This window comes from Capra hircus, chromosome 3, assembly GCF_001704415.2.
Source record: "Capra hircus breed San Clemente chromosome 3, ASM170441v1, whole genome shotgun sequence".
NCBI lineage: Eukaryota > Metazoa > Chordata > Mammalia > Artiodactyla > Bovidae > Capra > Capra hircus.
In genome coordinates this window covers 96,444,519-96,588,697 of record NC_030810.1, presented here as the reverse complement: position 1 = coordinate 96,588,697, position 144,179 = coordinate 96,444,519, and the positions used below count along the sequence as shown (strand labels likewise).

The 144,179-nt window shown below is 39.8% G+C and overlaps 1 protein-coding gene across 4 annotated transcripts; it reads left to right on the top strand.

Moving 5' to 3' along the window:
* On the top strand, positions 32,555-135,418 carry WARS2 (tryptophanyl tRNA synthetase 2, mitochondrial). Of its 4 annotated transcripts, none has more exons than XM_005677794.3 (6): positions 32,555-33,235; positions 76,043-76,300; positions 106,285-106,365; positions 109,815-109,900; positions 124,620-124,738; positions 135,106-135,418. In XM_005677794.3, the coding sequence occupies exons 1-6, from the start codon at positions 33,146-33,148 to the stop codon at positions 135,168-135,170; spliced, it is 699 nt and encodes a 232-aa protein (XP_005677851.1). In that variant the 5' UTR covers positions 32,555-33,145; the 3' UTR covers positions 135,171-135,418. The 4 variants fall into 4 exon arrangements, with proteins under 4 accessions (XP_005677851.1, XP_017901468.1, XP_005677848.1 ...); XM_018045979.1 differs by lacking the exon at positions 135,106-135,418 and adding an exon at positions 126,843-129,246 and having other exon boundaries at positions 76,043-76,129; XM_005677791.3 differs by lacking the exon at positions 135,106-135,418 and adding an exon at positions 126,843-129,246 and having other exon boundaries at positions 32,561-33,235.

Sequence of the window (144,179 nt, the reverse complement as noted above, 5' to 3'; positions counted from 1 at the left end):
GCTTACTAGTTAGGACATGGAAGCAATCTAGGTGTCCATTGGCAGACAAATGGATAAGAAAGTTGTGGTACATGTACACAATGGAATATTACTCAGCCATTAAAAAGAATACATTTGAATCAGTTCTAATGAGGTAGATTAAACTGGAGCCTATTATACAGAGTGAAGTAAGTCAGAAAGAAAAACACCAATACAGTATATTAATGCATATATATGGAATTATGGAGAAGGAAATGGCAACCCACTCTAGTACTCTTGTCTAGAGAATCCCATGGACAGAGGAGCCTGGTGAGCTGTCATCTATGGGGTCGCACAGAGTCAGACACGATTGAAGCAACTTAGCAGCAGCAGCCGCAGCATATATAGAATTTAGAAAGATGGTAATGACTACCTTTTATGCAAGATAGCAAAAGACATCCAGATATAAAGAACAGACTTTTGGACTCTGTGAGAGAAGGCGAGGGTGGGATGATTTGAAAAAACAGCGTTGAAACATATATATTACCATATGTGAAATAGATCATCCATCCAAGTTCAATGCATGAGACAGGGCACTCAAAGCTGGTGCACTGGGAAAAGCCAGCGGGATGGATGGGGAGGGGGTTCAGGGCTGGGGATACATGTGCCCCTGTGGCTGACTCATGTCAGTGTATGACAAAAACCACCACAATATTGTAAAGTAATTAGCCTCCAATTAAGATAAGTAAATTAATTAAAAAAAAAAAAGAATACTGGAGTGGGTTGCCATTACCTCCTGCAGGGGATCTTCCCAACCCAGGGATCAAACCTACGTATGTGTCCTTCACTGGCATACTTACTGAACTGGCATGTTCTTTGCCACTAGCACCACCTGGGAAACCCACTTGATGGCACGTTTCATCAAAAGTTCTTTGAAGAAATAATTCTACTCTAGTACCAACTCTTTCAGATAATAGAAAAGAATTACATATTATCCAACTCATCAAATGAAGCTAGAACATTGATAGCACAAGCTAAGTCAATTTAAGAAAAGAAAGTACATGCCAATCTTACTTCTGAAAAAGGATATGAAAATCCTAAAGAAAAGCAAACAGAATCATCCCAGCAGAGATCTAGACAAAAGATTAAAAGAGGCAATTCACAGCAGAGGAAATAGTTGACCAATTAGCATAGTCTCAGATTCTCAACCTTAAGGAAACATGAATTAAAGTCATAATGAAATTCCACCAAAGACTCACTGGGTTCCTAGAAATGAGTATCCTGATAATAACAGATGTGGCAAGGATGTGGATCATGCAGAACTCTCAAAGAGTTAGTGAGAGTCTGAATTAGTGCACCCCTCTTTGAAAATTGTTGTTAAATTTGAATTTACACACACCCAACTTAGCAGTAGCAGCAGCATGATCCAGAATTTTATTTCTGGGTACTTAATCAGAGAAACTTCTGCACTTGTCAGCCACAATACAGGTACAAGAATGCTCATGGCTACATAGTTCATATTTGTCCCAAACTAAAAATAACTCATCTGTCCATCAACAGTAGAATGGGCAAATAAATTGTGTTATATTCATACAATGAAACACTATAAGGCAAAACTATAGATAAACCTAACCAACTTAAAGAAGCCAAGTACAAAAGAATAGGTCTAGTATCAATACATTTACGGAAAGTTTTAAAACAGGATAGAAAAATTATTAAACTATATCAATAGGGCACATATTCATAGAGGGTAAAGTTACAAAGAAAAACAAGGATCAGGAGGATTATGATAAGGATGGGCTCCACTGTTCAGGGGACTGGTAATGTGCTATTTCTTAATTTGAGCAGAAGTTACCCATTATTTGCTTATTTCATACAGTACATTTAAGTTTTATACATGTATATATTTCTATATGTGTGTGACATTCCAAAGCTTGAAAAAGTCTTTAACAAGAAAATAAGCAAGTCCAGCTAAAAAATACTATCATTAAGTTCTGCTTCACTTCATAAAAACATGATTAAAAACAAATTTTGCACTTTTGCATTGTATGTTATTCTATAGTCAATGTTGAATTCTATAGACAATAATCACCCACAAAGCTGCTGACAAGGCCCAGACTATTTAGATTCTCAAAGAGTCTATGTTCAATAAATAAGAAATAATAGGAATGGATGTTTCTTTCAGAAATATCTGACTTACAATGGTGTCAAGCCAGTTTTTTCAACTGGTTTCCCAATATTTAACATTTTTAAGAGATGATTTGGATTAGTTTGTTTTAGTCTTAATTCTTCAGATAAAGATCTTGTATTCACTTAATAACAATGAAGATAACAGCTATCACATATTGAGTGCCTGAGTTTTCAGCGAGAGTTAGCATATTGCGTTCTTGCTATGTTCTCATTGCATTACTCATGTGATCTCATTTAATGGTCACTGCAGCCCTACAATGTGAGTAATATTCATAACGGCTTTGCAGATGGTATTTATAGAGATAAGATAACTTGTATATACAGCTAATAATCTAATGACTCTTAATGAGGAGCTGAATGCAGATCTTTCTTATTCCAAACATTCTACCATGAACCCAGCACAACGCTAAACATCACAAAAATAGTACAAAATAGTTGAGAGTGTTAACTAGTTGAGAGTGCAGGATGTAATAACATGCCTTAAGGAACATGATGATATCCCTTCAAGCCTGCGATGTATGACTCAAGCTCACAGAGAAGACAGTGGTCACACCTTCAGACAGCTAGAGAACATGCCAGACACCATGCAGTGAAAGCAGAAAGAGTGTGATACAGAAGCAATAGATTCCACGTCCCTCTTTTTATTACTTTTAACTTTTAAATTCATGAGGTTTGTAACTGTGACTGATTTCTACCGGTAGCTTGCCATGAACTATGACTCGTTCATAGCTCTATGAATATGAACTATTAGTTCATGAACTATGAATTCATAGGCCATGAATGGCCATCACTTCCATGGCTACTTCTAGGCATTGTTTGTTGTTACAGCAGAACATTGGGCCTTAGCTATTTCCATTCTTGTGATTAGACCCAACAGTGACTAATAGAAAAGTGGTCTGGGAGCAGGTTGAAATAATGAATACCTTCCTTGGATTATGAACAAAAGCAATGGTTCTTAATCAGAAACAAGTAGAGATAAGGAATGCCACTAAAATCCTACAATACACAGGACCACACCTCCATCCCTCTCTCCCATCACCCCAGCAATAAATAATTACCTGGCTCAAAATGCCAATAGTGCAGAGTTGAGAAATCCTGGCCTACCAGAACCTTTGAGAAACACTCAGAGAGAACAGAAGAGAATTTGGGAATGTGTCTGGTGATTACAAAATTAATCAGCAGAAAGCAAAAGTGCACACACACACACAATTAGTTAGAAGAGATGATAAAAGATCTCAATTTATGCAACCAAAAAGATATAAACTTATCAAGAAATAGGCACAATTTACAAAAATAAAGCTTTAAAGTGCTACTGAGAAATGTGTGCACAATGAAAAAGTTTTCTTGGGAAGGAGCAAGAAATTTGGTAAAGATGCCTACTTTCCCTAATTAATCTGTAAATTTAGCATGCCCCTGATTTTTTAAAATGCCAAAATGATTTTTTAAAATAGTCAACTTGACTCTAAAATTCATATAAGAAACCAGCAAGGAAAACAGGCACAAATGCTATGGAGATTTTATACATTATAAAAGTAGCATTCAAATATATGAATAAAAGATATCCATTTAATAAATGATGTTGATACAACTGGGTAGTCATCTGGAAAAACAAAGCTTGCTCGTCATTTATATGAGTACTAGAAGACACCATGGAATTTCTTAAAAACAATATCAAAATGGGAAAAATTTATCTAAGTATGTCACAAAACCAAAGCCCAGAAATCATGAAATAAAAGGTGAATATATTAATTTTGTAAATAGAAAAGAATGATAAGCAGGACGATATATTTGCAACTTAAGTCACATGGATCTAATCTTAATTGATTAAAAAGCCCCTCTAAATCAATAGAAAACCAACAACTCAACAGAAATGTAAAGAAAGGAAATAGACCATCCACTCAAAAGGAAATTCAAATGGCTCTTAAATTTGTGAAAAGAAGCCAACTTCTCTTACAATAAGAGAAATTTACAAAAATGTTCTACCTTTTCCCCCATCAGACTGTCATAAGTTCTAAAAAAATTGTATTTAAGTGAGTATGGGGAAACAGTTATTCTCATACATTAGCGTGGGTAAGGGCTTCCCTGATTGCTCAGTGGTAAAGAATCCACCTACCTACCAATGCAGGTGATGCAGGAGATATGGGTTCAGTCCCTGGGTTGGGATGGCATGGTATGCCAGGAGGGCATGATGACTCACTCCAGTATTCTTGCCTGGAGAATACCCATGGACAGAGAAGCCTGGTGGGCTACAGTCCATGGGGTTGCAAAGAGTCAGACATGACTGATCATGCACGCATATCCATGCACAGTGTGGGTGTATAAGCTGATGGTCAGACAGCTTTGAACTAAACAACCTGATGCATGTACCTTTTTTTTTAAATTTATTTTTGATTGGAGGATAATTGCTTTACAAGGCTGTGTTGGTTTTTGCCATACAACAATGTAAATCAGCTGTTAAGCATGCATATATCCATTCCCTCTTGAACCTCCCTTCCACCCCTACCCCATCCCACTCCTCTAGGTTGCACATACCTTTTAACCCAGGAATTTCATTCTACATATCTACTCATACATGTGTAAAATGTTTAACTTATTTAGTGAAGCAGTATCAGTAATACCAAAAAAAATTAGTAAGCTCCATAAATGTTCATTAATAGCAACCATAAAAAGTCAGTATACAAATGCTCATTAATTGTGGATGCCAAAATCATAGCACATTTATAGTATAGATACTATGCAGCCATAAAAAATACTGAAGGAATTATTTGTGTGTGAATATGGACCAATCTCTAAACCTCCAAGACTGATTGTTTAAAAAATGCAAGTTCAGTTCAGTTCAGTCTCAGTCGTGTCCAGCTCTTTGCGACCCAATTGACTGCAGCATGCCAGGCCTCCCTCTCCATCACCAACTCCCAGAGTTTACTCAAACTCATGTCCATTGAGTCAGTGCCATGCAAAGAGGAGAGCAATGTGTGCAGTATGTCACCATTTGTCTAAAAATGGAGGTGAAGAGATTCATCACAGATATAAATATATATTTGATTGTATACATAAAATATCTTTGGAGTGATTCACATAGAAACAAGTGACTTTTGTTGTTTCTTCAGGGTTGGTGACTAGGTAACAGGAACAGAAGCAACACTTTCTGTTCATTGTATATACTTTTACACCTTTTAGATTCTGAACCAAATGTGACTGTCACCTCTAACAATCAACCAACAAATCAATCAGTCAATAAGAAAATTTAAAAACAAATCCAGAACAATCAGCATGGTCTTCTGCTTTGGTCAACAAAGTTTCTTGCCCCCTTTCCTACCACCCCTGGCCTTTTCCAGGCTGTTGTTGCTGAGGAAAATTGGGAATAGAGAGTTTAAAACATGGGGTTATCTTTCCTCTGTATGCACCAAAGCCAGGCTAGAACTCTGCATGGGTTCGCAACAGCCTGCTTTTAAATCCACAGGAGTGGGGAATTTAGCTTATTTTTAAATTGGATGGAATTCAGAAAAGAACTGCCAAAATGATTAAATAGACTGGAGAGAGTGGTTCATAAAGAAAGATGAAAAGACCTAAATGTGTGTAATTTGGCTAAATGACAGCAGGGCCAGGCTGTGGTTAGAACATACAAGTATTCCAAGTGTTCAATCACCAGGAGAGGAGAGGAACAGTTGATGTAAACAAGAGAAAGACAAAAACATGAAAGAAAAACAGAGTGTCTCCATCCTTCTGTCTGTCTCTATCTCCAGAGCAGCCTCTCCAGGAATGCCAGGGATATTCCTTGGATAATATCCTAGAAAATCTTTTCCTTTGCATCGTTACAAGCCCACACCAGCTCCCAGGCCAGGGGGTGAGCTGTCACCACAGAGGCCTTTTATCTCTACCTAAGTTCCCCTTCCCCACTACCCGTCTCCTAAACTAGTGCTGTCTTGGATCCAGGTAAGCATTCTGCTTGCTTTTTCTCTCTTCCTCATGCACACTCAAGGAGGGTCAGTCTTTTGGGTGCTCTGTGCAAAGTATATTAATCATTCACTCATATTTCAAAATCTTTCTGGGTGTCTGTGACAAGGCTGGAGAACAAGGCTGCCATTCCCTGCTACTCTTAGGGATTCACAGCAGCTGATGAGAGTTCTACCATCAGGAAGAGACCAGCGATGGCACTTCCCTGGTGGTCCAGGGGCTAAGACTCGGCACTCCCCATGCAGGGGGCCTAGCTTCAATCCTTGGCCAGGGAACTAGATCCCACATGCTGCAACTTGGAGTTTGCAACTGAGATCAAAGGTCCCATATGCCACAACTAAGACAGTAAAGGCTAACACATTGTGGGAGAACTAGGCTTGATCCCTGGGTTGGGAAGATCCCCTGGAGAAGGGAATGGCAACCTGCTCCAGTATTCTTGCCTGGAGAATTCCATGGACAGAAGAGTTTGGCGGGCTATAGTCCACACTTCAACTAAGACTTGGCACAGCTTAAATAAATAAATATTTTTTAAAAAGACGAAGAGACCAGCCAGAAGACCAGGTTGACATGGGCCAGCTTAGCAGCAGCATTGGACTCTACATTAAGCCCATCTCCCTAATCAATCTCTTATTAAGCCCATCCCTGGAGCATATAGAAAATTTACTGCAATCCCATAGAAAAATGAGGACCCTGGGGGTTATTTTACTCTTTCACAATCTACCTCCCTAGTCTTTTTGCCTGCTATATCTACTCCACTCCTTATTTTTATTAACTAAACTTCGATTCATATTCCTTTGAGCTTGTGTATCAGTGTCCTGGGTGTATGTATACGTTGATTTGGGAGTATATACAAGCATCTCCATGTGCATGCATGCATACTCATGCACCCAGTCTGTTCATAAGTTGCTGTGTATCTAAGAAAACGCACATATGGGTAAGATGAGCCAAAAATAAGACGAGTCAAAAATAAAATTTAAGAAGTACTCGGGTAGGGATTCCAAAACTAATACCTAAGAGTATATTTTAAAAGCCATTTGCGGTTTATGTTTATTTTAAATGTTCCCCATTTATCAGATGAAGAAACTGAACTGTGGCTGAAATGTGAGCCCGATGTGCTTACTATTGGCAGCAGCAGGTGAGGCCACGCCCCTGTGGGCAGAAAGTGGGGTCTAGGGGAATAATCATTATAACTCTTAATTATCCTGGAAAAGAGGCAGGTTCTGGATCAGGAGGCGAAACATTGGCAGTTGGCCCCTCAACTGTGGGTAAGGAGAAAATTACTTCTTTCTGGGCTCTGGTTCTTTTGAGAAGAAGCTCTGAAGGGTCTAGCAGTGCTGAAGGGTTTTTTTCTACACAATGAAGAGAAGCTGGACTCCATCATATGCAACCAGGTCAGGAGCTAAGCAGCCTTGTAGCAAGGGAAGAAGCAGGCTCATTGCTGCTGTGCCATGATTAATTAGGATTGCCTGTAGATTACAGAAAATCCATCACACACAAATATGTCCAGAAGTCATTATTCCAAGGATTTCATGGTGTTCTCACCAGGTAATTAGTGACTCCATCTCCTTCTCTCTGCTCTACCATCCTCAACATACCCTTCTAGCCTCAAGACCACCTCATATTCCAAGACGATTGTTGTCAGTTCTGCCCTCACGTACTCATTTCAGGCATCAGGAAAGGCAAAAAGGAAGCCCCTCCCAGTTGTATCAGCTGCAGCAAGGAGCCTTCCCAGAGGTCCACTTCCGTTGCATTAGTTGGAACTTAGTCCTGTGACTGTACCTAGCTGAAAGGGGGGATGGGAAAGATATCCTTTCATTCTGGTTCATCACCATCTGAAATGAAGTTATTTTTCTACAAGGAAGGAAGAGCAGAGAACAGATATTGGATGGAGTTTCTCTGCAGCAGCTGAACAGAAATGTGGCCTATAGCAAACTGCATGAGGACATATAGTTGCCAGCTAAAAGATGATTTTGGTATATACTTCCTTTTGGTTATTCCTGAGGCTGGACAAAAAAAGTAATAAGTCCTGTTCTTGGCTGCACTGTGGGGTATTAAAGAAAGTTTCTGTGTCTACTCTTGGGTAGAGGGGATGGTGATGGTTACAATGGCCACAAAGAGCTCTCTGGAGCAGCAGAGCCACTTCACACTCAGGGACAATGTGTCTGCACTGTTACTACTGATGGTGGCTGGGGGCAGGGGATAAGCAAAACATCTATAGACTCCTTGAGAAACACTAGAGGATAAGAACACCTCAGAAGTCACCTGGGGTCCTACTGTCCTACAGGTTAGGGTTACCTTGTCAAGGTACTTTGTGCTGAACCATACACATGACTTCATTTATAACTGTGAGCAGGTGAGGCCTGGATAATATTTGGTGACTTGAAATAAAAGACACATTTCAAAATCATATGTTTTGTAAAGAAAGAACTGTTTTAAAAATGTGGATGCATGCATTTTAGACTAAGTTATACTTTTAAAAGTAAACGTTAGTTGATGCTCACTTTGGTGACTGGTAAACTTGGTGATTTTCAAAGCATCGTTCATGGACCTCTTATTTCATGGAGTACCTCAGAGACCAGGGGGAGGCCAGATGAGCTAGGCATTGGTGTCCAACTCCTGCTGCTTATATGACATTCATGTTTTTGAATTCCATATAACTTTGTATTTGAAAAACTATTTCCACTGCTCAAAATTAGAAACTACTGGCTCAGGTATTAAGCTTATTAATAGTGGTCATCAGTAAAATTGGTCTAATTATCTTAACACAGCAGTGTAGCAGAAAAACTGAACAGAAGGACGTGAATATACTATATCTACTCTTCTAAGAAGTAAATCCCAGCTTATAGCAACATTAACTGATATATATAATATCAGTCACCACGATTTAGGTACTAAAAGAGCTTCTGGACATCATCAACTAAAATATTTAGAAGGAGAGAAAGGGATTCTCCATGATTCAAGTTTTAAAATTCTTGTTTATCCACCTGGAAAGATGAAAGTGGTGGCAGTGAGGAATAGACAGATGAGTGGAACATGTAATAAAAATCTGATCAAAGTTTTCTGGGTCATGAAGGATATAGAAACGGTGAACCATAGACTCTTAAACCAAATCCTAGAATACAAGAATTTGGTGAAACTCCTTGAATTTGAAAGAAGCAGATACACAATGAATAAGAGAAAGTATTACCTATGAAGCAGCTGGTGAATTTATGAAACTTATTATCTCAAATGAGCATACAAGGTGAAAATAGAAATTGGGTACAGAAAAGACTTAGATACACGGCAGGTCACATCAATTCTTCAGGTCTTGACTTCATAAATGGCTATTGGAAACCTGAAATAGGAATTTGAAATAAGCTAGCAAAGTCTTGAAGTCCATCCTAATCTTCTGGGGCCAGTATCTTGTAGGGTAATCACTATTTTCCACGCACAATCCATAATTCTACTTTCAGACTTGCATACTATCTGGATGGATCACAGATTGACATGTATTCTTATGAGTGTTTATATAGTGGGAAGGACTGGCATTTCCTCCATAGCCAAGTTTTCCTAAAGCGGTAGGGTATAACATCAATCAAAAACACAATTTATAGTGCACATATTGCTGTTACCCTCAATGTAAGAATATATGCCTGTTTTGCTTGGTTGGTTTTATGTTTTATTTATCATACCATGGATAATAATTATGACAGGCAATATGTATATATACATATAAAGCTGTAATATCTTAATTCATTGTACAAAGCTAACATTCAGTGACATTTCACCATTAATCATATATACATATAGCTGTTATTAAAACTACTTTTTTAAACTGATTTTTTAAGAAACTGGGGTATAGGTGCTTTACCACATTGTGTTACTTTCTGCTATACAACAAAGTGAATCAGCTATATGTTCCACTACTGAGCATATACTTCAAGAAAACCATAATTCAAAAGACACATGTACCTTGATGTGTATTGCAGCGCTATCTGCAATAGCCAGCACATGGAAGCAACCTAAGTGTCCACTGACAGATGAACGGATAAAGAAGATGTGGTCCATATATGCAATGGAATAAAGCAATTTTTTTTTTTTTTGCTGAAATTTCAGCAGGAAAAGAATTCTATTACTGCAAATAGAAGCCTCAGTCATCTAGCACTCCATTTCCTTCTGAAACAATGGTATTTGGGACACACACAGTTACTTTAAGAATTATTGCATGACGACAGAGCTGCCCGCAACTGTGGCTTTGTGCAGGTAGCCCGTCGCAAGCAGCGCCAGCACGTGTGATTCACTGGAGAGCCGCGGGCTGTGGTTCTAGAGACAAGAGTAAATCCCCTTAAGACTGAGTCCACTCCAGCACTGTGAGAAGTGTGGCCCTCCACAGAAAAGAAGAGGCTTCTGCTGAATGAAAAAGCTGCAACTGACCTTCCAAGGTCAGCAAGTTCATCCCCCTCGGGCAGAAACCCTTAGAACCCAAAGGAATTTGAGGATAAGGCAGCCTAAGAGAGAGAGTGCATTGGATTCCAGAATCTCTTCAATGTTAAGAACTTCACTGCTAAGAAATTCTTCTCGGGTTTAAAGATAATTTTTCACTTGTATGGCTAATTTGCTTTTGTTTTCTCTTTTCTTCTCCCAAGAGACAAATAAGTTGGTCAAGGAAGACTGAGGAACCCAAGGAGCACAACCAGCCTAGAGAAGGTGAATTCACAGCCAGAGCACCCATTATGTGTCTGTTCTTTCCCTCAGGTCTGAAGAACAGCAAGTGCTTTTCTTGGCAGACCTGAGGGTGCTGGTAGGAGGCAGCTGGTCTACCTGTTTTTAGATAAGTAAAATTCTTTCAGGCTCAGGGTACAACGCACCAGGGAATCATTTGCTGGTGCCTACCAAAAGAAAGAAAAAAGAAAAAGAGAAAAGAGTAGAGAAAAGGAGGAGAGTGGCAATTTAAAACTCTATAAAAATACAGAGCTCTATGGGTCCAAGCCTGGTGCTTGAACACGGGGGTGAGCAGGAGGTCTCTTTTTCACCCAGGTAATGACTTACGTGAGCCCCATAAGGAGATGGTTAAATGGAACACTGCGATGGCTGCTCTTAAGAGGGGAAAAATATGTCAATCACATTTTGCCTTTGACACAAGGAAATTCCTTGAAACTGAGAATGGAGAGTGGAAGGGAGGGAGAATGTCTCCTGATGTGGGTGGCCAGGAAACCAGGGGCCGGGAAAGCATGAGAGGAGAGAGGGAGAGAAAGAGAGAGAGAGACAGAGAGGGGGAAAAAAACACAGGATTGAATTCTAATCAAAATGCTATGAGGCGTTCACACCAGGCCTTGAGAGAATATTAACAAGGTTACCCGAGGGGGGGGGCCTTTAGCCCTAGGAATTATTAGTGAATATGGAATTATATTTGCACAAACATTACCAGATGCAAGGAGCTAAATGTCCTGCAGATGTGGAAGGAGCCAGTGTATGTTCCAAACTGGCGGCAGCTTTATTTGTTTTACCCTCCTTATGAGAGCCTGGGCAGCACGTTTCTGAGGGGTTACATTTCTGGGATGACCAGCACAGCACTAGGCCCCTGCTTCCCAGCTGCTGCTTGCGCCAGCCTCAAAAATACCTCTGCCCAGGACCATGGGGAAGGGCCCTGGGGGAAGTTTGACAACCTTGCCAGCTTACCTCTACCACCACCAGGTATCACAGGGCTTCAAGAGGGTCCTGGGCCGCCAAGAGGGGATTTTCAGAGATGAGAAAGTTCAGAGTCAGATAAATCACCACAAATTCAAAGAGGAGCTTTGAAATCACATGTAACCAACTGACATAAGGGTGGGAAAAAAACAGCAAAATCTAAGACACAGAGCTCCTTCTGGTGCGCCACCATCAGATTCTCGAGTCTCCGTTTAATTTGGATTCATCACTGCTGAAGGGGTCACATCTTGTCTCTGTGCCTGGACAAGTTGTTGCCTTCAGGAAGTCTCTTGAACTGGTTATTCCAATAACCAGTTATACTACGTCTCACTTAAAGCAAAACGTGCCAGTATGAGGGACAGAATTGTTCGACATGTTGATATAACACATGGGGCAGTTGACCATGAAGCTAATGGTGTGAGGCCCCTCCAGGCTCTCCTAGGGACTCTGTCAGTATGTGGGCATGGTTATAGGTTTTTATAAAGCTTACAAAATTAAGCTATTTAATACCAGCTAGTCAATACTGCTCTGACTCCCCTTCTCCCTATCACACTTGCTTTTGTTAGATTAGCTTTGGAGCTGAGTTGAAAATATATTCAGCTTGAGTAGAGTGGGATGTATGATGCATGATACACATCACTTCCGTGTACAATTGACCCTAGCCACCCAGTTGTAGGAATGGATTCCAGAAACACTCCTAACGTTGTCGGTTCACCCAAGGAGCTCAGACCAAAATACATCATGGTGAAGTGTCCATGTATCCTACAAAGCCCAGCTCCAACTATGATGATGGAACAAGATTTGACATGGATAGTCAGAAGCTAGTCCAAAAAGACTTATTAAATCTTATTGTGCTTATACGAAAAAACTTCATAGAAGTTTTCCCAAATTTTACTACAGTTGTAAAATTCTCCCTGATAGCAGAAGCAACAAGTTGTGCTGAAAAAGCTTTCTTAAACTATCGGTAACTAAAAACAAATCTTAATAAGTCATATCAGACGTACGTTGAAATGTTTCCATTCTCTCTATGCAATATATTACAAAACTTTTGTCATATGAAAATGACATTGAACTATATACACACATATCAAATAGAGATATTTCAAGCAGTTAATAAGTTAAAATATTATGTTGTGATATTTGTGGATTCTGTGTGGTATTTGTGGGATTTATCGATTTGTTGGTCTTTTTTCTTTTAAGAGCTTTGTTGTGATTTCTTTTCTCATTCTAAATAAATACTTGCTTTAAGTTGATAACCAGAATTGTGTATTCTTTTTCTTAAAGAAGATTTCTAATACTATATAAGCTTCAGACCCAATATAACCCAGATTTGCCTCTGGTCCACGTACCATGTAAACATACTACTTTCTTGTCACTCATCAGCTTATAAGGTAGGCCTTGTTGGTACCATTTTGAAAAGGAGGAACCTGAGACTTTTGTTGTGTAGTTTCTATATAGATTTAAATCCAGTTTGTCTTATGCCAAAGGAAGTAAATAAATGCTATTCCTAACCCTTTCCCCCACCACAGGACACCCTGCTTCCTGAAGCCACCATTCTTTGTTTTATCTAGTCTGGTTTAAATGGATTCTACTGATACCCTGCTTCCTGCCACCCCAATCCATCTGCCCTCTGAACTACCTCATTGTTAACAAATATGAAAGATCTCACTGTCGGAAAACGTGTCTTCATTTCCTTGCCATTGCTCTGAAATGTGCCCTTGTGGACCCCTCAGTTGATTTCTCCTTCTTGTGATATTTGACAATTTTTGGTAGTGTTTATACTTCATGGAAAGAAATAAGAAAGATATTTCAAAGCATCCGGGCTGACGGACAGATCATCTTTGAAATTTTTTTTAATTGAAATTCAAAACACACCCCCTCCAGGAAGCCCACTAGATTAATTCCAGGCAGCAAAATCCCCCTGCTGACCTCTCATGGTCCCTTTATAATTTATTTTGGGCTATATGCGACCATACTACATATGTTTGCTTATATCTTTTCTTATTAGAAAACTCAAGATTAATGATGCCTTACAATCTTTACTATTTAAACTTAAATGCATATTTGGATCCCAATTTTTCTGTGGGAACTTAGTTAAAATTTTCACAATACATTAGGTAAGGAAATAAGGCCACTTTTGTCTTTGGCATTCCTCAGTATCCATCATGTTGCTTTCAAATAGAAAAATATGTAAATTCAATTTATATAAAAACAGAAAACCTTACTTCTATGGTAGAACAAAAGTTCATCAAACTCCAGGTCTGGTTTTCCCAAATTCTAATATGTGGCTTTAGCTCTTTCAGAGTGTCATAGCGGCAAGCAAAAATGCTTCAGTTTTTCTCTCTGTAAAATAAGAATTTTGTTATTTCTTTCCCATTTACTTCACAAAAGTCTCATGGGGAATAAGAGTTAAATGATTAATGACTGAACACTCTTGGACAAACACAAAATGCTTAATAAAAATAATCCTTCATTGCCACAGTGATAGGCACCAATGACATGATGCTAAACCTTGACCAAGATCGAAGGCAATTCAGATAAACCTTGGGCTCTGTCCATGAATCTAGGTTCCTTTTTCCCTTGTGAAGACAATCGAGGCTCATGTTCCTTGACTTCCTTCACAAAGAGGCCCTACGCTCAAACTCAACCCCCAAGTAACATGAACTCTTGCTTTCTGGTTGTGGAGAAGCAAAATGTGCAGAACTGTAAAATGCACCATCATGAGGTCAATATAATTTTATCCTCCCTTTCTCAGGGAACATGCCTGCTCAGTCCATACCACAATATTATTAGGAAAACTATTTGAGATCAGAACTCAATTTGTCATCTAGTGCAAGCCCTTCCCAAGAGAAGCCTTTGCGTAACTCTGAAAAGAGTCTCCAAGTGAAATAATGTTTCCTGTCATGACTGAAAGAACTGGGGTGTGCTTGAAGAGTAAATAAATCTCTATTGATAGAAACTGCAAAAGTTATTTTAAAAGGGAACAAGGGATTCTGGCATATTCTTAGTTTATCATGTTTAATAACATAATCTCTCCCTGGTCTTCAGGGATAAAACAGCCACATGAAATCACCCAGGACTCGAATCTGATCCCTGAGAAATCCAGAAAACTCAAGATGCATATTTCCTCCAATGGCCTTGTCCTAAAATGACTTTCTTTTTATTCCCCTCTTTAACAAGATGAAAGAAAAATAAGAGAAAAGAACCTGTTAAGTTCTTTCCCTTTTCGAGAAAAGAACCTAAGTTCTTTCCCTTTTTGAGAAAAGAACCTCTAAGCTTCATTATGCATTATAGAATGGGACAATGCAATACAAGAAGCTTGGGATTTGGAATCAGATAGAATTGAGTTTGGAATCTGAACAGTATCAGTTACTAGATGTGGGACCTTTAATAAAGTTTACTTAACTCCTTTAAATCCATTTCCTTGTCTATTGTGCTCAGTTGCTTCAGTCCTGTCTGACTCTTTGCAGCTCCACGGACTGTGTAGCCCACTAGGCTCCTCTGTCCATGGGATTAGCCAGGCGAGAATACTGGAGTGAATTGCCATACCCTGTTTCAAAGGATCTTCTCCACCCAGGGATTGATCCTGTATCTCCTGCACTGCAGGCAGATTCTTTACCACTGAGCCACCAGGGAAGCCCTTTTTTGTCTATAAAAAGGGACTAAAAATCTCTATATCATAGAGCAATAGTGGAGACTGAATGAGATATTGTATTAAGTGCCTGGTAGAGTGCCTAACATAGACAGTCATTACATCCTAGCTAGTCATCATCATATTAGTGAAGACAATAATATATTCCTGGACTACCAACAAATCTATTATAACAAATCAATAAATTATTTGAGAATCTATGTGCTGAGCACTACAAAGGAGGAAATAAAATGACTTACACAAAATGAAACCTACCCTCAAAAATTTGACCATTTACTTTCAGTTTTGAAAGTGTGAGTAAATTATCAGTGACTAGATTTACTTTGCTGTGTTAAAACAAAAGAAGAACAATAGCAACAAAATTCTTAGACAAATATATCAATCAAACAATAGCTCTCAAGATATTGGAAATAAGCAATGAAGACTAATAATCTCTGAGTGAGCCCCAGGGTTGCCTAGCTTACTGTCTGAAGAGTTTCCAGTCGGGTGACAGAGAGAGAAGAGTTGAGGAGATGAATTTGGGAGTCCTGGTAAGCTGAGTGGCTAGAATTCTCAGACGGAGAACAAAAGAGAGACCCACACAGAGAACTGAGGACTACTGAGAGTCCCTTTCAGACTTTCAGGAGGTAACTGATTAAGCATGTCAGTGAGTAAACTACCTGAGACTAGGTAGAGAACCTGCTTTAGGAACAAGAGCAAACTATTCAGGGGCTCATACAGAGACAGGAAAGTGGCCATTCCCATCAGCCAGCATGGAAAAGTTCATAATTCCTGGGGCTGAGATTAGTAACAAGAAGTTTCTTGCCTCAGTAGTGGGGAAAAAGTAACCCAAGGCTAAATACTGTTCTGGTCCCACTAAACAAAGCCTAGAAGCAAGACCTCAAAGTATCAAACTGTTTCCAAATAGTTTAACCACATCTCAGAACAAAGTGGGATATTTTTAAGAATACAAAAATGTCTGACATCCCACAAGGTAAAATTCATAATGTTGGGCATCTAACAAAAAATGCCCAAATATGCAAAAAAAAAAAAAAGAAAAAGAAAACCCATTATGAAGAGGGAAAACCAATCAATCAAAATATACTAACAATTACATAGATGATAGCACTAATAAAGGACAGTAAAACATTTATGAAAACTTTATTCCATTGTTCAATAAAAACCAAAAGAAAGATTGAACAAGTAAAGACAGGGAACGTTTTTTTAGCTGAACTTCTATAGCTGAAAACTAAAATATCTAAAATAAGAAATACCCTAGACAGGATTAAGAGCACATTAGGTATCATGGAAGAAAAGTAAGTGAACTTGGAGACATACCAATAGTAACTATCTATCGAGAAAATGAAGCACAGATTTTTTTAAAAGAAAAGAACAAGAGAAAAATAAACCACTCAGGTGACAGTGTTCAAAAGTTACTTTAATTCTTTTTAGCTGCATGGATATCAACTTGATAAAGGGTTAGCTTTATTTTTTCTGATTGTATTAAATTTTGGGGTTCACTTCTTTCAGTCTTTTCAAATTAATTTATTTTTGAATTTATAAAACATCTATGTATATTCAAAAACCCAAACTACATTACAGACTTCCCTGGTGGTAGAGTGGTTAAGAATCTGCCTGCCAATGCAGGGGATACAGGTTCAGTTCCTGGTCCAGGAGGATCCCACATGGCACAGGGCAACGAAGCCCATGCGCCACAGCTGCTGAAGTCTGAAGAGCTTATGCTCTGCAACAAGAGAAGCCATTGCAGTGAAAAGCCCACGCACCATAACTAGAGAGTAGTCCCTGCTCGCTGCCACTAGAGAAACCCACCCACAGCAGGAAAGACCTAGTGCAACCCCAAATAAACAAATTAATTAGGCTAGTTCAGTTCAGTTCAGTTCAGTCGCTCAGTCGTGTCCGACTCTCTGTGACCCCATGAATCGCAGCACGCCAGGCCTCCTTGTCCATCACCATCTCCTGGAGTTCACTCAGACTCACGTCCATCGAGTCAGTGATGCCATCCAGCCATCTCATCCTCTGTCACCCCCTTCCCCTCCTGCCCCCAATCCCCCCAGCATCAGGGTCTTTTCCAATGAGTCAACTCTTCGCATGAGGTGGCCAAAGTACCAGGGTTTCAGCTTCAGCATCATTCCTTCCAAAGAACACCCAGGGCTGATCTTCAGAATGGACTGGTTGGATCTTGCAGTGCAAGGGACTCTCAAGAGTCTTCTCCAACACCACAGTTCAAAAGTGTCAATTCTTCAGCACTCAGCCTTCTTCACAGTCCAACTCTCACATCCATACATGACTACTGGAAAAACCATAGCCTTGACTAAATGGACCTTTGTTGGCAAAGTAATGTCTCTGGTTTTGAATATGCTAATTAGGCTAAGACTACACTAAATATATACTCAGGGAAACCACACTCCCATCCCTATCTTAATGAGCTCATTACCTACCCATTACTCTATATCAGGTACCATTGTCATTTTTTTTTTTTTTTTAGTCTCTGTGTCTATTTTGAGCAAAAATTAGCAAAGACACACATATCTTTATTTTTCCTTCCTTCTAACACAAAACATAATATACTATATATATTCTGTAGCATCTTGCTCTTTTTTGTTTTGTTTTGTTTTGTTTTTCACATAACAGGATGTCCTGGAAATAATTTCATAGCAGTTCATAGAAGTCTTCCTCACTGTCCATCATGGCTGCATCAAACTCCATTGAGTGGATATACCATAGCTTACCAATCTCTTGTGGAAGGAAATTATGATGTTTCTGCTTTTTTGCTATCACAAATATTATCACAATGATCAATTTAATTATACATTGTTTCATTTTTTGTGGCAGAAATATACTGAATATATATGTATGCATCCAAGAGTGCATTAGTCTGCTACGGCTGCCATAAAAAAATACTACTGACTGGGTAGCTTAAACAACAGAAATTAATTTTCTCACAGTTCTGGGGGCGGGAAATCCAAGCTTGAGGTGTTGGTAAGTTTGATTTCTTCTGAGGCCTCTCCTTGGCTTGCAGATAGCTACTTCTTGCAGTGTGCTCACACAGTCTTTCTTCTTTCTGTCTGTTGTCTGTGTCCTAGGATCTCCTTACATAGATACCAGTTGTACTGGATTAGGGTCAACCTTGTTGTTGTTCAGTTGCTAAGTTGTGTCCAACTGTGATCCCATGGACTGTGGCCTGCCAGGCTCCTCTCTCCATGGGATTCTCCAGGCAAGAATGCTGGAATGGGCTGCATTTCCTTCTCCAGGGGATTTTCCCAACCCAGGGATCAAACCCATGTCTCCTGCGTCTCCTGCATTGCAGGCGGATTCTTTACCACTGAACCACCTGAGAAGCCCAGGTAGCACCTATATAACCTAACTTCATTTGCTTTAATTATTTCTTTAAAGATCTTATTTGCAAACACAGTCAAATTCTGAAGTACTGGGGGTAAGAATTCAAATATATGAATCTGGGAGGGGACAGTTGTGGGCCCCAAATCAACGCTAGGTACTGTTAAATTTCAGTTCATCAGTTTATACAATTTGCGCTACCACCAGCAATCAAGCACTTATTTTTAAATTTAAGTACAGCTGAAAGAACTATTGCTTAGCAGTAGTCACACTAAAATTTTTTCCTTTCATACTGAAGGTTACAATTTCTTCCAGCTACTCTAGCTCTCCTTATCTAGGAAAATCAAGTTTCAGTTCCACTAATCCCAAGTTATTTGCTTATTTACCAATTGCATATGAGATACCTGACGTTGTAGAAACATCTTTTGTAGCAGACCAGATTGGACTTGAAATTGTTATGACACAGACATTTTACTCTGAATTTGGATATTGTTTTACAAAGAATTCTTGCCCTGAAAAAAACCCCTCTTCTACTATAGTAGTGATTCTGAGAGTAGGACATATGGGTTTTCTCAACTAAAGAAAATGTATAAAGCTGGGGATAGATCCAAGTTTTCCAGTCTATGTGAGGGAAAAGGAACTGAGCAGACTTTATTCCCAAAGAACTTAAAACAAGAAACATAGATTGTACTCTCCTTAAGCTTGTCCTTTGCATTATACGTGTAGCTTGTAAAAATTTTTACAGTAAGCCCTATTCTATGGATAACGACCTCATGGGAAAAGAGCAACACTGCAAGAGATTTACAGCTATCTCTGGGCTCCTGCGTCTGGGTAGCACAGGTTATCTCCTCCAGTTCTCACAGGTGAGTAGCCTGTAAGGTGTATTCCTTTCCTCTCCTTCAGCCTACCTGTATTAGACAAAATTCTGCCTCTGACTGCTCCCTCCCATGGTCTTCTTTTGAGAATGGTCTCATACTCTGGGCTTTCCAAGTGAAATTTTATCCCCAAACGGTTACAAACAAGTATTTGGAAACTTTAATCTTTTTTAATTCCAAAAGAAAACATTGTCATTGTTTCAAATTTGCATAGTACAGACATGTATGAAAGCAAAAGGTGTAACCTATGAGAGTGTTTATATGTTGTTGTTTATAAAAACAAATTTCTAGTGATGAGAGCAGGTGGGAAACATACTTTCATGCCCTGTTGCTGGATGTACACCTAGTTTAATGTCTTTGGAGACAAATGAGGAGATAGTTTTCAAGATACAAATACACATAATTTCAGAATTAGTCAGTTCATTTTATGAAATTCACCTTGTAGATATTAGATTTATTTTTTATATGTACAAATGCGTTTATAAAGGTGTTCACTGAATCACTGTTTGCAATAGTAACAATCTAATAGCAATCCAAATGTCTACCAAAAAGAGATTGTATAAACAAATAAAGATAACACTCATTCAAAGGAAAACTATGAAGCATGTCATTTTTTTAAAAACTGAGTTATCAGTGTTTATTGATATGTTAAGTTGCTTGTGACACAGAAAAAATGAAGTTGTCGAGCTTGTAAGGAAAGAAAACATGTGGGTGTTGTGACATCTCTATCATTTGCATAGAATATTTTCAGAAGGATGCATGACAAATGGCTAATACTTCTTTGGGCAGCAGGATTCAGGGTCTCAGACAGGATATTGGAAAAGAGAATTTTTGCTCTTGTTTTGTATTTTTCTTACAATTTGAATTATTTTTGTTTACCTTTCAAAACTGAAAGAAAACCCAGATATTTTCAAGAAACCATTTCCATGTTCTTGGGCATGACTCTTACTCACAGTCCCAAGTTAAGGAAATCATAATGCATTTGTTTCTCATTTGTCCCTGAAAGCTTTTTTTTTTCCTACAACCTTCCTTTTCAGTAGCCATTCAACATAATGTTAGAAAATGGTTGAGTTTTGTCTAAGATATAGTAGGAGTGGAAGGGAAAAGAAAAGCAAGTTGGGCTTTGTCTTACATAATTCTTTTCTGTGTTATAATAACACGTCTAAACAAGGCAAGACACCAAGATATGCTTAAATTAAAAGAGCAAGAAATTTGAGGTGGAGAGCTTGGGATGGAGATACACAGAACATCTGCTTCCCCAACCATGATTCTAACATTCCTAATTATTTGTTAAATGTTTACTAACTAGATCTTGGAGACCAGGAAATAGTTTTCTCATACTAAAATTACATTACAGCTGTAAAATGTGGATGCTTAGTTATTTTGTTATTGGAAAATATCTGACCAGTATTTATTTGAGAAAGATTAAGAACTGCTAGAACTCATTAGAATAAGACTTTATGAAATAGATCTTACCATCTTGAACATACAAAATTTTTTTACAGCCCCACAGAAAGATAAATATTGGCTAAACCTCACAGCTGGCCAAGGTGAAAATCAGTGCTGTACCTTAGGACTATCAGCATCTTATTCTGAGGACTCACAGCTGTATGTCAGAATTGAAACATACACTGGCTGGCCATGTCATTCCACAGTACTGACATCTTCTAAAAGTACTGGATGGCATATGTAAATTAAAATGAAATGAATATTTAATTTCACTTCTAGAATATTTAAAAGTGTTTTGCAATTCCCCTGGAGAACTGCAGTCTCTCTGGACTGTTGCGAAGCCAGGGCTAGTGATCCCTGCCAGGGAAGACAACTGGGGCCAACTGCTTCTGAGAAGTCAGGGATGGTATGAAATGGCACCAAGACATGTCACCGTCACTTGTTTGACTGGAATTTTTAAAAAATGAATCAAGCAGTTGACCTTTCCAAGTAGGTACCTGAACAGTGTTATTGTTCAAAGATTTCTTAAAACTTGCATTGCCAATTCAGTGAAAGCACAGCGTAAGTGGTTCCCCCACCAATTCCAGCAGTGGAAAACCATCTGCATTCTGGCTAAGCCCAGAACAATTGAATTCTCTGTGCAGAAAGTATCCATTCCTCCCACCATTCCTGTATCCCATCCAAACACTGATGTCTGCTTCAGTCTGCAAGGGAATGAGCGCACAGAGGCAGTTTGTGTTCAGTTGTGTGAAACATAAACCAAAGTCTGCAGCCCACTTGAGAGTTCTCAAAGCATTTTCCCCTCATATATCCTGTGTTCCTTCTTTACATACAACCACGAATTAGAGGGCAATTAAAATATAGTTTTCTATTATTTGTGCAACCGACTTTTCCTCCTCAGTCTCTCAAATCAGGCTGAAAATGTCATCAATCCATATTAACTTAAGAGTTATGTGAACATTTTTATGTTTCCTTAGATATAATAAGGGTTTCCCAGATAGCATGGTGGTAAAGAATCCACCTGCCCATACAGGAGGTGCAAGAGATACAGGTTGGATCCTTGGGTGAGAAAGATCCCCTGGAGAAGGAAATGGCAACCTACTCTAGTATTCTTGCCTGGAGAGCTCCATGTACAGAGGAGCCTGGAAGGCTAACAGTCCAGGGGGTCTTGAAGAGTTGGACATAACTGAGCACACAAAAACTATAAATTAAAATTGAAAGTGATTTGTCAGGCATCCAAAATGAGAATTTGACTTCAGATGTTTCAAAATTTGCCCAAATTAGCACCTATGTTGTTTTATAGTATTCAATGGAACCAAGCAATCGTTTATTGAGCACTGCCTATATGCAAGGCCTGTGCCGTACAACCTCAGGAAAACCGGTGGCTGCTCTAGAAGGATCTTGGGAGTCCATGGAGAACACAGACAGTCATGGTGTTGAGACAGAGTGTGCTCCCTCTAAGATATGGGAGCATAGGGCACTGAAGGGAGCGCCAGCTGGCACACTGACCCCATCTTTGGGAGGAAAACATGTCTCATAGGGCTTTAAAATAGATGGTCACCATCTTCACGGTATGTTAAGGAGAAACATACTGCTTGGATTATGGGAAATGGTATGAAAGCATCCTGTTTGGCGAAAGCAAATGAAAACATGCATATTTCCCCCTTGACTTTGTCCACGTTCATCATGTTTTCTTCCAAATCCCTCCCATATCTCATCGTGAGCTGTAGTTCCTTTTAAGACACACAGGGTGCTGGCTCTAAATAAATTCCTGGGAAAAGGGCCTGAAAATGTCTGTGTTGTGCCAGGGAATGGGAGGCAGGGAGTGGAGGGGCCGAGGAGGGGCAGCAGGACAGCGGGGAGAAGGCACCCACAAAACAGCTGACTCTGGTTAGCCAAACACCCGAGGCCAGGGACAGGCAAACTTTGATAAGGATCAGACCACTGAACTGAGATATTACTTTGGGGATTCTCCAATAGCCACCTCTCCACCCCAGTGCTGTCCTCCAGGCGGGGTTAGAGCTCCCCCTCTGGGCCTCCACCAAAACTCTGCTTCCTCCCTGGTGACACTTGCTTGAGGAGGGACAATCTGATTCTCTGTTCATTTGTTACCCCTATAAAGCTCTAAGTGTATGTAGTTCAAGAATTTTCTTATATCTCTAGGATCTACCATAGTATGTGGCTCAGAGTACCTCTCAGAAAATTAATTGCTTTTATGGGCTTCCCTGGTGGCTCAGTGGTAAAGAATCTGCCTGCGAGTGCAGGAGATGTGGGTTCGATTACTGGGTCGGGAAGATTCTCTGGAGAAAGAAATGGCAACCCACTCCAGTATTCTTGCCTGGGCAGTCTCATGAACATAGGAGCCTGGTGGGCTACAGTCCATGGGGGTCGCAAAGGAGTTGGATATGACTAAACAACGAAAACAACAATCTTTTAAGTTAAAAAACACAAGAAATCTGCAAATTGAAGCAGATCAAACACACATACTTAATCCCACAGCTCAAAAAAAAAAAATTACATAGAGATCTAAAAATTCCCTTTTCATATCCTTCCTTTTTCTTTTGCTAAAATAGATTTATCTATCTATCTATCTATCTATCTATCTATCTATCTATATAGTAAGTGTTGGTTGAGTGCATAAATATATCTAATAGAGTGGAAGAACCTGAGGGAAGGAGTGTCAGAAGTTAAGCCAACAATCCAAAGGATCATCTCCCCATCTCAAGACCCTTAACTTCATCACATTTGTAAAGGCCCTTTTGCCACATTTCTTGGCTTTAGGGTGTAGACATCTCTGGAGTCTATTATTCTGTCTACCATGGAGCCTAGCAGACGGAGAGACAGAAGATCTAAGTCTTACTGTGTCCAGCCTCTCCTTCTAAGGAGCACTCTGACCTCACTCACTTTCCCTCTTTTGATCTTAATTTCTTAATCTATAAATAGAGAAATTCATCTAATAAGTATGCTGCTAGCCACACACTTTCTAAATTTTAGATATAGAATAAAACAGACAAAAGTTCCAGCTCTTATGATGCTTGCATTCTAAAGAAAGAGAAAGTAAACTAAAATATGTTAGATGGTGATACACACTCCAGGGTAGAGCCAGGTGCAAGGAAGGCCATGGGCCCAGAGGCCAGAAAGGGAGGCTGGGAGGGAGACAGGGGACCATGGGGGCCTTATAGGCCTTGGCAGGGCCTTGGGGTTTTTCCAAATGACATGAGAAGCTACTGGAGGGTTTTGAACAGTGCCCATGATCTAACACAATTTTAAAGGCTTACTGTGGCTGCTGGTTGAGAATACACTGAAAAGGACAAAAATGGATGCAGGGAGACATGTTAATACCTTACTCTCCTATCTTCACTCCTATGTTCACCTTTACATTTGCAATATCCATGCTTCCATCAGGTGGTTATCCCTTCTAAAGGCATCCAGCTCCTCTTTCCAATTTGAAATTCCACTTAGTTCCTCCTTCATGAGACAGCTCAGCACTGGTCTCAGAGCTGTAAGGGCACTCAGGAACTCATTATCTTTGGGTGAAGAGAGTGGGGTAAATACCCTGAGGCTGCCTGTCCAAGGTCATAACAAATAGTAAGTAGTGGACCCAGGACTGTCCCTAAAGAAAATTTGAAGATCTTCTTGGTGCAAAGATATTTTCCCTGAAGTTGTTTGTGTTTGCAGTTCCCCTCATTAAACTATGAACTGGAAGAGCGTCGACACTATCTTATTCATTTTTGTGTACTTACTGCTTAGCATGGTGGCTGGCATAGGCTAGACACCCAGTAAGTTTTGGCTAGATGAATAGGTAACAGAATGCCAAACCCTGAAGAATGTTTTAGCATCATGTTGTCAAATTTCACCCCACCGCCTCCTGGCATTAAGTGTCAGACAACTTAAAGGACTAAGAATCTCTGAGACCTAGGTTGAGTGTTCTAGGAAAAGGGGCCTTATTATTTAACAAATGGAGCTGCAGCAGGATTGGGGCAGGATCTTCCTGACACAGTAAAGATCAGAGCTAGAGAACTCTTTCTTTATCTTCCCTCCTTCATTCCCAAGTAGTTCTAAGACAACAAGAATAAAATAAGCAGTAATAAAATAAGCTCTAATGGAATGTTAGTCTTTGAGGAGAACCCACAGTCTTATTTTGTGTGACCCTCTGTGCCTTAGGCATGTGGATTTTGTTTTTATTTAGATGTTGTTGTAGTTGTTCAGTTGCTCAGTTGTGTCTGACTCTTTACCACCCCATGAACTGCAGCACCCTAGCCTTCCCTGTCCCTCACCATCTCCCGACTACAGTGATAATAGAATTGATCAGTGCAGCTGGGGCTGGCGTAAGAGCTACGCGCGTGGACCAGGACAGATGTCCCAAGAAGTGCATCCTTGTTCTGTCAAGGGCTTTGGGGACTCATATTTAGTGATCTGGTTGCTAATATTTTAGAAATTGGGGTACCTGAAAATGGTGCCTATGCTATTGTATTTTAACAAGTTTATACGTAGTCTTCCCTGTAATACTCAGTTTTTCCATGGTGAAATCCATGTCCTGATACTCTGCAGATCCCCATCGCTTCAGACAGTCTCAGGTTAACCACCTGTACTAGGTGGTCAACAAGTATGACAAGGAAGTAGGAAGGAAGGATGGGAGAGAGGCAAGAAAGGATGCTGGCTTTCCAATTCCTTTTGTTTCTGAGGTTTGAGTGGGAACTAGAAAACTAGAGCCAAACAAAGGAGGTGATACATATGATAAAATAGAAGAAGTATCACACGGTACTTGTAGGGACAGAAAGATTACATTCTTAGTACTTTAGTTTTATGGAGTATGTATGCAGTAGGCACATATTAAATTATTTTTGAAGGCATGAATAGCATGAATCAATAAAAGTAATAGTACATTTGTCAAACAACTTTACAGCTAAATGGTTCTCCTATCTCCTCCAGTTCTTACTCTGCTTCCAGGCTCTCTCCCTGGCACCAGCTCCCAAACACCACCTTCCCCTAACCCAGTGCATGTGATAATATTAGAAGACTGATTTGTTAGCAGATATTAGGAAAAAATATTAGAAAATATTTGTTAGAAAATATTAGAAGACTTTGAAAAAAAAAAAAAAGAAAATATTAGAAGACTTTGTTTTTAATTTATTATCTAATGATGTTCTCACTATCAACACTCTCTTCAAGTTAGTCACAATTTGGTTTGATGCCTCCAACCCAGTACTCAAGACACAGTTCCTAGATCTTTCATAGACTTACAATGAAATGATTATAGAGTCACTGAGGCCCCAGTGGGACTATCTGTCAAAATGGGAAGACAGTTCAGCCTACTGGCCTGTAGATGTATTTGCAAAGCACTAGGAGACCTCTGGGTTGAACATGTAACACCTGCATGAGTATAAGCTTATATAGTTAAGGGCTGGAAGGAGTTTTGAACACGATCTGGTTCAACCACTCCCATTTTTTTCAAATAAAAAGCAAGCTGAGAGGTTAAGGACTTTCTAATGTCACTATGCTAGTAATGGCAAGTTGGGACAGGTAATGAAGTCCATTCAGTACTCTCATCACTTCCTGGAACAGTCTCTTCTCATACAGTCTCTCCTCTCTTGCTTCCCATTGCTTCAAGCCTCCTGATGGAAGTTTATCCTCTAAGATGCAAAACTGATATGAACAAATCCTTAAAAAGAGATGCTGGCAAACAGAGAACTTGATGATAAATAGGGAGATGAGGCAAGCACAAGAGCTGAATCCAGAAATAAATCATATCTTCACATAGTGTTTACTGAAATTGCATTCTGAATAATTTCCATAGAAATTATTCTACCCACCGCAGGAATGTTACTCCATCCCGCAGGGATCTGACCAAACAGAAAGAGAAGCAGAATGGAGGAAAAGAAGTAACTGAGATTTATATATAAAACATTAGTTGGAACCTGAGTAATAAGCCTCAACTAATCAGAATATTTTATGCATTCTGCCTTTTAGTGGAAAAAGCAAACCACAAGAAAGAAAGTATATATTAGAGATTTAAAAAATGCTTCCAGGACTTATTTTAGGCTTTACATTTTTTCCCCCAATTCCCTACACTGTCTCTTTAAACTATCCCACTGAACACTCCCCCTCCTCCTTCTCACAAGTGTTCATTTATTCATTTAATTAATCTGCCACTATTTAGGGAACCCTTCTCTGATGTACCAGGTATTAGAGATTAAAACATGGTTTTCCCTCAAGTTTAATGCCTGATTAAATGTTATCCTAAGAAGACTGGGATTTTTTTTCACTTTTTAAAGTATATTTCTAGTTCTATAAATGGATTGTTCTGTATTGAGCATTTCATTTGGCCTTCCAGATCTATACTGTACCATTCTGCAACATGTTCTGTGCTTCTTGGGGAGTAGGGACCTTCATGTCCGTTTGCCCTGGAGTTCAGAGAATGACAGAAACCAACAGAACAGAAGATAAGAATGTGGGAGGAGAGACAGGCAAGGCTATTCTCATTCCCCACGCCTGCCAAGCTGTGGGTAGACAGTGGCTACATCCCTCTCCTAAAGATTACAGCACCTGCTAGGTAACCCTCTCCTAAAGCTCTTGGATTAGCAGCTGTCCTATAAATCACTGACATAAATATAGTTCTGAGCAATATAAAAAAGCAATGTAGTTGGGAGCTAAGTGAACTGCTACCTAAAGTCACAGATCAAGATACTCTGCCCGCCTACCCTCTGAAAAGAGATCTTTGCAAAGCCACTTCATGTTCACAGTTGGGTGTGAAAAGTTTCATATTCTCTGTTTTTCATAAAGATAACCCTCCCAAACCAGGATGACAAGTAGGCCCAATTTTATTTGGGTGAGAGTAGCTGCCTGGGGCACAGTCCTGAAAAAGTTTTGAGGCCTGTTCTCAATATCTGTATCTCAGTATCATCCATGGATATATGAGTCAGGGCATATGCTCTGAAATGCAGATCCTGACTGTATCTGATCTGGGACAATTAGATTCTCTGACAGAAACCAGTTCCTAGAATTCCAAGAGTTACAATGTGCATCATTTCGCCCTCCTATTTTTTTTTTTACTCATTTCACTTAAGGGAAAAGAGGCACATGATGATTAAATGGTTCACTGAGATCAGTAATGGAACTGCCATGCAAATTTTCTCCAAATTCATGCTCAGTTCTACTTATTAAGGACAAAAAGTGAAAAAAAAATAGCTGATTTTAGAGAAATTCAGGTATCTTTTGAGGTTGTTTTTAGAAAGATCAAGACCTAAGAGTTATGTCTGACTTTCTGTGCTTACAGCTAGGATCCTGGAATCACACCAGATAGGTACAGTGTGGGAAGGAATATGATGTAGTTTGATTACACAGACAAAATAGAAAAAAACCTATCTAAAGACCCTCCAGGAAGCTTTTTGGAGGCCTTGCTATAGTTCTTTTTGTAAAACATAAATTCAGAAGAAGGAAGCCTATTCACCCCAGTGATGAAGTAGCTGAGAGCAAAGAGTGGCAATTTAAAGACAGAATGACTGTGCGTATTACATATAGAGATTGTCTTTAGGGCCACACCACGTGGAAAAGATACGGCATGCAAAAACAGACAGCAAAGTAAGCTGCTCCTTCAAAACTTTAATTTGCTCATTTCTAAGCTCCATTTCCTGCAAGGAACACATGTCCTACAATTGTGGGTAAACAGTAGGTGTGGGAAACATTGAAAAAATCTTACATTTCTCCAAAATTATTCTTGCCATTCTAGACCCACTTAATTAAGGAAATTAAGGAAGCAATTCTCTATCTTCTCTGAAAATCTGTATTCCAATATTGAAAAGGCAGTTTGAAAAAGAATATGGAGAGAAAATATAGAAAATGAACAGGAATCCCAGGGCCTGTAACACCCTCATATAAAGAGTCTTCCAGTATTGCACACAAAGAATTCTACAGGTAATGCAGTCAGTTGTCCAAAGATCAATAAATTATTCACTTCTGTCTGCTCTGGCTTTCCCATCCTTACCACTTTCTCCCAACCCTGATCAAAATGTCTTCATTGTTGCACACTAAGAAAGAGTCCTTAAGGTAAGAAGTTGAATCTGAAAGACTATTACCTTGATCCTTAAACTTAAGAAAAAGATACTTTGAGAAAAATTCTACTTTGCAATCCACATCACCTAGCCTCTCCCTTGATTTTTACTAGATGACATCTTCCCGGAAAAAAGTGATAGTACTGCACCCTTAAAACCCTAGCTTTCCTAAAGACCAGATAAGCCTCCTAATTACTACCTTCACTCAAAGAAGATGCTACAACCTGCATTTCCCCCAAAAACTACTAGGGAAAAACAGCATCTTTGGATGATAGGGAAGGAAAGATGAGCCCATCAACCCTCTAAGATTCAGCCATTTAGTTACTCTGAGTTTGAAGTATGACAAGGATGTGCCCTTCGGTAAAACTGTCCCCTGCTTGGACCAGCATCAGTCTTAGCTCCCTAAACTTCACAGTGGTGTCACTTAAACTAGAGCACTCAACTGGAGAACAAATTCTTCCTATTTCTGCTTTTATCTGTTGTGTGATTTTCAGCAAGGTACTGAGTATCTCTGGACCAGTTTCATTATATATAAAATGAGATATAGAACTAGAATTAAACCAAAAGTATAAAAGAACATTGTCCAAATCACTGTTATTATTTCCCATGTATTCTAGTGACTCTTGGAAGCTATCTCACTCTAAGGTAGACTCTGCCTCAATTTGATTTAGATCATAATAGAATGAGTCCAGCAAAAAGATTGTATGGCCAGAGAACTGTGGCTGTCTCTCCAGATTATGAAGAAAAAGGCTTGCCTTCACTGTGCAATCTCTCCCTCTGTATTTGAAAAACATATTCAATATAAATGAAAGGTCAGAGGTGAATGGATTGTGCTTCAAGTAAGTTTTGAACATAGATGCCATCTAGTCTTTGCATTCTGCAAAATTCTTCTTTAAGTGAATAAATGTGTAGGGTAACTCTCCATTACCTTGATCAACATCTAATACCAACCTGACACTTAGAATTAAATTAGAGAAAACAAAATTGGATACTTTGAGACTTGAGGGCTTATTACACTACAAGAGCTAAGACGGGAATTAAACTCTTTCCTTATCCCATTTAAATCTAACTAGATATAAACTCTCCATTACTGAGGAATAGAGGTGTGTCTACAGAGGTGGAGGTTTCCCCTTGATGTTCTTGGACAAGGAAACCTAATCCTTTCTTCTGACACACATGGTTGCAATAGAAAGCCTTCCCCAACTGCCAGTCTGGTTTTAATCTATTGTTTCAAGCAAGATGGGATTTGTGGGGAATGTTAAGGAAAGAGCAAAATTACCAGAACTTACTATAAAAGTGTTGATGAGAAATCAAATTTTAAACAAGCGTTCAAAAGTGTAAGCATGAACATATGTAGATGTACAGTGCACGCTACAAGTGTTAGACAAGGGTTTTAATTGTAAGTATATATAAAGTCTGCTTTTAATACATTTATATCTCATTTTACTAAAGCTCTTTGGCTTACCAAACGATAATAAATGATAACCATGGTAAAATAATGCCAATAAATACAGTGGCACCTCATTTAAAAAACACTCTTGCACAATGAACTACTCTGTAAGAGAACTTCCCATGTAATCAAACTAACCCTGCCTTATACAAACCTTTAAAATGTTAACCATTTTACACAGAAACTTTTCCAAAAGTTAAAAATTTTTCTTTAAAAGAGACACTGAGTAACAAATCTTTCCCTGAAGATGCAGGATTAAGGTTTAAAATACCTATTAAAATATGCTGAATATACTGCACTTCTTAGAAGAGCAGAAGACGGTGAGCTTTCTGGTGACAGTTTCACCAACACCAAATAGTTTCAGAATGCCATTGTGAAAAAGTGTAAAAGCAGACAAAATTAGCTTGCTTTCAATAGTGTCTTTTCTGCTGTCAGTTGTCCCTTCTGTCTAAAAGTATATCAACCTGTCAATTATTTGCTTGCCTACTTTGTCAAACTAAAATTTAGATTTAAAAGGCGTGCCTACTCTGTGCAAGGTACTATATACTAGATGCTAAGGAAATTTAAGAAATACAAAAGGAATCACCATGCTGGTTGAGAGACCTGAGTTACCAGGTCACCACTCTGGTGGGAAACACAATTTATTCTATGTTTGAAAAGAACTTTTTGGGTTTTTTTGAGGTATAGTTGATTTATAATGTTAATTTCAGGAGCACATAAAAATGGGATATATACATATGTGTGTATATATTCTATGCACACACATATATGAGATATATATATATGTGTAATATATATGTATACTAGTTGCTCAGTTGTTTCTGACTCATTGCAACCCCATGGACTGTAGTCTGCCAGGCTTCTCTGTCCATGGAATTCTCCAGGCAAGAATAACTGAAGTGGGTTGCCATTTCCTTCTCCAGGGGAGAAGTATGTCTTGGAAACATGTCCCGTGAAAATATGATCAGTCATGTTGAGTCTCCAGAGACAAAAGACTAAACTTAACTGCTTGAGGAAGTGGAGTGGGCAGGTCCTGTGACAGCTTTCTGCCAAAATCCTCCTCTTCAATTGTCAGGCATTATCTTATAATCCAGATGGCTGAGGATGTTAGAAGTCTAATTTTACTAATTCCTAGGGTCATTAAATCTAATTAATAATATACCAGTAAAAAAAAACCCTGTTTTATAATGTTAATGCTTTACTGTACACGTGAGTATAAAACATCAAGGCATTTATAAAACTGCATGTTTATAAGTTTACATCTTTATAAAGATCAATCATCACTTCTGCTGGCAAGGTCTCTTTCCTGGGTTTCAGTAATATCACATTTGGGGGACTTTTAAACATATTTTGGCAACGCCTTTCAATTTCTATCATCTGACTACTTTTATTCCACAAACTCTACCTCCTAGTCTCAAAGGTTTTCTTGGATTCAATTACCATCTGTTTTGTAGCTCAGACCTCTTTCCTGAGGTCCAGACCTATCTATCTAATTGGTGCCATATTTTCAAGTACTACAAGCACCTCATATTTAACAGAAACAACCAACCAGATTAGTTCTGTCGAAGAATGAGACTTGATTTCCTTAGTGTTTTTGTTTGTTCTTTTTGCCCTCATTCCTATGATTCCTTCTCTGCTTACTTCTGAATTACATCAATTATGCTTGAACTTCACCAGTACTCTGTACCTCTCTTACAAAATTTTTACTGTATGGTTTTAGTTGAATAGTTTTGTCTTAGTTAATTTCAGTTCCATTAAGTGTATCGGTATCCTTTTATCTCCTGCATTTATCTCCTACCTCTCCCTAATGAATAAATACAACAAAACACATAAAGGAATTCTAACGAATCTTTCCCAATACTTTTACTGTCAGATTTTGGGGTGCATTAACAGAGGTAGGAGTACCCTGCTAACTCTTCTCATAATTTAAGCTAAAACTCAAAACACTTTCTTCTATCAAGTATCTTCTTCCTTCTGAAGTCTTCTTTAGGGGAGGCTGAAGCACCAGTCTTTACCATCCCACTTTCCCAATGTTGGCATTTACTTCTTTAACCCTAAAACAGTGCATCATTTATCTGCTACCCCATACACTACTTGAAGGCAAGATATGTCTTTGCACTTTCAATACCTAGCAGAAGGCCGAGTTCAGCAAACGTTTGCAGATCAAATGCATTAACGAGGCCACATAGGTCTCAAAAAACCACCTGCTGCCCTCTAAGAGGATTAGGGAGGTCCCACTGCCAGAGAAACTTCTTAAAAACTTGCCTCAGGACGATTAAGATCCGAAAGGCTTTTTTACTTTCTTCCAGTTTAAAACGCTGTTACTAATATCCCGTCCTTCAAGAAACCTGCGCAAATACTAGGTCTCCATGGCATATACCAAAGTCAGGACACATCCGCATCCTAACCCACATCTGCTCTGCGAAGGTCGGACTCCCCCCAGACATCAGCTGAGGACCGCCCCGAGAGCAAGGGCGCATGCGCAGCATGCAAACGCGCAGCGAATCTGGAATTTCCTCTGACCAGATGTCACTCAAAACAAGACGGCTCCGCCCTTTTCAAGATGGCGCTGCACTCAATGCGGAAAGCGCGTGAGTGCTGGAACTTCATCCGGGCACTTCATCAGGGACCCGACGCTGCTCCCGTTCCCCAGGTAACCAATGCTAGCCCTTCTTCCGCCGGTTTCCCGTCTCGCTAGGTCCTTCTCACCTCTCTTTCCTCCCTCCTTTTGCTTCACCCTCCCCGTTTTCTCTGGAGAGTACCGAGCTCTTCCGTTCCTAAGGTTGATTCGCCTAAGACTGCTTTCCTACTCGGAGCGTGACGACGTTGCAAGGATACGCGTGACGTAACGCGCCCCTGGTGGGAGGAGCGCGCCGCCGCTTGCCCACTTGGCCTTAGTACCTTCGTCTCTGGGCGCCGTAGCTCCACTGTTGCCGGGCAACCCGGGAAGCTCTTCCCTGTGTGACGTTGTCAGACACCAGAGAGCTAGTCCTTCCGGCACTGCCCTAGTCCTGATGTTGCTGTTTTTACTTTCCTTTCCCTAACAGTAAGCCAAGGGACCTGGCGAAGAAATTGGAGAAGACACCTCATTAGTAATTAGACTGTTTAAGGAGGTGCAGCCTCTTGGCATCCTCTCTCTGGCAGTGCGATACTTGAGCAATGTCAGTGTACCTTCCACTCTTTATTTCTCCCCATTGTCCGGAAGCAGACCTGTATCTAGAAGGTTCGATGAAGGAATTTAAGCAAGCTTTCCAAAGGTGTGGTCCTGTCCTGGTAGCACTGCTGTTACCAGGCTCCTCTGTCCATGGAATTCTCTAGACAAGAATACTGGAGTGGGTTGCCATGCCCTCCTCCAGGGTATCTTCACAACCCAGGAACTGAACCCAAGGCTCCCGCATTGCAGGCGGATTCTTCACCATCTGAGCCACCAAGAAGTGTGACATGACAAATCACTTTTTCTCTCTGGACTTCCTTTCTTCAGCAAAATGGGTGGAGGAAGGGTTAGACTGATGATTGTTACTTCATGCTTTGAAAAATGAGTGGCTCCACGATAGAGAAGCCAAAGTAAAGCAGTGATATTAATTATCAAAACCCGGATATAAATTCAACTTAGTTTTCTAATCATCCCATGATTACTTAACTTTCTGTACTTAAGTGTTCTTCATAGATATTGGCCTAACCAGATTCTTCTAAGGCCTAACCAGGTTCTTCTAAGAATAGAGGATATTACACTGGGAAGTTATTTATCAAAACAGTTATTTAAATGTTTTAAATTGCAGGTAGCATAGTTAAGTAAGAATTGATTGCGAATTAGATAAATACAGCAAATATCCCTCTCTTTGAAGTTTGGAGATTTGATTCTGTAGTACCAGAATTGGTTGATTACTGGGAATTCTTGGCAGTCCAGTGGTTAGGACTCTGAGGTTTCACTGCTGAGGGTGTGGGTTCAATCCGTGGTGGGAGAACTAAGATCCCACAAGTTGAGGGTGCGGGGAGATTTCGTTGATTACTATAGTTATATACTATATTTCTAGGTAATAGTAGCATAATAAAACCTGTGAATCCAAAGTTACTAAATCTTAGACTCAAACTCCCTCTCATAACAAACTCAAGAGTTGTGAATGTCATGAGAAACAGAATCAAAGAGAAAAGGAAAACAAACTACAGTCTGCTTATGCTTATCCCAGGAAGTTTAGGGCATTAAATCATTATAAGCGCTAAAGAACAGAATTTGAAATCTCTACTATTGTTTCAGTGGCATTTATGAACACAGTTATCTTAATCAACTGTTAATCTAGATTGTTTCACGTTGTAGATTTTCCAAAGTAGTGTTCTCAAACCTTTAATTTAGCTTTTGGTAGAATACAAATTAAATATAGGAAAGAGCACTCCTTAAAGCATAATTCTACATGTAAATTTAAAAATTCTTTTTCAGATTCTTTTCCATTATGGTTTATTGCTGCATATGGGATATAGTTCTCTATGCTATACAGTAGGACCTTGTTGTTTATGTGTTTTATATATAGTAGTTTGTATTTGCTAATTCCAAATTCCTAATTTAGCTCTCCACTGCCTCCTATAGTTTTCAGTCATTAAAAATGATGGTTTGAAGGACTAGTGCAGTCTTTTGAAAGACCAACTGAGAAAAGATACAAAATTACATTCACAGTGTCATTATAATATTATATTTGCAAATAAATATTTATGTGAGTATCTATGTACAGGAAAAACGACTAGAAGGAAACAACTGTTCTTAACTTTTTTTGCTTTCTTTTGGTCTTCCTAAATAATGGATTAAAAGTGATTTAAGTGTTCTTCTTTAAACTTTCTGTAGTTTTCACATGTTCTAAATTGAAGAGATACCACTCTCAGACCCAGAAAAAAGTCTTAAAACATAAATCTTCAGATGAATGCATAGCCATTATATCATCTGTGCTATTGTAGATCTCTGAGGGAGAGTTTGTGGGACAGTACTTGTCCCACAGTGCTGTTATTTAAAATGGCCTTAGAAAAGTTATTAAAATGGCTTTAGAAAATGAAAAATTTATGGCCGTTTTTCCTGTATGTATCTTCTTTTTCACTTGAAAAGCTTCCTTTGAAGTCAAAGAGATTTTGTGAACAGATGCAGAAATATGTGAAGGAAGAATTGGATTCTTAAACCAGATGCATTAGACACTTTTATGATATCTCATAACCTTTGTAGAAAACAAAAATTATTTTGCAGGGCTATAATAAAATGGAAAGAAACGTATATTTATCACATGAATGATTCTATCAACAAGTAAGAAATAGCAACTTGCTTCTTATTAGTTTTGGCTGTAGAGTTACTTCCTGAGGTGAGAAGCAAAAGTGGGTGAACCATAGCAGTACTTTGCCAGAGTATTGAGATTCGTAGGTGGTTCTAATGATTTCCTATGAAAGCAAAATCTTGGTTAATAACCTTGGCATTGGGGACCTTTAGTTATCTCAAGAGGAGGCTTTTGCCCTTCAAAGCTAAATGTAGAATCAAGTGTAAAATGAAAGCTAGAGAGAAAACAGAAATAATAGTGTATCAAGCCTTACTCATTATGAATGTCTACAATTTATATGAAAGTGGTTTATTTTGCCAGGTGTTACCTGACAGAAAACCGCTGAAGTCTGACAAGATGAGAGTAGTCACAGAATCAGAGGAATGGAGATCTGACATTTTATGTTTAAACATTGATGGCATTAGGTAAATTTAAGCCTGTCATCTTTGACCAAACCCAGAATCCACACTTACTTAAGCACTAACTTATGATTGTATTGTGCAAAGAGTGAAATATTGACGGTTAGTAGACTTCTGCAAGAATATTTGTGATCATTCAAGTGAAGTTTAAAATGTCCACATTTTATCACTGTTGAACAGCACACTTCTTATTAGCTGTCCCATCCTGGATTTGGCCTGTATTACCATACTGTTTCTACTGTTTATGGTCACTAAAGGTGACCTATGGTTATTCAATGAAGGAATCATGCCTGCAAAAAAATAGGCAGTGTATTAGATTTTTGATCTTGTGTTTAGTTCTTACAACAAGTCTTTTTTTAAAAATCACTCTTTTTAAAAAAGCATTAAAAAAGAATCATTTGGGATAAAGAGTCGCAAAATTAGTACAGAGCATTCCTGTATATGCTTCACCAAGCAGCTTCATCTTGCATAATATACTTACCTAAGCCAAGAAATTAACATGGGACAATTTCAAATTTCACCGATTTTTCCACTAGTTTCCTGGTTTAGGATCAAATCCGGGATCCCATATTGCATTTAGCTGTCATGTCTCCCCCAGTCTATGGCACTTCCTCAGTCTTTCATGACCTTGGTCTTTTTGAAGAGAATTGGTTAATTATTTTGTAGAATGTCTCTCATTTGTCTGATGTTTTTCTCATGATTAGACTGAGGTTAGACAGGAATCCTCTAGAATACTTCATAACGAGGCTTTAAGATCGGTATTAACACCTTATTTTAAGCATCCAGAAGTAGACTTTATTTAAGTAACTTGCCTAATATCACAAAGCTAATTAATTATGGAATTAGAATGGTAAAATTGACTGTTGACATTTCATTCCATATTTCGTAATTAGTATTTGTTGCTAGAGATTTCTGTGATCTTAATGGCATTAAATTGGGATAGTGTTCCCAGTGACTCTTCCCTTTAGCTTTTCTCTGCCTTGTCCATTGTCTGTCCAACCGGCAAAATGAACTAATCAGCCTGGAAAGCTGTCAGGACTGCTACGACCCTCTGGAAATTGTGCTAGCTGCTCATTGTGCCGGTTTGATTTGGCTACATCCTCTCTGTGCTTTTCTTAAATCAGGATGTTGCGTGGATCTACTCTAAAGGTCCTTTTAAGCTCAGTCTATGAGTCTTTTTTTGTTTTGGCTGTGGTGGGTCTTCATTAACTACACGTGTGTGTGCTTTTCTCTAGCTGCGGTAAGCAGAGGCTCCTCTTCTCTGTGCTGCCTGTGGCTTCTCTTTTTGCAGAGGATGGGGCTCTGGATGCACAGGTTTAGTTACCCTGCACCGTGTGGAATCCTCCTGGACCAAGGATCAAACCTGTATCCCCTGCATTGGCAGGCAGATTCTTAACCACTGGACCACCAGGGAAGTTCTGAGTCCATTTGTTTGAAATGCTTCCTAGGTTAATTTTCCATGTGAACTGACTTAGCTTATTCAAAACAATAGTATTTAAAAATCTTTAAAAATCTCTTTGTGTAGCTGATGAAAACTGAGGGTATCTGCTGAAAATACAGAGGAGAACTTGTGAATCAATGCTGAGCATTTATGATAGCAGCCACAGTCAGAAAATGCTGAAAACGGTGAGGCTGCTGACTGCCAGAATCTTTCTCAGTATACCTATTGCATGTCTACAGGTTACAGAACTGTCTGTGGAGGCTTATGCAAATGTGTGTGTGTGTGTGTGTGAGAGCACGCGCATGCTAAGTTGCTTCAGTGGTGTCCCACTCTTTGCAACCCTGTAGATCGTAGCCTGTCAGGCTCCTCTGTCCATTGGATTCTCCAGGCAAGAGAGAATGGATTGGATTGCCATGCCCTCCTCCAGGGGATCTTCTCAACTCAGGGATCAAACCTGCATCTCTTACATCTCCTGCATTTGCATGCAGGTTCTTTACCACTGACGCCAACTGGGAAGTCTCTTTCTATATATATCTACACACACACACACACACACACACACACACACACACACACACACACACATGTAATGTATCTATTTGTATATTTAAGCATGTATGTATGCATAGCCTTCTGTCTTTCAGAGAGGGAACTAACATTTAGCTAAGGCTTGTTATATGCTAAGCTTTCTTGCTATGTACTATACAGCTTTATCTTATTTACTTCTCACAAAAATTCTGTAAATATTATTCTATCCATTTTATAAAACTGGAAACTAAGGTTTGAAGAGGTTAGGAAATATTCCCATCAGAGAGCTGGTAAATGGCAGTGCCAGGATTCCCACTCAGCCTTTCCTGAGCTCTTCCCACTTGACCAGTGGTCTCTTATCAAATAAAATCCTATATGAATCCCTCTTAGATAAAGCAGATAAAAGTAGAGCATTTTTCTCAGAATGGGTGAAAATAATTGCAAATGAAGCAATTGACAAAGGACTAATCTCCAAAATATATTACTACAAGCAGCTCATGCAGCTCAATATCAGAAAAACAAACAACCCAATCAAAAATGGGAGAAGACCTAAACAGACATTTCTCCAAAGAAGGCAATCAGATGGCCAATAAACACAAAAATGCTCAACATTGCTCATTATTAGAGAAATGAAAATCAAAACTACAATGAGGTGTCACCTCCTACCAGCCAGAACAGACATCATCAAAGAATGTAAAAAAAATAAATGCTGAAGAGGATGTGGAGAAAAGGGAACCGTCTTGCACAGTTGGTGGAAATGTAAACTGATACAGCCACAATGGAGAATAGTATGGAGATTTCTTTAAAAAATATAGGAATAAAACTATCATATGATCCAGCAGTCCCACAACTTGGTGTATACCCTGAGAAAGCCATAATTCAAAAAGACACATGTACCACAATGTTCACTGCAGCACTACTTACTATTTGCAGCAGCTAGGACATGGAAGCAATCTAGGTGCCCATCAACAAATGAATGGATAAAGAAATTGGGGTACATATGTACAATGGAATATTACTCGGCCATAAAAAGAATGAATTAGAGTCAGTTCTAGTGATGTGGATGAACCTAGAGCCTGTTATTCAGAGTGAGGTGAATCAGAAAGAGAAAAATACTGTGTATTAGTGAATGCGGGAGACCCAGGTTCGATTCCTAGGTCGGGAAGATCCCCTGGAGAAGGAAATGGCAACCTACTCCAGTACTCTTGCCTAGAGAATCCCATGAAGGGAGGAGCCTGGCAGGTTGCAGTCCATGGGGTTGCAAAGAGTCAGACACGACTGAGCGACTTCACTTCACTTTCACTTAGTGAATATATATGGAATCTAGGGAAAATGGTAATGATGAACCTGTCTAAAGGGCAGAAATAGAGACAGAGAGAGCAGAGGACACAGAGGGTTGGACAAATTGAGACAGTAGCACTGGAACATATACATTACCATGTGTGAAATAGATAGCCAGTGGAAAGTTGCTGTTACAACACAGGGGACTCAACCCAGTGCTCTGTGACAACCTAGGAGAGTAGGAGGATTCAAGAGGAAGGGTACATATGTATACTTATGACTGAGTCACGTTGTTGTATGGCAAAAACTAGCACAACATTGTAAAGCAATTATCCTCCAATTAAAAATAAAAAGAACTTTTCTGACTTAAGAAATACTAAAGTAGCTATGGCCCCACTTGTTTGGCCCCTCCTACCCCTGTCTACCACCTTCCCTCCACGCACAGCCAGGGACTGCTAAGACGGTGCCATGGTGTCTTGGATTTCTTAAGATGAAGTTTGAAAAATGCTTCAGCTTCCTTAGATATCCAAGTGAATTTGTTGGCTTAGGACCACATATGGTGGGTGGATTTTTAAGGAGCTGCTCTATAAATGAGTTGATATGTATGTATTTTATTAATAAAATGCAGCCTTTGTTCTGTTTATCATAAGCTAGGAGAGTACTTGAGATAATAGCAGTGAGTTTTCTTTCCTTTCTCCTTTCTTTTCTAACTTCTTTCTTTCATCCAAACACAGTTTGCTTCTGCATAATATGCAGGTGCTTATGCACAACGTAGCCTCTGTGCATGCATGCTACATCGCTTCAGCTGTGTCTGACTCTGTGTGAGCCTGTGGACTGTAGCCCGCCAGGCTCCTCTGTCCATGGGATTCTCCAGGCAAGGATACTGGAGTGGGTTGCCATGCCCTCCTCCAGGGGATCTTCCCCACCCAGGGATCGAGCCCAGATCTCTTGTGTCTCCTGCCCTGGCAGGCGAGTTGTTCACCACTCATCCCACCTGGCCGCTAGCCACCTCCCAAAGAGTACTTTCTTCAGCTGTACTCTTGATCCTGTTTTACCCCCACCTATCAGGGGTTCAGGAATCTCTCTTCTATCAGCATGAGGCCTAAGCCTTCCTCCTGAATTTCCACAGGATAAATGTACAGGCTCACGATAGAAGGTGCTCTGCCCATGTGAGACACTAGATGCAGGAAGATAATTTATAGGCACAGAGGTGATATATTGACTCCAGCATGACTGAATTTAACCCTGCTCAGGCATTAACAGTTTTCTCACTATGTCATTCCTTAGCAGTGAAAGTGGAGTGTCCGACTCTTTGCAACCCCATGGACTGTAGCCTACCAGGCTCCTCCGTCCACGAAATTTTCCAGGCAAGAGTACTGGAGTGGGTTGCCATTTCGTTCTCCAGGGGATCTTCCTGACCCAGGGATTGAACCCAGGTCTCCTGCATTATAGGCAGACGCTTTACTGTCTCAGCCACCAGGGAAGTCATACCCTACCTCTTATTCCCAGTCAAAAGCTTACACTTTTTCTTAACTACCTTGCTTACTGAGCAAAGCAGGGTCATGTCTAGATTCATCCCACCCCATCATCTGACTGTTCATGGTCCTGTAATCATTTACCGAAATTCATCTACAGCTCTCTTTTTCCTTTGGCTTTTGGCACAGTCTTCCTCGCGTTGAGCCTACTTCCGGTTGGCTAAAACTGCATTGTTGACTGCCCTTTGTCTCTTCAAAAGCGCAGTTGACCAGCCTGATTTCTAACCCATAGAGGTTCTCTCCATTTCCACTTTTACATTCCCTGCCCTCTAGGCTGGGACACCAACCAGTAGACAGACAGAGAGGTCAGTTTCTCCTTTGCGTTCCTGTCCTGGTGTTCTAGTGAGATTCTACGGTCCCAGGTAACTCCATTGTGGGTGGAGCCCCTAATGACCTTGGTTACACTGCTTCTTGTTTAAGGTTCTTGGGATAATGATTGTAGATTTTTCATCAATGCTTTCAGAAACATAATAAAACATAGTGTATCACAAATAACAATTTTCAAGTGGAATCTGTTATTTTCATTAATAATATTCTACTCTAATATAACACTTTGTAGTTTTCAGAATGCTTCCCACATTCTCCTTTAATCTTGAGGACAACATGGAGTGTTTTGTTAGGGAACTCCTGAGCAGTAGGGCTATTAAAAGCCACACAGCTCTTCTATGCTTGTCCTTTGTTTCTTCTTGGAAAGACTTTGTTCACTCTAGATATACATGTTTCTAGAGCATAGAATGTTCAGAATTGTTCTTGGCCCTCGAATTTTTTTTTTTTTTTTTACCAGTTCTTTAATGATGATGAATTAAATAAGTAAATGTCAGTATCCTTTAAAGTTTTAGTTCAATAGATACTGTTTTCTTATTTGTACTAAAATTAATTCAATGTTTAATTCATTTTGGGACCCTGGTCTGATGGGACTGTGATCATTTCAGTTATTATGGAATATGATAAGAAGGGAAAAGATACCAGCATACTTTTATTGAGTGTTTACCATGTACCATACATTGTTTGAAGCACTTGACATGCATTAGCTTGTTTAATCCTAACAATGCAATGAGGTCATTGTTAATATTAGCCCCGTTTTACAGATGAAGCTACTAAGAGGTTAAATAACTCACCCAAAGTCACATAGCAAGTATCAGAGCCAAGATGGTAACCCTAGGTAGTAGTGATTCCAAATTCTGTGTACTAAATGTATTAAAAGACATTAAATTCTGAAGCAAATTACCCATGTTAATACACTGATAACTGCTATGCAAACTTTTAAATCTCTTCTGTGAAAGTCACTTATATATCTTGCCATGATAACATGCAGAGTAGAAATTATAAATCATCCTCTGTTGTTGCTGAACTTACAGTCTTGTTTGGCTCAGTGAGTTATGAGAAAGGAGCAAAGCTGTCTTATAAATTTATCTCCATGTCTCTCGTTGGCTACTGCCACTAGGATTACCCTGTGTAAAATAAGGGCTTTTAACACATAAGTCCCTAGGTGCATGTAGGAAGTTGTGTTTATACACAGTCTATAGCTGCAAGGTCAACCTGTGCACAGCCCTGCAGGCAGAGGGGAGGTGGTGAGTGCTGAAGCTTATGGATGGCCAGGGGACCACTATCTAGGGTCTAGTTGGGATTTATGACTAGAATGCTTTCTTCAAAAATAACAGAGATACAAAGTGAGAAGATGGGCGAGATTAAAGTAATTAGTGTTGTGGGGCATTTCTACAAGGAATAAGTAAGAATTTTATTCTAAAAGATTCTCATTCCAAAAAGTCCTTAGTAAAGTCTGTTATGAATTGAATTGAAGTGTTATTACTAATTAGTACATTAGTTGGGATGCTGTTGAGGCTTCACAATTAGCAACATTGAATAGAATTTATTTTATACACCAGACAGAGGGCTTCTCATGAACATTTCCTTATAACTCCCATGAATAGAGACTTTGCATGGACTATTCTATTTTATATTCATTCAGCCTCGCTCTTTACTCTGATAGTTTGGCCCCTTTTGGGGAGCAGGAGAATGTAATTGTGAAGGGAAATGGAGCTGTTTACTTAAATCCCTGATTTGGATTCCTGTCCTCCCAGGGGGAGAATGGTCTGGGCAGCCAGTTCATAAATTTACTGGAAGAGAAAAGAGCCTCTTGGGTTGGGGGTAAGTGTGCAGCGTGAAGGTGGAGTCCCAAGGGAGATGTTAAGGGCCAGATGATGTGGAGCCCTTGCCAGTTCTGGGGAGAGAGCCAGGTTGGCCCTCCGTGGATACTGGTTACCTGGCCATCTTGGTTGTGAAGGAAATTCCTTCTGTGCAGGCAATATTGGCTTCTCCCGTGGCTGGCAAGTTTCCAGGCACCCCCATGCTGCCAAGCTGTGAAACTCAGTAACCCAGAGAAGCCAGTGTCTAGAGACTCAACAGTCATACAAAATTACACTTGTCATCTTAAACTTGACTGACCTCTCACGAAGAGGAAGTGTGGTAAAGCAGAAGGGACATGGCTTTCGGGATCAGTCAGACTACATGCTAACTGTGTGATGTCAGGCAAGTTATGTAACCTCACTATACCTCAGTTTCCTCATCTGCAAAGTATTAATAGTAATACTCATGTGGTAAAACTTTTATGGGGATTCAAAATTCTATCGTATGTGTAAAGTCCCTTGGCCAATGCACAGCACCTGGTGGGTCCTCTGTGCTTTATGATGATTATGTCTTCAATAATATATAATTCTTCTCACCTACTTTGCTCTCCTTTACCTCTTACCAATCTTGAGAACCTTGTGATTCTTCTCATCTCCACACTATCCTTCCCCTTCAGTTCAGTTCAGTCGCTCAGTCATGTCCAACTCTTTGCGACCCCATGAATTGCAGCACGCCAGGCCTCCCTGTCCATCACCAACTCCCGGAGTTCACCCAAACTCATGTCCATCGAGTCCGTGATGCCATCCAGCCATCTCATCCTCTGTCATCCCCTTCTCCTCCTGCCCCTAGTCCCTCCCAGCATCAGAGTCTTTTCCAATGAGTCAACTCTTCTCATGAGGTGGCCAAAGTATTGGAGTTTCAGCTTTAGCATCATTCCTTCCAATGAACACCCAGGACTGATCTCCTTTAGGATGGACTGGTTGGATCTCCTTGCAGTCCAAGGGACTCTCAAGAGTTTTCTCCAACACCACAGTTCAAAAGCATCAATTCTTCGGCGCTCAGCTTTCTTCACAGTCCAACTCTCACATCCATACTTGACTACTGGAAAACCATATCCTTGACTAGATGGACCTTTGTGGGCAAAGTAATGTCTCTGCTATTGAATATGCTATCTAGGTTGGTCATAACTTTCCTTCCAAGGAGTAAGCGTCTTTTAATTTCATGGCTGCAATCACCATCTGCAGTGATTTTGCAGCCTAAAAAAAATAAAATCAGCCACCGCTTCCACTGTTTCCCCATCTATTTGCCATGAAGTGATGGGACCAGATGCCATGATCTTCGTTTTCTCAATGTTGAGCTTTAAGCCAACTTTTCACTCTCTTCTTTCACTTTCATCAAGAGGCTTTTTAGTTCCTCTTCACTTTCTGCTGTAAGGGTCAATCTCACCAGATTAACCTCCCCAAAGCAGTGTGCTAATGATGTTGTTCCCTTGTTCAGAAATCTTTGAGGGCTTCTCATAAAGTTTAGACTCCTTAGAACCCCACATTCCAACCTTCCTTTCACAGTCCAGATCCAAAACACTTCTCCAGGTCATTGCTGTCGTACCTACATGGATCCCCTGCCCTGGAGTTAATAGAATTTCCAAGTTTGCTCAGAGCTATTTTCTTTGACTTCTTTGTTAATGTCACTATCTCTCCTTGTAAAAACCTGTCTTCCCATTTTAATTTGTATGTACCCATCAATCTTTAAAGAGTGGTGATTCTTTAAAATAAAAAACAAGCAAACAACAAAAACAAAACTCATGTATGGAAAACTGTTCTTAAGCTGGAAATGATTGCTCCCATTTTGAAATTTTATAGGACTTTGTCTCTTTCTTATAGAAATTAACAAATCCTTCCTTATATACTCTCTCTTTTTATGGACATTTGCTTTAAGACAGATGGAAAGCTTGATTTGGAGAGGGGGTTGTTTTTTATTCAGACGTTTTTGTGAACACTCCACCAAGAAAGGGTTTATGATATATACATTGTTTCACAGGTGCAGCTTGTTTTTCATAACTGTATCTGATTATACTGGGGTTTGCTACCTCTGTAAATTATGCTAAAGTTTGTTACCTTTGTATATGGAAAAGCGTAGAAAAACAGAATTAAGATGAGAAGGTTTTATTTTGAGTGTAGTTTTGCCTCAAGAGACTGTCTAGTTCAATAAACATGCATATTATCTATACAACAAATGACATCATGCTTTGTAGTATTAAGAGTATGCTTTCAATTCCTTAAGGAAGTAAAATGTTCATTTATTGAATCAGCATTGGTACAATACACTTTTTCTTAATCGTTCATTATAAGTTTCTTAAAGCAACCTGTGAAGGCATGCCTTAGGACCTTTGCTCTACAGATCTTGGTACGCTCTGCAGAGATACAGAAAACAGCCCTAAGTCTCATTGTACTGTTACACTGTGTAGACAATAAGGCCATTTGTAAGTGTCCCACCTGGAGGAGGAAATGGCAACCCACACCAGGCATCTTGGTGGGAAATCCCATGGATAGAGGAGTGCAGGTTATAGTCCATGGGGTTGCAAAACACAGGCATGACTTAAGTGACTAAACAATAACAAGCTTCCCATCTAGTGCTATTCCATTTTTCTCTGGACCATGATAGAGTACAGTGGGGCTTCCCAGGTGGCTCAACGGTAAAGAATCTGCCTGCCAATGCAGGAAACGTGGGTTTGATCCCTGGGTTGGGAAGATACCCCTGGAGAAGTGAATGGTAATCCACTCTAGTATTCTTGCCTGGGGAATCCCATGGACAGAGGAACCTGGTGGGCTATAGACCATGGGGTCACAAAGAGTCAGACACAATGAGTGACTGAGCATGCACACGCGTGCGCACGCACACACACACACACACACACGAGTACAGTAGTATGGTTCAAGAAGAATTTATATCTACATTACAAAGAACTTAACATTTTCTTCTTTTAAAATGGCCTATTGACATTTTAGTAGTTGTTTAGGAAAGTTCATTGTTATACTTCCTTACCAATTTATCATTTACATGTTTAATAAAACCCAAAATCAACCTAGCATAATCACAGAACTATTTTATGATAGGATGTCTTGTCTGTTAGATGGGGTTTAGCTGCAGCATCTTCCTGATAAGTTCGTGACTACAGTGGCCAAACATCTTGTTAAACCCAGGATGAGTTGTACCCATCAATCTTTAAAATGTCTTGGAAATTCCAATCTTTCAGCATCCACATGACATCTCCCACGTTGTTTTTCACATTCTAAAATAGAACAGAAATTCTTTAGCAGACCATGTGTCCTTAATTTTGATTGGGAATATATTAACATATCTATGACTCAAACAGAGACACAGCTTTCCCCTCATCTTATTTTTCTGTCTAAATAGCAGACTTTTGGTCAGTGTTCCGTGACTCCTGTCTTCCTGAAAGTCAAATGCCTGCCTTCACACTGACTGTGGAGAGAGGGTCATCCAGCTTCCATGTCGACCACATGTAAGAAGGAAGGGGGAGAGAAAGAAGAGACGCTTCCAAAAAAAAAAAAACCAAAGCCAAGATCCCTGACAAGATAGCTGTCAGCTGAGTAGCACTTTAAATTATGTGTTTAGAGAGATCATCAAGAAAAGCACATAAGGTAGGAAAAATAATTTTCAAAAATTAGCAGTTTTTAACCCTTCATAGTGTTAAACTGAAAGAGATAGACCAGAGTTGAAAAATCCAATAGAGAGATGAGAGAAGAATCATTAAATTGTGGGTCAAAGGATTCCAAGAGGGCAGAGAATTTCAAAGGAAAAATGAAGAGCAAAATAGTGCTATAGTATGATACAGACTAAAAATTAGCTCTCAGGGTTTATAACTGGTGTATCACTAATGATATTAGCGACAACAGCAGCTTTGGAAGTCACTGGTGCAAATTAATGAGATGAGAGTTGAGGAAGTTGGGACTGTTCTTGTGAGGAGCCTAAAAGAGAGTGATGTGCCAGAGAGGGAGAAGGGAGCTTTAAAGAATGATCTGACCAAGAGAATTTTTTGGAGGTAAGGTCTTTGGGGATGGTGGAGACTTGAGCATGATTGCAGGAGCCAGTAAAGATGGAGAGATTGCAGATTCAGGAAAGAGATGGAAAGAAATGCAATCCAGAGCAAATGATGAACGTCAGGAGAAGCAGATCAACTCTGAGGCTGGGTGAAAGCGGGTAGAGATGACTGTGGGTCTGGATGAGTTTGGAGTGGGAAATTCAGGAACCCTAAAACCTGATGGGTATAAATTCACTCAGGGAGCTTCAGTCCTGAGATAATGGAATCAGGTAGTGGTTTAGCGGATGAGCAGTACAAGTCAGAGTGCCTGGGTTCAAAGTCAAGTTCTACTTGGTAATTGGAAGTCCTTGGGCAGGTTACTGACATCTATACCTCATTTTCCTCATCTGTAAGACGAGTTAAAACCTTGAACTCCATAGGCAGACTGCCAGAGTTTGGAGCTAGTAAGCTCTCCAGCCAGCTAGCAATACATACTTGGCAAGTCGTTTAACTTTTCTATACCTTAACTTCTCCTTCTGTAAAATGGAGACAATAAAAATGTCTACCTCCCAGAATTACTGTGAGGATTAAGTGAGTTAATATTTATGTGTCTGGACCAGTACCAGGCACATTGTTAATACTACATACGTTTTTAAAAATGGTTCATTAAGCAGTGTTGAGAATCAAGGGCCTAAGAAGCTACAACTTAGATTTATGGGTAGATTCTACATTCTTTTAAGATTTCTCACCAAAAGTGCTCAACTACCAAAATATGTAAGTGAAGAATGAGCTTTTTAGCCTTGACCCAGGATTGGAGTTTCTGCATGGCTGTCAGGACATAACGGAGATATGAAATCAGATGACTAACAGGAAGGTGGATGTGGGGAAGACAATTGTATCTTAGAAGCAATTGCAAAGACTTTGTCTTTTATTAGGATTGAGTTGCAAAGCCATTGGAAGGCTTTGTTTAGAGGAAGGAAGGCTGACACAGGTTTTTAAACTTACCCTGGCTGTTACGTTAAAAATAGAAGAGCAAGATGGAAGTAAGACCAATCAGAGGCCAGTACAAGATCTGCCTAAGGGATGATAGTGGCTTGGACAAGGATGAGTAATAGAAATGTGCTTGAGTGTTTAGCCACTTAGTCGTGTCCAACTCTTTGCAACCCCGTGGATTGTAACCCACCAGGCTCCTCTGTCCATGGGATTTCCCAGGCAAAAATACTGGAGTGGATAGCCATTTGCTTCTCCAGTGATCTTCCTGACCCAGAGGTCAAACCTGGGTCTCCTGCATTGCAGGTGGATTCTTTACCATCTGAGCCACCAGAGAAGCTCAGTAAGAAGATTTCATCAAAGATGAGAAGTGGTCAGATTCTTGATATTTATTTTAAAGAATGTACAGTCAACAAGGTTTGTTTGTTTGTTTGTTTACTGATTATGTACTCAGTATGAGGGGAGGAAGGAGTCAAGATTGATTCCAAGGTTTTTGGCTAGAGCAACTATGGGAATGAATTTGTCACTTGCTAAGATGGTAAAGACACCAAGAGGAATAAGACTTTGGGGACTGGGTTGAAGATCAGGAATTGAATTTTAGACATCAGAAGTTTAGATGAATAGTTTAGATCAGAAGTTTAGATGACTAGTGAACATTTGAATGGAGATGTCAGGTAGACAGTTGAATATATGAGACCCAACCTCAAGTGAGACGTCTAGATGCAGACATAAATTTGTAAGTCTTCAGCATATACTGTGCTTAAAGCTGTGAGATTGGGTGTGATCATTTAGGCAGTGTTTTTAGAAAGAGAAGAGGTCTAAGTACTGAAGCTGTGAGCATTTCAACTTTAAGAGATTGGAAAGATGAGAAGAGCTAGCCAAGATAGTAGTAGCCAGTTAGGTAGGAGTCCAGTTCATGTGCATCTGTGCATTTGCGCAGTACACACACACAGACAGGCACACACTCAAGTTTTTGCACATGCATACGTGCACACAACATATCCTATATGAAGACAGAATGATCAGGGATACCAGCTACTTTTCTTTACGGATTACTTGCAGGAAAATTTAATTTCTCTACTTGTAGGAAAAATTAATTGGGAAACCAGGTGATTAAATAAGGTAGCTTGATGGGTGTAGAATCAGAACAAGGTGTGTGTGTGTGGTAGGGGATGGTCTTTGGGTCTCCTCACTGGCGACTGTAATTAAGCTGTGATAACCCAAAATGCCGCCCTCACTTTGGAGCATACATATTCCTGAGTGGTGTCATAGGACCATTTCCCTTGGACGTGGCTTTAAAACAGATGGCCAAAGTTTTCCCAAAGGAGCTGCTTTCTCTAAGCTTCCACCCCTCCAGGAGGCATATTCTTTCTTTAGATATGTTAATGTACCTCATCTTGTTTCCATTAAGTCTTGTCCTCAGAGTTCTTATACTTTGGGGGGTGGGGGACGTGTCACTATTTCCTTTGATTAAAATACGGACCTTCTACCTAGAAAAATATGTACATAAACTCTAAAAATTTTGTGTACAGTTTTACAAGTCCATGAACCCAGCTTAAGAACTCCTGTTTGAAGCGGACCTTTCTGTTTTGTTGGCTCGTGGAAGGTAAACATTCCTTTCTTTGAAAGCCCTCTTCTTTATTGTTGTCTCCTGTACCACTTACTAGTTACAAAGCTGGTCTTATGATCTACACCATAGGGTTTTTATGTGAAATTATTTAATAATGAAGTAGTCCCGGCACTTCAATGAGTGAAATCTTTTGTCCGAAGAAGGAGGTAGACTGTCATACCATATGCCTTCCTGTACAAAAGGACTCAGTGACGTTCTAGTGTGTGCGTATACAATAACACAAATGTGCAAGGCTCATGGTCACCAATTCTGAAATTCAGCCTTTAGTAAGTGGTGTGTGAATCTTACTATAAAATGCTGCTGCCTAAACATTTAAGAATATATATATATATATAAATATTATTAAAGTTTGGAGGTAACAGAGGAAGATTGAAAATATTTGCTTAAAAGGTAAAAAAAAAAGCTGTCCAGAATATTAAGAGCAACACCCATCTGAACTTCACAGAAAGTGTCATGAGAGTGCCAGTGATTAGAGCTGATCAGATATTTGGCTGTCCTTTTCAACCAGAAGATGGATTTGAACCAGATTACTACATCCATGGTTTAGTTTTGAAGAGAGAGGGGGGAAAATAAAGTCAATTATTTGTCTCTTTGTTCAAAGGCCTTTTTTGTATTGTAGATCCCTGAAAAGCTGGTGGAGAAGCCAGCCTTTCACATCCATTAAGGTTAGCTCTGAAACTGTTGAATTTGATCTCTTCCATTTGCCATCTGGATACAGTAGAGAAAAAGCTATTCTGCATTGGGTTGCTGGACACCATCCAGAAAATAATATGTCAGGGGCATCAAAGGCTTGAGGCACTTGGTCCAGTCTGTCTAATGATCACAGGCAGGGTCTGCTCTCCAGTTTTGTAGTATGTTTTATTTTTGCAGTGACAATATATATCCCAGTAAAATAGATCACAAGGATTACTGCCAACTTGTCAAAGCTAGGATTCTTCCATCATACACTTCAAAAAAAGGGGCCAGATTTTAACTGGGCAAAGCTTGACTCCCAAAACTGAGGAAGCTTCATCTCATCACAACCTGTACCCTTTCTTAAGGAGAGCACTTAATACAAGGAGGATTTTAATTCCTAAGATTGTTTCATCTCACATCCAAATGCCATATTTTCAAAGTCTTCTTAAAACTGACCTCATTTTAAGTTGTATTCCTTATCCTCCTTATAAGTGGGCCCAGTATCTGGCCAGCTAATGACCAAGCTGGCAGCTTTCCAGGATTCTGACAACCACATCTCATTATTCACACCAACTGGAGCCAATTGTGGCTGGATTTTTTTTTTTTTTTCCGTTCTATTCTGTTATTTAAAAATGTGGATAGGAAGCAACAGCAAGCAATGGCATGTCATTTGGTATCCTCTGGGATTGGGAGGAGCCTTGCATAATAGGTCCTGTAATATCAAGGGCATATGGCTGTGTTTTAAGTAGCTAGAGGCCATCTAACTCTAAGCTCTGATAAAGCAAGATTAGTTTGGGTCTTTGCAGATTGTATTTAGGGATTAGTTTATAGCTTCTGCAATAGGTATAATCATAGGGCAGTTGCTGTTCTGTCTCTTATGCTGGTAGGGGGTGACAGGAAGAGTTGCCAAGCCCTAATCACGGACATTACTTTTCTTTGTGGACAGGAATGGTCGCCAAGCAATTCCCAAGTCTCCCATGCTGACCTCGGAAGCTGGAGAAACCCTGGCTGCGTTCTGGCCAGCTTACCGAAAGCGGTGTCGTGGACAGTGGCACTCTGGTTGTGTGCCTTGTTCAGGTTATCCGGTAGATGGTGGTGGTGGTTTAGTTGCTAAGTCATGTCCGTACTTGTGACCCCGTGGACTGTAGCCTGCGAGGCTCCTCTGTCCATGGGATCCACCAGGCAAGAATACTGGAGTGGGTTGCCTTTTTCTTCTCCAGGGGATCTTCCCAACCCAGGAATCGAATCTGGGTCTCCTACATTGCAGGCAGATTCTTTACTGAGCTATTATTCTGCTCCAAAATGGTACCATCCACACTCTCATTGTTTAGATTTTATTCTCAGAATCTTCCTGTTCTTTTCCATTTAGATCCTGCATTGAAAACAACAAATACGTCTCCTCCATTAACAAACACAAGTGAAATCTCCAAACCATACATCAAGCAAAGCAGCATTGTCCCCACTAAGCTCTGTGCACATGCTCACAGCTTGTGTTTGGTTATTACCAGGATGGACTAGAGGCTTCCCTGGTGGTTCAGTGGGTAAAGAATCTGCATACAATGGAGGAGACACAGGAGACTCGGGTTCGATTGCTGTGTCGGGAAGATTCCCCAGAGAATGAATATGGCAACCCACTCCAGTATTCTTGCCTAGAGAAGGGACAGAGGAGCCTGGCAGGCTACAATCCAAAGGATCGCCAGAGTCAGATAACACTAGGCACTCACACACTCAGTGCAGGCTGGACTAACCCTTTATGTAGTTGGTGAGTTGTTTTTTCTATAGTTTTTACCTGCTCTCAGATCCCCTCCCTGGCTTAAAAGCAAAATGAAGGGAAGGCGGTGAAGTCAAGTCATTATTAGAGCCAGACTTCCTGGCCCAGCCACCTCTTTCCCAAGTGACTTACCCTCTCTGTGCCTTACTCACCTTACCTGTGAAATGGGACTAATTGTATCACCTACTGTTTTGTTACAGGTTTGTTGCAACAGTTAAGCAGCAATGTGAAGAAAAGAGCCTGGCATACCACAGTGCTCAATATATATTTGCTACTGTTGTTGTTATTATTTGATGTACTTTAATACAAATGGATTTAGTTATCTTCACGTCAACCAAATATTTAGCATTTTGAGCTCTTTATTATTCATTGAACATGAAAAAGATTTTGAGTTCTGCTAAAAGAATTTTAGGGATGCACAAGCAGGAAAGATTGGAGCAAGGGCAGATCACACTATTGCCCTGCTGGCTCTGAAGCTGCAGCAGAACACAGTGAGTTGGAGGAGCTGAGTGGCCCCATTCCTTATATAAAGTCCCTATAGCTATAGCTGGGGGCTTGTCCCGGGGCTCAGCGGTAAAGAATCTGCCTGCAATGCAGGAGTCGCAGGTTCAATCCCTTTGCTGAAAAGGGCCCCTGGAGGACGAAATGGCAACCCATTCCAGTCTTCTTGCCTGGAAGATTCCATGGACAAAGGAGCCTGGCAGGCTATAGTCCATAGGGTTGCAAAGAGCCAGAAACAGCTGAAGCAACTTAGCATGCATGCTCAGCTCGCTGGAAGATACACTCCAGAAATGCAGGGATTATATCTTTTCCTTCACCTTTGTTTTACCAGTGTCTAGAACTGAGCCTGATCTCAGCTCAGCCCCTCACAGACTCCTGTGATTTTTTTTTTTAATGCTTACTTACTTGGCTGTGTTGGGTCCCAGCTGCAGCATGCAGTATCTTCCACTGCATGTGGGATCTTAGTTCCCTGACTAGGGATCAAACCCAAGTCCCCTGCATTGCAAGGGGCTTCTTAACCACTGGACCACCAGGGAGTCCCTTTTTAAAAGATATTTATTTACTTTTGTCCTTTAAAGAAAATTTTATTTAGTGCCATTATCTGTCTGGACCCCTTCTTAGTTTTAAAGAATCCCCTCTGTGTGAGCTTTGCTGGGTACAGTGGCCTATGAGAATTAAAATACTGTTTTATCATCAACTTAGCATGGGCCTGATACCCTCATGTGTAGCTCTGATAAACTTGATTAGGCCAGAGACTCTTTACCTAAAGCCCAGACCCAAATGCTGGGATGTGAATTACCAGCAGCCTGAGATAGAGGGTGCAAGAGATCAACTTGACCTCTTAATAAGGGAAGAGGGGAGTCTGGGGAGCCTGGCTCCAGGCAGGCTCATAGGGATGGAAGAAAGGGCAGGATTCACCTGGTAACAAACAGGACCCAGGCGTGGTCCTTGAAACTGCTCAATTCAATGAGCCATTCTTTGACCCAACTGGGGAGCAAGAGAAGGCGAAGAAGGGAGTCTCTTCCTTCAGTGAGTTTTATCTGTCATAGAAGAACAAAGGCAAAAACAGCTGCTGTGGCATAGGACCCCATTTAGCAAGTAAGAATGGAAAATCGGGAACCAACAGAGACAATATTGGAGATACCAGGTAGGCAAAAATACAAGCAACACAGTGTAGTTTTCTGGACAAGGAGAGGGCTTTGAAGTATGATAATAAAGAGTGTCAGTTGTTAGATTCAAAGAGGTCTTTGAAGAACAATAAGGCAGATGAGGCTGTTGGAGTGAAGGAATAAGGAACAATTATTGATTTAGAAAAGCTGTAGTAACTTGGTGGTTGAGAAACCAGTTTATGGGGAGTTAAGAGTGGTGGTGGCAAGTATAGGGTTCTCATGATAATTTTGGGGAAGAGTAGAAAAGGAAGAAATAACTCCATATAGGGCTAGACCTCTTTCTGTATTTCTACACAATGGGAAAGAATGTATAAAGAGGTAAGATTTAAGATGGAAGAAAGCAGAAGAAAACTTGATGGATAAATATTCTTAAGAACACAAGAAGGTATAGAATTGGTAGCACTGTGGGAAAAGATTAATGTTAGAGGGATTTTCCTCTCTAACACAAAAGAGGAAAGAAGATCGTTATCTACATGGAAATACTTGGCAGTACCGAGTAGGGAAGCTGATGCTACATATTGAACTCAGTAAAGATGGCCTAGGGTCATCTAATGAGAGGGGAGCTCCTGGGTCTTAAGTAGACTAGAGATTTAAAATTAGCTGTAAATAAAATGGACCAGTGAATTGCTAGGCATGGCGCCATAGTCATTGAGCTACAGAATTCTCAAGGGCAGGGATCATATATTGCTCTTGTATCCCCACTGGTACAAGAACACAGTGTTTGTACCATGGTTAGTCCTCAATAAATATTTGAATGGATAGGTGGAAGGATGGGTGGATGGATGGATAAATGGTCGGGAGAAAGGAAGGGAGGAAGGAAGGAAGGAAAGCAGGATTAGTGGATGGATGGATGGTCTGTTATCTACATGTGCGTATTGAAAGTTTATTTTAATTGAATTAAACTATTCTTGACCCTAAATGAGGGCCTAGGTGAAATCAAGTATAGTCATTAGACAAGCCCTTAACAGTTTGCAGTTTGGAAACAGGACTTAATGCATGACACCTTTTGTCTAAGCCCTCAGTTTTTGTTCAGTTTCCTTAGGATGAGGGATGGCAGTGGTATTTTGGCAATGCTGGCTGATTGAGTTGTTATATCTAGCACACATTAATCTGCTGCTTATAGCTTCTGGCCCAGGTTCAGAAATGTCGTATTTGGGCCTCTATTTGCAATTTCAGGGTCCCCCAAAGAACCTGTGCCTTCCTGCTTTTGCCTTCTCATCTGAGTTACTAAATTCTGGTAACTTAGATAATTCAGATGTCCTTATTTAAAGCTGAATGACTGGCTTGTGTGTTAGACTTGGAACCCATGTTAGGAATTCTGTATCAGATGTAATAAGTGAAGATCCAGATTTCAGATTTAATGGCTTGTACTTTTACAAGTAAAAAGTAAAAGATGGAAGGGAAAGGAAGGCAAGGATGGACAGTGCTTGAAAAAGAAAAGAACAAAGACTTCTAGTCTTTTATTTTTCTAAGAGGAGATACTGGTGATGACACTCCTTTAGTCAGTAATTATAGTTGGAGCACCTGTGGTATACAGAAGCATGAGACTAGTAAAGTGTAACTTTTTCATTGGGAAAACTGTTTTATTATCCTTTATTTTAAAAATAGCATGGGCTTGTTTTTATTTTAAATCAGTGAATTAATATTCCAAATCAGTTGTTTCCTAGGGAGGGGAAGTTGAAATAATTCTGATACTAAAACATACATTTCTGCTCAACTTGCCAGTTAATGTCAGGAGTTTGCTGTTTCATTACCACCAGGGACACTAGTAGGACCAAAGCATTTTTCTCCAGGTTGCTTTTGGTTGTTCGGAAATGTCACAGTGGAAGCCCTGGCCCCTTGAACCAGAGCAACAGCAGGTGAGCAAAGGAGGAACTGGATTTCAAAATATTTTGTTTTAAGAGGTTATTTGTTATGTTGAAGTCATCACACAACATCTGATGTTGATTTTGAGATTGTTAATGTATCCTTTTTAAGCATTCAGATTAAAAAACATAAACACATTTCCACTCAGTTTTCCCATAAATCCCGTCCCCTCACTCAACTCAAAACATCCTGACCCTGCAGTGTTCTGTTGTGTTTCTGCCCTTGCTGGATTAGGCGTGCTCCTGGGTTCCTTGGGGGCGGGGCAGGGGCGGGGGCCAGGGAGTTGGGGGTGGGAACAGCGCACGCTGCCTCTTCCAGAAAAAGGAAATAGTGCTGTATTGTAGGGTAGGCACACTCTACCTAAGGGCAGCGCTAGTCAAAAATCAAATTGAATTTACACTGTGAGCTCTTTGTATACTTGCAAATGGCCTTCTAACTGTACCTTGTTAAAATAAAATCAGGAAATTATCACATAAAATCCATTCTGAACCTTAAAGTAAGATTGCTTACGTTCTGAGCAGAGTTGAACAACTTTATCAAGGGTTCATAGAAATAATTTTTTCAGCACATTTTATTCCAATACTGTGTTATTAAGGATTCAGCTAAGATTGCAATACAGGACTTTCCTTGGCAGTCCAGTGGTTAAGACTTCCCCTTCCAGTGCAGGGGGTGCAGGTTCGATTCCTGGTCAAGGAGTGAAGATCCCATATGCCCTGGGGCCAGAAAACCAAAACAGAAAACAGAAATAAGACTGTAACAAATTAAATAAAGAATCAAAAAGATCTTAAAAAGATTGCCATACATGAAGAATTTGGAAAGGTGTTCTGATAGTTGTAGATGTTGTTGACTAAAAGATGCATAGGGAACCTGGGAAAGGATAATTTGAAAATGTCCTTCTAGTCTTGTGAATGTCCTTCCCTCATTCTCTTCTTCCCTGGGGACGCTGAGTAAGATAAGACCAGACTTCCAGCTCCTGCACTGTGGAAGTGTCATACAGTTAGTATTCATTTCTACCTCACTTATGTACATATATTAAACCTCTACTCTGTTGATGTTAAGAATGTTAAGAAACATGGATCTTGCCCGTGAGAATTTCACTGGCTGGTGAGGGTAGCAGAATTGCTGGAAAAGTAAATTACAGCCCAATCCAATGCTGGACTAGAGGGAGAACAAAGCATTGTGGGTACTTAAAGGAGCAACTAACTCAGCTTAAACCTAGGGAAGCTGGGGAAGACTTCATACATGTGGTGACAACTGAACTGAGTCTTAAAAGATAAATTGAAATTTGGCAGGTGAAAGGCACGCCAGGCAGAGAGAAGTGAATGTGCAAAGGGTTCAATTTTGGAAAGAATATGGCTTCTTCAGGTAACTAAAAGAAGTAGACAATTCATGGAGTGAAGCAGTGAGAAAAAAAGGCTGAAAAAATACATTTAACTTCTTAAGTCTTCTTGGGTCTTCTTAAGTCATCAGTGCTGGTGGGATAGGAACCAGCAAAATTGCTACAAACACAAGAGAACTTGCAAAATACTTTGTTATGTAATTCTTCTAATAGGTCACTGGGCTATTTATTCTCCAACAGTGCTTTTTTAAAAAAAATTGTCATCAAGATGGAAAATAAAAAAAGAAAATCATCTATATGTTATACTTTCGTATAACTCAACTGATGACATTTCAATAGCATCCTTTTCACACAGCTGGGGTTCTGCCTGTCTACACAAAACAGCTTTGTTTTACGTGGTACATACATTTCTCGCTCTTCATTATTTGATGGTTATGACACAAGCATCTGCAGTTACTTTCTCAATAACTACGATTATTTAATAGTAATATAAAAAATAAGTTAGTGTTATTTTTCACAAAAATGTCCAAGAACTGAGGCAAACACCAGTGTCGTTTGTGGTACCAAGTATTTAATCATTAATCATTATTCAGTATATAGTAATTTGTCATCTAAGTAGCTGAAAAATAAGGTACTGCTTTGAAGATGTACTTTCAAGCCATCTGATTGAAACTGTTGAAGATGGGAATATTCTGTTACATATACTAATTATTTTTACTTACTAATATTTAGTCATAAAAAAGAATTATGTGCCACAAAAAAATTTCCAATTGAAGAGGAAAGGGTCTCAAAAATGCCAAGGGAAATTGTATTTAAAATCATTACAATTTGAAAGTGAGTGCTGCTATGTGGTGAAGTTGTTGAAAATTTTTGATTTTTGACTCAAAGTATGTTTATAAAAATAGAATATGCTTATATGTATATAAACTATGTAAAAATAGTCAGATTTGGAAATTTATTGGAAAACTGTTTACTTCAAAAGGGACATGACAAATATTCATTGATGAATAAAGGTAGGTTTTTAAAATTGAAAATCAAACTAAAATATAAAGGAGAATAATTATTTTGGTTTCTATTTTACAACTTGATCAGCACAAAAATGCACAAATTCCAAATAAAATAATTGGAATCAGAGAAATGAAACTATGATACTGTATTACTTTATAAATGAGATAAATGTTTCTTCAGCTTAGTTGATGATAAATGATGAGACAGTTTAAAGCAGAATGAAAAAATGTCATCAATTTGTATAAACAATCAGAAAAAACAAGTCTCCCTTAATTAAAGAAATAGTCTTGAATTTCATTGGGCACAATGAGACAACTGACTAAGGAATGCAGAGTTATTTTGTACATGTATACACACACAGTGTGTGCAAATCAGAACTATGACATTTCCATTAAACATAAATAGAAAATTGAATGTGGGGGTGGTGAAGTTTTAAAGGAAGGGCTAAAAACTCAACTGTGAAAAACCCTAAGGTTTAATAACAAGAGTGGGGCTTCTCTGATGGCTCAGTGGTGAAGAATCTGCCTGCAATACAGGAGATGTGAGTTTGATTTCTGGGTCAGGAAGATTCTTCTGGAGAAGAAAACGGCTGCTCACTCCAGTATTCTTGCCTGGGAAATCCCATGGACAGAGGAACCTGGCGGGCTACGGTCCATGGGGTTTCAGAAAAGTCAGACACACATTAATAAGTATAAAGAATTGGAAACTCTGAAATGACCTCTATGCTGACACTTCTTTGACAACACAGCCTCTGGATCTGCATAAGTTACCAGATTTTTCAGAACTTGTATAAGAGGCTCAAAAATGTGACAAGCAGGAAACTATGTGGCATGCTGAAAATGTGTTGGATTATTTGTTCTTCAACATTATGGGCTATCATTGTTAACTTCCTGAGATCTTTCAAATATAAAGAGGGATGGTGAATTAATGATCAGCTGACACTGGTTTCCGAATGTGAATTTTACCTTTCTTCCCCCCAAGTTTATTTCATACAAAGCATTATAAGAATTCTTTCTAGGAAGTTCCCTAGTGGTTCAATGGTTAGGGCTCCACATTTTCACTGCTGAAGCCCGGGTTCAACCCGCGGTTGGGGAACTAAGATCCCACAAGCCACATGGCACAGCCGAAAAAAAAATCCTTCTAAAGAGCTTCAAAGAAAGATTATAGATATGTTTTCTTAGTTTTTAAGAGAAATAGTTCACTGTTTATTATCTAAGAAAACTTGTATCTCAAAATGATTTGGGCTGGGGTCATTATGCCAAAAAATCATCTCTTAAGGTTTCAAAGAAAAAAAAAAGCCCTTTTGGGGGAGAACAGCAGTGTTTGTTATTGTTCAGTCGCCAAGTCGTCTGATTCTTTGCAACCCCATGAACTGTAGCACACTAGGCTTCCGTGTCCTTCACTCTCTCCCGAGTTTCCTCAAACTCATGTCCATTGAGTCAGTGATGCCATCTATCCATCTCATCCTCTATTTTTCCCTTCTCCTCTTGCCCTCAATCTTTCCCAGCATCAGGGTCTTTTCCAGAGAGTTGGCTATTCGCATCAGGTGGCCAAAGTATTGGAGCGTCAGCATCAGCATCAGTCCTTCCAATGAATATTCAGCACTGATTTCCTGTAGAATTGATTAGTTTGATCTCCTTGTTGTCCCAGGGATTCTCAAAAGTCTTCTCCAGCACCACACTTCTAAAGCAGCAAATCTTCAGCCCTCAGACTTCTTTATAGTCCAAATCTCACATCCATACATGACTACTGGGAAAACCATAGCTTTGACTATATAGACCTTTGTTTGCAACGTGATGTCTCTGCTTTTTTTACATGCTGTCTAGGTTTGTTATAGCTTTTCTTCAAATAGTATGTGTCATACTGCTTCATCAGAAGAATGATGCACAATCAATATTTTTTGGACCAAAGGAAATGGTATTCGCTAAGAGTAAGTTTACATTTTCCGAGTTATTATTTAGTGTGGGGAAATTTCAGATCTACTGTTTAAATGAAAGGAATAAATGGAGCAAAGCTAACTATATACAGTAATTTTGTAGAAGCAATGCAAATATGATCCTAGACCTTTGGTTTTTCCCAGAACAAAGTAGCAGCAACTCATTACATCCCTGTCATTGCTTTTAGCTATTTGTTTATTTGATGTGGGCTGGATGGCATCACCAACTCGATGGACATGGGTTTGGGTAGACTCCAGGAGTTGGTGATGGACAGGGAGGCCTGGCGTGCTGTGGAATCGCAGAGTCGGACACGACTGAGCAACTGAACTGAACTGAACTGAACCTAATAAAAATGCTTCCTGACCTCAGCACCACTACCTGCATATGTGTGGTTGTGGTCTGGCCGGTCATGATAGCCAATGCAGAATGCTCGTGTTCTAGTCTGCCTGGCCCCAGCATGGGCTTGGGCAGCTCTGGAGAAGAAGCTCAGTATCCTAACAGACTGACCCTGAAAGACTCATTGCATTAGTTTACCGCATTATCCAAGTGTATTATTCTTTAAGGCTGCATTAACTGTGTCACAAACCAGATGGCTTAAAACAACAGAAATGTATCCTGTCACATGCCTGGTGGCTCAGAGTCTGAAATCAAGGTGTCAGCAGGGCTGTGCTGTTCTGCAGAGGCTTTAGGGAAGAATCCTTCCTGGACTCTTTACTAGATTCTGGTGACTTGTTGCAAACACGGGTGTTCCTTGACTAGCAGCTACATCACTGCCATCTCTGTCTCCTTCGGCACATGACCGAAACCCTCTGTATCTTTATGTGTTATCTCCTCTCTGTAAGGACAGTAGTCATTGGATTTAGGTCCCACTCTAATCTGGTATGATCTCGTCTTAATTACATCTGCAAAGACCCTACTTCTGTGTAAGGTCACATTCTGAAGTTCTAGATAGACATGAATTTGGTGGAGAGACATACTCAACCCACTACACCCAGCAATGGAAATGCTCTAAATTTAATCTGACCTAGAATAATATCAGTTGGCATATAAATATTTTTTACATTTGGGTTTTAAATTATAGATCCTGAAGATTGCTCTTGTGGTTTTAATTGAATATGATATTGGCTCTGATGCTAAGGATGATAAATGAAAAATAGCATGTTATAAAATATTAACTATAAATCATTAACCTGGAGTTTCTAATGAGACTTCTCAGTTGCTTAATTAGCGTTCATTCAGGGAGCTACTGGCCCCTGCCAGGTCTGTTATCTGTATGTGTGTGAAGTCAGATTATGAAGGATTTTATACACTAACTTGAGGGGTTTGGACTTGACTCTGTAGAAAAGGACAAACCAGTGGAGATTCACTCTTTTAAAAAGATAGTTCAGGTAGTGATATGGAGGATATCGATGCTAGACAGAAGCCACTGAAACAGCACAGGTTAAGTGATTGCAGATTAGACTGTTGATGGAGAGGGAGTAGTGAAATTGTGTTGGAAACTATCCCTGAAGATTTAGCAATTGGTTAGGTAAAGTTAATAATAACAGCTGATTTTTTTCCAGTTTAAGATATATTTGACATATTGTATGTTTAAGGTGAACAACAAGATGGTTTGTTACCCATATATATTGTGAAGTGGTTACTGCAATGAAGTTAGTTAACACATCCACCACCTCACGTAATTTTATGTATATAAATGCAGTGAGCACATTTAAGATCAATCATAGCTAATATTTATTGAGCACTTCCTTTGTGCCAGGCACTATTTTAAGCATTTTTTATGTACTAATATATTTAATTCTTATAATGACCCTATGAAATAGTATTAACACTATTAAAATGTTGGTTCAGAGGAAGAAACTGAGGCACAACTATTGGGTTGGCCAAAATGTTCATTAGGGTTTTTCTATACACTGTTCCAGAAAAACCCAAATGAACTTTTTGGTCAACCCAATACTCGCCAAAGATCACATATCTAGCGATTGAAGGAGTCCGAATTTTAACCCACAGAATTTGGTAAAGGAAACAAAAGAATCTGGGTGGCTGCTACATTTGGGAGACTGAGTGGATGGTTCTGTCATTAGCCACGATTGAAAATGCAGAAGAGCAGGTTTGTGGGCAGTTTACTGGAAGGTTATGAGTCAGTAGATTTAATTTTGGGTATCATATTAAGTTTGAAGAGCTGCTGGTGGGAAATCCAAGTGAATATACCTTGTAAATAGTTGATACTAAGTACTAGAAATAATATTTGGTATTCAAATTCATCTTTTCTCAAAAAGAAAGTGCTGTGTTTTAGTACATACATTATGTAACTATGGTAAAACATGACAAACTGATGATACCACCTCTCAGCCCTAAAAAAACTACATGAGTGCCTTCACTGGGGTGGAAAGTCTTTGTGAGTGTATTCCTATGTCCTCTTTACATGGTTAGGTAAGTAAATATCTTAGCCAGAACTTTATGACATTTTTCAGCCAAACAGACAGAGGAAAGGAATTCATTCATTATGATTTGTACCCAGTGATCACAAGTGAATTTAATTCATTACAAACTCCCCTTATACCCTCACCCTTTGCTCCACACATTCCACCAAATACACCCCTGCCTTGCTGTAACCACGGGGTATTCCAGTTCAAACCCAGCTGTTTATGGGAACTGCTTTTGTTGAAATCATTAAAGAAAGGAAGGCCTGTGAATTCTCCTCCCGAAGCGCCGGCTGTTTTCTGTGTCATTTCAGTCTCATTAATCAGCGTTGCCGCGAGGTAGACGTTGCGCTGTGTATCTTACTGTCCCCAGCACAGCAGCTCCTGCGTCTCTGCCCCCAGGCCGACGCACTGGGGAGAAAGAGAGAGGGAAACCATCAATCTTGCCAGTTGCACATGTCAGCAGCGATTCCTTCCCCCTTCCTGTTGGCGGTCTCTCTCACCACCTGTGTTTAGAATTAGCACCCAAGCTGCTGCCCAGATGAATAAGAGCCATTGGCCCTGTCACCTGCCCTGTCCTGGCCACCACTTCTAAAGGAAAACAAGAAGTACACAGGGCAATTATCTTTACTGTGTGCAGCGCAAGAGAGAGAGTCACACATCCCCATAGAAGTTCATCATGTGAATGTAAAGTTACAGCAGATTTGAGGTTGTACAGTCTAGGCGGTAGCATCATTTATTGAAGCGGAGGGATAAAAGCAAATGATTTATTGAGTGCTTTGTTGTATTCTCAAACGCTCCCTCTGAAGTATCTACAGAGAGTCTGGTCTCACAGGGGGGCTTGCTGGTGGTTCCAGGAGTCCACTCTGTCCTGCAGTGGGTCCCTCTCCTTCATGTGCGTGCACCAAGTCTCTGGACTAAGTGAAGCATGTATAGCTGAATTTGATCTGCTTCTGTTCAAGCCCTGACTCCACTATTTATTAGATATTCACTGCTCACTGAACCCCTCTGTGCCTCAGTTTCCTCACCTATAAAACAGAGTTGATAATACTACCTACCTCATAAGGCTTTTTCTAAGGATTAAATGAGATAATGCATTCATAGCTCTTGCTAGAGTATTTGCACATAGTAAGCACTTAGCAAATATTGGCCATTATTATTATTAACCTCATTGTTCAGATTATCAAACAGAAGTTCAGAGAGATTAAAGAATTTGTACAAAGTGCTGGGATATGTAGAAGCAGTTGAACCTGATACAGGACTGTCTGATCCCCAAAATGTGTTTTCTACTACATTATGTTGTTTCCGTTCTATAGTTCCATCTTAAAAATAACTTCATGTGTGAGCTTAATCAATCACTTCACTTTATTCATGTCTTTATATCCCATTATGTAAAATGAAAATGATAATACCTAACATTCCTGTTGGTATGAGACTCTTGTAATTATATCATCGTCAGGCCATATGCAGTAAAACCAGGCATTTATTTTTTTAAATTTGGCTACAAAAAATGTTCATGCCCTTAAAAAGAGTTAAATAAATACAAGAGTGTCAAAAAGGTAGTCATTGCATATTCCCACTCTTTGAGGTAACCACTGTTAAGTTAAATGTGTATTCGCCTTCCTTGTCAACAGTCGTCTGTTTAATAAATGTCTGTATAGAACCACTGTGGGCTAAGCATTGTTCTCAGGCCTTGAGGAGGGTGCTATTATTACACCCATTTTATGAGAAAGTTCAGTGACTTGCACAGGGAAACACAGCTCGTATGTACAGAGCTGGTATTGGATTTGGCCCTTTGACTTAAGAGTTGGGCCTCTTCATCTCCACTCTGTGCTCTTAGTACTTACATTCTTCTTATCTGTTGCATAGTATACCATCATTTGAAAATAAAACTGCTGTTTATTTAGTATGTTCCCTAATGGACATGTAGTTGCTTGTAGCCCTTTTGTCATTAGTCATATAGGGAATGCCAGGTAGACTTACATTCTAATGGGAGTATTTCTGTAGGACACATTTCTGTATGTTGAATGCATATGTGCATGCTAAATCACTTCAGTCATGTCCAGCTCTTAGTGACCCTATGGACTGTGGCCCGCCAGGCTCCTCGGTCCATGGGATTCTCCAGGAAGGAATACTGGAGTGGGTTGCCATGCCCTCCTCCAGGGGATCTTCCCAATGCAGGGATCAAACCCGTCTCTCTTGTGTCTCCTGCATTAGCAGGTGTGTTCTTTACCACTGGCGCCATCTAGGAAGCCCTATTGTTGGATGGTTGGGTGAAAATATTTAAACACTTAAAAATTTGACCTCCATCAATGAGCAGATAACTTCTGGAGAACTTACTCCATGCCAGGCACTAAGCACTTTACACTAATAAACTCATCACAATCCTGTCATCTACCCTGTGAGTCTGGTATATTATTATCCCATTTTGTAGATGTTTAAGACCATATAAGTAATAAAGCCAGCACTCAGCCCAGGCAGTGTGGTGCTAAAGCCTACTGCTTAATCACGATAAATAACCAGACAAGTTATCACAGTCATCATATTTTACTGCTTGACTTTGTCATTTTTCTAACTTATTCTAAAGTTGACTTAACAGAATGAGCTGACAGAAGGGTCTGAACTGAAACAAATACTGTTCAAACAACCCTGGAAATTGTGTCAGTCTACAAGTTGGATGATGAGAAAGGGGGCCATGGGTCCTGCAAAATGAGACTTCTTTCACCTAGCAGTATTTAGGATAGTCAGAGTTTTTTTGGTGAAATATTTTTATACCAAGAAAATAGCTTTAGAATTTTTTTTTCTCTGTCTGTAGTATTGTGTGTGTGTGCGCTCAGCTGTTCAGTCGTGTCTGCCTCTTTGTGATCCCATGGACTGAAGTCCACCAGGCTCCTCTGTCCATGGAATTCTCCAGGCAAAAATACTGGAGTGGGCAGCCATTTCCTTCGCCACCCTGGGATCAAACTTGGGTCTTCTGCATTGCAGGCAGATTCTTTATGAGTCACTAGGGAACCCTGCAAGATATTCATGCTGTCTCTCAAAGTTTCAAAACACCGAGGTCATGGAGTTCCTTCATTTGTTGGATGTAAGAATTTCTGGCATCTTGGTTTCACTTATCCTAGGCCACCAGTGGTTAGTTCAGGTTTTCCTCAACTGACTGAGCTGACCATGAAACCCAGCTACAACTGCCTGGGTGTTGAATTCAGACTCTGTAGGGGTTAGAGGACGTTAGAGAATTTTTTACACAGGGACATAGGTAGAAAAGAGCATTCTATACAGTGATAATTTTGTATTCTATCCATTACAATTCTGATATCAAAATCTTAGTGGGATTGTTTTCTTATCAATGTCTAGGCTATATGTGCTTCTTGAATCCCTGCTTGCATGCTAAGTCACTTTAGTCGTGTCTGACTCTTTATGACCCTATGAACTATAGCCCGCCAGGCTCCTCTGTCCATGGGATTCTCCAGACAAGAATACTGGAGTGGGTTGTTGTGCCCTCCTCCAGGGGATCCGACCCAGGGATTGAACCCGCATCTCATGTCTCCTGCATTGGCAGGTGGGTTCTTTACCACAAGCACCACCTGGGAAGCTTCTTGAATCCCTGAGCCATAAGGATTTATGAGACTGGGCATTATCAAGTAAGTTTACCTAATGGTGGAAGGTGGTGTGCTTACTTGGTCTTTTCTCAGCAACGTAGGGACTCTAGCCACACCTTCATAATCTGTTGACCATAATTTGCTGAACTTCTGCTTGAAGCCGAAGGGATCCTTGACTGTGGATTAATGCATAAATGCTCAGGGATTTTATTACCTTGAAATGTAAACTATAAGCAAGTGAACTTTTCACATTTTTGTAGTCCATTTGTATGTTCGTGTGTGTATGTGTTTGTTTATGTGTGTGTGTTTCTGTGTTTCCAATCAGGTTGGCAGTTTTGGAGAGTAATTATGTAGTAGTTGGCTAGAAGTAGTGGTTTTTCGATCTTGGACATACATTAGAATCACACAGGGAACTTTTAAAAATTCCCTATTCTCACGCCAAATCTCAAACTGATTAAATCAAAATCTCTGAGGATGGGACCCAGGCATTGATACTTTTTAAAGCTCCCAGGTGATCATTGTGTAGACAAGATTGAGAACTGGTAGCTTAAAAAGATTGAGAACTCTTCTGTCTTTTATTCAAATGTTTTCATTTGTACCTCATTTTATGTAGTTGAAGTGAATTTTAAGACTACATATGAGTGCCCCCAAAGCCCCTCTCAAATGAGCAAGCATCAGAGTCACCTGGAAGGCTTGTCAAAGCACAACTTGCATAACTCTTTTAAGTTTTCTCTTGGAATAAGCCCACCTTTGGTAGGTCTGGATTGGAGCCCAGGTATCTGCATCCCTAAAAGGTCCCTATTCAGGTGATATTGCAGGTACAGAGACATAGAGTGGGAACCTCTGCTCCAGCGCCTACCTTCAACCTTCTGAACTTTCTTCTCAACAATGGCAGCCAGGGCAGCCACCTCCAGGACAGACCATATACACACAATATCAGTGTTAGGTATGCTGATAATGCTGAAGGCAGCTCCCACATGTTGCTCCATCTCCAGTTCAGTTCAGTTCAGTCGCTCAGTGGTGTCCGAGACTGCAGCATGCCAGGCCTCCCTGTCCATTGCCAACTCCCGGAGTTTACACAAATTCATGTCCATTGAGTCAGTGATGCCATCCAACCATTTCATCCTCTGTCGTCCCCTCCACCTCCAAATAATCGTAAACTAGTCTCAAAAGTCTGTATGCAAATACAGCCTGCTCTTCCTACCAGATTGCTCCTCTTAAGTGTTTTCTGCTCTGAAGTCAGAGCCACCACTGGGTAGGTAGTTCTTGTGTGTCCCAAAATAGAACTTGGATTTCACTTTCCCACAGAAACAATTTTATGAATGGTGTTTAGGTGCAGCTGAAATACTCTTGTTAAAACCATCCTTCAGGAGTACTGTGGGTTCAGTGAGGCTTCCATGGGCTGCTTTCCAGGAGTTTAACTGCCTTTTAAAGAATTGAGTTTCTGAGTTTCAGAAAACCAGTTTTCAAGCATGAATATAACTTGTTTAGGAACTACCTATAACTGGAACATTTGGTTCATTTTGTGTATAGTTATTTTGCCCTTTACATGGAGCCAAAGTCAGGGGTAGGAGTGGGAGATTTGTCATTTATTCCACTAACACTTATTAGATGCTCACAATGTACCTGGCACTGCTATGTACTAGGGATATAATGATGAAAAAGACAGCCCCAGCCCTGGAGAGCTCATATTCTAGGTGGGAAAATATTTACTAAGCAAATAAGAAAATATTTACCAAGTTACCAGGTTGATATGTGCAATAATGAAGAACTGATGAAAGAAGGATCTGTTCTGCTTGGAGAGAGTGACTGTGTGTGTGTGTGTTTGGTAGGGAGAAGGTATATTTAGCAAGTTTAAAATCAGGGAAAGATTGTTTGGCCTTGAAGACTATGGGCGGGGGGGTTCTCCAGGCAGAGATGAGGGTGAAGGATATCCAGGCTGAGGGCAGAGGGGAACGAGCAATACAAGAATGGCAAGTAACTAGGTCAGCTCCTCATGGAAGATAATGGAGGACAACTGGGAAAGGGATTAATGGTCACATAACGTCCAAGCCTTACCCCAGAGAAAGAAAGGAGAAGATGTATACATACAGCTAAGTCTGTGTATGTTTTCTCTGGACTTTTCTACATGTTGGACATATCTAGTAAGAATATTCCATTTGAAAATGAGACTCGGATTCTATCCCTGGGTCAGGAAGATCCCCTAAAGGAGGAAATGGCAACCCACTTCAGTATTCTTGCCTGGAAAATCCCATGGATGGAAGAGCCTGGTGGGCTACAGTCCATAGGGTCGCAAAGAATTGAACATGACCAAGAATGCATGCATAAGCCTGTATTTTACCAAAAAAGGCAATGATTAAAAAAAAAGTATCTTTCTAGGCAATGATTTCTCTAACACTTTAAGATCAATGTTCAAATTTTCTTGTGGGGAAAAACTATTTTCTTAAGCATTTCAGATCATTCTTTATACTTAAAAAATTTTAGTATTCTTGATCTCTTGCCTGTATTTACTGTTCCATTCAATGTAAAGATAAATTATGTAGTGGTGGTTAAGATGTTTATGTCAAGAATTTGACCCTGGCTCATTTGGTTTAGGAAGCAGTATTATTGTTAGAAATTAAAAGTGTTTCTCACTACATATCATGCTATAATTATTTATGTTTTATTTAGATAATATATTTGAGTCACTCTTCCAATAAAAACTAGAAGGACTTGCCAGATTATTCCATACCTACATATAAGCTTTGCATTTCAACATAACTTAGCTTCCCTTGGGTGACAATGCATTCTCTCCTAGGAGCCAGAGTCCCTAGATTTTATATTTCATCATCTGATGGGGAGACATTGACTGAGGTGCTATTCACTGATGTGTGAGAAAGAAAACAGAAAAGAAAGGCGTGAAGAAAATAAGCCCAAAGATATGCTGAGGTACAAAAGAAATAGCTGCAGGAGAAAAGAATGTGATAAATATAATTACAAAAGCATCATGTAGTCTGGTGAGTCTAGCTCTGGAGGTCTGGGTTCTGGTCCCAGCTATGCCACCGGCTGTTACCTGGGCCTCTCAGGAAACATCTCCTTCCCTTTCTGAGAAGCACACCTTCCCTTTTTTTGAGAAGCATGTGTGTGGAGAGGGGAGCTGTGGGTGGGAGTGAAAGTAGTTAAAGTTCAGGCCAACCTCGGAGTCAAGAAGTTCTAACCTGGACGCAGACCAGTGAGAAGGTGGGCGAGTCCAGTTCTGAGAGCCGAGATTCAGATCTGACCATGTGCCTGTGATCTTGTGCAGGTTACTTAACCTTCCAGTGTCCTTCCTGGAAAGTAAGGCCGGTAATTCCTGCCTCCGTCACATGCAGTGAAGTCCATGCAAGTGCCAGGGAATCTTTCTGATTGCTTGAGTTCAGCACAAGAATGAAGAATACGTCTGTGAAAGCATTCTGCTGTGTGATGGAAGGACAGCACAGTGCGCGGGGTGGGAGACAGGTGCCCAGCTCTTAAAATTTGGAGGTGGCTTAAAAACGTTTATAGAAAACTGTGAAAACTCAAGTTTATTCCTTTCAAACTACTTCCCTGGCCTAACAATATGTGGTAAGTGCTTCTCCTCTCTGCCCTTATGGAACTCGCAGTCTAATGGATAAGTCACAGCTCTTTTCTTCTTTTTGATAATGATTTTTTCCTACAGTTTTAATTGCTGGCCTATGTATTGCTTCTGGTTTGAGGGTGACATAAGACCTGCTTTCTCTTATATTGAATTAATATTTACTATATTGATTCTCAGGTCTGAGCATCTGGTTTCATTTCTAAGCAGAAATGAACCCAGTTTTTTGTTGTTTTTTTTTTTTTTTTCTTCTCCTCTCCCTTGGTGCTGAGTCAGCATTTTCTCACCAGACTCCTGGCTCTCTGTGCTTTCTGAAAGAAAGCGCTGACTGTGGCAGAACAATGCTGAGCCGTGGCCAAAGAAAGCTTCAGAGAAGCACCTGGATCCTCCCAGCCAGGATGGAAGTGCTATTTTTCAATGCTGGGTCTCCTATGTTTCAGCTCTTAAATCACTAGTTGGTGGTAGAGACATTTTCAAGGAAGTGTTGAAAATTATATGCAAGGGGCCTAGGTATACCTGATAGGGTGATATACATGATAGAATTGAGAAGCCCTAACAGAGAGCTCCTTAAGCTGTATTTTTTATTTAGCAGAATAAACAGATTTACAAAAAGAGATTTTCAGCCTAATTAGTTGATAATGCTGATTCCTTTCTAATCACAGTCTGTGATAACATGCTTTTCATGGAACCAGGTAGACATGATGGTTGTTCAGCCAAGTTTTTGATCTACCATCGACTATAATTAAAACAGGTATGATGAATACACAATTGATACTCCAGCTGGACACAAGCAGGACTTTGTAATAAGAATCTTGAAATCTTTAGCTGAAGTCTTTGGTTGCCACCTCCATACCAAAGTTGAAAGTGTTTCTAAGCTTGTAGGCAGGCTTTTTTGGATGTATATTATGCACTTGGGAATAAAATCAGAAGCTCTCTTTAGTTGATTAGAAAAATTATCTTTTGCCATAATTAGCAGCTTGGGGTTTTTCAACTGCTTTTGGATGCAATCATTGAAGTTATGATAATTACGAATTTGGAATGTGCTCCGTCCCTTATAACAGGAATGATTTGAGCTACATCTGTCAGATTGATAAAGTGGTTCTCCCTCTGATTCAAATTCAAACTCTCGTCCTCTCTTCTGGAATATATCAAATCTCAGCGCTGAAGCTACCCATTGGTGATACTAATTCTGTTACAAAATGAGCCAAGGCCTGCATTGACTGGAAGTGGCCTTTGTTAAAGAAATACATCTGAACTAAAAATGAAGACTTATTTTGTAAAACGGACCTTCCTTTTAGTCTCTGTGCACTGCGAAGGGAGTGAAGGTTGATGCTCCAGTCTGCCTGAGGAGTGAACGCCTGTGGGCTGGTCTTGAAGCTGTTTTCTTTGTGGTTTGCCTCCCATCCACTGGGAAGCCCATGCCCCTTTCATTTTCATTCTTTTCCAGCTCTCCTGCTTTTGAACACAGAACCCCCATCCTCCCACCACCTAAACGCCACATTCCAGCCCCATGATTTCATGGTACCAGGCGTATCTCCCCTGCCATGCCGTCAGGCTCCCTGCTGACTCTTACAGGGCGAACAGACGGGAACATAAACTCACCGCAGAAGAGCAAGACACTCTCTGTATATTTTTAAGGCCAGGAATCCAGTTCTCATTTAGAGCCTGTATTTTCTTAATAGCTCCTAGAAAATTGAACAAACCATTTCTTGTTGCTCTTACTTCTTGATAACATCATTCCCTCTGCCTGGATGTATAGAATCACAGAAACTAGAGAATGAAAAAGATGTATTAGATCATGTCTAGTTCATTCCCACTGGTCACAATTCTTTTTTTCCCACAGTCTGTCCTCTAGTGCTTTTCTCTTCTAGTTTTCTCAAGAATTAGTGTCTCCATTTGTCCTGGGGGATAATTCCTGAACATGGAGGAATTTGTGTGGAAATATTCTTTTTTTTTTCCCCAGCTTGATAGTCCTGGTCCTTATAATCTTTTACATGACCATAAACAGTTCCCTTTCATCTTAGGTCAAGCGTTTCTGGATGGTTTTTTTTTTTTTTTTCCTTTCCATTTATTAAGTTCAGAGCTTGTTTTTCTGCTTTGCTTTGTCTCTTCATCAATCAGTCCCTAAAGCCCATTAATCATTTTTAACCTCACTGAAAGCTCCTTTACTTACTCCCATATCAGGAACCCAGGGCTTACTATGGTCCTAAGGTACTAGAGAAAGCCTCACTGATAGGTACTTATTCTATGCTAACTCTTCTCTCTCCCTTTCTTTTCTTTCTCCCCTTCTCCCTCTCCAGCCCCCACCTCTGTCCCTTAGCCTCAGTTCTCATCTACCAACTATTTTTAAAATAATGTCTCTAAATTATGATTTCAGGAGTTAGTCATTGAGGGCCTCATGTGTGTGTGTGTGTGTGTGTGTGTGTGTATGATTCTAAGTGCAAATCATATTTGGTCTCGGTTACTTAAAAGGTATTTTTCATATTCTCAGAGCCACAAATCTTTTAGGTCTCCTGAGTGCTTGGATCAAGCACAATTCTGGATCATGGAACTATGATGTAGCATTCTATTTTATAGCTGTCATATGAAGAATAAAGAGGAAAAGAAGCAGATATGGGGAAAATAGACTGTATTTATAGGATTTGAAATTCTAGGGAATAGGAAAGGGAAAAATGTAAGTAGTCTTAGCACTCACGTATCTGAAGTAGATTAACTCTTAGGAGCTAATATTATATATAAAGTCAGTGGTAAATGTTACATTCTTTTTAAAAAAATTTCAACTTCGTTGATATATATCAACAAATAAATTGTAAAATATTTAAAGTGCACATATACCATGGTAACCTGATATATATTGTGCAAAGATCCCCCTTTCTGGCTTTGTGATAATCTAGAGGAGTGGGATGGGGTGGGAGATGGGAAGGAGGCTCATGAGGGAGGGGACATATGTATAGCTATGGCTGATCCATGTTGATATATGGCAGAAACCAACACAATATTATAATTATTCTTCAAGTAAAAGTAAATAAATTAAGGAAAAAAAGATCCCCCATCAAGCTCATTATTACCACAACCAACACCTCACATATTTGTGTATGTGAGAGGGAGAACATTTAAGTTCTGCTCGCTTAGAAAATTTCAATTATACAACACAGTGTTGTCAACTGTAGTCATCATGTTTTGCATTAATTCTCTTTTGCTGTATGGTTTTCAGCATTGGAGGACCCAATATTATAAAGATGTTGGTTCTCCCCAAAGCAATCTATGGACTCAATGTAATCCCAATCAAATATGCCAACAGGTTTTTTTTCTCTTAGAACTTGACCAGATGACTCTAAAATGCATTGAGAAGTGTAAAAGACCAAGGGTGGTTTAGATACTATTGAAGAATAAGGCAGAAAGACGTGTTCCACCAGGTCCCAAGACTTATTAAAAAGACAACTGTAATACTGGGACAGAAATAGATAAAGAGACCAGGGAACCAGTGAGACAGAATAGAAAGACCAGATACAGACTCAGACATATAGAGATATTTGATTTATGCTGAAGTGGAATTCTAGAGCAGTGGGGAAAGACAATCTTTTCCATAAATGGTGCTAGAATAATTAGGTATTCACATGGGGAAAAATTAAAAGGAGAGAAAATAAAGCAGACGCTTGCCTCACACCATATGTAGAAATCTCCAAATTGATACAGACTTAAATATGAAAGATAAAACTTTAAAGCATGCACATACATATATGTTTTATATATGTATACACACATCTTCATAAACTTGGGGTTTTGGAAGATTTGTTCTATGACATAAAAATCTGTAATCAAGATTACATATTTGGTAAAATTAGGAACATCTCTTTATCAAAAGATAACAAAAAAGCAAATAGCCACACAAGGAGAGACTATATTGGCCACACATGTAACTAACAAAATCGTAGGATCCAGAATATACAAAAATTCTTTAATCAATAAAAACATTTTCCAACATCAGAAAAATAGACAAAATAACCTGAATAGGCTCTCCACAGGGGAGAGCAATATGGTTATTAAAACAGCAATAACCATAAGAGTTCTCAGCTTCTCTAATAAATAATCAAAGAAATGCAATTAAACTGTAATGAGATTTTACCTTATATCACCAGTTAGCTAAAATTAAAACTACTGGCAAAGTGTTGGTGAGGATGTGGACCAACAGGAATTGGTGGTAGAAGCTGCATACTTAGGAACAGTTCAGCACACTGTAGTACAATTGAAAAGTCATATGCATACCTTGAAGAACTGAGTCACTAGAAAAGGCCCTTGATGCTGGGAAAGATTGAAGGTGGGAGGGGAAGGGGATGACAGAGAATGAGATGGTTGGATGGCATCACTGACTCGATGAACATGAGTTTGAGGAAGCTCCAGGAGCTGGTAATGGACAGGGAAGCCTGGCGTGCTGCAGGCCATGGGGTCGCAAAGAGTCTGACACGACTGAGCGACTGAACTGAACTGAATGCATACCTTGAAGTGAAGTGAAAATCGGTTAGTCGCGTCCGACTCTTTGCGACCCCTTGGACTATAGATTCCATGGAATTCTCCAGGCCAGAATACTGGTGTGGGTAGCCTTTCCCTTCTCCAGGGGATCTTCCCAATCCAGGGATCGAACCCAGGTCTCCTGCACTGCAGACAGATTCTTTACTGGCTGAGCCGTATGACCCAGCAATTCACCTCCTAACTATGTACACTAGAGAAACTTGTACACTAGTAAACATAAGAATTTTCTTTTTCACCCATAACTTTTTTTTTGGCAACAGAGAAGTTGCAAAATAATGCAATGAATGTAAAAAGTTTGAGTAGTTGGTGGCTAAGCAAAACATGATAGCCTGTGGAAGGAGCAAACATGAGCTCTGCAGTCAGTGATACTTGGCTTGAAATTGTAGTCTCATGTATGAGTTGGGTGATCATGGTCGATATCTTAATATCTCTGAACCTCAGTTTTCTCGTCTGCAAATTGGAGGCAATCATATGCCTACCATATTGTGTATTATAAGGGATAAATACATTAATGCATATAAAGCATTGAGCATAAATACCAGCAACATAGTAGTTTTCTAGTAAATTGCGGCTATTATTAGTAATATTTTTACTATTGTTAAAAATGATAAGGATGCATTTTATTTTTTCAGATCCTTTTAGTTATAACACATTTATTGATATACATTCATTTTTGGTTTTTCACTATAGAATGCAAAATGATTAAAAGGAAACATGATATTTTTTCACTCTGTATTAGGGACAGAAAATATATTTTGAAAAATATTTGCAGGGGAATTCCCTGGCAGTCCAGTGATTAGGACTCCATGCTTCCACCATAGGGGGCACAGGTTTAATCCCTGGTTAGGGAACTAAGATCCCACAAGCCACATGGTATGGCAAACAAATTTTTTTTTTTTTTGGCATGCAAAATCTTACAAATACAGAGGCACATTTTTTTTCTCACTTCCTATTATGACTTCAATAACAGCAAATTAGGTCAGTGGGAAAGCGTGTCAAAAATGATTTTATAATTTAAAAATTATGCAAAATTAAAGACTTATTTTGAAGAAATAAAAAAAAAAACAAGTATAATTTTATCAAAAGTCAAAGGAAACCAAAACATGAAAATGTTAAATAACTTTATTAAGAAGTAATATCAGAAATGTAGATTTCCTAAATTTTAGCCCAAGATTCTGCACATTGAATTATATCAGCAATTATTTTTAAAGAAAACTGAATTAAGTAGTAGTAACCTTTAGCCCTAATGCTATGGCCTTCATTGCCTTACCTGCACAACGAGTGAATCATGTCATAACAAACCCTTGGAGCCTCTTTAACCTCCAGTGAAATTTCACTTCTATGTCTGAGGTCTTTGTAATGACCACCAGAACCACAGTCATTTTTGCTCTTGGGAATTCCTGCCTGTACCCCACTACTTATCTTTCCAAACTGGTCATGACTGTGTTGTCATGTTGTATTGTTCCTTTTATTTTCATAAGCATATCTTCTATCTCCAATTAGATTGAAGATACAGACCTTTCCTTATATGCCTTTGTATTTGTAAGGTTTTGAGTGCAAAAAGAAAAAAAAATGTATTATCATCTTTTGTCCCCTAATAGCACCTAACATAGTGTTTGCACCAAGTAGGAACAAAATAAATGCATAAGGATGATGACTATCAGATTTCATTTAAAAAAAAATAGGGGTAGCCATCATAACTGTGGTAACATAGGCATCAGATTCATGCATTCTGCTTCAAAAACAATTTTGTCTGTTCTCCTTTGTTCCAGAAAGATGCCGTGAAGCGAATATTCTCGGGCATTCAGCCTACCGGAATCCCCCACCTCGGCAACTATCTGGGAGCCATTGAGAGCTGGGTGAGGTTACAGGACGAGCATGACTCTGTGCTGTACAGCATTGTTGACCTACATTCCATCACTGTCCCCCAAGACCCAACCATCCTCCGGCAGAGCATCTTGGACATGACTGCTGCTCTTCTCGCTTGTGGCATAAACCCAGAGAAGAGCATCCTTTTCCAGCAATCTCAGGTCAGCTTCTCAGATTAGAACTGAGAAAACTTTCATTTTCAGATTATTTGAGGAAAAAAATCAGTGGTTTATATAGCTCCTGTTTGTGATTTTTTTTTTGGCCATTCAAAGGTGACTTCATCAAATGTAACTGTTTCATTTTCATTTTTCCCTGTATTCATATCATTGAGTATTATTATAATGCAATAATATTTTCAGCTTTTTCCTGAACTGTACTTGTAAGTTTATAATGCTTCATATACCAAAAATTGTATCCCATTATTACTTCTAACTCAAGAATTGTTTTTCTGTATTGGGTTGCATTCAAACTGATGAATTCATGCTGTTGATTAGTTTCCTGGTGATGAGGGATAGAATTTAGTAACTGATGGTTTTACATAACTCCAGTGTTGCTTTGCTGGGTATTGCATTTGGAAAGTCTATTGGATAATTCCTATTGTTCATTCTTTGTATAATAACTTTTGAGAAGATTTGAAAGAGCTAGCTGGGAAATTGGAAGATGATATCCAGTATATTGAGTCCAAGCCAAAAAAGGCCTCAGAACAAAGCCAGAGTATTTGACTCATATCTTTACTATGGATGAATCAGTTTGCTCTTGGACAGGCAGATAATCTGGCCTAGAGACAGAGCACTTAAGAGACTCCCTAGCAAAGAAGATGAGAGTTTTAACTGAATCATGCTTTACATTACATGTTTTCTTTAACCTGATGACAAACCCCAGCCAAGGAATAGTATGTTATACATGTTTTGGCATAATTTAACATGTATGCAAGTGTGGTATGTGTTATACATGTGTACAACTCCTTTCTTGACCATAAACTTCTGACACTCATTATTTTTATGCATATTTAATCACCCACAGAACTTAATGTAATGATTCACACACAGCAACCATTTAAAAATATGTAATGAATGAGAAGAATATCTTCAAAAAAATAAATGCAGTTATCAACTTAAACTTGTTGCCAGATTAGAGATAATCTGAAAGAATAATAGAATCTAATCATTAACATGACTTTTAAAGGCAGTTTACCTCAGTTTCCTTTTTCACTAAGGAAAGTCAGGAAGGCTTTCTTTACATATGACTTTACAGATTGAATCTTGGACAGATCTAATTGTTATCAAGAACTTGCTTATGTTGAACAAACATCTGCCTTCCTGTAATGTTCAGCCACTCACTTAACTTCTCTCTGAAAATACACAATAAATAAACTCTGTCTTCCACATGACTGCTATTCCAATACTTGGAGGTATTGCTTGTGCATCCTTCTTACCCTCCAGGTGCTTGTTCCATAGGACTTACCTTCTTCATACTAGCTGTCCCTAGATGTCTCACCCTCCTGGTTGTCCTACCTCGAAAGCATTCCTACCTTTTCTCTGAAAAGATGGTGCCTCTCATATTTCATGAAACAATGTCTATCCAAACTCTTCACACCCCTCTCTCACATTATAATTATCAGAGCCAGTCTAGTAATTATCAGAGCCAGTTTTTGAGTCACCTAATGCATTTTCCAAGGCATACCATCTTCACTCCATCTTAGCTGTTTTTGATATAAGCTCTCTTTTGGTCCTTATGTGATACTCTTTTATTAAAGAATTTATTTTTAATTAGAAGATAATTGCTTTATAATACTGTGATGGTTTCTGCCGTGAATCAATGTGAATGGGCCATAGGTATACATATGCCCCTTCCTCTTGAACCTCTCTCTTACCTCTGTCCCCATTGCACCCCTCTAGGTTGTCACAAAGCACTGGCTTTGGGTTCCCTGTGTCATACAGCAAATTCCCACTGGCCTTTGATTTTGCATATGGTATTGCATATGTTTCATTGCTACTCCCTCAAATCATCCCACCCTGTCCTTCCCCACTGTGTCCAAAAGTCTGTTCTTTAAGTCTGAGTCTCCTTTGCTGCCCTGCAAGCAGGATCATCAGTACGGTCTTTCTAGATTCCATCAGTTCGGTTCAGTCGCTCAGTCATGTCTGACTTTTTGTGACCCTATGGACTGCAGCACACCAGGCCTCCCTTTCCATCACCAACTCCTGGAGTTTACTCAAACTTATGTCCATTGAGTTGGTGATGCCATCCAACCACCTCATCCTCTGTCCCCTTCTCCTCCCACCTTCAATCTTTTCCAGCATCAGGGTCTTTTCAAATGAGTCAGCTCTTTGCATCAGGTGGCCAAAGTATTGGAGTTTCATCTTCAACATCAGTCCTTCCAATTAGGGTGGACTGGGTTGATCTCCTTGCAGTCCAAGGAACTCTCAAGAGTCTTCTCCAACACCGTAGTTGAAAAGCATCAATTCTTTGGCCCTCAGGTTTCTTTATAGTCCAACTCTAACATCCATACCTGACTACTGGAAAAACTGTAGCCTTGACTAGATGGACCTTTGTTGGCAAAGTAATGTCTCTGCTTTTTAATATGCTATCTAGGTTAGTCATAACTTTTCTCCCAAGGAGTAAATGTCTTTTAATTTCATGGCTGCAGTCACCATCTGCAGTGATTTTTGGAGCCCCAAAAAAGTAAAGTCTGCCACTGTGTCCACTGTTTCCCCATCTATTTCCCATGAAGTGATGGGACCGGATGCCATGCTCTTTGTTTTCTGAATGCTGAGCTTTAAGCCAACTTTTTTCACTCTCCTCTTTCACTTTCATCAAGAGGCTCTCTAGTTCTTCGCTTTCTGCCATAAGGGTGGTGTCATCTGCATATCTGAGGTTATATTTCTCCCGGCAATCTTGATTCTAGCTTGTGCTTCCTCCAGCCCAGCGTTTCTCATGGTGTACTCTGCATAGAAGTTAAATAAGCAGGGTGACAATATACAGCCTTGATGTACTCTTTTTCCTATTTGGAACTGGTCTGTTGTTCCATGTCCTGTTCTAACTGTTGCTTCCTGACCTGCATACAGATTTCTTAAGAGGCAGGTTAGGTGGTCTGGTATTCCCATATCTTTCAGAATTTTCCGCAGTTTGTTGTGATCCACACAGTCAAAGGTTTTGGCATAGTCAATAAAGCAGAAATAGATGTTTTCCTGGAACTCTCTTGCTTTTTTAGTGATCCAGCAGATGTTGGCAAGTTAATCTATGGTTCCTCTGCCTTTTCTAAAACCAGCTTGAACATCTGGAAGTTCACGGTTCACATATTGTTGAAGCCTGGATTGGAGAATTTTGAGCATGACTTTACTAGCGTATGAGATGAGTGCAATTGTGTGGTAGTTTGAGCATTCTTTGGCATTGCCTTTCTTTGGGATTGAAATGAACACTGACATTTTCCAGTCCTGTGGCCACTGCTGAGTTTTCCAAATTTGTTGGCATATTGAGTGCAGCACTTTCACAGCATCATCTTTCAGGATTTGAAATAGCTCACTGGAATTCCATCACCTTCACTAGCTTTGTTCGTAGTGATGCTTCATAAGGCCCACTTGACTTCACATTCCAGGATATCTGGCTCTAGGTGAGTGATCACACCATCGTGATTATCTGGGTCATGAAGATCTTTTTTGTACAGTTCTTCTGTGTATTCTTGCCACCTCTTCTTTATATCTTCTGCTTCTGTTAGGTCCTTATCATTTCTGTCCTTTATTGTGCCCATCTTTACATGACATGTTCCCTTGGTATCTTTAATTTTCTTGAAGAGATCTCTAGTCTTTCCCATTCTATTCTTTTCCTCTGTTTCTTTGCATTGATCACTGAGAAAGGCTTTCCTATTTCTCCTTGCTGTTCTTTGGAACTCTGCATTCAGATGTTTATATTTTTCCTTTTCTCCTTTACTTTTTGCTTCTCTTCTTTTCTCACCTATTTGTAAGGCCTCCCCAGATAGCCATTTTGCTTTTTTGCATTTCTTTTTCTTGGGGCTGGTCTTGCTCCCTGTCTCCTGTACAGTGTCACAAATCTTCATCCATAGTTCATCAGGAACTCTGTCTATCAGATCTAGTCCCTTAAATCTAAATTTCACTTCCACTGTATAATCATTAGGGATTTGATTTAGGTCATACCTGAATGGTCTAGTGGTTTTCCCTACTTTCTTCAATTAAGGCTGAATTTGGCCATAAGGAGTTCACGATCTGAGCCACAGTCTCCCAGTCTTGTTTTTGCTGACTATATAGAGCTTCTCCATTTTTGGATGCAAAGAATATAATCAATCTGATTTTGGTGTTGACTATCTGGTGATGTCCATGTGTAGAGTCTTCTCTTGTGTTGTTGGAAGAGGGTGTTTGCTATGACCAGTGCGTTCTCTTTTTGAAACTCTATTAGCCTTTGCCCTGCTTCATTCTGTACTCCAAGGCCAAATTTTCCTGTTACTCCAGATGTTTCTTAAACTTCCTACTTTTGCATTCCAGTCCCCTATAATGAAAAGGACACCTTTTGGGGGTGTTAGTTCTAGAAGGTCTTGTAGGTCTTCATAGAACTGTTCAACTTCAGCTTCTTCAGCGTTACTGGTTGGGGCATAGACTTGGATCACCATGATACTGAATGGTTTGCCTCAGAAACGAACAGAGATCATATATACATGTTAATATATGTATATATAGATTCCATATATACGTGTTAATATATGACATTCATTTCTTTTCTTTCTTAATTTACTTCATTCTATATAATGATTCTCGTTTAATCCACCTTATTAGAACTGATTTAAGTATGTTCTTTTTTATAGCTGAGTAATATTCCATTGTGTATATGCACTACAACTTCTTTATCCATTCATCTGTCAGTGGACATCGAGGTTGCTTTGTGTCCTAGCTATTGTAGACAGTGCTGTAGTGAGCATGCGGGTACATGTGTCCTTTTCAATTATGGTTTCCTCAGGGTATATGCCCAGTAGTAGGATTGTTGAATCATACGGTAGTCTTAGTCCTAGCTTTTTGAAAGAAATCTCCACACTGGTCTCCATAGTGGTTGTATCAATTTTAAAAATTATGTTCTATTTCCGTAATTATTCTAGGTGAAAATGTCCAATCTCTGCAAAGTAGCCTCTTGTCAGACTGTTTTTTAAAGCAACTTTTAAAATTAAAGGTATATGTACAACTGCATCCAGTACTTGCACTTTGAGCTCATGGCCCCAGAAGGAACTACTCTATTTTAAATATGTTCTCTGTTGTAAAGGGTTTTTGGCAGTGACCTCCATAAATATATAACAATTTGCAATTATTGACATATCTTCTTCCACATGGTATATTGTTGTTCAGAATAGCAATTGAAAGAGTAATTCACAATATGGGGAGCTTTTTAAGAACTCAAAGTGAGGGATAATAAAATTCACCTTCCCTTTGGTTTTTTATGTTACACAGTGAGCTCTCTGGTTCCCCAACTGATTGTAGGTCTAGGTCAGAGAGTGGAGGCAACTGGGGCTGCCTGTTTCCTCGCTGGCCTCTAAACTGTCTCACAGGTCCCCTCTTACCATCCCTGACTTCAGCTCCCTTGGGGGAATTTTGATAGTTTGCCATGTAAAATTTGAGAAGAGTACTCATCAGCCCATATTCCACAACTTGTCGCACAAAAACAGTGTGAAAGACTTCCTCAGATATCTTTCTGTCCTCAAGGCATGCTTGGTCTGGGCCATTTCCTTCTTTAACTCAGGCAACCAACATTATTACAGCTCAATGGGTAGACTGGTTATTGTATCAAATTTTCTTTCCTGTTTAAAATATTTAATGAATAAAACTTGAAATATATGTAGAAGAGTAGGAGAATAGTATACTTTACCCCCATCATTTATTAACATTTTGTAATTTGTCTCTCCAATTTTTTTTTAATATGCTTCTTCATGGTTATCTTTGCCAATTTTATTTATTTATTCATTTGGCTATGCTGGATCTTCATTGTGGCCTACAGCGGCTTCTAGTTGCTGCATGTGGGCTTAGTTGCCCTGAGGCATGTGGGATTTTAGTTCCTGGACCAGGGATTGAACCCACATCCACTGTATTGGAAGGCAGATTCCTAATCAGTGGACTACCATGGAAGATCCCGTGTTGTTTTCCTTGTTGAAGTATTTTATAGCAGATATCACACATCATGGCATTTCTTGCCCTAAATATTTCAGCATGCCTTTCTAAAAATTCAGGAAATTTTCTTACATAACCACAATAGTGTCATCAGACTTAACAAAGTTAATAATAGTCCCATATTATCACCTAATACCCAGTCCATGTTCAAACTATGCTGGTTCTCCCAAAATGTGTTTTATAGTTGGCTTATTTAAATGATGATCCAAGTAAGGTCTACAAATAACATTTGATTATGGATCTTAATTCTCTTGTTTTTCCTGCCTTTTGATTTGTTGATCGTTTTATTTCTGTAAAGTTAATCTTTCCTTATTTAAAACTTTTGGCTTTTGTGCTACCACTTTTTTCATGCCTTTAGTATGTTAATCAGCTTTTCTTTTACTCACTATAAAATTAGCCTTTTTGGGCATAAACATGAACCTTAATTTTCTTCCTAAGGCACTACTTTTGCAAGTTATATAGACAGTTTCTGACTTACAGTGGTTAAACTTATGATGGTTTGAAAGCTATATACATTCAGTAGAAACTGTACTTTGAATTTTAGATTTTGATCTTTTCCGTGGCTGATAATGTGTAGAAAGATACTCTGTTGTGATACTGGGCAGCTCCAAGTCAGCCACAAGATCACCAGGGTAAATGATCAAGACATAACCAATCTGTTTTCCACTTTGAGTACAGTGCTCAATAAATTACATGAAATATTCAACACTTTATTATAGTATAAGCTTTGTGTTAGAGCCCCTGGAGAAGGAAATGGCAATTCACTCCAGTATTCTACCCTCAAGGCAAAAATCCAAACTCAGTTTCTAGAAAACCCTTCAACCATAAGGTCCCTGAGAATATCAGGTCAGTGTTTCTGCCTCTCCACCACTTTTTATCACAAGTTATTTTGTGTTCAAATGATCTGATTAAATTTTATCAAGAATTCTTAAAGCAGAAGTTAGAATATTTTCTTGTTTTGAGAAAACTTGATAAATCAATTCTTAACTTATAAAACAGATAAATTAGAGATCAGTTGTGTAATTATAACAAGAGATTTTTTTTAATATTGGGAATTTTGTAGTGCTTTTAAGCATTTAGTTGATCATAAAATATGATAGGAATTTAGAAAACAAACTATTGAGAGCCAATGCCAGTTAAAATCGGTTATTCTTGCATTTGCACACACACAATTATTTACAAGTAAAATGAAGAATTTTTGAAATTGTGAGTTAGAAAAAAATATTTTTTTTACATTACATAAGTGTTCTTTTCATGTTCATCCACTGTGTTAAGCAAAGTACATACGGATAAATATAGAGACCCGTTCCGCAGGCCATTGTTGTCTACCAGAGTAAGTTCTAGTTATTGTTTGAAATAGGGAAAGAATTTAGCTATGTTGAGATGCTGATTTTATCAATTATTTTTATCTCCAGTCTTTTGCATTCTTTCTCAGCAGTCTCACTGGAATGATTGAGACTTATTGAAGATTTTTCTCATTATTTTCTTTTTCTTTCTTTCCCACTGGCCTCTAGTCATGGTGCTTCCCCTAAAATATGTTTGCCATATGTGGGGAATTTTTCAGAGCCTCTCCTCTAAAAGGTGTGCCTATGTGCATGAGTGTGTGTGTGTGTGAGTGAGAGAAGGAGAGAGAAGACGCCTGCCTGTGTGTGTGCTTGGCAAAGCTTTCCATCCAAATGCCAAAGTCAGTGGTCTTTTATTTCTAGCAGGCTTGAGTGCAGATCCAATCTGATTCTCACAGCTGTCTCTGAGGTGCATGTCTCCACATCTTTAGTTTTTACTTTGCTTGGGATTGAGTCACCCTGCAGATGGAAGATAAAAGTTGGAGTTCATAGCTTTAGGCATTGGCTTTCTGCCAAGGCTAAGAGAAAAGGACAACTTTGACCATCAGACCTCCTGTTACAGAGGGTCCGAAACAGTCCAGGGAAGAGTCCAGGGCAAAGAACGAAATCTGCAGCTTCAGAATGTGGCCTCATTCTCTAATTAGGGCGAGGTTTGGTTTCCCAGGAAACAAAAATCAATAATAATAATACAGGAAGGGGAACTATGAAGGAACCAATTTCCGAATGAGGGCCAACGGAACTGACTACATGAATCTTGGCTCAGTAAATAGAAACAAAAGTACCTGACCCATGGTGCTTGTCTTAAAGATACAAAGCCAAAGCCTAAACTAGGACTGGGAGTCTCTTGTGTTTGCATTTATCCTCATAATTTTGGAAGCATGTTTAAGTATGTATTAATATCTGTTAAACTCTCAAGTTGTTAGGCTACTGACAACAGGTATACGTTCAACGCAGAAAGCAAGCAAACAAACCTCTATATAAGTTAATGGTCTTGAGGAATCTATTTGTAAAATTGGCGTCACTTCCAGAGTTTCCAGGGAGAGGCAGAGGTTCTAAATGACCCATGGAATAAATAATAAAGAGAAGTTAGGAAAATTATTAAAATACCCAAACTTCTCATGTTATTTCCTTCTCTAAAAGGTTTCCACTAGTACCACTTCCTTGCCTAGATCTATACTCATGTGTGATTCGATGAGAAGCTATTGTGTTTGTGTTGCTTCCATCCTGGAGCACAGAGTTAGGTCGCATCTTAATTACACCTCCAAGAAGAGGTTTTTTACTATCAGGGCAGTGAGTATGGGCTCTGAAGCCAGATACAGTTTGAATCTCACTGTGATCTCTTCTCGTTGTAACATACTAGGCAAGTTACTGAAGCTCTTTGAATACCCTTTATAATGTCTATAATAAGGATATTTAAATAATATGACATATACATATGATTCCTGACAGATGTTAACTTTTTCTCTCACCTTACCTCACCACACACATACTGTCCCCAATCCAGGCTTCTTGATTTAAGGATGGAGTGCATTTGTAAGATGAAGATCTAATTAGTGACAGTGCCTCTCTTTATTCCCAATGACAAAATATTTTCACAAGAGTTTATTATGAGAAATATTTCAAACATTGAGAGGAGTGTGAGTATGGATGGCTGCTTTTTGAAATGCTAACCTTTTGGCATACTTGCTGCATGCAGTTTTTGTTTTTAAAGAAGTAAAACATTACAAGTAAAGTCAAAACTGTTTAGCTCTCTCTAGTCTCATTCTGCTTTCTGCCTCCCCAGAAACTGTGTGTGAAAGTGTTAGTCACTCAGTCATGTCCGACTCTTTGTGACACCATGGGCTATAGCCCACCAGGCTCTTGGAATTCTCCAAGCAAGAATACTGGAGTGGGTTGCCGTTTTCTTCTCCAGGGGATCTTCCTGACCCAGGAATTGAACCTGGGTCTCCCTCGTTGCAGGCAGGAGATTTAATCATTTTGACTGCTGTATAATATTCCATTGTCTGGCTCTATCACAATTTATTTATCCATTGTTGTTTTCCTGGCTAAAGATATTTAGATTTTTTCCAACTTTTTGTTATTATGAATATTATTACAATGGGCATACTTACATATGCTTTTTGTGCACCTCTGAAAGCCTCCCCAGAGGGAACCACTATACTGAATTTAATATTCATCATTCCCATGTACCTATTTACATTTTTATTGCATATGATTTGGCCATAACAATCCATATTATTTATTTTGTATGTGTTAGAACTTTACATAAATAGCCTTATGCTGCACATATCTTCCTGAATCTATATTTTTGTATGCAGTATTAATTATGTGTTCGAGATTTAATAATTTTGACAGCTGTATGATATTCCATTGTCTGGCTCTATCACAGTTTGTTTAATCTATTGTTATTTTCCTGGCAAAACATATTAAGATTTTTTTCTAACATTTACAGTGGACATACTTACATATGCTTTTTTTTCACCTCTGAAAGGCTTTCCTAGGTGTGCATACCCAAGAGTGGAATCATGAGGATATATGACATCAGTGTTAGTGAATTATTGCCAGCTCAGTTCAGTTCAGTCACTCAATAGTGACTGACTCTTTGCGGCCCCATGGACTGCAGCATACCATGCTTCCTTGTCCATCAGCTTCTCAAACTCACGTCCATCAAGTCGGTGACACCATCCAACCACCTCATCCTCTGTCATCCCCTTATCCTCCTGCCTTCAATCTTTCCCAGCATCAGGGTCTTTTCAAATGAGTCAGTTCTTCACATCAGGTGGCCAAAGTATTGGAGTTTCAGCTTCAACATGAGTCCTTCCAATGAATATTCAGGACTGATTTCCTTTAGGATTGACTAGTTGGATCTCCTTGCAGTCCAAGGAATTCTCAAGAGTCTTCTCCAACACCACAATTCAAAAGCATCAGTTCTTCAGCGCTCAGCTTTCTTTGTTGCCCAACTCTCACATCCATACGTGACTACTGGAAAAAATATTCCAAGGAATATTGCCAGATTGCTCTCCAAACTGGCATTCCAACTTACGTTCCACGAAAAGAAGAGTTTCCTTTGGTCTATGGCAATATTTGGACTTCCCTGATGGCTCAGATGGTAAAGCGTCTGCCTACAATGTGGAAGACCCAGGTTCGATCCCTGGGTTGGGAAGATCTGGAAAAGGAAATAGCTACCCACTCCAGTATTCTTGCCTGGAAAATCCCATGGAAGGAGAAACCTGGTAGGCTACAGTCCATGGGGTCGCAAAGAGTTGGACACGACTGAGCAACTTCACTTTCTTTCTTTCTATGGCAATATTTGGTATAATTAGACATTATTTTTGCCATTATAAAAGATGGAATATCTTATCTCATTGTTTTAATTTGTATTTCCCTGACTATTGGTAAGGTTAAGCATTTTTTCATGTTTAAAACCTTTTGTTTTCTTCTGTGAATTATTTCTTCACCCCTCTTTCCCACTTAAAAAAATTGTATTTTTTTATTGTTTGTAGAAGTTATTTCTTTACATATCCTGAATATTAATCCTTTGTCTGTTTTACATTGCCTTTTTTCAGTCTATGGCTTGTCTTTTTAAATTTGTAAATGGTGTCTTTTATTATATGGAAGTGTTCATTCTAATGCAGTCAATTCAGCCTTTGCCTATATGGTTTTATGCTTCTGTTTGTCTTTTGAAGTAATTGTTCTCTGGCCTAATGTCATAAAGCTATTCTTTATGATTATTTTCTAAATATTTTAAAGTTTTGCTTTTCCCATTTAAGGATTATCTACAAATAAATCTTACCATCTTTAGATTGTACACATTTTGGCAGATTTTTATTTGCATTATTTTTAAAAAACCACATTTGAAATTATCAGCACAGATCATATCAGGAGTGTCTTTAAGTATTGGGACGATGTCTAGCACATGTGATGGATGCATATTTTCAAAATTCTAACTTTTGCTTGAAATCTGACATTTTATCATTAGCAACACTTTTTGTGAATTGTTTTCCTTGGAATTCCCATCTTCCCTTTTTTCTCTTGACCTTTGCTAGAGGCTACTCTGTTAACCTTTCTGGAGCACAGATTTGGTTTTATGAGACTCTTAACATATCTTGGGCTTTCCAGGTGGACTAATGGTACAGAACCCACCTCCCATTGCAGGAGATATAAGAGACATGGGTTTGATCCCTGGGTCAGGAAGATCCCCAGGAGGAGGGCATGGCAGTCCACTCCAGTATTCTTGTCTGGAGAATCCCACAGACAAAGGAGTCTGGAGGGCTACCATCTATAGGGTCGCAAAAAGTCAGACATGACTGAAGCAACTTAGCATGCATGCACGCGCTGTTGTATCTTTCTTTTCTGTTTCCTTAGTTTTGTTGTTTCCTCTCTTGCTTCCGTTTTCTTTGATATTACTTTGTTGTTATTTTTATTAAGTGGACCTCATTAATTTTAGCCATTCTTATTTTCTAATATAAATGTAAATATTCGTTTCCTTGTAAGTACTGCTTTATCAGCATCTGCAAAGTTGTGATATGTAGTGTTTTCACCATAACTCATTTGTAAGTGATTTCTAGTTTGTTATTTCTTATTTGATCGGCAATTTATTTAGAAATAGGTGTTTTAATTTCCAAATACATGACTCTCTTTTAAAAACCATTTTACCCATTTGAATTACTAAACTTAAAAAATACTGATATGGCTAAGTTTTGGTAAGGATGTAGAGCAATGTGAGCTGATACATTGCTATTAAGAGTATAAAAAGTCAGTTTCTTATGAAATTAAACATATACTTATCGTGAGACCAAGCAATTCCTAGGCATTTATCCAAGAGAAATGAAAACATTGTCTGCAAAATGGCTTGCGCTTCCTTTGCAGCTCAGTTGGTAAAGCATCTGCCTGCAATACAGAAGACCCAGGTTCAGTTCCTGGGTTGGAAAGATGCCCTGGAGAAGGGAATGGCAACTCCATCCAGTGTTCTTGCCTAGAGAATCCCATGGACAGAGGAGCCTGGCAGGCTACAGTCCGTGAGGTCACAAGAGCCGGACATGACTTAGTGACTAAACCACCACATAAATGTTCATAATGGTTTTGCTCGCAGTAGTCCCAAACTAAAAACAGTACAAATGTCCACCAACAAATAAATGATTTGTAGAACATTCAGTCAATGGACTGCTATTCAAAGTGAAAAGGAGTATGTAACAATATGAAGGAATAGCAGAAACGTTATGCCGAGCGAAGACTACGAGAGAATAATTCATATTACATAGTAACATTTATTTGATATTCTAGAACAGACAAGACTAATCCATAATAACAAAAAGTAGATCAGTGGTTTCCAGGAGCAAGGGTGAGGAAGGGATGAAGAATTAACTGCAAAGTAGTATGAAGAGCCTTTCTGGTGGCATTGAGTTGCTCTGTATCTTGATTGGTGTGGATTTATTAAAGTTCCTAAGACTGAGCAGCTAAAATGGGTCCGTCTTACTGTTTGTACATTATGCCTCCCTGGTGGCTCAGAGGTTAAAGCGTCTGCCTGCAATGCGGGAGACCTGGGTTTGATCCCTGGGTCGGGAAGATCCCCTGGAGAAGGAAATGGCAACCCACTCCAGTATTCTTGCCTGGAGAATCCCATGGACGGAGGAGCCGGGTAGGCTACAGTCCACGGGGTCGCAAAGAGTCGGACACAACTGAGCAACTTCACTTCACTTCAAAGTTTATTTAATATTAAGTTTTTGTTATAATCAGTAGGCACTTAGAATGTTGTATAAGTCAAAAGAAAAAAAAGAGAAAAACCCATGGAACTGTGTGAGAACATTATAGATAGTTCAACGTAGTTGTCTTTCAGACATTTAAAATGATAAAGGCAAAGTAAATATGGCATGAATATGTCATGTGAGCTTCTGAGTCACCCAATCACAATGTAACCAAAAAACAACCTGCTCACAAATGTAGCCGGTAAACTAATAATTTGATATATTGATGTAACATGCTCCCTAAACTTCTTGTAAAACCAGCAAGAAGCACTGTGAAACTAAGTGTTGCAACTGTTGACCCCACTCCAAGGAAAGTATTAAAGAAGCTTTGCCTGAGATAGTGCTTTGAATTAGACTGACAAGATCTTTTCTGCCAAGAATTTTAGGGAATTTCAGTCAAGAGATAAAAGAGTTTAAAATAAGCATATGAAAATCATCTTATGATTTAAGACTTCCATCATTTTCGTTTGTTTTTAAATTATTTTTAATTCATGTTTTTCCTTGTTTAAATATTATTTATCCCAATCAAAACAGCAACAAATATATGTAGGGAGAGATATCTTTTACGAACATATTTTGTACTTGCTTGTTATATATTACAAAATAAAGAACACATCTCAATGTTTGTTTGCTGGATTTTAATGAAGCACAATGTGACCTCTAATTTACCTGTCTTTCGTCTTTTCTTCTTATACTTCTTTATTGCTCTGATTAATTGATGTACTGATTCCCTCATTTCTTTTATGGTTTTCTCTTGATCCCAATGTTAAGGCAGTAACTTCATTTTCTTCTACTCTAATAGTTCATTTATTTCCTTTACTGATTCATCTTTAATCTCCAGAATTCTGTCCTGAAGTAGGTAGGTAGGTAGGTAGGTAGGTAGATCTATTATATATATTCTGCCCTTGTGAAGTTTCATCTGCTTCTATAACTTTCAGCTATCTTCTCTCAAATTTTGTTTCTATCCTTGACCTTTCTTCCTAAATTCAGGCATCTTTTGTGTGTGTTTCTAGCTGTCCTCTAGGGGAGAAGGCAATGGCAACCCCCTCCACTACTCTTGCCTGGGAAATCCCATGGACGGAATAGCCTGGTACGCTACAGGGGTTGCGAAGAGTCAGACACGACTGAGTGACTTCACTTTCACTTTTCACTTTCATGCACTGGAGAAGGAAATGGCAACCCACTCCAGTGTTCTTGCCTGGAGAGTCCCAGGGACAGGAGCCTGGTGGTCTGCCGTCTATGGGGTCACACAGAGTCAGACATGACTGACGTGACATAGCAGCAGCAGCTATCTTCTAGACATCTCTCTATGAGATCTTTCAGAAAATCTCAATGTGAACATATCTAAAACCACAGATTTGGCCTGTGAGCAGCAGTTTGCTAACCCCTACTGTATGAGGATTATATGTCCTCATTCACTGCCATGTGAGCAGCAGGCAGTGCATCAGATAGGAGAGACATCTGGTCATACTCCACTGATGCTGGGCTTGTCCGCATGACTTGTTTTAGCCAATGGAAAGTGAGTAAGCATGGTACATGCCATGCCCAAGCAGAATCTTTACAAGCCATTCCACGTTTGTTCTAACTCTCTTGCTCTTTTTCCTTCCTCCTAACTCAGTTTAGGTCCTGGAATGAGAAGGTAAATAAAGCAGAGTAAACTTCCCAGGCAGCTTCCCAGGTGGCACCAGTGGTGAAGAATCCGCCTGCTAAAGCTGGAGACAACAAGAGATGCGAGTTTGTTCCCTGGGTTGGGAAGATCCCTTAAAGGAGAAAGTGGCAACCCACTCCAGTATTCTTTTCTGGAAAAGCGTATAGGCGGAGTCTGGTGGGCTACAGTCCATAGGGTCACAAAGAGTCAGACATGACTGAGCGCACACACGCGCGCGCGCGCGCACACACACACACACACACACACACACGCCACCCTACAGCTACTAATAGGTGATGTGAATGAAAAAGAAACCATTGCTATGAGCCACTTATTTAGGATTGTTACCCAGCATAAGCTAGAAAAAGCAGACTAATACACTGCTATAGATTTTAAAAAATTCATATGTTTACACATACACGTGTATAAATTAGGCGATAAAACTTTGAGGGAGGTAACTTTTCAGTCTGGAGCAGACTTAAATAACTACTTATTTAGCTTTGGAAGTATTGGACTAAGAAAAAAGTATAGAAAAATCCAAATGTGTACAGATAGATATTCATTAGCAAACATAAGTACCAACAGGAGGCAGACCAGTTGAAGAGAGTGAATGAAAGTTTATTGATAAACTTTCTTTTAATTAAAATCAGAGTTATTTTAATTAAAATCAGATCCCCAAACAAGGCCCCTCTTAAGGGGATTTGCGATGGGGATGATAAGAATCTAATAAAGATAACTCAGCATGAAATTGCTAGTTTTTGAGAGAAAATGATAAATGGGAATTTGTGTCTGAACAGTCTTACAAGTGCCCAATCCAAAACTTAAAAGTACTTGATTCCTGGGAAGATAACATTTATATGGGAAATAGTAAAATCCCAAGGGACACTTAGACATTTGATCTAAGATTCATTGAATTAGCTAATTGCTTGAATGGATTTGATTAATACCTAACAACTGTATTTTTTTTTGTATCATGCTGTGCTGTACTTGTTAATTAAATGTTTTTGAAAAAATTTAAATTCAGCAAAACACAGGAAATAGTACAACAGACATTTATGTTCCCAACACCAAGGATGAATGTTGTTGACATTTTGTCATATTTGCTTGATCTCCTGTATTAAATCTCCTGTATTAAAGTTGAAGGACCCTTTCATTCTTTCCTTGCTCACTCCTTTCACCCCTCCTCCCTGCATCCCTTTTCTCTATCCCCAGGCAACGAAATCTTGGACTTGTCCTTTATCAGTCTAGCCAATTTGCCACACCTGTTTTCATGTGCAATCCCATGAGCAATATACAATAGTTTTAATTGTGTGGTTTTAAAAAAATGATACAAGTCGTGCTGTATTGTAGAATTTTTTACAATTTTCCTTTCCCACATAGCAGTATGTTCTTGTGATCACATGTTAATTTTTTATATTTGACTAGAGTGCCATTATACAAATATGCCACCTTTTATCTAGATATCACCCTGTTGATAAACCTTTAATGTTTTCATTTCATGCATTCATTTAACAAATATTTATTGAATACTTACAGTGTCCAGATCCTGTGTCAGATACTCATATCAATGAAGAAAAGAGACAAAAACCTTTGCCACCATGGTACTTGTATTGGGGTGACACAACATAAATGATGACTATAATAAATAAACCAAACAAAGTATATTAGAAGGTGATAGGTTATATAGAAAGAGGCTAAGGGGAATTGGGAGTGGTGTTGAGGGAAACACAAGTTGTTATTTTAGACAGCATGGCTGGGTAAGTTCCCTTGATAAGATACTATTACAGCAAAGACTTAATGTGAGGGAGTTAGTGAGGTGAGTATGTGGGGAAAGAGAATTGCTATCAGAGAAGAGTCAGTGCAAAGTCCCTAAGCAGGGAGTGTGTCTGGTATATTCAGGAAACACAAGGAGGTCAGCAAGGCTGGAGAAGGGGGAGCAAAAAGGGTAAGAAGGAGGGTTGGAATCCAGACATTATAGGGTTAAGTAGGAAGAGATGATCATGACAGACCATGGTAAGGACCATACAATTCACTCATTTAAAGTGTACAATGAAATGACTTTTACTGTTCACAGAGTTGTGCATCCATCACCACAGTCAAATTTAGAACATTTTCATCACTCCATGATGAAACCCAGTACCCATGGGCAGTCACTTGCTTTGCTTCTCTTCCCTCTCCATGGCAATCTCTAATTCACTTTGTTTTCTATGAGTTTGCCTGTTGTGAACATTTCATACAAGTCCATTTTGTGATTGGCTTCTTTCACTTAGCATTGTGTTTTCTTTATATATATATATGTATATAAATTTATTTATTTTAATTGGAGGCTAATTACTTTACAATATTGTATTGGTTTTGCCATACATTGACATGAATCCGCCACGGGTGTACATGTGTTCCCCATCCCTCTGGGTCATCCCAGTGCACCAGCCCTGAGCATCCTGTATCATGTATCGAACCTGGACTGGCGATTCATTTCACATATGATAATATACATGTTTCAATGCCATTCTCCCAAATCATCCCACCCTCGCCCTCTCCCACAAAGTCCAAAAGACTGTTCTATACATCTGTGTCTCTTTTGCTATCTCGCATAGAGGGTTATCGTTACCATCTTTCTAAGTTCCATATATATGCTTTAGTATACTGTATTAATGTTTTTCTTTCTGGCTTACTTCACTTAGTATAATAGGCTCCAGTTTCAGCCACCTCATTAGAACTGACTCAAATGTATTCTTTTTAATGGCTGAGTAATACTCCATTGTGTATATGTACCACAGCTTTCTTATCCATTCGTCTAGCATCTTTTGGTAATATAACTCCAGTACTTTGGCCTCCTCATGCAAAGAGTTGACTCACTGGAAAAGACTCTGATGCTGGGAGGGATTGGGGGCAGGAGGAAAAGGGGATGACAGAGGATGAGATGGCTGGATGGCATCACCTACTCAATGGATGTGGGTTTGAGTGAGCTCTGGGAGATAGTGATGGACAGGGAGTCCTGGCATGCTGCGATTCATGGGGTTGCAAAGAGTTGGACACGACCGAACAACTGAAATGAACTGATCAGTACTTCATTGTTTTTATTGTTAAGTAATATTCCATTGTATACAATGAACAATATTTTGTTCATTCATTCATTGATCAGTGAATTCATTACTTAGTATTTAGGTTGCTTCCACTTTTCCAGGGTGCTTCTCTGGTGGCTCAGAGGTAAAGAATCCACCTGCCAATGCAGGAGATGTGGGTTAAATCCCTGGGTTGGGAAGATCCCCTGGAGAAGGAAATGGCAGGCCAGTATTCCTGCCTGGAAAATCCATTGACAGAGGAGCCTAGGAGGCTACAGTCTTGGGGTCGCAAAAGAGTAGGACATGACTTAGCAGCGCTTTTTCAGATATTTTCCACATAAAAAATGCTACTCAGAAAATTTCTGTAAAGTTTTTTTTATAGTTGTATGTTTTAATTATCTTGGTATAGATCTAGGAATGAGATTGATGGGTGATACGGTAACTCTATATTTAACATTTTGGGGAACTGTTAAAAGTGTTTGCAGTGATCAATGCAAAGAAATAGAGGAAAAGAACAGAATAGGAAAGACTAGAGATCTCTTCAAGAAAATTAGAGATACCAAGGGAACATTTCATGCAAAGATGGGCTCAATAAAGGACACAAATGGTGAGGACCTAACAGAAGCAGAAGATATTAAGAAGAGGTGGCAAGAATACACAGAAAAACTGTACAAAAAAGATCTTCACGACCCAGATAATCACAATGGTGTGATCACTCATCTAGAGCCAGACATCCTGGAATGTGAAGTCAAGTGGGCCTTATGAAGCATCACTACGAACAAAGCTAGTGAAGGTGATGGAATTCCAGTTGAGCTATTTCAAATCCTGAAAGATGATGCTGTGAAAGTGCTGCACTCAGTATACCAGCAAATTTGGAAAACTCAGCAATGGCCACAGGACTGGAAAAGGTCCGTTTTCATTCCAATCCCAAAGAAAGGCAATGCCAAAGAATGCTCAAACTACCACACAATTGCACTCATCTCATACGCTAGTAAAGTCATGCTCAAAATTCTCCAAGCCAGACTTCAGCAATACGTGAACCGTGAACTTCCAGATGTTCAAGCTGGTTTTAGAAAAGGCAGAGGAACCAGAGATCAAATTGCCAACATCTGCTGGATCATGGAAAAGGCAAGAGAGTTCCAGAAAAACATCTATTTCTGCTTTATTGACTATGCCAAAGCCTTTGACTGTGTGGATCACAATAAACTGTGGAAAATTCTGAGAGAGATGGGAATACCAGACCACCTGACCTGCCTCTTCAGAAATCTGTATGCAGGTCAGGAAGCAACAGTTAGAGCAGGACATGGAACAACAGACTGATTCCAAATAGGAAAAGGAATACATCAAGGCTGTATATTGTCACCCTGCTCATTTAACTTCTATGCAGAGTATACCATGAGAAACGCTGGACTGGAAGAAACACAAGCTGGAATCAAGATTGCCGGGAGAAATATCAATAACCTCAGATATGCAGATGACACCACCCTTATGGCAGAAAGTGAAGAGGAACTCAAAAGCCTCTTGATGAAAGTGAAAGAGGAGAGTGAAAAAGTTGGCTTAAAGCTCAACATTCAGAAAACAAAGATCATGGCATCCGGTCCCATCACTTCATGGGAAATAGATGGGGAAACAGTGGAAACAGTGTCAGACTTTATTTTTTGGGGCTCCAAAATCTCTGCAGTTGGTGACTGCAGCCATTCTTTTCTTACTCCTTGGAAGAAAAGTTATGAGCAACCTAGATAGCATATTCAAAAGCAGAGACATTACTTTGCCAACTAAAGTCCGTCTAGTCAAGGCTCTGGTTTTCCCTGTGGTCATGTATGGATGTGAGAGTTGGACTGTGAAGAAGGCTGTGCGCCAAAGAATTGATGCTTTTGAACTATGGTGTGGGAGAAGACCCTTGAGAGTCCCTTGGACTGCAAGGAGATCCAACCAGTCCATTCTGAAGGAGATCAGCCCTGGGATTTCTTTGGAAGTAATGATGCTAAAGCTGAAACTCCAGTACTTTGGCCACCTCATGCGATGAGTTGACTCATTGGAAAAGACTGTGATGCTGGGAGGGATTGGGGGCAGGAGGAGAAGGGGACGACCGAGGATGAGATGGCTGGATGGCATCACTGACTCGATGGACGTGAATTTGGGTGAACTCCAGGAGTTGGTGATGGACAGGGAGGCCTGGCGTGCTGCGATTCATGGAGTCACAAAGAGTCGGACATGACTGAGCGACTGAACTGATCTGAACACTACTTGGTAGGAGAGTTCTACCACCAATGTACAAAGTGTCCCTGACTTAGGATTGTTCAACTTACAGTTTTTCAACTTTACAATGGTACAAAAGCAATAAATATTGTAGCAGAAATGGTACTTTGAATTTTGAGTTTTGATTTTTTTTTTTTTCCCTGGACTAGCAACTCTCATGATGTTGGGCGTCAGCAGCAAGCTACAGCTTCCAGGCAGCCCCATCATCATGGGGGTAAACAACTGACACACTTACAATTCTGTACCTATGCAACCATTCTGTCTTTCACTTTCAGTACAGTATTCAATAAATTACTTGAAACATTCAACATTGTATTATAAAATAGATTTTGTCTTAGATAATTTTGCCCAAATGTAGCTAATGTAAATGTTCTGAGTATGTTTAAGGTAGGCTAGACTAAGCTATGATGTTCTGTATGTTAGCTGTATTAAATGCATTTTCAACTTAGGATATTTTCAACTCGATGGATTTATCAGGAAGCAACCCCACTGTAAGTTGAAGAAGATCTGTAAAGGAGTCCAAATTCTTCTTCTTTTTTTTTTTTTTTTTAAACTATTCTAATGACTGTAAAGTGATAGCTCAATGTGTTGTTTTTTTCTCAGTGTGGTTTTGATTTGCATTTTCCTAATAGACTAATGATGTTGAGCAGTTTTTCATGTGCCTATTAGTCATTTATGTATCTTCTTTGAAGAAGTATGTTTTCAAATCCTTTGCCCATTTTAAATTGGATTATCTGTCTTTTCATTGTTGAAGGATGAGTTTTTTACATTGTCTGGATACAACTTTCTTATCAGACATGATTTGCAGGCAACTTCTCCTGTTTTGTAAATTGTCTTTTACTTTCTTGATGGTTCCTTTGAAATACAACGTTTTAAAATGTTGATGAAAACCAGTTTATCTATTTTTTTTTCTTTTGTTATTTGTGCCATTGGAGTCATGGACTAGCAAATCACTGACTAAGACAAGGTGAAATAGGAAAACTTAGTCCTATTTTTTTTTCCAAGCAATTTATACTTTTGGCTGTTACACTGAGGTCCCTGATCCATCTTGAGTTAATTTTTATGTATGGTGAGAAGTAGGGGCCCAGCATCGTTCTTTTGCGTATAGATAAGTGTCTGTGGATATTCAGTTGTCCTAGCATTATTTGTTGAAGAGACTATTCTTTCCGAACTCTCACTTCTTTTCCACTGATCTGTCAGTTCAGTTCAGTTCAGTCGCTCAGTCATGTCTGACTCTTTGCAACTTCATGGACTGCAGCATGCCAGGTCTCCCTGTCCATCGCCAACTCCCGGAGTCCACTCTAACTCACATCCATCAAGTCAGTGATGCCATCCAACCATCTCATCCTCTGTCGTCCCCTTCTCCTCCTGCCCTCAATCTTTCCCAGCATCAGGGTCTTTTCCATGGAATCAGTTCTTCTCATCAGGTGGCTGAATTATTGGAGTTTCAGCTTCAGCATCAGTCCTTCCAATGAATGCTCAGGACTGATTTCCTTTAGGATGGACTGGTTGGATCTCCTTGCAGTCCAAGGGACTCTCGAGTCTTCTCCAATACCATAGTTCAAAAGCATCAGTTCTTCAGCGCTTAGCTTTCTTTATAGTCCAGCTCACATCCATACATGACTACTGGAAAAACCATAGCTTTGACTAGATGGACCTTTGTTGGCAAAGTAATGTCTCTGCTGTTCAATATGCTGTCTAGGTTGGTCATGTTTTTCCTCCAAGGAGCAAGCAAATTTTAATTTCATGGCTGCAGTCACCGTCCACAGTGATGTTCTATGTTTATACTAGTACTACATTTTCTAAATTAGTATAGTACTACATTGATTGATTTTGGGGTGTTAAAGCAAGCTTGCATTTCTAGGATAAATCCCACTTGATTATGTTGTGTAATGCTTCATGTATGTTGCTGGATTTAATTTGCTAGTGGTTTGTTGAGGGCTTTTGCATCTGTATTCATGTCATTGGTCTATAGTTTATTTTGTTATGATACCTTTGCCTGGTTTTGGTTTCAATGTAATACAGGTCTCCTAGAATGAGGAAGTGTGCCCTCTTCTCTTATTTTTTTGGAAGAGATTGTGAAGAATTTATATTAATTTTTTAAATGTTTATAGGAATTCACTAGTGAAATCTGCTCTCTACCCACCACTGAGGGTTCATTTTGTTATTGTTGCTGTGTCTGCTCATTGACTTTTCTGCAGCAAATCTGTAAACTCCATCTTCACAGTCCTGTGTGGTCACTACAGTCTCTGCTGGGTTAGCTTAGTGTTCAGGTAAAGATTGAGCTTGTTGTCGTTATTGTTTAGTCATGTCCAACTCATTGTGACCCCATGGACTGTAGCCTGCCAGGTTCCTCTGTCCATGGGACTTCCCAGGATGGAGTGGGTCACTGAGCCCACCGATGATTGAGCAGAAATGTCTAAATGCTTTGATTCTCATGTGCACAGCCTTGCCAGAGGCCCAGGAGCATGTCAGATCTTTTCAAAGCCCTCCATAAGCAAATCATTTCCCAGTTTTTCTCCATAAGATTTTTTAGCCAGCATCTTGTTTTTCTCCTTCTGGTATCAGCCTCTCAGGCAGCAGTAATATTAAGTCATTGCTGGTGATTATTTCTGAAACATGTCCCAAAGAGAGGACTTTTCCAACTGAGTGAACTCTAAATCAGGTCAAATAATCACCAGTCCTGCAAATGAGGGGCTTTTCTCCATTTTCCAAATGGGCAGCTGTCTGGCTGAATAGTGACAGTTCTCTGGGGTTGGGTCTATATGAGGAGCTCCACACCTCAACTTTCCCTACCATTGGCTGCTAGGCTGCTGTTTTCATGACCATGCAGACATGGGGAGAGACTGATGGGGATCAGGCAAATTAAAATGCCACCAGGCTCTCTGTTCTTACTGAGACTGTGATTTTTTTCTTAATTATTCTTCAGATGATTACAAGCCTTTGGTTAATTTTCAAGAGTTTTATAAAAGTTGACTTTGACTGTTTTTGCTTGTGTCTCATTGTTTTTATGGAGGAGCAGATTTTCAGAGGTTGTTACTCTGCTGTTTTAGCAGTCCTTGAAGGAAATGGCAATCTACTCCAGCACTCTTGCCTGGAAAATCCCATGGACAGAGGAGCCTGATAGGCTACAGTCCATGGGGTAGCAAAGAGTCGGACACGACTGAGCGACTTCACTTTCACATTCACTTTCCACCTTTTCTAAGCACCAGAAAAGTTTTCATTTTATTTTGTTCAAGACCAAGTGTAGTTAGATTTGCAAGCCTTTTGTCTATTTTCACAAGCTGAACACACCCATGTACAGGTTACATGGTTAATTTGTGTTGATCTTTATTCCCCTTTCCATTTACTTAACCATCCCTTTCCCAAGATAACCTGTTTTTAAATTCAATATAATTTAGTACATACTCTTTTACGTCTGGCTTCTTTCATTCAACATTATGTTTATGAGATTCATTCATGTTCTTAAGCGTAATTTAGTCTTCCCCATTGCTGTAGTATTCCCTTGAGTGAGTATACCACGATATGTGCATTCTATGTAGGTGGACATTTGGATCACTTACAATATAGGGCTATTACAGTACATTCTTGCACGTATATTTTTGTGAACATATGTAAACATTTCTGTTAAGGTATATACATAGAAATGGAATACCTGGGTCATATGTTATATGAATGCTGAGTATTAATGGATACAGTCAGCATTCAAAGGCGGTGGAACAGTGTTTACATTCCCACAGCACGGTTTAAAGGGCTTCCTTGGTGACTCAGAAGGTAAAGCATCTGCCTACAATGCAGGAGACCAGGCTTCAATCCCTGGGTCAGAAAGATTCCTTGGAGAAGGGAATGGCAACCCACTCCAGTGTTCTGCCTGAAGAATCCCATGGACCGAGGAGCCTGGCAGCCTACAGTCCATGGGGTTGCAAAGAATCGGACACAACTGAGCAACTTTCGCTTCACTTCAGCATAGTATAAGTGTTGTTTACTCAATATCCTGACCATACTTGATAGTATTTTGGGTTTTTCAGCTTAATCATTCTGGTGAGTGTGTAGTGGTATCACTAATTTGCACTTAGAACATTTGGTCGGTTTTCATAAGGTGATACTGCTTTCTTCTTATCAATTTGTAAGTGTTCTGTACATATTCTGTATACCAATGTATTCTGTTTGCAAACATCTCTTCTCACTCTGTGACGTGCCTTTTTTTCCTCTTTTTAAAAAATAATTTTTATTTATGTATTTTATTTTTGGCTGTGCTGGGTCTTCATTGCTGCCTGTGGGCTTTCTCTGGTTGCAGCGAGTAGGGACTATTCTTCATTGCAGTGTGCTGGCTTCTCACTGCAGTGGCTTCTCTTGTTGCATGCCCCCTGCATTGACAGGTTGATTCCCAACCACTGAACCACCAGGGAAGTCCCTTTTTCCCTCTTTAATGGTTCAGGAGACTTTGGCATCAAGTGAAGAAGGACAGGGAGTGATCCCTGAGAGATGGGAGACAATAGCTCCAATTTACTGCCTGGAAAGAATTCCCAAGCAAAGCACCCAGTGTGAAAGTGTTAGTTGCTCAGCTGTGTCTGATTCTTTGCAACCCCATGGACTGTAGCCAGCCATGCTCCTCTGTCCATGGAATTCTCCAGGCAAGAATACTGGAGTGGGTTGCCATTTTCTTCTCCAGGAGATCTTCCTAACCCAGTGATCGAACCTGGGTCTCCTGCGTTGCAGGCAGATTCTTTACTATCTGAGCCACCAGGGACGCCCCTTTTAATAGTGGTGTTTGATAAAAATATGTTATTAATTTTAATGTAGTTTCAATTATGAAGATTTTTGCTCTCTGTTTAGTGCTTTTCAGATCCTATTAAAAATTCATACTGACCGAAGGAAATTAAAGATGCAATCAGCTGGTTTATTTTTTCTACAAATTTTTAAAAATATTTAGGCAAAAAATTTTAGCCAACCCTGAAGAATACCAGTGTTTCCTCATGAGCATATTTTAAAGATGCTTGTCCTCTTTCATTCACAAAAGCACCAGCAAAGAATCAAGTCTTATACAGCTGTATTCCAGAATAGTTTTTTTCCTTCCTATCAAGCCCAGCAGTTCCACTGAGTACATTTCTTAGACCATTTGTTTGTAATCCCCATCTGCTGTTTTCAGAGATAAAGGGGCCCATTAGAGTTGAAGTTCTCTCACTTTCTGCTCTCCACTGTTATCCCACAAGATAGACCCTCATCTGTATTTATTTCTCTTCCTCATGTTTCAGTGGAAGATGTAGGTTTATCCCACCTTAAAAAAACAAACACAATTTTTGTTCTCAATCCCTACCACTTACCTTTGTTTCTATCCTCCTTGAAAAAGAAATGTCTTACACATGTGATTAAATTACATTGAATTAAATACAGCCACACAATGAGCGCATGTAATACTGGTGAAATCTCAATAGGCTGGATGGATTGTATCAAATTCTGTTTCCTGGTTGTGAGGTTGTACTGTATTTATGCAAGGTGTTGCCTTTGGGGGAAACTGAGTGAAGCGTATACTGGATCTCTCAGTAGTATAATTTCTTACAACTAGAAGTAAATCTATAATTATCTCAGCTTAAAAAGTTAAAAGATTCTTTCTGAAATTTATAATAATAATGACTGAATCGCAAGCTGGAATCAAGATTGCTGGGAGAAATAACAACCTCAGATATGCAGATAACACCACCCTAATGACAGAAAATGAAGAGGAACTAAAGAGCCTCTTGATGAGGTGAAAGAGGAGACTAAAAAAACAACTGGTTTGAAACTCAACGTTCAAAAAACTAAGATCAAGGCATATGGTGCCATCATTTCATGGCAAATGGAAGGAGAAAAAGTAAAAGCAGTAACAGATTTTATTTTCTTGGGCTCCAAAATCACTGCAGATGGTGACTGCAGCCATTAAATTAAAAGATGCTTGCTTCTTGAAAGAAAAGCTATGACAAACCTAGACAGTGTATTAAAAAGCAGACATCACTTGGCCAACAAAGGTCTGTATAGTCAAAGCTGTGGTTTTTCCAGTAGTCATGTAAGGACGTGAGAGTTGGACCATAAAGAAGGCTGAGCGCCAAAGAACTGATGCTTTAGAATTGTGGTGCTAGAGAAGACTCTTGAGAGTCACTTGGATAGCAAAGAGATCAAACCAGTCAATCCTGAAGGAATTCAACTCTGAATATTCATTGGAAGGACTGATGCTGAAACTGAAGCTCTAATACTTTGGCCACCTGATGCAAAAAGCTGACTCATTGGAAAAGACCCTGATGCCAGGAAAGACTGAAAGCAGAAGGAGAAGAGGGCAGCAGAAGATGAGACGGTTAGATAGCATCACTGAACCAATGGACATGAATTTGAGCAAACTTCTGGAGATGGTAAACAACAGGAAAGCCCGCCATGCTGCAGTCCATGGGGTCACAAAGAGTCAGAGACCACTTAGTGACTGAACAAGAAAAGCAATCATTTACTGAGTGCTTACTGTATGCTAGGTACTCTACCAAGCACTGTCAGGTGAATACTGTTGTTAATCTCATTTTATACATGATAAAACTGAGGCACAGAGAGGTTAAGTCATTTATACAGGGTTACCCAGCTCATGAGTGGCAGAATTAGCATTCAGAAACCATGGCCTAACCTCAGAGAGAGAACTCTTATGAGCTCTGCTCTATTACCCTTTTTTTTCTTGTTCCATGCTTAATGGATACTACTTTGACATTTCATATTTTCACAGGTGTTTGCCATACATTTTGTTTAGTTACTCTTTTTTAAATTAATTTTTACTGGCATATAGTTGCTTTACATATGCACTATTGATACTATATGCAAAATGAGTAACAAATGATGACATACTGCGTAGCACAAGGAGCTCTACTTAATGCTTTACTTGTCCATCTGTCTTTACATGCTGCCTCCTAGTCACATTCCAACCACCGCTTTATATTTCAGCATTCATCCCAGTCCCTCCCCTGAAACTGCTTTTGGCCGGATTACCAAGGGATTCTTTTTGGTCCTAACCATTCTTTCTGCAGCCTTTGTTGCTTTCATACATTCAACAGATATTTATTGAGCACCTATAGTTCACCTCAGATATGCAGATGACACCACCCTTATGGCAGAAAGTGAAGAGGAACTAAAAAGCCTCTTGATGAAAGTGAAAGTGGAGAGTGAAAAAGTTGGCTTAAAGCTCAACATTCAGAAAACAAAGATCATGGCATCCGGTCCCATCACTTCATGGGAAATAGATGGGGAAACAGTGGAAACAGTGACAGACTTTATTTTTGGGGGCTCCAAAATCACTGCACATGGTGACTGCAGCCATGAAATTAAAAGACGCTTACTCCTTGGAAGAAAAGTTATGAGCAACCTAGATAGTATATTCAAAAGCAGAGACATTACTTTGCCAACTAAGGTCCATCTAGTCAAGGCTCTGGTTTTTCCTGTGGTCATGTATGCATGTGAGAGTTGGACTGTGAAGAAGGCTGAGCGCCGAAGAATGATGCTTTTGAACTGTGATGCTGGAGAAGACCCTTGAGAGTCCCTTGGACAGCAAGGAGATCCAACCAGTCCATTCTGAAGATCAGCCCTGGGATTTCTTTGAAAGGAACGATGCTAAAGCTGAAACTCCAGTACTTTGGCCACCTCATGCGAAGAGTTGACTCATTGGAAAAGACTCTGATGCTGGGAGGGATCAGGGGCAGGAGAAGGGGATGACCGAGGATGAGATGGCTGGATGGCATCATTGACTCGATGGACGTGAGTCTGAGTGAACTCCGGGAGTTGGTGATGGACAGGGAGGCCTGGCGTGCTGCTATTCATGGGGTCACAAAGAGTCAGACACGACTGAGCGACTGAACTGAACTGATAGTGTACCAGATTCTTGTTTTAGAGCAGTGGACAGGGTAGGCAAAATGAGTGTAACTGCAGAATACATGTCTTTACTTGTTATGATTAAGAGGTCAGAAATCTTAAATCACTGCTGACTTGTTTGTGGATCGTCAGCAGACCACTTTATTGTTCCGTGTTTTTGTTTTTCTGTGGCTGAAACAGGTTATATTTTTATTTTGTTTGTGATTTCACAACATAAGTCAGAATGTACTATATTTAATACCATTTTCACTTTCTCCAGATAGAAATCTGATCACTTCCAAGCAGTAGCCATGAATATGAATAAATGAAGAGAGCCAAATCCTAAAGTATAGTACCCTTCTGATGTACTTATTAATGATAAAATATGAAAATTATTTGCCTTTGACCAAAAAGTCTTACTGTATTTCTATATAAGAATAATTGAATTAATTTTATGCCACATTATTTGGAATCACCAGGAAAATCTCTGCAGAGTATTCAATAGATCTCATTCCATATACCCAAATATAAAGCTACTCCAAGGAAAATACTTGACTTTATAGAGACGTCACGGTAGCTGTTTGCATATCACCAAAGCTGAGCTCTTGAGCCCTAGTTGAAGGAAAGGGATCATCTTGTCTCTTTCCACATGTACATGGTTATTTTCTGTGTTTTTATTCCTTTCTTAATTCAGTAAAGAAGAAAAAAAAAATCTCTCCTAGTTTTTCATGTCAAAAAACAGCTCTTATTTTATTAGTTCAAGTGGGAATGTTTTTTGCTGGTGACTGGAAGCAACTATAATCCTCTTGCTTCCAGCCAGGGTTCCTGTTTCTGTCTGATAGCTGTTTGTTTACAGCAGCAGTTAGCAATTTGCATGGACAATGCTGTCAAAGTCACTGCCCTCAATGAACCCCAAATGCCTCTTGGAAGAAAGATGACAGATTCAGCCCAGCAACTTGCAAAACTTTAAAAGTGATTCCTTGTCAAACATGTGAAAAACAACTCTTCCCTCTCCATGACTTGAGGGGGAAAAAAAAGAGAGAAACTATCTTATGCCAGATGGCGATTCCTTGCGAGTAAAATAGGCCTGGGCTGATTCAGCTTCATTCCTTTATGTTCCATTTGCAAAACCCACAGAGAACACATTTGGGGCCACTTTCCAGAGCTGGCAATAGTCTCTGCTTTTTAAGGAAATCAGATGGGCACACACACAAAGCCACAATGGATGAAGGGCTCAGAATCCCCAGGGTCCTGAAAAGGGATGCATAGGCCTTAAATTCTCGGTGACCAGTTAGTACCTGGCCCAGACCCAAGAATCATCCCAATTGTTGCCAGATTTGGTGACTTGATTTAATTTGGTTAAAACAGAAACAAATTGGGAGAAGGTTATATTTTCTTGTTGATTAAACCTCTTCTTTAAAAAAAAAAAAAGAGGGAAAAATAGAAACTATAAAAGCACACTTTCAGATGATAAATTGACTCCTAAATTTCAAACTACTCTGGGTCTAAAGGAGTCAATCTTTAATTTTCAGTCCAGTACCATTTTTTGCCGTGTAAGATAGTACAGCTGCTTTCATATATTTAGAGGATTGGACCAATGTGTATGCATGTTTGTGTGTGTGCATGGGTATGTCTTCTCTTTGGCTTTTTTTTTTTTTTACATATAATTGACTTATTATATTAGTTTCAGGTATACAGCGTAGTGATTCCATATTTTTATAGATTATACCGCATACAAAGTTATTATAAAATCCTGACTAGATCATCTGTGCTGAAATAGATGGTTCAGGACATAATGAAGTCCCCTCACTGAAGATGCTAAAGCAATGTCTGGTCAGCTGCTGTCTAGGGATGTTGTGAAGAAGATTGAAATACTAGACTAGTAATGGTATTGGGTAGTTTTTAAGATGTCTTCTGCATCTAAAATTCTATGCATTATAAATTAACTCCCTTGATTTATAACATGATCTGAGATATTTTAGTCAAGGTAATACCTATTGTCCATTTCGTTTTGCCTTATATGCAAATTGATATTGACCACCTTTGTTAATGTTCTGTTTTATTTCTTCAGGTGTCTGAGCACACACAGTTAAGTTGGATCCTTACCTGCATGGTCAGATTACCTCGATTACAACATTTACACCAGTGGAAGGTAAATGCCAGTGATCTGATTAATAAACAGAAAGAAGTTCAGTCCCCACTGCAGCTATTTTTCCCCTCTCTGTTTATTTTTGTGTTATGCTCTGGGAATCCTGAGTTTTCTGGCTTGCTGTGCACTAGTGGCTAACAAGACCAGTATCTTTAACCTCATTGCCTCAGGGTATGAAACAGAAAATAGAAGGATTCTCCAAGATTCTTTCAAACTAAAAAACTGGTTACAAATATCCAGCTTATTCATTATTTGATTTTATCTGTGCATGGTCAGTCCTTAGTGACCGTTAGATAGACTTGGTAAGACTTTGAATGTGCCACATTCTAAGTGACCATTTCTGGACTACTAGACCCTGAGGTTGCCTCCACCAGAATTAACTGGTCGTTAAGGCCTGAAGGTTATCATTGTGGGGAGAAGAGACTACATATTTTATTCCATATTTAAACAAATTGAGTCTAAGCAACAGTTCAAACTCACAGAAAAATTAAGTCTGTTCTTTTTCTAAGAAGTTCAACTGAGAAATGTAAATTGGGTAATTCATAGTATTCCCATGGAATTTTGCAATTGGATCACACCTGAAGATATGTAGCCCTCTAGGACATCAACACTAATTTTAGTATCAAGCTTCTTTCTAGCATATTTTCAGGGCCACTGATTTCCTTAGACGCTTGTTCAGAAGGCTTCACACACAGAGAGAAACAGAGCTTTAAACTGGCAGTACCTGAATAAGGCATACTGGTGGTGCTGTAGAATCATTACCTGCCCGGAGTTAGAAACAAAATTGATAATGACTCTATCATATGTTGGCTTGTGGCAAGATTTTCCCATTTTATCATAATATGGTAATGCTAAACTGAACACTTTTAAAACTGAAATACTTTTAAAAGAACTGATTTAATGGGAAATGCTCCCACTTTAAAATAGTGTCTTAGGATCTCTTGGTAACACGTTGCCAGTGAATGCATTCTGAATAAGCCTTCCACTAGTCTGTGATTTCTTATTTGTGGGGAAAATATGAATTTCAAAGCTAGTCTTATCCTGGAGCTTGGAAACTGCCTTCAAGGGTCATTCTTTCATTAACAAATACTGATGATGCCTTCTGCTAGTCTCATAACACGCTAAGTACTGGGGAAATCATGGTCACCAAGATGGATGGATGCAGCGCCTTTCATGAGGTTTGTAGTCTATTTTGGAACAGATTCTCAGGTGGCACTAGTGGTAAAGAACCTGGCTGCCAGTGCAGGAGACTTAAGAGATGTGGGTTCGATCCCTGTGTCAGGAACATCCCCAGGAGGAGAGCATGACGATCCACTCTGGTCTTCTTGCCTGGAGAATCCCATGGAGAGAAGTGGTAGGCTGCAGTCCATAGTGTTGCACAGACTTGGACACGACTGATGCGACTTAGCATGCATGCACAGTTAAACAAAAAATCAGAGTATGAAAAGTTTTAAGAGGACAAGGTTCCAGTTCTATGGGAAGATCTAAGAACCTCTAGCTTGGTTTTGATTGGCAGTGAGGGGCAAAACAGTGGGGTAGATGTGTAGGATCAGGGCTGCTGAGGTCAGGGTTATTTAGAGGATTGATGAGATGACACAGGTGTGAAGCATCTGGGGCCCATAATAGGCATCCAATAAATATTAGAACTCCCCACATCTCCCCACTTCCTTTGTAGTTTCAAGGTCTAGTATTCTAATATAAAAAGACTGTAAATCTAATACAGTAGCAATTTTTAAAAGTTGGGTTCTTTTCTCATTTGTTTGTTTCCAAATTAAATTTTTGTTAGAATTACCTGATAATCAGTGCAAACTGGCCTCTATCATGGACATTATGATAAGGAGAGGTACTGAAGGAATTATATGGTCAACTTTCAAATTTCCTATGAACGGCCTATAGCAGTAGTAGTGCTGTAAACCAGAAACTGAGCTTCCCTGGTGGTTCAGTGGTAAAGAATCCTCCTGCCAATGCCGGAAACGCGGGTTTGATCCCTGGGTTGGGAAGGTCCCCTGGAGAAGGAAATAGCAACCCCCTCCAATATTCTTGCCTTGGAAATCCCATAGACAAAGGAGCCTGGCTGGCTACAGTCCATAGGGTCACAGAAGAGTTGGACATGACTTAGAGCTAAGCAACAAAAACAAGCCAAAAATTGCTGGAAGTAACCAGAAAAGCCTGTAACTAAATTACGGAACATTAAGATGACTAAAGGGAGAAACTGTTGTATTCAGATCCAGCCTCAAGGTATGTCTGCACTTTGGTTTAGGAAGCTGGAGTTGTGAGGGCATGTGTGAGCTTGATTCTTGGAATCATGCAAGTTTATAAACTGAGTTGTTCATTTCATTCAGGAATCACTGGATTTCAGAGAAGGAATTCATATTAGATAACAAAACTTATTGACACACCAAAATATCAGTTTAACGTGCATGCTTAGTTGTGTCCAACTCTTTGTGACCCCATGGACTGTAGCCCACCAGGATCCTCTGTCCATGGGATTCTCCAAGCAAGAATACTGGAGTGGGTTTCCATTTCCTCCTCCAGGGGATCTTCCTGACCCAGGAATCGAACCCATGTCTCTCGTCTCCTGCATTGGCCAACGATTCTTTACTACTGTGCCTCATGGGAAGCCCCATTTATCAGTTTACAGATATGATATACTTAGACCTTGGAAGAGTTTCCAGTGAACTGCACACAATAGTCCTTGCTAATAAGCCACTCTAGCCAGAAAGCCAAATTTCCTGTAGCAAGGGGGTTAGTACCACTAGGGCTGATGTTCAGGGTGCGCATACCAGTAGTTTATAGTCAGCACCCAGGACTCACCAGTTGTTAAATATTTCTAATATCATCTCCGGTGTTTCCATTAGCTTCCCTGTTAAGGAAATATTTTGGTTTATACAACCTGTACTGTTCATTGGAATTACTTTACTCTCACTGCTTTCCCACCTAACAACCATGACAGATCATTAGAATTGGTAAGATGAAAATTTCTTAGTTTCATTATTCTTTAATGCCACGATTTTCAGGGTTTTATTTTCATGTGATGTTAAGGGGGCATTACAGTTTTGTCAATAGCACAGTATGAGACTTCTGGAAAGGTTCCACAAACAGTTTGATGTTAACTAATGTAATGTCATGATATTTTCCGACCTTCCCCGTGAAATCTGGAATTTATCTGATTTGGAGTCTAGAAAATCTTAGACCTTTATTTTAATAAAATGGAAAAGAAGTAGTGGTAGTGCAGGATCACTTCAAGGGACAGTAGGGACGTGAATATTCACCTTATTCCTGCCTAAGCCGGGAATGTGGAGACAAGCCAGCCAGAAGACGGCCAGATTTGCTAGAAGGGACTGAGTCAGGATGTTGTTACAGGTGGCTTCAGATCACTCTCGGTGTGCTCTTGAGATTTCTTAATTTAGCACTATAATTAGGTTCATGTCAGATTTCTTTTCGCCCTACAGACAAAGACTGCCAAGGAGAAGCAGAGTGGAACCATGGGGCTGCTCACATACCCAGTGCTCCAGGCATCTGACATTCTGCTGTACAAGTAAGGAGCAGAGTTCACCCTAGCCCTAAATGTAGTCACGCTGACAAGAGAGTATCACCTGGCTCTAAAAGATTTGGTTCACGGGGAAGAATGGTTACAGCAAGGGGCAGGCACACTAATCCATTTGCATCTATTCCCCAGTACTAATGCTAAATCAAACCAGTCAGTCCTAAATGAAATCAACCCTGAATAGTCTTTGGAAGGACTGATGCTGAAACTGAAACTCCAATACTTTGGCCACCTCATTGGAAAAGATCCTGATGCTGGGAAAGATTGAGGGCAGGAGGAGAAGGGGATGACAGAGGATGAGACAGTCGGTTGGCATCACCAACTCACCAACTCAATGGACATAAGTTTGAGCAAATTCTGGGAAATAGTGAAGGAAAGAGAAACCTGGCGTTTTGCAGTCCATGAGGTCACAAAGAGTCAGAGACGACTGAGCAACTGAACAACAACAAATAGAAGTATGTTTAAATGTGAAACTAATAATTTTAAGAAGTAGCATTTAAATAGCACTTACTATGGGTTGCAAACAGTCATAAGTAATTTACATACCTTAACCCATTTAATCCTCACAACAGCCTTTAGAATCTGTACTATCAGCATCCTCATTTTACAGATATGGAAACCAAAGCACAGAGTGGTTAGTAACTTGCCTGGGGTCAGGTGATAGCAAGGCCTGGACCTAGGATTTGAGTCTATAAAGTTTACGTACAGAGTCTGTGTTCTTAACACTATGGGATATAGTGTTCCCTAGTAATAATTTCACTTCAAGAGTTTTAAATATTGATTTCTCAGATAATCTAGCCTCCCAAGAAATGCTATTCCATAGCACTTGCTGCAGCCATGGAAATGCTCTCTATCTGCTCTAAGACCAGAGCCACCAGTCACGGGTAGCTGTTAATACTTGAAATGTTGACAGAACTGAATTTCAACTTTAATTTTAGTTGATTAAAGAGCTGCCTGTGGCTACTGTATTGGACTGGAGAGCAAGTTTTTTAACATCCTATAAGGTGCCTTCACTTTTCTTGAACCCACAGTCTATAAATCAGCTACTGCTGCCACTTACAGGTCTCAAGACTATACAACCAGAGGATGCCAATGCCTTGCACTCTCTGTAGGACTGGCCAGGGCTTCTGACCCCATTCCTCTTCTAGTTCTTCCCTGCTAACCCCATATCACCTCCCTTGACACTTATTTGGCCATTTAGAGATAAAGCCTCCCAGTCAGCAGGCACTCATAGCCAAGCATTGTTATAGTGAAAGCTTCTGAGGAAAAAGATTAATTTGGTGAGTGTTTTTTACTCCTTTCCCCTAAAGCCCTGATCCCCATAAAAGTGCCTCTTCTGTGGGAAAACTGGAATTCTTTGCATGTAAATGTGATAATAGCATGGAGATGATACTGTATGTTCCTTGTGAAGTGACCCCAGAGCCCTTGTGCAATGATGGTGGAAACATAGCCAGAAAAATAGTTGCTCAGCTTTACATATAAGGAATGTCCATTAGTACATACAAGCTGTCTTCATTTCATTAAATTTAAGTTTGATTCACATTATGATTATGTGTCTGTTTGCTATTTGAACTTGAATGCTGGGCCCCTGATAACATTTATTATTTATAATAAGTAACTTTTGACTTATCCTGGGAAATCTAGAACATTTTTCTCCAGAAGCAGCAAATGAAAGTCCAAGAAGGATCTAATAATATAGTTTCCCACTGAAGTAGCATATTTACTTAGAAAGGTTCTACAAAGAACCTTGATTTTGTTACCTGTAAAGAAGAGACAAATCCTTCCTAAAGGATTATAATGAAACATGTCCCTTGTCTATGCTTGATGGTGATATCTCTGACTGTGACAGTCTTATGTCTAGTTCCATTTTCAAGGGCTACTTCTACATAGAACCAGAGGCTGATTTTTCAGCCCCAGGATTTGGAAGCACAGCAGATTTCTTTACCAGTTCAAGAGCTCTCGTGGGAGAGTCCTCTGAACCCAGGGCTATGAACAAAAAGCGAACTTGAGCAAGAACGATTGACCTTTTTGTAATACCGTGGAACAGAGAGTGGGAGGGAACTCTAAAGGGCCTCTTCTCCAAATCCCTTGCTCTACCAACGTGGCCCAGGCAGGCTAAATCTGTCCAAAGCTGTGGAGCCAGACAATGGACAGAGGAGGCTCGGGATGTGATCATGGCCTCCTGAGGCCAGTGCTCACCCTCCTTAAGGAGCCAGTCATAAGTTATGTTAGGAGGCAAGATCATCACATGAATAACCAGAGCAGTATGAGATCATCTATACCAAAGTGATGATGAATTTGTTTTCATCAGTTACTCAAAAATACAGTCGGCAGAATGATAAAAATCCTGCAGTTTCTTTCATCTCTAACGTGGGTTAACGGTACACAGCTCTGCGTAAATTGATAGCACCTAGTATATACTCAATACAGAGATTTTAAGAGTACAAACAACAATTTAAAAGACTGACATTGGCAAAAGTAGCTCCTTAACATCCTCAGATTTATCATATCATCTGCCTTTCTTTCAACCCAAGTGTGAGGTTGAGAATGTTCTCTTTTCTTACATAAAACAATAGTTATTTCAGATGTAGCAGGTAAACACCAAGAGCTTTCCAACAGCTTCCTGTCTGTCTCCCTCTGCCCAACGTCAGCAGGTTCTCGCAGTTGGTTAAGACTGAAGAATTAGTAGTTCTTTTCCACCCTCAATTATTCCCCTGTAGCCAAAAAAAAAAAAAAATCCCACACTATAAATATTCCTTCTTTAACTCTTCCTGATCTATTTAATGGTTAGAATATACACTAAGAATGCCATCAGATTCCTTCATTTTTCCTGTTTTCTGAGAGGAAAATTACAGTGGCAGATTTTTGCCTATTCCTATCAGGATTCTGCTATATTAATTTGTTAAATGAAAGTATTTTTCCATAAAACTAGGAACTGGAACTTCTGGGGTGGTCCAGTGGTTAAGACTCTGTGCTCCCCATTCAGGGGGGCCTGGGTTCAATCCCTGGTCAAGGAACTGGTACCCACATCCCGCAGCCAAGAGTTTGCATGCCACAACTGAAAGACCTCGCATGTCACAATGAAGATCTAAGATCTTGCGTGACACAACTAAGACCCAGGGTAGCTAAAATGAATAAATAAACTTATTTTTTAATCCAAGGTGATAGTCTATATTCAAGATGATTGTCTCCTACCTTAGCCTAGAAACTATCTACCTGTAATGCCACAATCGGATCAAAGATGTGGAGCTAGTAACTGTGTGCTCCTTCTCTGTCCTGTCTGGCCTCAGGCCAGACATCCTCCTGCTGCCAGCCATGCATGCTCCAGCCCACAGACTCTGTTCCTTTGGACTTTTTTCTCCTGCCGTCTTCCTTCAGACTAGTCCCAGGAGTACTGTTGCCACACTATGCACATCCCCCATTTCCTGGGCATGTGTGTCCTTTGGGCCCCTGCAAAGTGTGCAGACAAGTACAGTAAACTCAGCTCTGTTTACTACAGCATTTACTCTGCTGACATACATTTCTCATCTGTCTTACTGTGCTTCTTTCCAAAGTTTAGAAAATCCCAATTGCTTGATAATAAGTAGCAGAGGCAGAACTCAACCAGGTCTGATTTTTAGCCTGTACCATTGTTTTCCCTATAACACAGCTCAAGCACTTGGGGTATTCTGTGTTTGAGATATTTTTGAATTTTAAAAAATATGATAACTAGAATGTTTATGAATATATACATTATAAATATAGATAAATACAAAAAAACAAAAATATATACCAAAAAAATTCCTATTTTTTTTTCTCACGAGCAAATCTATATGTGGCCCCTCATAATATGTTGACGTGCAGAGCTATTATAGATTTCATGTTTCTTTTGTCAAAATCAGCATTAGGATGAGTGGCCCATGATGGGCTAGAAAACAATCATGAGGGAAGGCAGTAGAAGAGGGGCTTTCCAGATAACTGTATGAAAGATTTATGTAAGTGTTTTGGCAGAACTCGGTAAGGAACCCAAGAATGGAGATTTTGAGACTATCTTAAGCTTGAGAAAGTGAAGTGAAAGTGTTAGCTGCTCAGTTCAGTTCAGTCACTCAGTCGTGTCTGACTCTTTGTGACCCCATGAATCGCAGCACGCCAGGCCTCCCTGTCCATCACCAACTCCCGGAGTTCACTCAGTGTCGCGTCCATCGAGTCAGTGATGCCATCCAGCCATCTCATCCTCTGTCGTCCCCTTCTCCTCCTGCCCCCAATCCCTCCCAGCATTAAAGTCTTCTCCAATGAGTCAACTCTTCGCATGAGGTGGCCAAAGTACTGGAGTTTCAGCTTTAGCATCATTCCTTCCAAAGAACACCCAGGGCTGATTTCCTTTAGAATGGACTGGTTGGATCTTGCAGACCAAGGGACTCTCAAGAGTCTTCTCCAACACCACAGTTCAAAAGCATCAATTCTTCGGCGCTCAGCCTTCTTCACAGTCCAACTCTCACATCCATACATGACCACAGGAAAAATCAGAGCCTTGACTAGACGGACCTTAGTCAGCAAAGTAATGTCTCCGCTTTTGAATATGTTATCTAGGTTGCTCATAACTTTTCTTCCAAGGAGTAAGCATCTTTTAATTTCATGGCTGCAATCACCATCTGCAATGATTTTGGAGCCCCCCAAAATAAAGTCTGACACTGTTTCCACTGTTTCTCCGTCTATTTCCCATGGAGTGATAGGACCGGATGCCATGATCTTCGTTTTCTGAATGTTTAGCTTTAAGCCAACTTTTTCACTCTCCACTTTTACTTTCATCAAGAGGCTTTTTAGTTCCTCTTCCCTTTCTGCCATAAGGGTGGTGTCATCTGCATATCTGAGGTTAGTGATATTTCTCCCGGCAATCTTGATTCCAGCTTGTGTTTCTTCCAGCCCAGTGTTTCTCATGATGTACTCTGCATAGAAGTTAAATGAGCAGGGTGACAATATACAGCCTTGACATACTCCTTTCTCTATTTGGAACCAGTCTGTTGTTCCATGTCCAGTTCTAACTGTTGCTTCCTGACCTGCATATAGGTTTCTCAAGAGGCAGGTCAGGTCGTCTGGTATTCCCATCTCTTTCGGAATTTTCCACAGTTGATTGTGATCCACACAGTCAAAGGCTTTGGCATAGTCAATAAAGCAGAAATAGATGTTTTTCTGGAACTCTCTTGCTTGTTCCATGATCCAGCGGATGTTGGCAATTTGATCTCTGGTTCCTCTGCCTTTTCTAAAACCAGCTTGAACATCTGGAAGTTCACAGTTCACATATTGCTGAAGACTAGCTTGGAGAATTTAGAGCATTACTTTACTAGCATGTGAGATGAGTGCAATTGTGTGGTAGTTTGAGCATTCTTTGGCATTGCCTTTCTTTGGAATTGGAATGAAAACTGACCTTTTCCAGTCCTGTGGCCACTGCTGAGTTTTCCAAATTTGCTGGCATATTGAGTACAGCACTTTCATAGCATCATCTTTCAGGATTTGAAATAGCTCAACTGGAATTCCATCACCTGCACTAGCTTTGTTCGTAGTGATGCTTTGTAAGGCCCACTTGACTTCACATTCCAGGATGTCTGGCTCTAGATGAGTGATCACACCAAGCTGCTCAGTCATGTTCAACTCTTTGTGACCTCATGGGCTGTAGCCTTCCAGGCTCCTCTCTCCATGAGATTTCCCAGGCAAGAATACTGGAGTAGGTTGCCATTTCCTTCTCCATGGGATCTTCCTGACCCAGGGATCAAACCCTCGTCTCATGCATTGGCAGGCAGATTCTTTACCACTGAGCCACCTGGGAAGCCCCAGACAATACAATATATTCTTCTAAAAGGAGGGGGAAGGTATTTGTGCACTTTTAAGAACAGAGTAAAATGATCTGATTTATACTTTTAAAAGAGAATTGATTAAAAGGATGAGTCGTAGGGGTCAGCCAAGGTCGGTAGGCTACTAAGAGGCTCTTTCATTAGTCTGTTTAGAGCACGAAGGTGGCAGTGAAGATGAAGAGAAGAGGCAAATTTAAAAGATTCTAGGACGTAAGATGGCTAAGACTTCGTAATGGATTGGATGTGTATGAGAAAACGCCATCAGGGATGTCCCCAGGTTTCTGACTTATACAGCAGGATTGATGATGGTGTTGCCATTCACTGAGCTAGGGAATGCTATAGAAGGACTAGCCAGAAGAATTTATAGCTTCACGTGGTGTCTTCTCTTCTCTTGAAAGCTTTAACTCCCTAGAAGTTAAAATCTTCTTTATGTCTCGCATAGTCCTGACACCAGGCCTTGCACATCATAGATCGTCAATAAATAATTGCTAAATTAAGGAGTCATTACCAGTGGTGGTGATTTCATCCCTTATGAAAGGACAAGCAGCACCGAACCCCTATTCTAGCCAGGTTGGTTAAAGGCAGCAGCGCTGAAAATGCACAAATACAGCCAAAGAAGTAGGGGGAAAAAAAAAAAAAGGAACAAATTTCTGTGAGCCGATACATGTGAGCTATGATTATTCATCTAGACACTAATTCTGCCTGAGGGGTGGGGTGGATCCCAAGGGAATGTAGATGCAACAAGGAACTAAGCAAAAGAAACATGGTTTAGTCGCCAAAGATCAGACGCATTGTTGTGTGACAGAAGTTATAACAATCAAAATTATGAAAGACTTTTGCTTTATGTTGTGTCTAAGAAAGTACAGTCAGGGTAAGGAAAAAAAAAGAAAATGGGGGAAAAAGAGAAGACATTAATATGGAGATCATTATGTAGGGTATAAATTTTAAAAGAACAGCACTAAATTATTTGAAGTGAAAGGAAGACTGTGAGGAGAGAGGTTGAAAATGTGAAGAGAATAAGCCCCATAAGTGAGCAGAATCAAAGACAGGCTGAATGAATGTAAAGTGTAAACTCAGTGGATGCGAAGGAAGGGCCAAGATAAATTATAGGAGGTGAAAGGAGCAGCAGGAGCAGAGGGAGGAAAGACTAGAAACAAACAAACTAAAGTCAGATGAAAAAGCCAAGTGGAGCAATCGGTCCAGGTGAAAAAAATTAAAACAAATTTTAATCCCTTTTTGTAAAAGCAAAACCTCTCAGGATTGTTAGCACAGAGCAAGGATCCGACAGAAGGCAAAGACTTTTGCAGAGTCATTATGAAAACTAAATGTGTTTTCTGTTTAGTTTGGTTGCTTTGTGAATCTGGAACCATTTTGACATGTGGAAATATTCATTTTGATGTACTTAAAGTGTATTGATTATGGTAATTGTTTTTTCTGTGTTAGTTGCAGTCCATTGTGATTTCCTATGGGCTACTGTAATTGCTTTTTAACCTACCCCGTTGGCTAATTTGGTTTGGGGCAGTCAAGATGACCTCTGCATGTCAGCCTTACTATAATTACAAGACAGGAGTGCAAAGTCCAGTCACAGAAGAGAAATTTAGGAAGGTGTGGTGAGGACATGTACACCTCAGAGAAGAGCATGTACAGGGTTGTGGATAGTGCGGGAAACATAAAAAAGAAGATTTTTGTTTTCATTTCTCATCAAGTCAGTAACTTTCTGCTCCAGGCTGTGTGAAAGGAGATCACGGGACATGATTTTGTAGAATTTCCTAAATAAATCTACTGACCTTCGAAGAAGAGAAATGACTTCCTGACCCTTTGTCATGGTCCCTGGATTCTCCCTTTCCCTTCATTATCCTGTCCCTATTTTCCTTAAATTCAGTAAGACCCCTCAGAAGCCCTGTATCATGCCATCCATATCTGGGGACTGGCTAATCAGAGAGATGAACTGCCAGTTTGTAATATGTCTTCTACCCAAATCAGGATTGCTGCCCAGGTCTGTGGCTTGCTCTGGGATTCTTTGTTGATATTTATATTTGTGGTATGAGTCTGCTATCAAAAAGGAAAACGGTCCCAGTTTGAAAAAAGTCACACCGTACCACGCATCAAGGTCCCAATATTGTCATTCTTGTATCATTTTGTCCTTCACGCTGTCAGATATCAGTGAGTTTACATTATACTAATAGCCCGTGTATCTTGAGCTCTTACTATCAAGAACTATGCTTGGTTAGCTTATCTAATCTTTGAAACAACAGTAAGAGGTCAGCACCATTATGATCCTCATTTTGTAGAGGAAATGGAGGCTTTAGAACAGTGAGAAACTGGGCTATGATAACTCAATAGTAGCTAACGGAGCTATGATTTTAACTCATTCTGATCATAAGCGGATTTTATTATAATTTTTTCTTGGTTTAAACCTATATAGACTATAGTTACTTCCTCCTGAGAGCATTCATTTATTGAATAAATATTTATTGAGCTCCTCCTACCAAGCAACTTTATTAGGTGTTGGAAATAGATTGAAAAGCAAGACAAGGTCTCAAAAAGCTTATTTGCTAGCAGGAGAGAAAGCAAGATGCAATAAGCAAACAAATGAAGTAAAATTATTAGACTAGGATTAATATTATAAAGAAAATAAATAAGATATGAAAAAGAATAACAGGGAAGCTAACTTTGGAGAGTAGAGTTAGGGAAGGCTTCTCCAAAGAAGTGATACGTAAGCTTAGACCTGAAATCAAGGCACCAGTAAGAGTTAAGGGAGGAACATTCTAGTAAGATGCAAGAGCAATACATTCAATAGATCCAGCTCCCTGCCTTAAATATTTGAATTATAAACTTTCCAGGATTCATCATCTTGTTTTCTGTCTTTATAGAGTTCAGTAGCAGGAGAGTCAAGTCTCTCACAAATTCATTTCAATGTTCTGATATAATTTAAGCATTCTATATTCAACCAGAAAAAAAGTGAGAAATCACTTCTACTATTTCTATTCTTTTTAACATATTGGTACATTTCCCACAGGTGGTGCTAGTATTAACGAATCCACCTGCCAATGCAGGAGACACAAGAGATGCAGGTTCAATCCCTGGTTCAGGAAGATCCCCTGGAGTAGGAAATGGTGACCTGCTCCAGTATTCTTGCCTGGAAAAATTTCATGGACAAGAGGAGTCTGGTGGGCTACAGTCCATGGGGTCGCAAAGAGTTGGACATGACTGAGCACATGCACGCAGACACACACACATACACACACACATGCCATTTCCTCCAAACCAGATTTTGCAGCTAACATTCCTTGTTTGCACACTACATACCAGGCCCCAACTATGAGCTTTGCATGCATTATTTTACTCATTCCTCAAGCAAGTCTGTGAGTAGGAACTATTATTAGTCAGCTTTAAAAAATTTTTTAAAGGGATTTAGTTTAAACAACTCTCCCAGGAACACCCAGCTGCTGAGTGGCAGAGCAAGAACCTGACCCCAGCCTAACATCAGAGCACCCACTCTAACCACTATGGCCTCTTCTTTATCTGAATGCACGTTATATATATTTTCCAAAAAGTTTGCATCTTGAGTGGAGTTTTTTGGTCTTATGTTTTTCCACATCATTAAATAGTTTATGTTTTTAATGATTTTAACGTTTTCTTTGTTTTGGGCCTTTTGCTCTGTAGAGAGATTGTGTTTTCCTTGCTTTTATCTATTCCAGTGATTTGGAAAGTGTGCTTTCTGGTTTTAATTCTATTAGTGATCATCTTTAAACAAAGACCACCCAAATGAGAACAAATAGGCTTTCAGAGCTTGCCACAGCAAGAGACTCAGCCACCATCGCTTATGTTCTGCAGGCAGGTGGGGGAGTAGGAAGGCTTTATAGGAAAGGAAGTTTTCAGGGATGCTCTGTTTAGAGATTGTTGCCATGGGGAAGCTGGAGGCTAACTAGAAATGGGGCATCTTATGTGATTGGTTTGGGAAACATATTTGACTTTCTCTGGTTGGTCCTAAGTTGGACAAAGAATTGGGATGTTGGCAGTTATTCACCAAGTCTTGACCATGCTGGGTCCATTCCTGCAGAGACTGGTTTGTCTTCCTTGGTTGGTTGCTCCAGAGGTTTGGGGTCAGAGATTTTTGGTCATAGAATGTCTGACCATTGTCCATTTGTATACCAGTTTGTCTCTTTTTGAAAATATATTTTTGACTCTTTCGTTAATCTTTTCAAGTAAAAAATGTTGTGATATTGTGTGGTTAAGATGGGTTATTCATTACACTTGCAGATCCTGAGTCTATACTCACACTTGCTTTTGATTTTGTAAACTAACCTGGGATTTTTAATTGACTGTTGTTACATAAATGACTTGATTTCAGACTACATCATTTTCTATTTCAAATTGTAACCAAAATTTAGACTTTATGTTCTTAGTCTTTTTTAGCCAGTCCTTATACCTCAGCATCTCCATTTCTGAGTTCTTTAGTCCATAGATTTACTTCAACTTTTTTTCCAGTCCTTTACAATTTTTCTTCCAGCCTGAGAATTTCTCTCTGTTCAGCTTACCTCACCTGTAAAATTGATTTACGTACAATAAGAATGCATTAAAAGTGCTTAGCAACGTGTGCAGCATATAGGAAGTGTTCAATAGCTATCAGTTACTTTATCATCATCTTCATCATCATCATCATTATTATGAAAGTGTTGGTTGCTGAGCTGTGTCCATCTCTTTGCAATACCATGGACTGTAGCCCACCAGGCTCCTCTGCCCATGGGATTTTCCAGGCAAGAATACTGGAGTGGGTAGCCATTCCCTTCTCCAGGGGATCGTCTCAAACCAGGGATTGAACCTGGGTCTCTTGCATTGAGGCAGATTCTTTACCATCTGAGCCACCAGGAAAGCCCAATTATTAGTATGAAAGTGAAAGTGAAGTCGCTCAGTCATGTCCAACTCTTTGCGACCCCATGGACTATAGCCTACCAGGTTCCTCCATCCATGGGATTTTCCAGGCAAGAGTACTGGAGTAGGTTGCCATTTCCTTCTCCAGGGGATCTTCCTGAGCCAAGGCTCAAACCTGGGTCTCCTGCATTGTAGGCAGATACTTTACCATCTGAGCCACCACAGAAGTCCTCAATTATTATTAGTATAGTTCACATATAAAACACAGCTTGGCTGGGTTTTTAACTTTTTTCTCACAACCCTATAAACATAGTTTCAATGTTGTATTATCAATCTTGTTTCTGTCTTTATTTCTAACTATTGGCTTATAGGATTTTTCTTTAAGTTTGTAATTTAAAATTTTTTCTGGATTGTGTTTTGGTGTGATTCTCTAGGATTTTTTTTTTTCCTTTTTTTGTTGCTTTGCCTTGCCAGGCATGCACGATCTTCTGTGACCAGGGATCAAACCCACGCCTGGGTGGGTGCACTGGGACTGTGGAGTCTTAACCGCTGGACCACCAGGGAAGTCCCAGGTTTTTTTTTTTTTTTTTTTTTTAACATAATTGAAACTTCCTGTGTTCCTTCAGAAAGTATACTCATTTTTGTTTGCTTACTTCTTTGTTCTTAATTCATTAATCTTTCCTTCTGTTTTAGGTGATTTCCTCTGTTCACATGGTCCTGATGTCTTCCTGAGGAGGACCATACTCTAGGTCAGAGGATGGCCCTCCAGCCTGTCATTTACGTGTCATGCTTCTCTCTTTCTCCTCTTGCTCTGAGTTCTTGAAGAGCTTCAGGTTTCTTTTCCAGGTCACTGATACATCCTGTCCTTAGGATTCTGCTCCTGCTGCTCCCAAATCTTCTATTATCCGTTTGGTTTCCTTCATCATTTTACTGTCTCTTCATTTAATCGTTTTCTGTCACCACCTATGTTTGTTTTTCTTCTATTGTGATTTCTTGCTCATGTGTAATAACAGCCATGCCCTTTTGAATCCTATTGAGGTTACACAGCAGTTTTCTTTAAAACACACATACACACACACACACAATTGTTTCTTGTAAAAGTTCATTTTCAAATGTTTGACCTTGCTTAGGCTCTGAAGGGTAAAGTTCCCTTTCCTTCGTTCCATGCTATTTTTCATAGGCCTGGTATTGGGGTCTTCCACGTGTTTGTTTGATCGACTGATTTCTTTCTTTTTTGGGGGGTGCTGAACTGGTTCTTGACACTGCACAGGCTTTTCTCTAGTTGTGGGGAGCAGAGGCTACTCTCTAGTTCTCTAGCTATGGTGTGCGGGCTTAGCTGCTCCTCAGCATGTGGGGTCTGCCCCGATCAGGGATTGAACCCATGTCCCCTGCATTGGCAGGCAGATTCTTAACTACTGGGCCACCAGGGAAGTCCTCATAGATTCATTTTTATGTGTTGGGTTTTTAAAATTCATATCAGAACAAGAAAACTATATTCAAATAGTGTTTTGGCAGCAGACAAAAATCTATGAAGGCCCTTGTGTCCGCCATCTGTCTACTAGGATGCTAGTTGAATTCCCTGCTCAGAATTCAGCAGGAGGGCAGAATCGTGTGCTGTGCCCCAGCCCAATTGCTTGTGTTGCTCAACTAGGTTAGTATTGATGCCTTAGATAGATTTTCTCCCATTGCCTGCCTGGCTCTTTCATTCTCTGAGCAGATGTATCACATGAAAAAGAACAGTCACCAGGATTCCTGCTCCCAGGTTTCATCCTGCTTCTATCTCTCACCTTCAGCACTTTACTTTTAATTCATTCACACAGAAGCCTGTTAGTTCGGTGCCATCTCATTTCTTTATTTTTGTTCTTGCTGTCCTTCCCTGTGGAGTAAGATCCGAAATAAATTTCCCTAAGACCAATGTCAAGGAGATCACCACCTATATTTTCTTCTGGGAATTTTATGATTCCAGGTCATACATTCAAGGTTTTAATCCATTTTGAGTTAATTTTTTAGTATGATATAAGATACCAGTCCAGTTTGGTTCTTTTACATGTAGTTGTCCATTTCCCCCAACACCATTTATTGAGGAGAGTGTTTTTTCTCGATTGTATATTCTTGCCTCCTTTGTCATAGATTAATTGACTGTACATTGTGTCTGTTTTTGTGCCAGTACAATATTGTTTTGATTGCTATAGCTTTGTGATATAGCTTTAAATCAGGGATAAAGTACCTAGTCTTTATGCTAGTCAAAACTACCTTTACTTCCTCATACCCTAGACAGTTTTTTCAAATAAACCAGTAGCCTATGGACAGTAATGCACAAAAAAATTTTCCAGTTTTTCAGGGACCACTAATTAACTACGAGGCTAGTAGATTCTCTCTGTAACAAAGTACCATAGCTTTCAAGCAGTTTTTCTTTTCTATGGCTGTTTTGAAAAGTTGTTATTTCTCCACTCATATGTACAATTGTCATTTAAATATTCAAGTGGAACTCTAAGGCTGATGCTTCCACAGGCAGAATATTAAACGTCGTTGATCAAGAAACCACAACACTTTATTAGTTGTATTATCAAATGTCAACTCCTAGCCCAACACTACATATTTAAAGTCACCTGTCTCCTTCCTTAGTAATATTTCAGTATAATGTTTTCCCCATCAAGACTTCTCTATAATGGTTCATCCTCCTTTGTTTGATATACCTCCTCATGTTCCAACACAGCAAACTTTATATATGGGATTAAAATCATTATAAACAATGTCTTTATATGTTGATAATTTTCATCTTACATCTTCTTTTTTTTTTTTTTTTGGCTACACCACGAAACATGTGGGATCTTAGTTCCCCGACCCGGGATCAAATCTGCATCTCCTGCATTGGAAGGGCAGAGTTTTAACCACTGGACTGCCAGGGAAAGTCCCATCTTCATTTTTTAATAAAACAAAATATTTCAGGGACTTCTCTGGTGGTTCAATGGTTGGGACTCTGTCCTCTCAATGCAGGGGGCCGGGTTCGATCCCTGCTCTGGGCACTAGATCTCCCATGCCACACACAACCTAGAGTTCACATGTCACACTAAAAAAAAAAAAAAAGATCCTGCATGCTGCAGCAAAGATCAAAGATCCCACATGCTGTAACTAAAACATGGTGCAATCAAATAAATTATTTTAAATAAATAAATAAAAATAAAATATTGCAGATAAAATCAAGATCTCCTTTGTTCCGTTCCCCAGACCCATTCTCCTTCCTTCTTTAGAAGCAGCTATGATCATGAATCTGGAGAAGCTTCCAGTATGTTTTTATATTTATATATGCATCTATAACCAATATGTAATGTTGTCATATGTACTTTTAAGATAAATGTCAGTGTTCTCTACACATGTCCTGTGACTTGCTTTTTCATTCAATATTGTTTTTGAGATCTGTCTACATTGTACTAATAGATTTTGTTCAAGTTCCCTTAGCATGTTGATTGTTCTATGATTGCAATTTACATAAAAACAGAGAATATTCCAAAAAAAGACTTTGAGTCACTCCCTGTGTGACAGGGAGGGAAACTCTTGCCTGAAGAACTTTCTGCCATCTTTGATTTAAAGAGTAGGGTGGAGTGTCTTTCAAGTGTGAGTACAAGCCCTGAAGTAAAGCATCTGGTCAAAGCTAGGATAGTATGTGCTGACTGGGTGAGGGAAAGAGGATTGGTTTAAAATGCAGTTATGCTTGGAGCATATGCTCTTTAGGATACCCATTCCTCCCTCCCAGAAAGATCCTGTCATGCTGGTGTTGAAGGCTGTATTCTTCAGATATGGAAGACATAGAACTAGAGTAGACAAACATCTCCTTGGCATCTGTCTGATACACAGATAAAGACTTGGGTCTCAACATTCCCTCTGTAGCTGGTGAACATTTGTTGAACACCAACAGTGACATAGGCACAGGAAATGCAGCTGCTTGCAATATCATTTCATTATAAGCAGGAGCCTTGCTGAGTTCTTCTGTCTGTCTTTTATTAAAGGTCCACACACGTTCCTGTTGGGGAGGATCAAGTCCAGCACATGGAGCTAGTTCAGGATCTAGCACAGAGTTTTAACAAGAAATATGGGGAGTTCTTCCCAGTACCCAAGTGCATTCTGAGTAAGTAGCAAGTATGAGATTGTCAAATCAGGTTACATTTTGAAGAGAGAGGATTGGATGATGGAGTAAGAGATTTGGAACTTTCTTGGGACTATATTTGGCTTTGTCATGAACAGGCTTCAAGATTTGTAATGTAGGACTAATAGGCCTCATTGGATTATTGAATAAAATAACCAAGAAAGTGTGAAAAGTATGAGACTAGAAACTACAAATAATCATTTTCATTATAAAGTAGAATACATATGTACACATGGGTGTGTATGTGTGTGTGTGTGTGTGTGTGTACTCAGTCGTGTCTGATTCTTTTGCAACCCCATGGATTACAGCCCACCAGGCTCTTCTGTCCATGGGATTTTCTAGGCAAGAATACTGCAGTGGGTTGCCATTTCCTTCTCCAGGGGATCTTCCCAACCCAGGAATTGAACCTGTGTCTCTTGCATTTCCTGCATTGACGAGTAGATTCTTTACTACTGGCACCACTTAGGAAGCCATATATATATATGTTTACATATATATATATATATACATACACACACACATACCACACACACACATACATATATATGTATTTCTAAACACATCTTATTCGGTAGAGCAGGTATCTTTCCTTATCTTGTGGATGAGGAAACTGAGGTTTGGCAAGGCTGGCTTTGTGCCCAAGTCATGTTTCTAGCTGGTTGCAAAGCTGGATCCTACACCAAGATCTCCTTGTTCCAAAGCCAGCTGACCTTGCCTTCTCTGTTCACAGTAGAACAAAAGTACTAAGAGTGAGAACCACTGGATCGTAATCTAGATAAACCAAGAGGGCACTGATAATCCTCATACTTTGCCTTCTTATGCACAATGCACAGCTGAGATGGAGTATACAGTTCTACCTACTGAGTCCAAAACCTCACCTGCGGCTTGCAAAGCTAAATTAGCCTGGAATCTTATCGAGGTATCAATATTTTGGTAGCAGTGTTAACTTATGGCAGGATCAGAGATGACTGAACCTAAACTCTGCCCATCTTTATTAAGCTGACAGCATTTTAAAGAATATAACATGTGCCTAGTATCAATTTAGAAGCAGAAGGTGGATATAAATTCCTAAGTTATTCCAGCAGTTCACACAAATATATTTAGGGTCCCCCATGCATTGAAATCAACCTTCTTTTAGCAATAAGGACTATTTTCATGCTTTAGTCAATTTTACTTTATCTATAAACTCTATATGTTTCTGTAATAGCCATAAATTAGGCAATTATTAATAATACTGGTTTTATAAAGCACAGCATAACATTTTTATATTATCAGAGCAATAAAGTCACTTCTCTCACGCTCATGTGTGTGTGCATGCATGTGTGTTTGTATATGTGTTGGTAATTACCTACCTAATTAGTAGTAAGGAAATGGAACGATGCCATAGGTTGTGAAAACTGGCATGGGGGTAGGAAGGGCAGGAGTTGTAGGCAGGGGGTGATTAGCCAATACGGAAGAGCAGAGAGGAAAGAAACAGAATACGTTTTAAACTGTGCATGGCACAGCAGTATAGTTGAAACAAATTCACTTGTATAAAATTGTATGTTTTTATGTATATGTATGCACTAAAAGATGCATGAAAATATGATCAAAATATTAACATTTTATTACATGCTGCTAAGTCACTTCAGTTGTATACGACTCTGTGCGACCCCATAGACGGCAGCCCATCAGGCTCCCCTGTCCCTGGGATTCTCCAGGCAAGAACACTGGAGTGGGTTGCCATTTCCTTCTCCAATGCATGTAAGTGAAAAGTAAAAGAGAAGTCGCTCAGTCGTGTCTGACTCTTAGCGACCCCATGGACTGCAGCCCACCAGGCTCCTCTGTCCAGGAATTTTCCAGGCAACAGTACTGGAGTGGGGTGCCATTGCCTTCTCCAATTATAGTACACCTTTACTTTCATGCTTGCTCAAATTGCTTGAATTTTTACAATGAATGTTTGTTATTTATTTAATCAGATAAAAATAATGAAGCTATTTGATGTTCTCACTGCTTTTTAAGATCTAGACACTGACATTCCTATTGGTGTTTTGTTATTTTGTTTTTTTCTTTCCCCCGTGGGATGTGTGTTGGTGTTTCTACCTAGCATCAATGAAGAAGGTAAAATCCCTGCGTGATCCCTCTGCCAAAATGTCGAAATCAGACCCCGATAAACTGGCCACTGTCAGAATAACTGACAGCCCGGAGGAGATAGTGCAGAAGTTCCGCAAGGCTCTGACGGACTTCACCTCGGAGGTCACCTACGAGCCCGCCAGCCGAGGAGGCGTGTCCAACCTGGTGGCCATTCACGCAGCCGTGGCTGGACTCCCCGTGGAGGAGGTGGTCCGCCGCAGCGCTGGGATGGACACTGCTCGCTACAAGCTGGTGGTGGCAGATGCCGTGATTGAGAAATTTGCTCCAATTAAAAGTGAGATTGAAAAACTGAAGATGAACAAGGACCACTTAGAGAAAGTTTTGCAAGTTGGGTCGGCAAAAGCCAAAGAATTAGCATATCCCGTGTGCCAGGAGGTGAAGAAATTGGTGGGCTTTCTATAAGAAGTTTCAGTGAGTCACAAAAAGACTTTTCTAGATTGCAGTCTGTACACTCCGATAAAGGCAGCTTTTCTCACAAGCAAACAATTAGAGTTTAGGTACACATAATTTGGTACATCTGATCATTGGTTTCATTTGATGAATAATGATTTGCGGGTTTCAAATAAAGCAGTGTTCCGAATCCCAAATTCTCTAGCAAAAAAAAAAAAAAAAAAAAGAAGGCATAACTATCTGAATCCTTAATTATTTGATGCATGCTCATTGGCTTTAATTTATTCACACAAATGTGATTGAGGTAAGTAGTAGTTAATTTGGCCATTGGGTGTTTCATTTTTTGTCTCTGGAGTCCTTACCATCACAGGTGCTCCCTTTATCTATCTCAAACTTTTTAAAAAGTAATGTGTAGAAGTCTTAGACTTATAATCCTTGGAATGCCATTTGGACCAATTTGTGTTCAAATCTCATATCAGAGCTCATAAAAATAAGTCATTTGTCACTGAGATGATCCTTGCTTTATTGTATTTACTCTGCTTATTTCCCAAGAGACCACACTGATTTTTCTAGAAAGTATTATTATTATATTATTATATTTTTTATTCAGAGATACATGATATAACCTTCTGAGAAGGTTGAATTATTTCAACTTGATTTATTTATTATACTAAAGCCCAGGTCCATGGATTGTGTTCTTAATATGTATTTCCTTGCATTTGTCCCTCAGTTTAATGTCATCAACCCATCATGAAATCTATAGGAGAGGAATTGCCATTTTATATCTGAGGAACATGAGGCTCAGAGAGTGCTGTTAGCTTGTACAGTATCTCTCCACGAGTAAGAAGCAAATCCAAGATCAAAACCTTTACTCCTTATTCCTAAGTAGTGCTTTTTTCATCAACACATAGAGAGCATGTTTGAGACCCGAAGCATGTTTGAAACCCCAGCATGTTTGAGACCCTAAGCATTCTTATTTTGAAGATGAGTACTAGAAATATAGGACTTCCCAGGTGGCTCAGTGGTAAAGAACCCTCTTGCCTAGGAAATCCCATGGAAAAAGGAACATGGTGGGCCACAGTCCTTGGGGTCAAAAAAGAGCTGGACACAACTTAGCAAATAAACAACAATTGGAAATATAGACCTGAACTACTGATACTGTTTATATCAACAAATCGACTAATAGCTGCTAGATTTAAATCTGGATTCAGCCAGACTTGATCACATTTGCTGCTCAGAATCCCCAAGGCAGGGCCCAAGTTTTGCCTCCTTATGCTTACCTCAGAAATACTTCAAAGTATATTCTGCCTGACTACAATAGTAGTTGGCCTAAGAATTCCCTGACAGTCCAGTGGTTGACTCCAGGCTTTCACTGCAGGGGTCACAGTTTCAATCCCTGGTTGGGGAACTAAGATCCCATGTGCTATGTGGCACAACCAAAAAAAAAAAAAGGAGTTGGCCCGATGAGTTGGATTTTCCCATTAAGTGGAAGCTTCTCATCTCACATCTGCTTCAGTCTAAGTAGTAGCAAGTCGCTCTAAAACCTAGCTTCTCTGCACTTTCCTTTCCCACATCTGAAAATGGAAATGATCATTGTGATTCACCACACCAGGGCCTGATTGATTTTGTAACAGAAATTGCCTGTAAGTTTTTTGTCAGTGAGTACCATGATCACCATTTACACATGAGAAATAAGCATGCTGGGCAAAGAATTTTTACTCCTGTTTCTTAAAGAGAAGGAAATAGAGTGGTCTTTTTATCAAAGTAGATATTAATACACCTAACACTGCCTCCCAGAATCCGAATTAAAAGATTATTTTTGCATCTTTTCTTGAGAAGGGGTGTCTAGAGTCTTAGAGCCTCCTGGCATACTTATCCAAGGCTCTTTTTTTTTTTTTTTTGCATTTAAAAGAAATCCTAGTATGAATGCTGAATGACTAAATTAAAAGTGGATCTGTCAGACTGTCTGTGTCTGTGTTTTGTTTTTTTGTTTTTTTTTTTAACCACCTTAACACACCTTTTATCAAAAGAACTAAAGGCACCATGGAAAGAATCACAGAGGAGAAAAACTAGAAGACTTGTGATAACTTCTAAGGAGCAAATCCCTGTGCAGATGAGGTTGGGCTCGGGAGAATCCTGTTGTTATTCTTTGAAAGTGACCTGAGGACTCATCACATCTAATAGCCAAGTCCATAATGATTGAGAGAGGTGACCCCTTGATTTTAGTAAGTTGATAAAGGAGCCAAGGCTAGAACCTGGATTTATTTTCATATCCCTTCCACTTAGCATTTATAGGCCTCCACATAATCTTTTTATCAAGATGAAAAATTAGAGTGAAATCCAACTTATGGCTTCTCTCAGAAGGTGATTTTAATTGTTTTTCCTGTATATTTTGTGGAGAGTTGAAATGATGAAAAATATTTAGATGATGGTGATAATGTTCAGTGCTCGGTAGCTCTGCCCCCTGGCAAGCCCTACTTCCAGTTCATGTTGAGGGACTGTCATTCAGAATACAGTGGATGTATCTTGCCTTTTGTAGGTGCCTGGTAAACATCTATCCAAATAATGTCAGAACAGGGGCTAGAGAGTCTTCATTAAGTATGGATTCTTTTTTTTCAGAAACCTTCTTGATGCAGACCATAAAAGTGCTAATCATAAAACAATAACTAATGCTTGAGTCCTCACTCTATCAGGCACTGTTCAGTTCAGTTCAGTTCAGTTGCTCAGTCGTGTCTGACTCTTTGCAACCCCATGAATTGCAGCATGCCAGTTCAGTTCAGTTCAGTTGCTCAGTCGTGTCTGACTCTTTGCAACCCCATGAATTGCAGCATGCCAGGCCTCCCTGTCCATCACCAACTCCCGGAGTTCACTCAGATTCACATCCATTGAGTCAGTGATGCCATCCAGCCATCTCATCCTCTGTTGTCCCCTTCTCCTCCTGCCCCCAATCCCTCCCAGTGTCAAAGTCTTTTCCAATGAGTCAACTCTTCGCATGAGGTGGCCATTACTCAACATCTTGTAACAGTATGTTTCCAAATGTGGTCCCTGATCCAACAACATGAGCATCACCTGGGAACCCATTGATTCTCTGGCTCTACCCCAGATCTACTGAAGCAAAACTTTGAGGATGACCCCAGCAATCCATTTTAACAGCCTTCCAGGGAATTCTGATGTATGCTAGAATTAAAGAACAAGTACTTTTATATGAATTCTCTCATTTAGCTCTCATAACCCAATAAAATGAAACTGTTGTCAATCTCATATTATCAAGGATGCAGCCGAGGCATAGGAGGTTGAGTAATTTGCCTAAGAGAGTCCAGCTTCCAAGGGTTGAGTCAGGTCATCTGATCCAGGGTCCTACTAGGCCACAGTGGATCCTGCACCATGTCTTCTGGTGTGTTTGGGGTCATGTGCTGAGGCTGAACTGTCCAATATGTCCATCTAAATTTAAATTAATTAAAACTAACTAGATAAAAAATTCATTTCCTCTGCAGCTCTTTTGAAGGCCCAACAGCCTCAGTGACTAGTGACTAGCATCTTGGACAGTACAGATGAGAGTATCTCAGTCATTGCAAGAATGACTCTTGGACACTGCTGCTTTAAGGCTTCAGCTTACTGATTTTGCTTGTAATAGGTCAAGCACCTACAGTTGAGGACTCTCCCTGGAGAATTCTTCAACGGGAGAATTCATGAAGATAGCAGAGCAATTAGGTGAGAATGACAGACCTTATAGTTTCCCAAACTTCAGTTCAGTCACTCAGTCACCTCTTACTCTTTGCCATCCCGTGGACTGCAGCACGCTAGGCTTCCCTGTCCATCACCAACTCCTGGAGCTTGTTCAGACGCATGTCCATCAAGTTGGTGATGCCATCCAACCATTGTCTTGTCATTCCTTTCTCCTCCTGATTTCAATCTTTCCCAGAAGATACAGATACAACTTAGTATCTATGGTTTCTTAGTTTCTTAGATAGTGAAAATACATATGTACTTGCTATCTGCTGGGTACTTAGTGTATTTATATGAAATATCTCGTTTACTATTTATATCATAAGACAGAAACTATTAGTGCTACTTTTTCAAATAAGTAAAGAAAGATTCAGTAACTTGGCTAGACTCACACATTTGCCATTAGTCTGTAGTTTCTTCTAGTTGGGAACCCGGTGGTACCTCTTAACTCTAAGTGTGCCCAAGGAAGTGGCATGCCCCTTCTTGACTACTCTGGATTCTGTTCCTCTCCTGCATGTCCCATTATCTTAGCCTTCACATCTCCTTCCCTGCCTCCTTTCTTCCTTCAATGTTCTTGTAATAATTCCCTTAAAGGTCTTAGTTTGTGCGCACAGGGTGTTCCTTAGGCTGATTTCTCCCCACCTTCATTTCCTGGAGTCCACTCTGTCCAGCACTGTGTACCTATGTTACTAGGTAAAGGGACTGTACTGTGGGGCGGCACTTGGTCTCTTTAACATGATGACTCTGGGTCTGTTCTCATCGACTATGTGTTCTCCCTGTGTGACTAATGTTCTCTTTTTCACTCTGTCAACTGGAGGGGACTTTGGAAATCTTTTTGGCTGGGAAGAGTCAACTTCTCCCTGTAATTGAGCTGAAAACAGATTGCCTATTGCTAACATGTAACATTTTCAAACACTCCCATAGACAGTCAACCTGGAGGGTTTACGGTTAATCATTTAAGCCCTCGTATGTTAACTTTCAACAGTTCTGCTATATTGGCCAGGCTGGGATTATCTTATTTCTCCAGGAAGGAAACTGGCTCAGAGCATTAGTGACTTATCCTCGGATGTGAAATTCAACATTATGACAAAAGCTTATGTCGGGCCTGCTTTGTGAAAGGCGCAGGGGAAATGTAATGTGTCTACAATGTAGAGGAAGACACACAGATACCGTGCTCAGTCTCAGTTGAGTCCGACTCTGCCAACCTATGACTGTAGCCTGCCAAACTCCTCTGTCCATGGGATTTTCCAAGCAAGAATACTGGTGTGGGTTGCTATTTCCTCCTCCGGGGGATCTTCCCAACCCAGGGATTGAACCTGCATCTCCTGCTTTGCAGGAAGATTTTTTTTTAACCTCTGAGCCCACACACAGAGATACTAGCTAGCAAATATTGGATGAGCATAGAAATGAACAATTAACCAAGATGTTTAGGGAAGAAATAAGACAGATACAGGATAAGAGAAAGAAAGGACTTTCATATCTCAACTAGGAAATGACCCAGAAACATGAAATTTGCATTTAGGGAAAAGCAACGCTATACAGTATGTGAACAAAATGAGAACGCAAATATTAGATTGAACCATATGAAGCTGTCAATATTTGATTATTTTTACCAACCAAACTAGCAGTAAGTTGCATGTGGATCCACCCACTGTGTCCAATGAACAAGCATTTTGTGGAGTGCCTGTTTTTCAGGCCCCATCTAAGCACCAAGAATTAGAAATGAGACACAATCCCCACCCTCAGAGTCCCTGTTTCCTCTGTGGAGATGAGAATGGAAAGCCAGTGAGAGGCAGACGAGCAACTAGAACCAAAGTCTTCTGAGTCTTGTATGTCTTCAGGGTATATCAACTAAGGCATTATTTGAAATATGGCTTCTAAGTGCTGTACTCAGTGGCTCTCAGACAGAATATTTATATTTGATATTTAACCATGTTGGCTCTATGGAGTGCAGACTAGTTCTCTGAAATAATCCCTTTCCACTCCTGCCCACATACACTGTAAAACAGGTTGATGGTCGTTATTTTCTAGAAGTGTTTCCGAAAAGCAGATGATGTGACTTTATAGGACTCTGTTTAGAATAAGGTGATCTCATTTTACATAGTCACTGTCTTACTCATCATATCCAACTTAATCCCTTTTTCCAATAAGATTTTAAAGTACAGACTCTTCCTGGGAAGAAAGCCACGTCCCTGTCCTATCTGTGAACACAGGATATAATGCATGTGGGCCTGGCATTTACAACCACATCCCGCACTAGTCTGGCCCCCGAGGAAGCTCATTGAGAGCAATTGTCAGTTCAAATAGAGTTTGTCCAGAGAGTTCCCTGAGTTTGCAGCAGCCTCCACTCCAAAAGGAGGTCTGGTGATCTTTTTTTTTTTTTTTTTTTTCAAACTCTGTGGCTTGTCCAGACTTGACATGGGAGCCAGACCTGGGGATAGAAGTGTTCTCACCATGAACCAGGCAGAAGGGTTATTCTTATATTGGAAGGGGAGGTGAGTACTGATGGGAATTCAGAGCCACAAACTGCTTTCTGATGGATTTCTCTCCTGGGATTAATAAATAGTGGAATTGCTGAGGTTGGTGGTTCTTCAGTCAACGATTATTATACTTTGTTCTTGCTGCTGCTGCTGCTAAGTCACTTCAGTCGGGTCCAACTCTGTGCGACCACATAGACGGCAGCACACCAGGCTCCCCCGTCCCTGGGATTCTCCAGGCAAGAACACTGGAGTGGGTTGCCATTTCCTTCTCCAATGCATGAAAGTGAAAAGTGAAAGTAAAGTCGCTCAGTCGTGTCCGACTCTTCGAGATCCCATGGACAGCAGCTTACCAGGCTCCTCCATCCATGGGATTTGCCAGGCAAGAGTACTGGAGTGGGGTGCCATCGCCTTCTCTGTACTTTGTTCTTAGGCCTGCCTTTTTTACCCGCTACTTTCTAATCATCTTTAAAACTCCTGCAAGCTCAGTACAAAGAATTCCGTGGTGACTGGTTTGCACCACATCATGCAGAAGGGGAATGTGCTTTCACTCTTGGGCATCTCCTCCCCACTTCCCACACCTAAATGGATGCCCAGTCTAGCTACTGCTGTCATTTCTCTTATCTATTGCTTCTACTATTCTCTAAAGAGACAAATAAGCAAAACACACCTCCTGAGATCTTCCAACTTTGGCACTCTTCTAGCTCTCCCACCGCTGCTGTTTCAAGATCTTCCCCGATGCCTGTGTATGTTTCATTTCTCTTCAAGTTGCCCTTGATGTCTCACATTATGATAGCCAATGTAAGCTTCTTCTGCCAGTTCCTGGGCATCTGTGTATTCCTCCTTAATTCCTTCCCACTGTTCTACAATAACTACCATTGTGTACATCACTCCTACCCACTCTCTGCCCCACTGTCCTTTCTGCACCAGCCACTATCATGACTTCAATGCCATTCTCACACCTTCGATAACTTCATATTCATCAAGCCACCTGTTCTTCCATATTCTTCATTTTGTTTTTTTTTTTTCATTTTAAAATTAATTTAATTGGAGAATGATTACTTTACAATATTGTGATGGTTTTGCCATACGTCAACATGAATCAGCCATAGAGGAATTGGGGAAAGAACCTTTCAATGTCCTTTTGATATACTGGCATATTGACTTGTCAAGGTAAATGAAAGAGTTGTTACCTTTCGATCCATCTTAATTCCAAAGTAAAAACCTCTGTATTAAACATAAATGTTTCTCCGCCCCACCCCATCTCTCCTCTCCTCCCAGAAAATAATATGTGCAGATACATAAAGAACTCTCGTTGTATTTTAGATTTTTGTCCTTTTATACATGGGTTTGCCATAAAGTTGTGGCAGAGACTGCTAACTATGCCCCAGTATCCAGTCTCTCGTTCTTCCCTTTTGGAATGGAACTCTCACCCTTCATTTTAGCAGAGCACATAGTCACAGGTAGGAACTACATTTCCCAGCCCACCCTGAAGCAAGGTATAAATTTATTCCAGCCAATGGGATGGAGCAAAGGTGTTATGTGCAATTTCCATTTTTTCAAAAGTCTTCATTGACTTTGTTACAATATTGCTTCTGTTTTATGTTCTTGTTTTTTGACTAGGAGACGTGTGTGATTGTAACTCCCCAAACAGTTTTCGAACCTGCACCCCCTGCATTGGAAGGTGAAGTCTCAACCACTGGACCACCAGGGAAGTCCCATGTGAAATTTCCAATTCACATCTTTTTAAACAGAAATTACTTCCTCCTCCCACTTCCTGGAATTACGCGTTGGACCCCTTGATGAAAGCCACAAGAGAAAGATGGGGAGGGTCAACCCCCATCTTGGGTCCCTGGACTTGGCAAGAAGCACTGCCTTTCTATCCCAATTGCCCATGTACCTTGGGACTGTTATGTGAGAAATAAACTTTTATCATATTTAAGCCATTTTAACTTGAGGTCTCTCTGTAATAGTACCTTAGCTATTACCCCAACTAATACCTTACTGGCCTCTTTGTCCAGTGTCTTCCTGCAATTGGACTGCTACAATTAAACAAACATTTTATGTGAGCCTTCTATGTGGTAAGGTGGTGGTTTTCAAAGTATGGCTCCCAGACCAGCAGCATCATCCTCACTTGGGAACTTGTTAGATGTGCAAACCCACAGACTGCTTTCCAGACTTGCTGAATGAGAAACTCTGGGGGCAGGACTCAGCAATTAGTTTTAACAAGCCCTCCAGCTGATCTGGATGCACATTAATGTTTGAGAATCATATACTGGGCAGATGAAAAAGGAATAAAACCCAGCCTCAGTTGAGGAGTTTACATTGAAGTAAAAGGCGTGCAAATAGATAGCCAATCACAAAAATGTAATTATCGTCTTGACTTTTTATTTCCTGTCTACTCACCTTTTTCATCAGATTAACTCAAAATAATTTAACTTAAACTATTTTTCTTTATATATATGATTATTTGTAGACAGCCTAAAGATTTAGGTCATTTGGGTCTATGCAAATCCTAAAAAGGGAAAATAAATGAAGTTACTTTTGTAGGTCAACACAAATTTGGTTATCAACATTAGAACCAATGAGTCTCTTGAAGCCAAGAGAGACAAATAAGAAAAGGGAGTTATTTTATACTGTGGGTAGTAAAATTACAGTACTTATTACCCTATAAAGGGTTATATGGCCTAGAAATAAAAACAGTTGAGTGTGGATTAAATTTATGAGTGAGAAAGTCATAAAATTACATTAAGCACAAGTTAGGAATGTTTAAGTTATTTCTGAAAGTATCTGACGTCAATATCATAAATGGAAACTACAGTCTTTGCTGTCACCACGCCTCCCATCATATCATCAGTGTCCAGAACTGTATGCTAGATTAGACTAGGCCAGTGTGGGATTGGGGGTGGGATGGAAAGGCAGATGACTGAGAGTAAGGACTCCTGTGCCTAGCGTCTTTTGTATAAAACCCATACACACTTCAGATTTGATGGGTGATAAAAGTAGAAGAAATAAGGGAGACAATGGATGCAGTTCATAAAAGCATGTGTTATGATTTCAGATTAAAGCCAGTTTATTATTCATATTAATGGGGGACAACACAGATAACTGAAACCTATAGATAATCCAAAAGCTAAATAAAATATTATTACCACTATACACAGCAAGCTGATCTTACATTTTTAGCGCGAAACACTCTGGATAATGCTGTAATATGGGAGAAGCATTAGCATGCCCTCAAACTGGCCAATCTTGAGACTCAGGAACTTTAGACTCTTTATGATAATGAAGAGGTGGCAGTTAGTGTTGCCCAGCTTCCCCAAAGTCATGTGAATCTTTAGAAAAAAGGGTTTGATTATGCTACCTTGAATTAGGAACACAACATCATTTGCTGCTGGAGATTAGTTTAGCCCTGGCTTATACACTTCCAAAACCTTGCAGGGTCTTTGAACTACCATCCCATTTGGTAAAATACAACCACTTTATTTCCTTCATTTCCTGCTTTTTTGCTTTAAGGATATTTCATCCATCTTCTTCTCCCAAATCCTGTCAGTCAGGATTTCTATTCCAAATAATCTGGAGTCACAAGCATTCAACAGTCTGAAGGCAAGTGAACTTTTTATTGCATTTTTATTGAGAGTAAATTGAACTATGTGGGCAGGCTAGAGAGGGGCTCTTCTGTGAGGCTCCAATATGCCCCACCGGTGCACCCCAGCAAGGAATCATGTTACAAGAATGACATCATAGCAATCTGCTTATATTGGCTGACCAGACCCATCAGACCCCTGTGCACTGCCAGGCAGGTTAACTCCTTCTTCATCCGCAAGAGAGTTTATGTGACCCCAGAAGTCTCTTAATTCTTGTGGATTTCTAATATTTTCCTAATTTAACATATGAAGAAGTGTTTGGTAAACTATAACCATAGTTCATCTTCAAAAACCTGTATCAAGCATAAGGATTGTTATCCTCATTTTTATAGATAAGTTTTCCCTGTGTCCTTCAGCACCAACTAACCTATTTATTGCACTTGAAGTTTGTGCCATAAATTACTATTATTTTTCCTCTTATATATACTTGTTTGTAACTGTTTTGAGCACATACCATTGCAAAAATTTTTTTTTTTTATTATTGATCTTGTAAACTACTCATAGTCTGGGCACAATACTGGGCACAGAGTAAGTGCTAAATAAATGCTTATTGACTGAAAACAGCCCTGAGAAGACAGAGAGGGTTTAGGAGCTGCCAATTCAATGACTCCAAACTATGTAAATTCAGTAACTAATTAAAATTTTTTTTCACTACTTACTATGTGCCAGGCAGTACTAGACACTGAGGGTACAGTGGTGAACAAAATTGACAAAAATCCCTGCCCTCTTTGAACTGAAATTGTAGCAGAGACAGACGGACAATGAACCAACAAGGAAAGAAAATGGTGAGTCATAATGTGATGAGTGCTATGTAGAGATATAAGGAAAATGGGGGTGGAATGTGTTATGGATTGAATTGTGTCTATTCCTTAACCCCCTAAAATTCATAGGTTGAAGCCCTAGCCCCTAGAACCTTAGACGTAATCTTATTGGGAGATAGGGCCTTTAAAGAGGAAATTAAGGTAAAATGAGGTCATTAGAGTGAGTCCTAATCCAATCTGACTGATATCTTTATAGGAAAAGGAGATTAGGACATTAGAAAGATATCAGGAATGCTCATGCACAGAGAAAAGACCACATGGGGACTGTACAGGGGAAGGTGGCCATCTGCAGGACACGGAGAGAGGCTGCAGAAGAAATCAGACCTGAACCTGCCAACACCTTGATCCTGGACTTCCAGCCTCCACACTATGAGAAAACAAATTTCTGTTGTTTAGCAGCCTGTGGTACTTTGTTAGGGCAGCCTTAACAAACTAATACAGAGCACTTCTTCTAAATAGAAGTTATAAAGGATGATTTTGCTGGAGTTAAATTTAGTCAGAACACTGAATGAGGTGAAGAAGACAGTGATGTAACATATGGGGAAGACCAGTGCAGAAAGAGGGACCATCAAACTCAAAAGCCTTGGTGCAGGAGGCTGCTTGACTTGTTAAAGGATAGCAAGGGGACCAGCCATGGCCAGAGTCAAGTTAATGAGAGGGAGAGGAGTTGATGAGATGGTAACTGGAGCACGTCAAGGCCTCATAGGACATTGCAAGGATCATGGCTTTTACGTTAGAGTAATAGAATTGGGACGGAGAAGGCAATGGCACCTCACTCCAGTACTCTTGCCTGGAAAATCCCATGGATGGAGGAGCCTGGTAGGCTGCCGTCCATGGGTTCGCGAAGAGTCAGACACGACTGAGTGACTTCTCTTTCACTTTTCACTTTCATGCATTGGAGAAGGAAATGGCAACCCACTCCAGTGTTCTTGCCTGGAGAATCCCAGGGATGGGGGAGCCTGGTGGGCTGCCGTCTATGGGGTTGCGCAGAGTTGGACACGACTGAAGTGACTTAGCAGCAATAGAATTGGGAAGCCACTGCAGGTTTAACTTACAAAAGTTTCATTCAGGCTATTATGTTAGAAAATAGACTATAGGGGTCAGAGATGGAAGTGGGAAGACCAGTTAGGAAAGTATTTTAATCATCCCTATAAGAAGGAGGGCTTGGAGTACGGTAATAGTGATGGAAGAAGTTGTAAGACGTGGCCAAATTGGTGATATTTGTGAAAGCAGAGGTAACAGAATTTGCTGACAGTTTGGTTGCGATATTTGAGAGAGGAAAAAGTCAAGGATAACTTCAAGAGTTTTGACCTAAGAAGTTAGAAGGATGGAGTCCTTGGTTACTGAGATGGGACAGACTGTAGAAAGAGCAAATTTAGAAAGATCAGGAATTTCATTTTGGACATGTGGAGATGTTTAATGAGCAGTTAGATATTTAAAACTAGAGGTCAGGGAGAGGTGCAGGCAAGGGATATTATTTGGGAGTTATCAATATAGAGATAGCATTTAAAGCTAAGAGTCTTGATGAAATCTCTAAATGAATAATCATGGACAGAGAAAGGAGGACTAAGGACTGACCTTGTTTCAAGGTAGAAGGAAATAAGAAAATAAGCAGCAACAGGACTGATAAAGACAAGTATGATGATAGAAGGAAAACCAGGAGGAAGTGTTGCCTTGGAAGACAAGTGAAAAAGATGTTTTCTGGAAAAGGACTAATCTGTGTCAAGTAAGGTGTTTCTCAGTCGCTAAGTAGTATCCAACTCTTTTTGACCCCATGGAGTGCAGCACACCAGGTTTCCCTGTCCTCCAGTATCTCCTGGAGTTTCCTCAAGTAAGGTAAGGACTGAAAACAAGACCACTGGGGGCTTTAACAATTTGGGACTCCTTGGTGACCTTGATCAAAGCAGTTTGTGTGAATGGTGAGGTCAAAAGTTTAACAGATTTAACAGGAAATGGCAAAAGAGACATGAGAGATAATCATCTTGGCAGACTTGCTAACAGTGATGCTGTAATGGGACAGTATGACGTTGACAGGGATGGATTCAGGAGAGTTGCGTGACTTTTTAAGCTGGGAACGGGGAATGATTGCATGTGTGTGTGTTGATGAGAATGATCCAGTAAAGAAGAAAATTTTATGAAGCAGGAGTGAGAGAGAACAATTACTGAAGCAATGTCTTTGAGTGAGAAAGGATGGGAGCTAGGACACCCGTGAACAGGTTGGAAATAGGAGAAGAGACAGGAAAAGGAAGAATATCTGGATGCAGAATGCTGGTGGATTTTGTGTGTCGTAGGAAAGCAAGTAGGTCTGGTCACTGCTTCAGTTTTCTTAGTGAAAAAGGAATCAAGGTCTGAAGCAGAAAATTAGGATAAGGGAGGGCACGATGGAGGTTTGAGGAGAGAGACAGGGAAGATGTAAAGTAGTCCCATAGGGAAAAGGAAAGGGAAAGGACCAGAGACATGTAATAGAATTTCCAGGCAGCATTTAAGGGTTCTCAAGAAACTCGAGAACATGAATTTATGAGAGCAGCCAATAAAGTCGATGGTTCTGCTCCAGCCACATTCTGCTTTGTGGGTGTAGGCAGTATGTAGGGAAACTGGAAATTAACCTAGAACTGGGCTTTGCTAGGTAACTGCAACAAAAGAGCAAAATGGCTAAGGACCAAAGTGTGTATAATAATTAGCTATGGCATCCAAATGGGGCCGGGGGGAAAGGGAAGGTGTGAGGGATATGGAGACAGTGAAAAGAGGGCAAGATCAATTGACTGAAGGCCCCAGTGATGTCAAAGAATTGAGAGAGAGAGTAAGCTGGAAAGACAGGAGATGTTGATCTTACTTTGAATTCAAGATTGCGGGCAAGCGGTTCTTGATACTGACAAAGTCTGAGGGAATGGCCTGAGGATTGATTGTTGATATAGGGAGGAAAACATTATCTCTGGAGAAGAGGTCAAAGAAGCTGCAATACTGCAAACATCATTTATTTCACTGTGCAAGCCCAAAGACTATGCCCAGAATAGAATGGATATAAGTGAGTGTAAGCCAGGAATTAAATCTTTAAGAAATGGAGGAGAATGGTCTTAGGAGGCTATAGGCTAATGACTAATTTCAAATCAGAGTTTTAGGGAATAGAGAGAGAGAATGATCTGGCAGTATCAATGAGAACACTTCCTTTACCTCCAGCTGCTAATATTGCACGTAGGCTGTAGCACAAGATTTCCTGTATCTCCACATCTCCTAGGGTAAGAGGCCTGAGCTGGGTGATGAGCATTGAGCTTTTCCTTGGCCTGCACTTCGGAAGATTATGTTGGGCGCATTCAGAAACATGTGGTTGGTCATTGGGCAGTTATTTCTTAACCTATAGATGATCATTATCATTTAAGCCGTCAGCAAAGTTTTGTAATTCTGCTGTTTGGCCCTAGTTTAAATGATGTGTTTTTTGTTTTTTTTTACTTTTTATTTTGTTTGTTTTTGTTAGGGGGGTTGGGAAGGTGAAGGGCCTGACTGTCAATTTGGCCCATTTCCTCTGAGACCATCTAATGATATCTCAAAATTCCCAAATAGGGATGCTTCCTGGAACAAGCTCTGTCTCAAATAAAAGGACCCTTGGAACATCTGGGGCTCTCCAGGCAGGCACCCCCATAGGAATCTGCTGGCTTCCTGGAGCTGCTTTGTTCTGGAGCTCTAGAGTCACTGGATATAGTTGGGACTGGCCCACGGTTGCTTTCTGCCACTGTTTTACTTGCTGTGTGTCTGTCAGAAGGACACCATTGAAGTGACACACTACTCTCTCTGGGGAAAGGTGCCGCTTTGCACTTAACACGCCTAGCTTTTAGAGTTAGTTTCTCAGTTTGGGCAGCTTTGAATTCCAGGAGTGTACATGTCTTAGCCAGCAAGGAGGAAAATAATATTGGAGTAAGTGATGATGCCATCTTTCATGTGGCTAGTAAGCTATCCCTAAAGACATTTCCAAGAGAGGCATTCCAAAAATGTCTTGAGCAATCATTTGAATAAGGTGTAGAATCCCAGGGTTACTTCTTTGAAGGACAACTCCAATTTGAATAAATTTTGGTACTTAAAAAACATATCAGCCCCATTGCTTTCTAGTCAGCTTTCAGTCCTTTAATCCTTTAGAAAAATTTTAACTGATCAAAGGAAAGCACCCTGCCTTAGTGACAGTTGTTACTCACCATTATGAGATGTGTGGATGGGATAGAAAATACTTCTGGCTTGGTATATTCAGGAGCAGACTCAACACTGGCCTCCAATTTAGCCAACATTCAGATCAAGTATTTGGGACTTTTGAACATGCTAAGCAGAAACACAGTGAGGAATCAAAGGATGAACTATCATGGTTTGGAGGTCCAGCATTTTAAATGTTGGTGCATCATGCTTTATGCCTAGGTGCAGGGTGATAATGAGATGGCTCCTTAAGAAGCAGAAAGTCTTTCTATGTGGAAAGCCACAAGGAATGATGAACAACTTGATTCTGATTGCCTATGCTTGCCGTGGGGAAATTTTAAATGAAAAATATAAAAAGTGGTGAAAAACAGAAAGCTCCTTGAAAGTAGATTTTATGTCTCTTTTTTTTATTACACAGTGTTACACAGGCATATAAACCTCTGTGATGACTTGGCTCCTATGGCAAAGTCCAGTTGATTAGCAAATATTTTCCCCAAACAAAATCTCCCATAAGAATATATTAAGGCGCTTTGGTGCTTTCTAAATTCCCTTTGGCCAAATAACTTGAATTTATAGGAAAGATTATCATGATGAGCTTGAAATAGGCCAAACTAGTGCCCCAGTGGATGGAAAGTTTGTGGTGATCTGGTTAGTGCTCACACAAACCTGTTGATCTTAAACTCGAGAAGCTAAAAAAGCTATGGGGTGGTGGGAGTGAGGCAGGATGTAACATGGAAGAGTCATCCTCTGGTCAACACATCCTGTCCTCTATGCTTTCATAGCCTATGGGGGAAGGTATCTGAGGAGAAGATATTGGTTCTGGGAGGAATCTGGGCAGGAGACTATATGGCCTGATTAAAAGAAGAGTCTGAACAGAAATTTCCCTACCCCTTGACCTGTCGTCCCTCTACCAGGATACCTGGCACTACCCAAAGCGATGCCTTGACACTACGTTTCTCTTAACATTTTCTATCTTAAGTTGAGGCTTCCCCTTCCCCATACTTTAAGATGATTGATACGATGCTCAGAAATATGAAAGACATTGTATATAATGAAAGTGTTAACACTGAGTTCCTGATCTCAATACATGACACTGTAGTTAGGAAGATAAAACTTAAACCCATTTAACATGGTCAATCCCTCACCATTCAGCAAAAATAGTTTTGCTTTGCATGATACATTCACTCAAGAGATATCATGGAGGGGGTTTTAAGTGAATGAAGTTACCTATCCAATCCCTTTTGTACTCCTTTGCTTTATATTTCATTTGTCCTTTCATTCAACATATATTCATTGATACTTGCAATGAGAAAGGCACTATGCTAGGCACAGGGAAAACCTAGATAAACATGATAACATCATAAGGATATTAATACCTATCAATGACACCCCCTGAAAAAAAATGATTCATTGTGATACATTCTAAGCAAACGATTTTTAAAATTTGGTTATTATCTTCATTTTTCTTTCCTGAGGTGACTTTTCAATCCTGCTATAAAAGTACTGAAAGTATTTTGATAGAGTGAAGTATATAAAAATCCCAAGTTTGTGGTGCAAAAGAATAAATGAAATTGGCGTTCTCTTCTGCTCCTAGAAGCATGAGGACTCTCTGCCTGTTCCAGGGGTTCCTGTTCTATTGGAAGCCCTCAACTGGTATTTAGCAGCAATGATGACATAAAGGAAAATTACATTCTGATGCAGAATTCAGCCCCTTCATCTTTCTCCTGTCTCTACAGCATGAAGCTAGGGCCCCATAGAGGATCTAATATCAAAAGGAAGAGGGTAATACCACTACATGCAGAAAAAAAAATAATTACCAAATTTCCTGAATAGTAAACAGCTTTAAAAAAAAAAAAGAAGAAGAAGAAGAAGAAGCTGAACCCTTTGATAGCTTGGCCCTTGGTCTGCCCGTGAATGCCTTAAGGATTATATCATCAGACTGACTCCAGCAGCCCGTGCTATTGTTTCAGAAGGAGGAAATGGTGAAGGGGTGGGGGGAAGACGGGTGGGGAGGGGAGAGTTAGATTCTGAAAATGCAGTTATCAAATGTTAA

Excerpts from the sequence above, each read along its gene's own strand:
- WARS2 (XM_005677791.3), top strand. The coding sequence starts at position 33,146 with ATGGCGCTGCACTCAATGCGGAAAGCGCGTGAGTGCTGGAACTTCATC. Across the intron at positions 76,301-106,284 it reads TCCTTTTCCAGCAATCTCAG|GTGTCTGAGCACACACAGTT; the intron begins GTCAGCTTCTCA and ends TTATTTCTTCAG. Across the intron at positions 106,366-109,814 it reads AACATTTACACCAGTGGAAG|ACAAAGACTGCCAAGGAGAA; the intron begins GTAAATGCCAGT and ends TTCGCCCTACAG.